Source organism: Rousettus aegyptiacus, unplaced genomic scaffold (assembly GCF_014176215.1).
Source record: "Rousettus aegyptiacus isolate mRouAeg1 unplaced genomic scaffold, mRouAeg1.p scaffold_m13_p_15, whole genome shotgun sequence".
NCBI classification, from domain to species: Eukaryota; Metazoa; Chordata; class Mammalia; order Chiroptera; family Pteropodidae; genus Rousettus; species Rousettus aegyptiacus.
In genome coordinates, this window is record NW_023416290.1 from 6,110,863 (window position 1) to 6,242,236 (window position 131,374).

At 51.0% G+C, this 131,374-nt stretch overlaps 2 protein-coding genes across 5 annotated transcripts in view; one reads left to right on the forward strand and one right to left on the reverse strand.

Moving 5' to 3' along the window:
- GDAP1 (ganglioside induced differentiation associated protein 1) overlaps positions 1–4,270 on the reverse strand; it is a 16,781-nt gene extending 12,511 nt beyond the window's left edge. Inside the window, exons 1-2 of one of the 2 annotated variants that reach the window (XM_016153687.2) lie at positions 4,122–4,270; positions 2,752–2,944 (exon numbers count right to left, since the gene is read on the reverse strand). In XM_016153687.2, the coding sequence (XP_016009173.1) occupies positions 2,752–2,944; positions 4,122–4,238 (310 nt within the window). In that variant the 5' untranslated portion in view covers positions 4,239–4,270. The remainder of the gene's footprint in view (positions 1–2,751; positions 2,945–4,121) is intronic. The other variant, XM_036232784.1, reaches the window with a different exon arrangement.
- A 20,935-nt stretch (positions 4,271–25,205) lies between these two features.
- JPH1 (junctophilin 1) lies at positions 25,206–95,894 on the forward strand. Of its 3 annotated transcripts, none has more exons than XM_016153690.2 (6): positions 25,206–25,644; positions 30,848–31,607; positions 80,980–81,098; positions 86,510–87,156; positions 93,321–93,416; positions 93,880–95,894. In XM_016153690.2, exons 1-5 carry the CDS (start codon positions 25,266–25,268, stop codon positions 93,399–93,401), a joined length of 1,986 nt encoding a protein of 661 aa, XP_016009176.2. In that variant the 5' UTR covers positions 25,206–25,265; the 3' UTR covers positions 93,402–93,416; positions 93,880–95,894. The 3 variants fall into 3 exon arrangements, with proteins under 3 accessions (XP_016009176.2, XP_016009175.2, XP_016009177.2); XM_016153689.2 differs by having other exon boundaries at positions 93,883–95,894; XM_016153691.2 differs by having other exon boundaries at positions 94,033–95,894.
- Positions 95,895–131,374: the final 35,480 nt, after the last annotated feature.

Consider the following 131,374-nt stretch of genomic DNA (forward strand, 5'->3'; position numbering starts at 1 on the left):
TGACATCTACACCAGTCTTTCCTGTAACAGCTTCCAAAAATGAAAATCGAGCATAGCTATCACCCAACTTAGACATTCACATTTTTTTAGGCTAAGACTTCAAAAGAATTCTCTTGGCGATCGTATTTCTTCCCCAGAATTACTAGTTACTTAATGGACTTATTCCATAAGGATGTAAATACTGATTACACATTAATCTGTAGCAGTGCGTCTCAAACTTTATATATGAATCACTTGGGGATTTTGTTAAAATGCAGATTCAAGAGATGTCCAGTAGAGTCAAGGACTGAAGCCTTTCTAACAAGATCACAGTGGTACCAGTGCGGCTCGTCAGTGGAACACACTTTCAGTAGAGAAGATGAGTAGAATTCTCCTTCCCTGTCCTTGACAACTGGGATAACGTCTGTCTGTCTCTTGTCTGGTCCTTTTCCTAATCTCCATGAGTTCCTAATGATAAATACAAAGTATCTTAATGATAATTGTGATAACACGTATTTGTTTTTTATTTAATACTTTCGGATACACTTCATCTGTAGATTAGACTAGACTTCATTTATGTAACTAATTGTTCTCTTGCTGTTTTTATATCTGCCACGGTTTTAGGTCCCTTAATCATAATCTTTTTTTCAGCTCTATCCAGTGGAATGGACTACTCTCCTAGGAAAGAGGGATGAGTGAAATAAGAACCAATTGGACTTGCTTTATCTCTGCAATTGATAAAAAAAAAAAAAAAAACAACTATATCACCTAATCCAAAAGGACAAACAGAGAAGTCAAGTGACCAAGGATACACAACAAGTTAGGGTTGGCTTCAAACTAAAAGCTAGGATTCTTGATTGCTTACTTATTCTTTTGGTACAATCATAATTAAAGTCCTTAGTTTCCATATTTTCATCTTAACATTTAGCCCACGATGCCTCGAATTCAATAAATCGTGATAAAAACAACTTAGTATTTCCCTCATTTGAGCTGGACTCAGAATGTATTTCAGTTTTATTTAGATTTTCAAAGAAAAAAAGAAACACCTAAGGAAAATTTTACAAAAGCCTGAGAATCATGAACAGTACTACATTATGAAGTAACCCACATATTCCATATGACTGAATATTTAGAGGAGAAACGATGTAAGGAGACGGAGGAGGAGGAGGAGGAGGAGGAGGAGAAGAAGGCGCAGTAGTTCCATGGACGCTAACAAAAGACTTAAATATAGTCTTCCATTTACCGTATCTTTTTAAAGTTTTTGATTATTTAAAGTAGAATTCTCACACTGTTATTCACATTAGCATAACCACTTCTCCCAAGAAATACAAATTATCATTTAACACTTGTCCATTTCCAAAAAGCTCAAGGTTGAGAAAAAATGGTCTTAAATCAATTAGCCACCATTCTCAGGGCAGTACTCGGCATATAGAATGGAAAGCAGGTAATGGTGAAGGAGAAAGCAGTTTGTATCAAAGTCTTTGGTTTAGATCAATGGCCATGTCTACCGAAACCTCGAATCAGAACCCTAGGGAATGAAACACTTGGACTAAGGAGAAGTGGCCTACTGTCCATCTGGTCCCCTGGGGTCCCGCCCCTATTCAGGCCCATAGCTCTTTTCCTTAGAAGTAATAACCTGACATGTTTTGGGCCAGTTTCCTTTCTCGGCTTCCAGCAATCTGAGGTTGTGTTCTGGTTTCGATTTGCCCAGTGAGCACTGACAGAAGTGGGGGCAGATGAAGAGGAGCTGGATGTCAGAAATCACGGGCGGGTGCCCAGCTGGACAATGGGGCCTCGCGGTCTGCTCTCAGTCTTGCCAGGGACCAGCTTGTAATCTTGGGCAAATCACTGAAGCTACAAAGGGTTGCCATTAGGAACTGGCAAGACAGTGTGTAGGCGGCCATGACTGTGAGAGATGGTAGGTATACCATGGAGGTCTTGAAAGACTTGATTCCAGCCCTCCTCTGCCGTAAAATAGCTCTGTTACCTTCGATAACCTCTCTTTCTCTTTTTTCACGTGCAACATGGGAATAACTCGTCTACCATGACTGTCTCAGGTGGGTTCTTTGAAGACCAAATAGAACAGAAATAATTACAAAATGCCTGATATAAAACAGGCTATCAACATGTGATTATTTCTTAAACACACTATAAATTTAAGCCCTATAATTCCTTACAAAAGATACGAAATTCAAACTATGCAGGTGTAACAGGGCCAAAAAATAAAAGTATACCACATTCTACTCTCCCTTGCCTAAAAGTTATTCCTCTTTTTGCCCTCTTATTTTTAAAGTATAACCATGGTTGAACAGATAAAACCAATTTTCATAGTGTACCTTTAGAAGCTATGTCATGAATTTGACTTTGAGGCTACTGAATCACCAGCACAAACTACACACCTGCAGGGTTTTTTGCAAGCGAATTTAAAAGGAAAGTTCCAACATTAAAATTTGTAGTTTACATGAAATTCTTTTAAATGGAGTTACATTGGCTTATACAAAATTATATGTCATTCACCTATTTTATATTTGGGTGCTTATGGAAATGGAAAAGGTTTTCATCACTAAACCACCATCATGAAACCAAAAAAAAAGAAAAAGAAATAGGGTGGGAGGTAGGGAGGAAAGAAGGAAGGAAGGAAGGAAGGAAGGAAGGAAGGAAGGAGGGAAGGAAAGAGGGAAGGAAGGAGGGAAGGAAGGAAGGAAGGAAGGAAGGGTAAACAGATTTGTATTAAAAGTAAATCCAAGAAATCACAAATAGCCTTAACATTACCATCCAGGAAAGTCTGTTCAAGATAATCAATGATCTGAGTGGCCTCACAAATAATGTTTTCCCCGTGGATAAGGACAGGCACTTCTCCAGTTGAGTTCAAACGCATAAACCAGGGCTCATTGTGCTCACTCAGGGGCAGACTTACGTCATGTTCCTCGCACTTCAATGCCTTTTCAGCAATTACCAAGCGCACCTGGAAGAGTTCACAGGGGTTACCACAGCGCATGCAGGCTTTCGGTTAAATGACATCCCCAGACACCACTCAGCAGCTTTTCTGTGCTTCCCTGGGTTAGTAACACTTTCAACATTCTTTTTTTAAGCACAGTCCTGCACAGCATAACTACCTTCAGGTCAACGACAGGTTGCATACACAGCAGTAGTCCCACAAGATCATAATGGAGCCGAAACACTCCCGCCACCTCGTGACATCACGGCACACGACACACGCCTGTGTGGTGGTGATGCTGGTGTGAACCAGCCTCCTGCGCTGCCAGTCGTGTGAGCATACAGTTATGTGCAATACACGATGCTTGGTGATAACGAACAGCTGTGCTGCTGCTGTGTGTATGTGCTGCACGGTGCTTTTGATTGGGGTTTTCAGAGCGCACCTGCTTTAAAGCCGTGCCGTGCTCCGCTAGCAGCAGCCTCCCGCAGCCGGTGTGCCCTGTGGCTCCCGATTGCATCATTCTCGCTCATGCTCGATTGAATCTTGTGTTCTTCTGTACGTAACGTGATGCCCAGGCCTGGAGCCTAGGAGCGTGGGCGGGACCATGTCGCCTGGGTGTGTAGGAGGCTGTTCCGTCTAGGTGTGTGTTAAGTGTGTAAGTGCAGTATGTGACGTGCGCAGAACAACGAAATCGCATTTCTGAGATCACATCCCTGTTAAACTGTGTGTGACTCCTAGTCTCGAATTAACGTGTCAGAGATAGTCTAGGGTGTTGTTCTTAGAAATTAGAAAAGATGAAAATGATTCCAGCCGTATTCATTTACAGTCACCCTCTCTGTCTCCACTACTTTCTTTGCACCCTAAACCTAATCCTATGCCCTCCTCCACCGCAGACTAGACCCCGAAATACAGATACGCTAGGCCTTCCGTTGCTTGATGGCGCTTCCTTCTGCCTCACCCTGCAAGGCCCAGGGGACTAGGCCCCCACCTAAAGTGATGCCTTTTTGTCGCATCTCATGAGTGCCAGTGCCCGGGTAACAGCCTATCCATCTCAGACTGATCCCCCGTGCTCCCCGAAGGCGCACGCAGGGCTCAGGGCGTCGTGGGAGGCCTGTCGCTAGGTGGGCGGCCGCGCGGGGCGCCGAGGGAGCTGTCCCGGTGCTGAAACCCCGTCCGCGCCGCCCGCCCCCCGCGAGGCCTTTACCTTTTGCGAGCTGAAGGAGTGTGTCCAGTGGTACAGAATGAGCTTAACCTCGGCGCCCGCCGGGCCCTGCGCCGCCAGCGGCGCGCCGCCCCTCTGCTCGTCCTGCATCCCGGCCATGGCGGGGTGCGCGGGCGCGGGCGGCCTAGGCTGTCGGCGCGGCGCTGCCCCGCAGAGCGGCGGCGGGGGCTCCTGCGGGCGCCTCCTGCCGCTGGGCAGGGCGCGTTCGGGGACGAACGGGCCCCTGGGAAGTGTAGTTTCTCCGGCGACAAGGCCGCGGAGGCGCGGGGCGTGCGCGCGCCACCTCGCCTCCGGAGCGCGGCGGTCACCTGCGAGGCGCGACTGCACGCTTCTCGGGGGAAACCGTGTGAACCGAGGCCCTGATGATCACAGTGAATGATGAATCATTCTGATCGCAAACTTGGTGGTGTTCTGGTTTTAAATCACGATAGGGGTAGAAAAAGAACAGCAGCATCTGTTTTCCTTGATCCAGAATCCCTATGATTTTCCACCCACTAAAAGTCACTCGTAGATCATTTATTTTAAAAAACGGTATTGTCTATTCGCATGCTTATTCGGCGCTTCTGCTAAAGCGCATGTGTCTTCTGCTGCTGTGCGTCTCCGTGCATCATTACGTTATGTTGCGGGATCCTGGTCCATTTATTTCCAGATCCAGGTCCGTTTATTTCTCGAGCATGCCTTTGTTGAGCTTCACCTGTGCCAGGAACAGGACTAGATACAGAAGACAGGGCAGCGAACGGCACAGACACTGGCCTCAGGGGACTCGGGCGTGGAGGGAGCAAGACGAGATTACAGCCCAGTGCCGTAACTGCTCTGGTATCTAGCAGCTTGGGATGTGAATGTGGAGAAAGGCTCCTCACCACAGTTTCTTCCCGGAAGAGTTGGTGGCCTTGACCATGACTGGCACCAGACTGGTGGTGCCACCACCGGCTCATGAGAGCTGATCGTTAAACTTTCCGGAGTTTTGCAAGCTGGATGTTCAAAACGGCCAATATTAACAATTACATAAAAGTGAATTGCATTTAAATAATTTCAAAAGCACAGCTAGCAAATACTTAGAGCTCATCACTTCCTAATCATTTTGCTATGTCTATTATTATCTATATTCTCGAGATTACTTATGTCCGTTATATTCATTTAGTGGCAATGATGTATAAAGTACTCTCCTGCGCATCTCTTCCCAACTTCCTGTATCAGTAGCTCGAAATTGCCCAGGGGGGAGTATTTACAGAAATCGGCCAGTGCTGTCTATCATGTGTGTGTTTGTTTGTTTCCAGAGTTGTGTTCGTTTGTTTCCAAAGAGTTGCTTATTAAGCATTTACCAGCACGCCATTCAATGTATGAATTTTATTTGGTGTTTAGTAAGTTATTTGAATGATGATGATGACCAGGAGAACCCTGAGTAAATCCGTGAATGAGTGAATTCGTATATTAATCTGCTTTTGGTACCTTTTCCTGTCCCAAGCAGCTTTAGTTCTGCCTCCTCCTCCCTTATTGCATTTTCATTCTCTTCACTGCAATTAGGGAGAAAGTGGATTTAACGTACATCTACATCTTCCCAGCAACAAAACCACATGCCGGCATACACTGAATTAACTGATTACCGCATTGGTATTTAACATTAATAATACCCTGTAAACAGAAGTATAACATAGAACTTCTGCATCTAAAGATGATAGACCACTTTTTTACAATCTCATTTGCCCCTCGTGATAGCCTCTAGGGTAGCTGCCATTCCTAATTTATAGTTGAGGAAAATAAGGTTTAGTGACTGAGAAACTGGTCCAAAATCCTAGAGCTAAGAAGTGGAAGAGCTATAACTCAAACATGCTTTTCCGACTACTCGTCAAGTATTATTTTCTACTACTCAATGCTAGCTTTAAACCAAAGGGGGAAATTTGTGGGCTTTCAAGCTTCACACAGCCCAGGGGGAGACTCTGGGGAAAATATAACCACCTTCTTGAAAAACTAGTCCTCATAGGTATAAATACTTCTACTAGAGCACGAACTTTACTACCAAACTACTGATTAGATGTCTTCCTTGTGTATTAGACTTGAGCTTCTTAAGGTCAAGGCCCAACGTTACTCATTTTAGCAACCCCAGGAATCCAGAATAGTGCTTGTTACATAAAAGATGCTCCAAAACTGCTTATTAATTAATAGAGAAAAAGAGTGGAACCCTACTCCCACTACCAGCAGCAGCAGCAGCAAACCACTGCAAGCAGCTCGCAGCAGTAGTAAATTACAGCCTGCGTAGTCTACGCTCTAGAAATTCCACGCGTAAAGGTCATTTCATTTGACAAAATTCTATATTTACAAACCTGGCTGAGGATCATGGCTCTGGAAATTGTCTTTTATATTAATATTTAATGAAATACTTTGTTCATTTAAATATCTCCGAGTGAATGAAGTTAAAATAGATTTGATTGATTTTATTAAATAACAGATCACATAACCTCTCTGAATCTATGACACCTTACCTATAAAATTATGATAAAAATCTACCAAATATGCTGGGAAAATTCCTCGAACAAGACAGTTATAATTTGTGCACTTTTCTTTATGTCTTATGCTTTAATCAAATTTTAATTTATCATATAGAACCATTATGGCTGAATGATGTAAGCCCTATGACTGATCTTATTTACTTTGATAGCTATTAGGAAATATATCTATCTATATATGAATCTATAAAAAAGATTTGATTAAGGTTATGAAATAACAGATTACATAACCTCTATTAGATATATAACCTCTAAATAAATGTTTTATAGATGTAGATATTTTTTAATGTATGTTAACTAACCCAGAGATCTTGAAAACTTTTGACAAATCAGAATGTTCTAGGTTTCTGTTTTTTAAAGTATTTTTATGAATGACCACAAGAGGTCTCTATTTTTTTAAGAATACTCAATCCTCTGCTATTTTTTTTCTCTTGACAAATTAGAAAACAGAAATAGTGATATTCTCTAGAGAATATATTTAACTGATTAAGCTATCTAGTTCAAAACCAAATTTTCCGAAATTAGGGGGGAAAATTGCATGTAGGTAAAGAATATATAATTTCTACTTCCTCCTAGTGATATCAACATTAATACTAAGTACCCAGAGCTGCTTCGCCTGCCCTGTGCTAACCCTTGCCAATTATCTGACCCACATGAACTGCGTAGAATTTGTAATCGACATAAGCATGCATGAGGGAAAGGAGAAGATATTTAGAAATTATTTTTTAGAATTTTTATCTCAAACGTGGACAGTTCCTGCTGTCTGATATTCTCAAGCATCTACAAAACTCTAAACGTTATCGAATAACATAAAACATGGCTCATCTGAGTACATTGATTTGATGAAGGACTGTGAGGGTTCCGGCTAGTTTGCCAGGGTTCTAATCAACTTGACCTCGATATTTGATCGATCACAGTGGTTTTCAAAGGGTGGTTCCTGACAGGCCGACGTGAGCTGGGAACTTGTCAGAAGTGCCTGTTTTACTGAATCGGAAGCTCTGGAGCTGAGCTGCAGCTGAGCAACGGGTGTGTAGAAAGCCCTTCAGCTGTTTAAACCGATGGGAAAATGTCCATCCATTTTCCTGATGCACGGAAGCGTGAGAATCACACGCTTAGTAGATAGCGAATGAACCATCCCAATTCTCAGTCCCTGGTTGGCCCCTCTGGTCAAGTCGTAGAGCAGGATAGTGTATGAAATCCAAAAGCAGGCTCACGGAATCTGGAAGAAAAGGTTAAATAATTTGGAACCACTTCCATAAAACAGCCCGGTAAAACCCCATAGCACCAAATTTACCAGTGGAGTTCACAGGTTCAAGATGCCAGGATTCATCTACTTTTCCCTCAAAAAATGGAGGTTACCCACTGTGGGCTTCTAAGCAAAAGCCTCACTGACCTTAGAATAGCCCAGGCTTGCTTCTGATACTCTAAAATGTTTCCTCTGGTCTTCCCTGCATCCCAGAGCAGATAATCATATTTAATACCAAGTGCAGCTTATTAATTCCGGAGGCTTTAGCTGTGAGGTTGCTGCAGACTTATAATAATTAATTTTCTGGTCTTTTGAATAATGACTGCTACGTTAATGATGCACTGAATTATTTTCTCGTGGAGAATTCACGTGGAGCTGTGTTTCTGGTGGACAGGACTGGCAGTATGTTCCATGCCCTTCCATCCCCTCTGCTGTGAGGAATGGTGTGCAGTTCAGAGTAAATACACAGATACGGACCGATAAGGAATTCCAAAGAGAGGCACTCGCGCTACATGGTTGCTGCTAGGTTTTGAAGTGTCGAGTCCCCGAAAATACTTTGAGGATTTTATACATATATTGTATTTAACACCTGCAAAATCCCTTAAGGCAGGGAGAAATGTCATGCCGTTTTATAGGTGAGGATTTGGAGGCACAGACAGCTCAGGAGATTTCCCAAACTCACAGTCTCAGTATCAAAACTGGGACTTAAGCCCCGCTGCGATCCCATGGTCTTGTTCGCAAATGTTATTTATTCCTAGATTCACTGACAGTTTTACTTGAGGAATTTTTTGCTCAAGGTTGTTCAGAGTTCATAGAAAAACCTGGGAGGAATAGAGTGGAGAAAATATCCCCCTAAAACTAAACCAACATTTACTACAGGTTTGTGCCCACGTTCCCCTAATAGTATCTCATTTTCTGTGACAAGTTTGCAAAGCGCCTTAAAGACAGTTCTCACGTGATTTTCCCCATAACCCCCTTTTAGAGATAAGGAGTCAGCATTGAGATGCGACGTTAACCGCCCTACTAATAACGGGTAGAGAGGGGACCATCATACCAGGCTTCTAGCTCCGAATCTGGGTACATTCTATGGCAGATTTTCAACCACAGATGGAATATACTGTTTTCCATCCTCAGCTGGTTGTATCTGGGACCATAAAACCCATGGATGAGGAGGGCCAGCTGTATTGGAAAAACACCCGCGTATCAGTGGACCCACGCAGTTCAAACCTACGTTGTTCAAGGGTCAACTGCATTGAGAATTATGACTTTTAAAACTGGTACTAATCGATATACACAGAATCATTTCTGAACTTTATGCTGCACCCACTGGAGTGGATCACTAAAAGAATATTTGGTGATTATGTTAATATTTTGCAAATATCACCTATTATATGAAAATAAGAAGAAAAAAACAAGCATTTCGGTCCAGTTTTTCTACTGGTAGTCGAATAATACCACCAAGGTTTCTTTCATTAACATAACAATAATAAAGAGGTCTGTTTGCAACTTTGAAAGCCTCCAGGATATTTAGACACAGTCTTGGGAAAAGCCTATTCTGTACAGGATACTTAACCCTTAAGTCTGAAATTGCAGCTTTTGATTAGTTATGTCTCCTAAAGTTAGATGCTCTCTTCCTAGCTGAAACGTACTTGTGAACAGTTCATGCTTTCGTGGTAACTGCAGAATACCGTCCGTCCTGTCACCGGAAGGTGACTTTTTCTTCCTATTTCCTGGTAAATGGCGCCTTATTTCATCATTCTCTTCCTATATTTCAAGGAGTCTTTCCATGGATTTGAGATCATTTGGTGCTTATCTTTGTAATTCGAATCAGAACGTTTAACTAGATGTGGGAATTTACTTTCCCAGCATCATTCCTTTTGCTGTGTCCCTCTAGTCACCAAACAAGGGCCACATTGTCTCCAGCCGTGTGAGGAAAACGCCATAAAAACTCAGAGTGAGGGAGAGAAAATGCTAACAGTGCAAGGATTGCTCTACGTGAGATTTCGCTTTGTGGATGTATAAATAGGACAAGATAAGGCTCTGGGCAGCCGCAAGTCCTGGGCACCAAATAGTCATCTGTGTCCCTGGCATGGACTTCAGCATTCTGGCACGATTTTTTTCTTAACCACCCAGCGTCACCACGGACATTGAGAGGACAAACAAGAGAGTTAGCGCTATAAAACCTGCTTCCTTCATCTTGTCGGTCTTAATAAGATGCTGAAACAATGAACATAATAGTGACAGTAGAATACAGTGCTGAATTTTACACTGACATACCAAAGCCTAAAGCGACCTTTGCCTTCATTTTTTACATATTCCATTTGTCAAATAAAAGCAATAGTGTGGTTCCTAGAAAAAAAAAAAAGATTCATTTCAATCCTAAGCATGTAACTGAGGCAGATGAGGGCGTGGAATTGAATCTGTGCCTGCTAACGCTACATGACCAAGACAGGTGACATGTGGCCACCATGAACCTGTTTCCGGTGGCTTCCTGTGTGATGCTGGGGACTGGTTGGAGAGACCAGTGATCCACGAGGATCGTAGAGACAAGGACCTTGGCTTGATTAGAAACTCTATTCTTTTAGAGGAGGGACATTTAACAGAAAAAGGAAAACTGGCCAAATTTAGGTGATGCTTTGGTTTCCAAAACACACGGGGAAAAAAATCAGGGACATGTATTAGCTTAAAACCTTTTCAGTCGGGAAGAATACTGCTGTACGCAATTTAGACAAACGTAAAAGCCCAGATCTGCTCGTTCTAAGTGGCAAAAGAATGTGAAGGTGGAAACGCCACAACCACCCAGAGACATGGCCATAAACTTAAACTGAAATGTGTAGGAAAAGGGGCGGGTGAAGACGGAGCACCAGGAATCCCAGAAATGGCTAGAGTCTAACGGCTTGGTCTGCAAAGGAGACTGGAGGACTTTTGAAGGGTGGTGCCCGCGCCTCCGGGACCTCCCGGAACCAAGGTGCTGATTCGGTCCTGAGACGTTGTCAAAAGCCATGGGCCCCCCCTTAGAGAACCGATGACCCCGCGAAGGGCTCTCCTTGTCCCCTTCCTCGCTGCGCATGCGCCTTGATGGCGGTGGCAGCTGCGGCTAACGGCGAGTCCTCAGGCAGGCGTGCAGGGCAGTTCTCGGCTCAGCCCTCAGGAGCCCTGAGCCAGCTGTCCCGAAAGCTGACTCAGGACGGGCTCCCCGGTGGCCGGAAGGCTGCAGAGCCCCCCTGACCCCCGTGGGTCTGGGCCCCCTCTCTTTGTGAGCTAAGTCACAGCTAGAAATCAACGCTTTTCCACGTGTTTCCTTCAAACCCCCGAGCCAGCCGCCGTGGCCAGGGGCCTGTCGGGTGCCACAAATGGGCTCCCGTCTGTCGCTCCGCTGCATGACCATATTTATTGCTGTTGCTATTCTGAGGGCCGGATGACGTTTTTCTCCCCTTGTGGCCCACGCTGCTGCCCGTTCATCTTTCACCACGCCCTCCAAGTCCGCAGGGCTCCAACCAGGGCTACAAATAGAGTCTACCAGGAGGCGAGTTAAGATGAGACGTGCGCAAGCCTTCCCAAATGCGCTTGCTGGGCGGCGTGGGAAGCCGTCGGCTCGGTCGTCCTGTGTTTCAAACGTTTGTGGGTGGCGTCCCACCAGCATCACGCACCGCTGCCGCTCGTGACTTTGCTAAGGAAAGAAGTCGTGCATAAAAGGGGGGGGGGGGACAGCCCGACCGAGAAACACGGCTTGGAAGTTTGGCAAATGCTGAGCTTTCCAGCTGCGGAGAGCGGGGAGCGTGCACGTGTCCCCGGGACACGGGGCGGCTCCTGCCCGGCCTCAGCCCCTCCGCTCACAGAGACACTCCTCCTTCGTGACGTGAGAGGGGCTCAGTGACAAGCCGCGGAAAGTCCTGTTAAGGGTACAATGGCACAGGGCACGGGTGACAGCTCCTGGAGACCCCAGACACATAAATAACCGATCGCCCGTGCGTCGCTCGGTGCACCAGACGGGGGCGAGCCCGACTTTCCCGCTGAGCCCTGCTAGTCGCCGGCCTCCCCCATAGCGCCCGGTCCCTCCTGCTCGCCCTCCGCCCTCACCTGGCTGATCACCTGCGCTTGGCAATACTTACAGCTCTGACTCGGCTGAAATGACTCTTCAGATTTCATGTGCCCTGACGCAGTCCAGTCTGTGCCCTACACAGAAGCGGGGCGGGGCGGGGGGGTTGGGCAGGGCCAGTGTGCACCATCCTGGGGCCCACTGGGCCTTGAATCCCAGCTCGGCCCTGGCCGGCCTGGGACCTCTGTGAGCCTCCACGTCCTCTCCAAAATCAGGGCGACGGTCGTGCCCTCCTCACAGAGTTGTCCTAAGAATTAAACTCACGTAAACACAGGCAAAAAGACTGTGAATGGGTGAAGGGGGACGGCACGGAACTGGGCCTCGCGCCAGCACGTTGCCTCCGGGCCCCTCGGGGCTCACCCTCAGCCCGCCTGGCCACTTCGCCCTCGGGGGGGCGTGGCCCAGGGGGGGAGCTCCAGATGCGGCGTTTCTGGGCCCCCGCTGGGGAAGTGCCTTTTCGGGGAGCAGAGCAATGTTGAAAGTGCACTAGCAGCTGGCAGCGTGGCTAGAGTTCACCTGCCCAGACCATGAGCTGCAAAACTACTCAAATAAGGGCGCTTCGCACAAGGCCCGGCCCTTTGTGCTAAGAGAGCGACGTCACGTGAATGACTTCCTCTGCCCTGATGCGTGCCCGTGCCCTTCCGCCCTCTTTTCAGCTGCATATTTCCACACCCGTTCCCACCGATGGTGGAAAAACTCTTGCTTTTGTCCTTTTCGTGGCAACTCAGCCACGTCCGATGCCACACGAGTTCCTCCGGGCAAACGTGCGGTGCCCCTTCCCCCCGCCTCTGGCGGCGAGAGGAAGGCTGGAGCACGACCTGGGTTTCCGGCGGGCTGGCGCGTCATCTGCCCTCAGAAGAGGGACATCGGGGTCGCCCAGCTGCCTCTGGGCCCCGCCGGCCGCCCCGAGGTGCCTCGTGCAGCTGGGTCTTTGGGACCGGACCTCTGGCCTTTCTGCATATGCTGAAGACTTCATATCTGAGGTCACCTGTGGCCAGTCTTCCAGCATGGTCAGGCAAGGTCAGCAGGCGGCCGCCCGCCCCGCCCCCACCAGTGCTGACTCAATCTTGGCTCTAACCGACCCGCTGAAACCCGGCCGCGGTTCCGTCCTCGCCTCTGTGACATCCACCCAAGCCTCCCCCTCGCCACGCCACAGCGCACGGCCGCGCGCCAGCGCAGAGTCCCCGTCCAGATCGGGCGAGCTCCCGTCTCAGGTTCCGTCCACGCTCCAACCTCCAGCCCCACGGCCAGGGAGATCTAGGAAGCCTGTCCTAGCTCGCATTCCGCAGGGGACAGACTTTGAGATTCGCCCACGGCGAATTTTATCGGCACACGTTCTCCAGAACGACACCTGAAGGGAAGCGGGGGAGCCGGGCCGAGCGGAGGGAGGAGTTAGAAGCGCCACGTGGCTGTGCAGAAGCCGGTCGCACAGCCGGCTCTGGGGCCGGAAGACGGTCCAGAGGGGTCCGGCTGTGTCCCCTCACCGCGCCGGTCCCTCGGCCTGGGACGGCGTCAGTGCCCGCCGCCTCGGGCCCCACCTGTCCACAGGCCCACACGGGTCCCTCTGTCCTAACACAGCTGTCCCGAGTCCACTCTGACTATCCGATGAGGCCGCCGCCGCCCCTCACCCCGCGTGTCCAGGAGGGAAATGTGACGTGGGACACTTCTGCCCTCAGAGTCTCGGTCCATCTGGGAATTCCTGTCCCCCGCTCAGCTTCCCCCAGCGGCTCCGATGGCATACCCTACACCCTCTCTAATCTGGCTCACAGCAAAACTCCTGTGTGCGACTCTGCAACTGATGGCTTTTGAGAACCCCACAAATCCTTTTTCCCTGCAGCAAAGCCCAAATCTTCTTAGCCTTGATCTCCTGTACATCACTTCTTCTACAGTTAAAACTTGCTGTCAAGTTGGAAGTTTCAAGGTTACTTCTTTGTACCTTGCCTGCCCCTTACCTTGAAGTAACGGGCCTCACCGACGGATGGGAAGACCTGAGACGCTTTGGAACAGTAAACGTTAACTTCAGTCGACATTTTATAGACATTAACTCACAATTGCAGACTGCATCATTTTCTGCCTTGTAAGGAAACGCACCTGTCTTTTAGCTGTTCCCTATGGGCTGGGGGCACGGGTCAGCTTATAAGGCCCCGAATATTTTCTTCCCACAATCCAGTGGATCGGTCTGTGAGCCTGGCTCAGGAGGCTGACGGTGCTGTATGCCTTTTTCAGCCACGTGGCCAGAGAGACAGAGACCTCATCTCGTCTGTCCTAAGTCCCATCAGCAGGAACCATGGGCACTTGTGACCATGCCCAAGTTGGCCTCTCCTTACACCCGAGATATACCTAATGTTATAGTTTACATATTTAACTGCACATATACAACGATTGGATATTTAAATTAAGTCAAAATTATTTAAACCACCATGGGAGAGAGGTCTGGATAAGTTTTTGTTTTTCTTCGAAAGCCATGGGTGCCTTTCTCAAGTTAGACACTGTCCTGTGGCAGAAGGGAGGTCGTACCTTGCTTCGGGGCACCTGTGACAATCGGCAGGGAGAGCCTGGCGTGTGGTGCCCTTCTCATACTTCCTTTGCAAAACTGCCCCTCTGTGGAGCAAGTGACTAAACAGTCCAGGCGTCATTTCTTACCGAGCTCTTGGGTAAAATCACGGGCAGGCCCTGTGCCTCCCCGCGCCCCTCACCCCCCCTGCCCCCACCCCCACCCACCCACACACCATCTCTCACCGAGATCCTCAGCCTCGCCAGCGAGCCTGGGCACACCGGCCTGTTTTCATCCCTTCTTCGTCCAAAGCTCTCTTCCGCCTCAGAGCTGCTTCCTCTTCTCCAGCTGATCTCCTACTTACTTCCCAGGCTATCTCCTCCTCGTCCCTCAGGGATTAGCTCAAACATCAGTTTGTTAGAGAAGCATCCATTGTAATGGTGGGTGGGTGGATGGATGGATGGATGGATGGACGGACAGGCCTTTCCTGACCCTGCGATCTATATGAAAGTGTCCCTTAGTATTATTTTTATAGCACTACTTTTTCTTCTATAGCAGAGCAATTTTTAATAACATATTGATTTCTTACCTATCCCCCAACCCAGTGGGCTGCACGTTTCATGAGGCCAGGTGGCTAAGGACTTCACAGCCATCAGAGGCCGTGCACTTAGAAGGCATCCGCTACATCCATAGCGAATGAAAAACAGGGAACCTCGAAGGTTACAGTCACATAACTAAAGTAGCTGTAAGGGGGGGGGGGGAGACTTTTTCTAACATTTTAGTCTTTTATTTACTGGATGACATTAACACGGAACGATCCAAAAGAACGATGAATTTTGAGGGGAAGTACCATGTGGCCTTTGAGATGACAGAGAGTCACAAACTGAAACAGTCCTTGTTTCCTGCCCCCAGAGACACTAATCAAAGACAAAACACACACTGTCATCAGTACAAAAGCGCCTACACAGGCTACGGATTTTTTCGCAAAATTCAGTTACTATTGGACAGGATAGCTCTGAAGATATACGTGATTCAGCAGGCAAGAAACCATTTGCTCAAAATAATGGAAAGGAAATACTTATTTTTTTCATCCGACAGACATTAATATTTTTTAATACGGAGGAGGTGGCCCCAGGATCGTTTGGACACCGTCCCTTCCTGCTCAAGCCCAAGCCCCTCCTAATTAGCTCTCATCCCCTGGGAGTGACAGACAGAAAACAGCTGCTCCGGACACCCGTACCCAGGAGCAGGGGGCCGGCCAGTGTGCCCAGCTGCTGCCGTGCCCAGCCCGTCCACCGTCACATGAAACTTGCCAGCAGGATCAGAACTACAACTCTAAACTAGCGGGCGACCTCGGGAGCCGGGGCTGGGGGACTTTGCCGTCTGCTGGCCCCCAGCTCCTCCCGGCTGAGCCCAGGCCCCGAGCCCTGCTGCTTCTGCAAGATGGGCGAAGGCGACAGGCCTTTGAAGGCCAGCGATCCCGGATGTCGGGCAGGGGATGTCGGGCAGGGCACGGAGACCTCACACATCCGCCCGCTTGCCTAGAGTTACCAGATTTTTGTTACGGTCTGGATTGCAAGGCCACCCCATTAAGGGTTTGCTTTATTTTGTAAGTACTCACCGTCTACTGCACCCTCATCTCCAGGAGGCATGCTCTGCCATGGCAGTTGTGAACTTTGCTTTTATAATGATGAGGAGGATATTATTTATAATTTTCAAAGCTCTTTGAGAGAAAATCCAGGCGACGAAAATGAACTCGTATTAGGATCATGTCTATCAAGCAACTTTGAATTTATTTGATCAGTTTATGGACTCTTGGGGTTACCTTCAATAATATTCCCCTGAAGAACACTCAGAGTAGTTATTAAAAAGAAGGTTCCTGAACCCCGACTCAGATCGAGTGACTCAGAATCCACCAGGGAGCGTGACCTGGACAAGTGTATAGTTAACAAGTGCCCGGTGACTGTCATTAGGGGAGTTTTGGAAATCGCCCTAGAGAAATGGTTCTCTGTCAGAGAAATACCTCAGGATCACTGAGGACGTGCTCAGCACGCACGTCCTGGGGCTTGTCTCAGACACGTTGCTAAGGGTGTGTGGAGCCGGGACGAGCGTCTTTTGAAAACAGGAAGGGGTTCTCACCTGCACTTTGGTGAAGCGTCTGTCCTGAAGGAAGATTCCGTATGGATCTGAGGTGTGGAAACAAGGCTTAACGGAGCCTATGCTGAAATGGTGAAGAAGGAAATGATGGCACCTACTTCCTTCTAGAAGCTGCAGAACTTTTCAGACCGGCAAACACGGCAGGGCAGGCACACCAGTACCTAGAGGGAGGGTGTTACATGTTCACTCTGTCACAGTCAGGCAGACAGTCGATGAATGGTAGTGGAGTGAATAACTCACCAGCCAATTGGTTGGTGAGTCAGAAATCACTCACGCCGTCTGGGTTGCCTCGAGAATCCTTTCCCATCTGAGACACGAGTTCTTTGAGGGTCCTAAAACCCTTCAGGTGCCCTCGCTGCTGTACCCATGTTACCGAATCATATGCCAATAGGCAGTTAGTTCTATTCAACCACATGTAAAGTATTGATGTTCAAAATAATAACATGCTAAGATGCTGGAGATTGACATTTCGATTTCATTAACAGGTATTACAGTGTCGAGGTTTAAATAAAAACAAAATGCTCTTCCGTGAGCATTGCCATCCCGCCCCTTCATTTTTCTTTGTATCTTCGCAGGTTTTTACATACGCACAAAAACAGCACGTTGCAGACACTCTTCCGCACCTCGCTTTTTCCCAGCCGTTAGGTCTTGACGGTTTTTGCGCATCAGTACACAGTACACATCATTCTCATTCTTAAGAACGATGAAATCTGAATTCCAATTCAGTCTGATTAAGATCTGAATCAGCCTTTCATCTCCCTTTGACCAAGTCCTACCTGTAAATGTAAGTGTGTGTGTGTGTGTGTGTGTGAGAGAGAGAGAGAGAGAGGGAGAGAGAGAGAGAGAGAGAGAGAGAGAGAGAGAGAGAGAGAATATGAATGAGAGAAAGAGAGCATGAGAATGTATGTGTGTGTGTTTATTTTTTGGAAATCACTGGCTGTGTCAGGTCAGAGCCTCCAAGCAGCAGAGGCCAGGCCAGGTCTAGACGTAGAGGAGAGTCGCCGGAGGGTTACAAAGAAGTCTGGCTTAGTGAGCATGCTGCGTCCTGAGGATGCCTCTCCCGTCCCCTGCGCCCTCAGGGGCCCATGAGGCCACCGTTCTTCGAGGCGGGCCCCTCGTGGATGACAGAGGGACGGAGAGACGCAGCATGCAGGGAGCCCAGCGGAGCCCATGTCAGGGTCGCTTTGGCTCCTCCTCCTCTGTGAAATGTGTCCCCTGGTGGGATGTTCCCATCATGTGAATCCGTCACTCCATAAGCTCACGGACAGTGGTGACACAGGCTGAGGGTCTGTGGGCAGAAAAGGCAAACCCCACACCCAGAGAGGACGCTGGCTACTCGAAGCTGGAGGGGGCCCAACACATAGTCAGCTCGCCACCAGGTGGGTGCTTGGCGCTCTCGAAGGACGGGCTGTTGCCGGCAGCTGGGGAGAGGGGCCCGTGCATAGCCTCTGTTCGTCCTGTCACCGCGGCCCCTAGGCTCGTGTGTCCTTGTTCCGGGTGGGGGGCGGGGGCGGGGGCGCCGATGGGGAAGGGCGGCGGCACCCCCTGGCCGAGGCCGGCTGTCTGCCTGGCTTCGGTGCCTCGTGCGCAGAGGCCGCGGCGTGCAGCGCAGACCCCTTTGCATGAGGCTCCCATTCCCGCGTGCGCCTGGACAGGCCCGCACCCTGGACCTCGCCACCTCTGGTCTTCCAGCCCGTTCCCCCAGGCCTCTGACCGGAAGGCCAGGCTGCTGCACGTCGCCTGGACATCCGCGTATGCTCCCACCACCAGCCGCCATTCCGTTCACACCGAGCGAAGGACCAGGCCCGCCACGCACAGCTCTGTCCCGTGGAAAGGCGGCCCCGTCTGCCCGCCCCCCGCCACTCCGGCCCGCGGCTGCGGTGCAGCCTGCAGTCACGTTCAGCGTGGTGCGCGGACTGACCCCGTCGGCCTGCAGGCCTTGGGGGTGGGGGGGGCGTCCCTTCCGCCTCCCGCTGGGTGCGTGGAACCCCGTCTTCCCACCGGAGAGGGCTGGGGGAGGGGCGTCGGGCAGCTCGGGGGCGGGGGGGGGGGGCCGGGCGAGCGGCTCTCGTGCCCCCTGGTCCTGGACCGGCCGTGCTCCTCCCACAGCGACTGCCTCTGGCTGGGGCCGTCTCAGCAGGTTCAGTGAGACCCAGCTCGTAATGGGAAATCCTAGATGGATGGTCACTTGGTGTCCCATGGCCAAGCAAGCAGTCCTCTTCTGTCAAGGTCAATTAACTTACCAGGAACTGCTTCTCAAAAGCCGTAGAATTCTCTTTTGCAGAAGATCATGGCCTTGCTTCGGATCCCCGTGGGCCCGCATTGCGATCCTTCCGCTGGGGCTCGCCGGGATTTTCATAGTGTATCTTTTCTCAGCGCTGACGTCACATGCCAACCCCAAAGGACCGGCCCGATCACGTGGCCCAAGAGTCAGGGCTGCCGGCGACACCGCGGGGGCCTCCGGCAGAACCTGCTCCCGCCCCGAAGCCGCTCAGAGCTGCAGCTCCCCCCCCCCCACGCCACCCCGCAGACAGGCCGGGGCGGTTTCCAGGTGCGGTGCGTGTGGCCTCCACCGTCCGAGAGGCCTCCCAGGTGCTCCGGGGCCCCGCCGCGTTGCAGGTGGCCGCGTTGCAGGCCGTTTGCCTCTGACTTCGCAGAGCGGGCTCTGGGTGAGTGTGGCCTCGATGTCCACGCTGCAGCCGGGCCGGACGTACAGCAGCTGGAGGCCGAGGGCCCAGGGCGGCCCCTGCCCCTGAGCAGACCCCCCCCCCACCCAGCGGGTGCCCCAACTTCTCAGCAGGCTGTGAAACGTGTTGGCCACGCGAAAGTTAAACGTGAAGCGCCAGTGAAGACCAAGGTGCTGGAGCCTGCGCGGGAAAGCCGAGGGAGTCACGGCTCACTGGGGGCGACATCGGGGTCCACAGAACCCCGCGAGGGCGCTGGGCCGTGCGGGTGGAGGCGACGGCCGCGCCCCCGCCGCAGCGCTGGGCCCCGTGAAGCATCCCCGTCGGCCTGGCCTCCGCTCGCACTGGCTGTCCTTCCAAACCCCGCCCATGGCTCGGGGACCGTTCCTTCCCCGGCCAGGACTTGCGTCGTTTGCTGCCTGCTGATGACTTCGTCTCTCTCCCCTTCGGCTGCGTGGTGGGCCCGCTCCCTTCTTCACTCAGCTCTGCAGGAAAAGGCGACCGACCTCCTCCACCTCCACAACGTTTAACACCTTAGGACCAACTCTCGCATGTGCCGTCGCGGCCCTTTGCCACCCCCGTGTGCGCGTTTCCGAAGACCGAGCTGCCTCGGCGTTCTCCTAGCTCGAGAGGAAGGCACACCGGTTTCCAGTGCAGCGTGAGGGAGACAAGCTCGTCGTCTCCTCCCCTCAGCTTCCAGGGACCCCCTTTCCCTCTCCTCTGCCTCAGACGTGGGGCCCCCTCACTCCTTCCCTCTGGAGGTGTCTCTGGAAGGATGGCCCCTTCCACTTCAGCCACAAAGCCCAACAGTCTGCCGTGATCCCCCGCTAGACTGGTGAGGACAGACCCCCAGATCCGGTGGCACACGAACGGCAGGCGGTGCCGACTCGCAGGCGACGTGCCCTCTGCGGGAGGCGTGCCGTGTAACAGACACAGCGGACTTCCCGAGGTGCAAGCGGCTCCAGGAATTAGGGCTGTTCTCACCTGGAGGACGCATGAGCACATTTGACAGACGGAAGGAACGAAATTACAGCATATTCAAAAGAGACAGGAACTGGCCCAGAATGTGGAGACCTTTTCCTCTGGGTCGAGAGGGGCGAGGTGACAGAGGAGAATGAGAACAGGTGTTAGCTTGGGAGAGGAAAGAGAGGCAGGCGTTGCCACGTGTTAGCTCTGTGAGGAAGACAAGGCTTCTGCTCGGCAGGGAAGAGCGGGCGCCGTGAGGAGCTTGGGGACAGTCTCAGGCACCTGGCGTCACCTGCGCAGAGATCTGTGGTGCTCTGTGGAGGGCTGAGCCCGAGGTTCGCCAGCACGGTTGGCATTGGCAACTGGTAAATGATGCCGTTTTCTCCAGAAGGGGCTTCGTAGGAGCGGGGGATGAGTGACAGGGGCTTGGGATTGGGGCCTGGGTGGGCAAGCGCCCGAGGAGGCCGCCAGGGCGAGGACGGTGTGGGAGAAAAGACGCACAGCAGAGGGGGCGGGGCCGGGGACACAGGGAGGGCATCGGGGGAGCAGGGACCTCGACACGACACGCGTCGAGGGTTTGCCCGGCGAGTGGGAAGGATGCGAGAGACGTCAAAGAGTGGGACCACGCAGGTCCAGTTTTCGGAGACGGTTTGCTTCGGGGTCACAGGAAGGGCCAGGCTGTGTCTGAGAAAGGCGGCGGGGCCCGGACGAAGCTGCCGGGGCGGTGGCCGGTGACAGCAGCTGCGGGAAGAGTAGATGAACCTTTCGTCCCGGCTGGACACAGGGGAACGACCTTAGGAGGCGGTGACAAGATCGACCCCCGTGGCTTGCGTGAATGGCGCAAGCCCCGGAGGGAGATGCTAATGGAGGATTCACAGGCCTGCCTTGCTTTATTGCGCTTCGTGGATGTTGTGTATCTTACAAATTTAAGGCCTTGAAGGCAAGACCCTCCGCCAGCAAAAAAGATTACATGCCACTTTACTGTGACGTTCACTTGCTTGCAGTGGTCTGGAACCAAACCGGCAGTTTCGCTGGGGCATGCCTGTACTCATCAACTAATTTTTAGTTCTTGACCTGCATTGCCTAAATGCCCAGCACACATCTCCTCTGGGATAGATTTGTGGATGCTCCTCCCAGATGAACCATCTTCCCAACCGCTGTAATTTACTTTTTCCTCCATTTCTTTAAGTCTAGACAGTAGCATTACCATTCATCCGGGCAGCCATTCTGTAATATAAGAAATAAAAGTCATCTTTGCCCCCCCCCCCACCTTGCTGTTTCCCTCCCCCCCACCCCCACCCCCCAGTCTGCGTGCCTCCCCAGTGCCAAGCGCTCACTCTGGCCCCAATACAGAGCAGTAACAAAGAGAAGGGCCTGGAGCCAGGCGGACCTGGGCTTGAATCCTTACTCAACCATTTCCGCCTTGAATGACCTTGGGCACATAAATGTCCTACACCTTATTTTTCTTCTGCTGTGAAATGGTTATAACAGTAGTACTAAGTTGACAGATACGGGGTATGAGATTGCGGTGAATCCATGCATGGAAGAACCTAGTATAGAATCAGGCACACAGGGATTGCCTTCAAAGTGTTGAAAATCATTCATTTTGAAATTCCCTTGTGATTTCATGTTGTCTGCAAAGCTTATGGCCACGTTTCTTAATCTGTGTATATATTGTAGACAAATTTCTTAAATTTTTTTGAACACTTTATCGCAAAGGTGCTGGTAATACTCATTTTGACATAAGCCAAGTAATTTTAATTTTATGCACTTTTTTATTTACACTTCTGGATCACATCCTTTAGACAATAAACACTTGCAGATTAGCTTTTTGTCACTTGCAAATTTTTTCTTAAAAATCCTCAGTAATTCTAATATGTAAATAAAATGAAGTCATTAATAAAATTTTAAACACACCCTCATTTAAAAAAAAAAAAAAAGATTAAATGCTGAGCAAAACATCATTACCAACACGTTGTTACCAGACACTCACACGCAAAATGGCTCACCTTTAGTTACCAAGTTTTCTACAATGGCAACCTCCAATAGCTGGGTTTGAAGGAGGAAAGCAAGCTGCTGGAGTGGCAGTTGGGCCCTGGCCTTTCATGGCCTCCCCCACCCCACCTGCCAAACCGACATTCACATTCTCTTCTTACTAATCCCTTCTTAAAGCTAAATTCAACTCCCCCTTATCCAGGGCAAAGGTTAAGAGTGAGAGGGAAAATAAGGACATTGCTAACCCTGACTGGTCAATGCCACGCTATCCCCCTCCGCGTTCTCGGCACCTCTTCCTCTTCCTGGTTCTCCTTCCCAGCCAACGAATGCATCAGCGCAGCTGGGGACCGTCGCAGGCACCTGGAAGTTACCCGGGGAGCAGGGAAATGGGAGCATGGCTTGCGTTGTTACTTAGCCAAAAAACTGTTCTGTACCAAATATTCAGCACTGATTTTCTCCCAGGCAGAGAGTCGATGGCAGAGAGTTGGGTTAGGATGAAGAGTACTTAAAATTTAATAGCAGATAGCTGGTGATGGATATGCACTTTTAATGAAGTCTCCTTCAGAGGGAGACATTATTATGGATAGCAACAGGAAGGACATTAAGAGATAAACGGCCATATCGTTTATCTTCCCTAAATCTTCATGTCTAACCCGGATGTGTGTGCACCACGATCCTGTGTCCGTCCACCGCAGATGGACCAGACATCTTGTACAGAAGCCAGAAACGTGTGCCATGCTGTCTATTCCAGAAAATCCATCATTCGCACAAGTGCAAATTAAGAAAAGTAAAAATCATTAAATGTTCCCACCACGCTTACAAACAGAAACTTAGTCCTTAAATGTTCCTATGTGGATCCAACGCATGTGGATAGGTCCAAAAAAAAAAATTGTTTAAAAGTAAAGGGACAAAGGACATTCTGTGAAGAAAGCTGGTTTTAAAAGAGAAAAAGAAAAAATAAAACAACATGGGCTTGAGTGACCAGGCAGTCTCTCCTCTGAAACAGGACCCCCAAATTGATCGCTTGCGGCTCAGGATCCTGGTGTGACCCCTATCACTTACATGCAGTTAGGGTTCAGCTGCAAAGTCCGGGGCCCTCGTTTTCCCGGTGGCCTGAATCAATCCCCAGTCCAGGCCGAGATGCTGAGCAAGATGCCTAATTATTTCAGGCCACCAGGGTAGGCACTGTTCCTGGCAGTTCTGCAGGCAGCGCCACGGATGAGGGTTTCTGATTCTCCTCGGCAATTCGGTTCTGTGTGAGCTGAGATCTTTCTTTCAGCATTTCAGCCAGATAAGCAGGAAAGGCCAGCTCTAGTCCTGAGAGGGAGGCGCTCAAGGTCAATTCCAGTTCCTCTTCTGTGCAGTTTAGTCCACTTTTGCCTGCTGCCTTCCCTAACACCTGTCCTCGTATTTTTATCTGATTATCAAATACCTAGCGAGGGAACGTTTGGCAGCCTCTGGCCCTCGCTCAGTCATCCAAAAGCCTCTTCGCCTGAGGGGTACCACGCAGGCTCGGGGAAGCGTGTCCTTGAGCAGCTACCCAAGACCCCGGGGCTGGGAACCACAGAGAAGTGTCTCCTATGGGCATTTTGAGGGCGAGGTAGAGACCAAAGCCTGCTTTCAGCGGAGACGACACTGACCGAGTCAGCTTGCCTGTTACCAAACCTCTAAATCCTGGCTTTGCACTCACAATTTACTCAGTTATTATCTAACACAGAAAGAAAATGGCAACTCTTGTCACTCTCGTGTGGAACATGGTGAAACCAAGGTTTAAAAGTTTAAGAGTGTTGTCCGAAGCGAATTCAGCAAAGCAGTGTTGTCGCTGGAAAGGCGATCAGCTGACACCTGTCCTCGGTTTTGTAGGTCACAGACTCTTCGTAAGTTTCGAGCAGTGTTTTACTTAGCATATTCCTCCTTGAAAGCTTCTGTTGACTTTCTTAAACTGTGCATACCAGTGGAGAGGTACCAGGTGTGCATTCCAGACACTTACACAATAGACACAGATCCCGCCGTCTGCTGGCTGGGTCCGCGGCTCCGGGCGCAGGAATTTCTAAGGACAAATGGGGCATGACGTGAGTGGGCTGCGGCGTACAAGGCGAAGGCCTAAACCCCTCCGAAGGCAGGTGAAGAACGTTCTTTACATTGTTATAAATTGTTAAAAACCAGCCCCTCGAGCCTGTGCTTTTGGGAACTGCCTTGCTGTCCCCCTCCCCCTGCACCTTCGCTAAATCAGTGCAAACACGTGCGCTTTGAATCGGGTAGGTGCCCAAGAACACCCTGCTCGGCGGCATTGGGCTGCCGCGGACTCACATCACAGGCACAGCTGTATCTGGGGTTAGCGATCATGACGACAGCTGAGCACGGCAGATGCAGCGGGGCACGCGGCATGGCGAGAACACACAATCGCAAGCCCCTGGCGGGCGGCGCACACGCAGGAGTTTCCTCTTACGCGCACCTGGCCGCACTTAGAGGCGCGGAAGCCCCCGGGTACACCGCACGCTGTGGCCGCGGAGGCTGCGCCGCCCGCGAGCGGCCCCCGCGCGAGCAGCAGCCGCGCCCTGGTCGCCAGGTGGGGACTGTCGCGCGGCCCTGGGGACACTCGCCCGCCCCGCGGCGCCGCGGCCCCGGCGCTGGGGGCCGGGCCTCGGCGCCCGGGGAGGGGACAGGGGCGGGCGCGGGGCGGCGCCCGGCTCACGTGGGCGAGCGGGCGCAGCTGAAGGTCCGCTCGGGAGCCGGGGCTGTCCTCTCGCGCGCGGCGCTGGCCGGGGCGGCGGCGGCGGAGAAGGAGCCGGGGCCGGAGGCGGCGGCGGCACCGGGAGCGCCGGGGGCGGCGTCGGACTGGAGCCGAGCGGCGGCGCGAGCTGCCCGGGGCGCTGTCGTGCGCTCGCCCGCCGGGCCCCCAGCCCCGCGCCGCGCCCCGCCGCGCCCAGCTCTGCCCGCGCCCGCGCCCCCGCGGCGAGCGCGCCGGGGCTGCCCCCCGAATGACGGGCGGAAGGTTCGACTTCGACGATGGCGGCACGTACTGCGGCGGCTGGGAGGAGGGCAAGGCGCACGGCCACGGCATCTGCACGGGGCCCAAGGGCCAGGGCGAGTACTCGGGCTCCTGGTCGCACGGCTTCGAGGTGGTCGGAGGCTACACCTGGCCCAGCGGCAACACCTACCAGGGCTACTGGGCGCAGGGCAAGCGGCACGGGCTGGGGGTGGAGACGAAGGGCAAGTGGGTGTACCGGGGGGAGTGGTCGCACGGTTTCAAGGGGCGCTACGGGGTCCGGCAGAGCCTGTGCGCGCCCGCGCGCTACGAGGGGACCTGGAGCAACGGGCTGCAGGACGGGTACGGCGTGGAGACCTACGGGGACGGAGGTGAGCGGCGCCGCGGGGGCTCGGCGCGGGCTGCGGGCAGGACGCGCGGCGCACGCGGCCGGGGACCCGCCGAAACACCCGGCGCGGCCTCCCGCCCTCCCCCGGGGGGCGCATCCCACCCGCCCCGGGGAGCGGGCGCCGTGTCCACGGCCCGGGGAGCCAGGCGTGAACGCACCTGGCCGGCGCCAGGGCCACGCGGCCACCGGGAGGGGGCGCCGCCCGCGAGGGTTGGTCCGGAGCGAGGGCGCTGTCACTTGAGCCCGTCACATTACGTTCCTGACCCCTCCCTCGCCCTGCCGGGTTGGAAATCGCCTCTCCGGCGGAGCTAGCGCGAGCGCCCCGGGCGTGTGCGCCTGGCGGTCGGTGCCGACCGCTCCCGGATTGGTTTCACGTGGAGTCGGATTTCTCGGCGGGTCCTCTGATAGCCTAAAGATAGACGCCAGAACCCCGTAACTGAGGATGTGTGAGAGCCGAACTTTACTTGAGGTGCCCTGGAATCATCCTAGGGGCCGCCCGAAGCAGGCGGGGTCCGCAGGGTGTGGATTTGTCTCCCCAGTTTTCATTTAGTTTTTTGATGGAAAGGAGGATAGTCTTTGCTGACCTGGAGATCGTTGAACAAATTAGTAGGAAAACATTTTAGAAATGAAGGGGGAAGTCTGCGAGTTTAAAAAATACAATTGGTAGGCAGAGTCCGGATAGTTAAGTTAGCAGCCACTTTACTCCTGGGAATAACAGTGCTGAATCACTGGTTTGCACTGAGGCGTACGACCTAAACGGAATGCTGGCTGTGAGCAAAACTCACCTTATTTTAATATTTAACAATATTTGCGAAAGAAATCGTGTATATAGTAGAGCAGACTTTTTTTTTTTTCAATTAGGAAAAGCATACATTATTGAAACAGGTGTCAAGAACCTGTGCGAATTTCCTTACGTAGTAAGCCGAGAAGGATGGATGGCTTATGCTTCAGCAAAATTCATTTTCTGATGATAAACAGAATCATAGTTCACTGAAAAGGATTGTAGGAGACGATGTCGCCTTTCGGAATTATGCAGCTCCGAGTTAGAAGATATTAAAGGGATCCAATTAAAAGTTTCTCTAGCCCAGTGCAACCTCAGTTATGCTGTTGCTTATATAAAAAGATATATAATTTGCACACTTCACTTAGAACAGAGGCCATGTTTCAAATGCAAAATGGAATGGTAGGATATGCTAAAAAGGATATCTTTTCAAGTCCTCCAGTATAAATAAAAGGATATGGCTCCCTTGGGTAAAGGGAAGGAAAAAAAACTTTCTCAAATACTTTTACGTAGGCCGATTTATGAGTACCGATTTCCACGGTAGCTTGTTTGATAGCCCTAACAATATATTAGCTTGTGATTGGATTATATTGGAGTCCCCAGCTCTGAATATAAATTCTATGTCCAAAATAGAATGCAATATTTATTTTTTTAATGTGTCCATTATTTTATAACCTTTAAGAAGGCTCCGGATAGTTCTCTTCAATTTGAGAAGGTTAAAAATAAATGAGTCTTCTTTTAAAGTTACTACTCATTAAACAAAATCTCTTGGTTTACAGTATTCATTATACCTAGTAATGTATATATACATATACATATGTGTGTGTGTGTATATATATATATATATCACAATGAAGATAGTCTATATGTTTTGTAGAAGCTCAAATAAGTGTTCAAGATAATCTGCCTCCTGTTAAACTAAAAAAAAAAAAATTAACTTTGAATTTGGTATCATAGGACTATGTTTTTCTTTCTGTAACAAAAAAATCTAACATGTTACCAATTAGGAAGGAAAACCTCTTAAAAGTTACTATCGAATGTTTACTCTGTGCTAGTTGATTTCCTGCTTTCTCTCTTGGTTACTCTGTTTAACTAAGAAGTCCTTAATCAGAAAATGGGAGTCTAAGTGGAAGTACATTGCTATAACTTATTTTGTACAAAGGTTTTGGCCCAAATAGGAAAGTAGATCATTATATCACTTTCCCTATTAATACTTAAGAGTTAACTTTTTCTTTCTTTCTTTCTTTTTTTTTATTGCCTCTACATCGCCATATGTTTAGCACTGTGTCAGACTTAGGGAAAATCTTATTCCATCTATTTTGTGGTGACATTAGAGGAAGGAAGTAAATCAAGTATCACGTGATTAGCGATTTGTGTGTGAAATGGCACTGAAATAGAAACTCCCTGAATATTAATAAATTGGGACCATACTCATGGAATCCAGGTTTCGATGCCCAGCATTTTTTTGTGCAAATTCTGATCTACCATACTTCATTTTTTTCACCTGTCATAAAACTACCAGAAATGTCTAGGACGACACATTGTTGGGTTAACTATATGCATACTTGCACAACCCATCAATAGAATGCAAACATAAGTTTGGCATCGAGCAGTCTAAATTTGACTGGAATTCATTATGAACTGGACGCCTTCCACTACAAGATCATTTAGTTAAAATGGCTGTATCTATGAAATCAGCTCCCAGATGAAAAGTCATAGAACTGAATTTAAAACAAAACCCATAGAAATCACTTTTGCACTTGTGAAATATGCATCTCTATTTAAGGAGTCGAGAGGAACTAATTAAAACTTTGAGCGGCAGGGAGAAGTTGGAACCCACCTGATTCATAAAGAAATAGAGGCCATTTTTTTCCTAGGGTCGTTGACTAAACCTCTTTTAAATTTCAGATGAACGACTAACAGTTTGTCAGTTGGTTTCTAGCAAGTCCATAAAATTCTTCCATACACCGTGTGTGGTTTAACAGAATAGGACGGGTCAGTGCTGTTGGTCGGGCCTTCCTCATGTCACTGTTAAACAGAGACCTAAACGTTCTAATTATTGCTGTTACCTTAAAGCACTTACATTTTCAAGCAGTACTTATTTGGAAATTCCAAATAGTAGTCTGATGTTGGGAGATACCAATTTAAGGAAACTAGCTGTTAATTTCTTCTGTGTTTAAACATTTACTAGGAGAGTATCGGTTACAATTTGAAAGTATGAATATTTATTGATTCAAACAGCACCTTTGGAAATTCTTCTAGCAAAATTAACTTGTCATGATGTAGAAAAGTTGGAAGGATATAATTTTAGCATCGCATATTTATTTAAAACAAAATATTATAAGGTGGCTTGTTTTAGTATGTGTAAGTCAGGTCATGTCATTTTTATCCTAGAATTTAAAGTTTATAGAGGCAAAAGAAAAGTCAGAGTCAAAATTTTCTAATTCAGTTTCTTTCCCTGTTAAGTTGGTGGCATTGGAGATGGCTAATATTCAGTAGGAAGCTTCTTACTCTTAAATGTTCTGTATGGCTGTTTTCCCTTTTGGGTTTATCCTTTTGAGAAAGCTATGGACCGCCCACATCCTCAGAAGTTCTTAGATGTCAAGTTAAGACTGCCACGTCTACCCAGAGTATGACATTCTTGGTACCAGACCCACTTAGTAGCTCATTGTCACCCTGATATTATTGTCTATTTATATGACATAAATAGATCAGAATGAACAGAAAGAGAAGATAGTCTTGAAGTTAGTCAAAACTTTTTATTTTGGAGCCATTATGGTTTTAACTTTTAAAGTGCAGCCCTTGTTAACACAATGATATAAAACCACTAGCATTTTTGCTCAGAATTTTAAAATTAAATGCATGCCACATAAGGAAAATCTTTGGATGGCAATATAAAATAAAAAGTGACTGCAAGGTAGACCTATATAATCGGAAACTTAAAAAGAGATCAAGAAAGACTATTAACGATTTATTTTCTATGATACCATGAGTCATTATGAACAATATGGAAGTAATTTCATCTTAAAGTTTCCACATAGCTTTTTCGAGGTGGGTGCTATAATTTAAATTTTGCCTCTACTGAAAGAAAATGTTCTTGAGTTTGAGTAGAAAATTTAAAGTTCCCTAATTTAAACATTCATTTCTTCCTAAGATTATTTAAAAATCTGCACTAGGTTATTGTTTTTTAAAGGTCTGTACTAATTAATAGAAAAACGGAATCTAAATACTTTAGATTCGAGATCATCCTGTTCCTGAAAAAGCATAACATTTATTGAAAAAGTGACCTGGTATCAAAGTTTCAAGGGATACCGTCCAACACATCTCTGCTCTGAGATGAATTCCATAACGTTAAGGACAGAAGGTTTCCTTTGCCCTTCCTTATCTCAGTTTTTCTAAGGGTAAATAGTGTGTGTGTTCTTTTTAGCCACCATAGCTATTTACCGTAAAGTCATCAAACACCTACAGACCACAGAACACTCCAGCTTGAGTCTAGAAATTTTGCGTTCTTTGAGGTAGTCCCTGCCATGGAGAGCTTCTAGCCCACGGTATGACACAGAGCAGGGGCATGGCTGGGAGAAAGCGGAAGTTTGGCGGGAAATATGGGACAAGTCTTTCTTTAATGTGTGCGTGTATATATATATTCTTTGGGTATAACTGACACACATTCCAGGTGTACATAATGATTCGATAGTCGCATATCTTGCAAAATGATCACCATAGTAAGTCTAGCTAACATCCATCACCCATGTGGGACAAACCTTAACCTTTTCACCTGGAAGTTAGTTCGCAGTTAAAACAAATCGCCCCCCCCCCTTTTTTTCATGATGGTTCACTCTTCTCAGGATATACATTGTATTTGTCAAATCACTCTTAGCTCAAAAAGTTTCACCCAAATCTAAATAACAATCCTAAATATTAATGTTTTCCCTACCCTAAAAAGTGAACATGGTAGAAAGAAAACACACGTTGTTCGATGACTTAAGTATTCAGATTGCTAGTTATTTTTAGTCTTTGAACTTGTCGCAATGTTATACTGACAGACCCAAAAGTCATTTTCAGGATTTTTCAGCTAAATTAGTAAAATGAGATAAAATGCACAAATAGGACTCATAATTCCATCTAATATGGCAGTGCCTTTCTAATGTGTTCGTTTGAAAGGGAAAAAAAAGGGGTGTTTTGCAGTGATCACTCTTGGGGTGTTCCCAAGGAGCGGTTTCATATGAAGCTGGCATGCATTTTTAAATGAGAAGCAAAAATGACCAGACTGTAGGGGGATCCCGAGCAATTCTGTAAAAGGTGCGGGGGGTGGGGGGGGGGGTTGCAGGCGGAGACCGGCGTCCCCCGGAACCGCGGCGGGAGCCGCTGCGCCCGGCCTCACGCCCGCCCCTCTCGTCTCCCGCAGGTACCTACCAGGGCCAGTGGGCCGGCGGCATGCGGCACGGCTACGGCGTGCGCCAGAGCGTGCCCTACGGCATGGCCGCGGTGATCCGCTCGCCGCTGCGCACGTCGCTCGCCTCGCTGCGCAGCGAGCAGAGCAACGGCAGCGTGCTGCAGGACGCGGCGGCCGCCGCCGACAGCCCGGCCGGCTCGCGCGGCGGCTTCGTGCTCAACTTCCAGGCGGACGCCGAGCTCGCGGGCAAGAAGAAGGGCGGCCTGTTCCGCAGGGGCTCCCTGCTCGGGAGCATGAAGATGCGCAAGTCCGAGTCCAAGTCGTCCATCTCCAGCAAGCGCAGCTCCGTGCGCAGCGACGCGGCCATGAGCAGGATCAGCTCGAGCGACGCCAACTCCACGATCAGCTTCGGCGACGTGGACTGCGACTTCGGCCCCGCCGAAGACCACGTGGACGCCACCACCACGGAGACCTACATGGGCGAGTGGAAGAGCGACAAGCGCAGCGGCTTCGGCGTCAGCGAGCGCTCCAACGGCATGAAGTACGAAGGCGAGTGGGCGAACAACAAGCGCCACGGCTACGGGCGCACCGTGTTCCCCGACGGCTCCCGGGAGGAGGGGAAGTACAAGAACAACGTGCTGGTGCGCGGCGTCCGCAAGCAGCTCCTTCCCATACGAAACGCAAAGACTCGGGAGAAGGTGGACAGAGCGATCGCAGGCGCGCAGAGGGCCGCGGCCATGGCGAGAACCAAAGTGGAGATCGCCAACTCGAGGTATGGGCGCGCGCGGGGTCCCTCGCGGGGGGGCGCGGCCGGGCTGCTGGGGGCGCGCGCGCGCGCGCAGGGCCTCCTGCCGCTGCCCAGTCAAAGGTGGCAAACAGTTAAGCCCAGTAGAACGGGAGTCGGAAATGTACCCGCACGGCTCTCAAACTTCCCGTCGTCAAAAAATAAAAACATCGAAGGCACGTCGAGGTCCCCTTCCTGTTATAAATCACTCCCCTAATGCTTAGCATGATGGAGAGGTCGATGCTCTGTGTGCCAGAGAGAAAATGTCCATCCTCATGGAAACATACCTGGTTATAGATGAGCCCCCCTTTATCCTAATATTTAAGTGGGAGGTGTGAACCACTCCCCCTAGAAAATTATCCTGATTCATAAAATTCGGGTTCTGCTTCTGGATGCCCCGTAGGTGAAGTTGGTTTTGAGGAAGCCACCAAGGTCTAGACGTGGCGGAAGTGGAAAGTTGCCTGGCGATCTAGTGTGCATTCTTGAAAAGAACAGAGCTCGGCCACGTGGGAAAGGCAGAGAGACCGAGGCTCGCAGAATCGCCTCATTCTGTGCAGGAAAGATGAGCTCGCTGGTGCATTAAAAGGAAGGGGGTGGGGGCGCCCCACGTGGACAGAAGGGGCGCTCAGTGTGCCAAGGTCGGAAGAAAGTAGAGCAGTAGAGACAGGCTGGAGCGAGGAGGAGAAGGCGGGTGAATGACAGACCCAGGAGTAGGGCGTGTGTGGGCCGGGAAGGACGATGTGCGTGGCGTTTTACCGTCAATAGCTGGGTTCGGGGATCCAGCCAGAGGGATGGAGAAATCTGTTGGGAATGGGGTTTGATTAGGGATGCATGTCATGCGAGACAGAATGAAAAAGGGGTGGTTATAAGTTTAGGCTTACGTAACTGGGTACGGACTGGCCGCGGCTTCGTGTGACTTGAGGCAGACTTTCCCCGTACAACATTAATCCTTCCTCTGCCTCAGTAACATTCTCCCACAGAGGTAGCCCTCCTTTGGACCCACAAAACTTTAGCGTGTCTTCGGGTGTTAATTCTTAGCTTTGAATTAATGAGCCCCTCACCCCTTTTTTTGGTTGAACCATATGAAATTTCTGATATTTGAACTTCCTGGTGTACCAAAAAAAAATGGCAATTTCATATGCTTCGACCTGCATATTTGTGACTTCTATACTTGTACACTTTTTCGTGTATGGCTACTATTTACTTCTAAGTGTCTGAAATACTAATTGGAAAATGGAAAAGCTCTTTCTTTTTTTAAATTATCTGTAGATATATGTTCTATTAAAGTGTCCAACATCTTTTCATTTTTTCCCAAACTAACCCTATTTTAAAGTTCACGTTTCTTGTCAGTCGACACAAACTTTCACAAAGTGTCTTTCCTGCCTTCCTCGCCAAACATCATTTATTTTAGAGCATAGTCTTCGGTAATCACCAAGCGACGCATCTACCTGCTTTTCAGTTTGCTTTGCAGATAGGATGCTTGGCGCACCTAATCTTGCTGGCTTCCTCGGCCCTCAACAACTGGAAGGCTAGTCACATACCTTATGTTAGGCCCCGGCCTCTAATTTTAAATGCGCTCTCCCAGGCTGTTCCATTGTATTTCCACCTCGCAACCTAGTGATATCCTGGAGGCAGTTTAATCCTAGCAGATGGAAAATAAACCTGTGCGGGACACTCAAGCAAATGACTTTCTTATGCTTACTTTAATTACTGACTTTTAGGATCAGTTTAAATGGAAGGATTCTTCGTAACTAAGGGAAACTGCTTGCGATGGTACAAAGACGATCTCTAATTATACTATCGTAAAACTATCACAGTATCATAAAACTCTTGCCGAAGCTCTGGCCACATTCTGTCTGTTGCACATCTTTTGGGGGTGGTATTACCTAGTTTGGGAATACCGTATTCTGCAGTCCCCAATCAAGAACTCTTTAGCTTAAGATGCTATGCTTTTAGTCAGGTTACTCCATAAAGACTTCACTAGGTTATTTTTTAAAATGCTCTGTTCAATACGCTAGCTGAAATAAGCCAGGCACAGAACAAATACGGTGTGATTCCACTTATATGAGGTATCAAAAATGGTCAAACTCAGAGAGAGCGGTTGTGGGGGATGGGAGAGGCGGACCTAGGAAGGTGTAAAGTTTCAGTGAAGCAAAGTGAGTTCTAGAGATCTGTACTCCGACCGACCGACCAGGCCTGTAGCTAACAATATGCCATTGTGTGCTTAAAATTTTGTCAATAGGGTAGGTCTCACGTTAAGTGCTCTTACTGCCAAAGGGGGAAAAAAAAAAAAGTACTCTTTGGACGACACAACAGACAAAAAAACAAAAACACAACCTTTTGTCACGTGACTTCTGCCCCCCCCCCCCCCCGGTTTAGTCTCCTCCCCTCGCTTTCATGACTGCTTCAGACACGGTTTCGCAACCCGTTTCTGTAGAAAGGAGCCGAAGGACTGGCAAGCCCCTTGTACTAGCTCTAGAATGTTATTGCAAAGTACAGAGAAGGAACAGTTCTGTCAAGGTTCTGGAGATTGCCCCATGGGAGGAGGACTCCAGCCGCGTTACCGTCCGGGCCCTGCGAATCCGCTCAGCCCTTCCCGGCCCCTCGGAGTTGTCATGCCTCATGGCTTTGTTTTCAAAACTATGGGAAGTTTAAGGCCGCAAAATGACTCTCTCCCTCTGTCCCTGCCCTGGTAACGGCCGAGTAAGCACTGGAGAGAGGGACCTTGGCAGCCGCCACTCTTGAAATCACTAGTTTGCCGTCAGCAGCAAAGAGAGATGATCAGTTAATAGTCATCGATCATGTCTATTTGCCACCCAGGCAGTGTGACTCCTTCTTCTGTGGCTGGCATTTCTCATGCGGTCGAGCTTTTTGTTTGTGTCCGAACCCCAGGAAGACAGATCTGCATTCGTACCATCACCCGATTTTACCTGGAAGCCAAGCCTCAGGTTAGCGCTGAGGAAAACAGCCACGTCCTGCAGGAACATGTCCTCGGGGCAGTCAGGACACTCAGAACCACCACCGTAGGCCCCACGATCTAGGAAAACATGTTAGATCTGCGGACCTTTTCCTTTGCTCCTTTGAAGAGGGCGTGATGTGCCTTCCCAGTAAACACACAGGAGGCCTATTTCTAAAGGCTTCTTACGGGCTTCTGTTTAATTCTTATAGATGAGGGAGCACGGGCATGACGTAATGGTCAGTGGAAAGCAGAGACTGCGCAGCCGGTAGTCAGTAGCTGGCGATCGTGCGCCAGCAGGTGCGTGAGCCCTGCGGGAGGTAAAGCGTGAGGGATGCGCGTGACTTGCCAGCCACTACGGGTGACCTTTCTTTCGGTTTCTGTTCTGATCCCAGAAGTACCGTGTTTGGAAGCTTTAACAAAACGTTTTGTTCCCCGCTTGCCTTGGTCAAGGTAAATGGACCAAGGCAAATTGGTCACCTGGAACTGAGAAGGTGTCTCGGCCTTGTTTTATGAGAAACGTTCAGGCAGGAGGAGACCACCTGTGCGCACTCCAAGCCCCTCCCGTCCAGAGGCAGAGACAGAGGCCCTGGCCCCCAGGTCACCTCCACGCTCCTGTTGTTCCCGTGACATTTCTCATTTGGTCCTTTTTTTTTACTATATTAACTCTTGTCTCCAGCCATTCCTGAAGTGAGGGGTTCAAATTACTGTTCCTTGAGAAAAACGTTTGAAGGGAGAATTTCGAGACTGTAATTCATTTGGTTGAGACAGCAAGTAAGTGGCCCTCAGCCATCCCTCCATGGAAGTGAATAGGGAATTCAGAAGGGGGTGTAGACAGAAGCGAGCTCCGTGGGGTCTGAGCCTCAGAGGAAGTGACTATGGTGCTGGAGCACGGGAGTGTGAGGACCGGATGGGCGGGGCTCGCCTAAGCAGCGGGAGCCACAGGCCTTTGATGTGGGTGTGCTGCGTTCACTGCAACAGATCAGAGGACGAGAAAGTGGGAGGGGAGGGAGGAGTGGAGGAGGTGCCACTGTCCCCGAGGGGCCAGCCTCACGGAAGCAGGCAGGGCGCTCGGCTGGGCGCTCCCAGGGCCCCCGTCAAGGGCCAGCGATGGGCCAGGCCGGCCGGTCCGCCCATCACCTCCACAGCCGTTAGTGCAGCGCAGGTGGGCAGCACCTCGGCAGGTACCGGCAGGAGGCAGCCCTGTGCTGTCACCTGCCCTGCCAGCTCGTCACCCCGAGAGAGCGGCACCCTGCACCGGGGGCGGAAGCACAGATGGGGAGGGCCTCGAGGTCAAGGATGCTCCTGCCGCGTCCGTCTGCGGAACTAGAGGGCGAATTCCGTGTTTGCCAGTTTAACACTTAAACGTAAAAACGACATGGTTTTTAAGAAATCCTACAGGAGAAATGTATTTCCTGTCCTTTTCTTTGAAAAGGGTATGTTACCATTTCCTACCACTCTCCCCTCTCCTCCGTGCCCAGAACGATTTGGCGGCGACAGCTCCCCCTGAGAAACATCTTCTCTCGTCCCTTCCCTCTGTGCGACGCCCTTGCCTGGCTCCCGGGCCAGCCCCTCGGGCTGCTCCATGCTCAGGGTTAGGCATAAAGCCTCTTCTCTGGCGAAGGGTTCCCAACCCCACAGCCGCCCACCCCACTGCCGTGCCCTCGTTTAAATTTCCCAGTAGCATCAATCTGCTGTTTTATTTCACTGCATTTGTTTAATCTCTCTTTCCCCCAGCTCCAGGCCACTTTCCTGAGGCTTCTGGTAAACATTTGATGAACGAGCGAATTAAAGCCTCGCTACTTAGGGTGTGAACACGGCCCGTCCTTGTAATTCCATTACGCTGGACATTTATCAACCACGGTTGTGAGGAAGGGAATGTAGTGCTCATACTTCATCACCCTGTAATCTAACAGTACCCAAGGAAGTGCAGAAAATGCCAACGTGTGTGTGACGGGTACCCCTTTCTTTAAGTCAGGATCATTGAAGAGTCGTAGGTCAGGCACGGCCAGGAATCAGCTCCAGGTTAAGCCAGACCGTTATCGCCAGCTACAGGTATGAGCTGGTCCAGGGCCACACGCGGTAAATGAGCAGGTCTGGACGCCCAGGGAAGTCCCCTTACACAGCCACACCACGCACTTGACATCGCTACGTGTGACGAGTCGGAACAGAAGAGCCGATTGTCTTTTTAAAAAACTGAACTTTGCTGAATGTTCCGCTGCCGTATTTTTTCTCTCAAAAGTTGTTCTTGCCCTGCCGTTTTGGGGGCCTTCTTTTTTTAGACTTAGATAGTTATGGGTAACAGAACAGTCCCCTCACAAGAATACTTGACTTAATTCTTACTTCACTTATTAGTAATTAAAACCCAGAGTCACTATGAGTCAGTGCACATTGTGGATCCAAATTAAACTCACTACCACCAATTTTAGGAAAAAGGCACGTGGTTGTGAAGGGCCAGGAATTAGAAATTTCTTAAATTCTCTTGGGAAAAATAGGATTCTCTTTCTCTTTTGCAAATCAAAGTTCTAGTTTCTATGCTCCCTTGATGTCTTTCTGAGTTGTCAGTGGTCATATCATATTTTCTTGGAAACAAATTACCTTTTCCATGAATTTTTCGTTTCTTCTTCTGGCACTCTGGTTAATTTTCAGTTATTAACATAAGTGATTTTGGCAGGAAGGTGAAGTCCTCGTGATGCCTCGTAAGTCATTTTAATGGAGAGTCTGTTAACTAGGCAAAGAAATCTTGGGGGGAAATCACCTGAACTGTGGGAATCTTCAGCTAAGGAGAGTATTAGCCATTGTCTTCGGCGCTGTGCCCTGTGCCCGTCCACATCTGCCTTCACTGCCGGTCACCTTCCCGCCCGTCATTGCCAACCCTGTGCAGTCTAAGCTCCGTCAACATGCTCAGGCTGAGGGGCCAGAAAGTGACCCGAGCGAGGACCAATGTTTGCTGCATTTGCTGCTTTCTTTCTGGGGCGGGGGTCGTCTGAAGAGTTGAATGAGACGCTGGTATCTCACGGGGCTGTGTCACCTGCAAGTCACTGCGTATATGCACTTAAATCTGTTTCGGGAAGTGTGTCAGTCCTACAAGTCCCCTTCCCAAAAGCGAGAGCTGACAGCAAACCAGGAAGGCAGACTGGGGTGGAGGCGAAGGGCGGAGGCGGCGAGGCGGGCGTGGGGGGCACAGAGGGCCAGGCCCGAGGGGAGGAGTTCTGGCCCCGCGCCTGGCGTCTGACCTCCGTGCGGGGTGCGGGCCTGAGCGCGTGGGAGGACCCGCCTCCCGCCTCCAGGGCTGGGTCCGGGTGAGGTTAGTGCACTGTCAGCAGGCGAGTCTCTTCCCCAAGACCGAAAGGAAAGCGAGCGGGCGAGCGGCACGCGTGTGTGCGCGGCGCGCAGGGCCGGATCTCCGTGGTGTCCGGGCGGGTCAGCGCCGGTCAGCGTCGTGGCACGTGTGCGCCGCGGTTCTCGTGCTGGGCCTCGGCGCGCCGAGCACGCGCTCCTCCTCCGGTTCCCGCGGGTAGCGCGAGGGGCCCGCCCTGCTCTCTGCGTGCTCCCCGGGCGGTGCGGGGAGACGTGTGGGTGTGGGGGGTGGGGCGTGGGCTGCTGCAGGGCGGGGCGTCCCTCGCGCGTCCCCCATACAGCCAGGCGGGCGCCGAGCATCCCCCCCGCGGCTGCGCATCCCCCGAGCGTCCCCCGCACCTCCAGGCCGAGGGAGCCGTGAAGCCGCCCTCCTCAGTGCGGAATGGGCCTGGCCAGGGAGCTCCTCCAGGACCAGGACAGACACACGACCGGCCTGGCCCGCGGGCTCCAGCTCCGCCCTCCGTGGCCCTCACCTGTTTCGCACATCACGTGGGAACAGCTTGTGGCGGGAGAACCTCGTAAAACGGTCTGAAGCTGCCTCGTTTCTAAAGATCTTTCTTTAAAAAACTCCTCCTCCGGCCCTTCCAGGCCCAGGCCCATTCAGAACCGCAGGGCTGAGGCGGCCTGTGCTCTGAGGATTAGCGGGTGGGTCCCAGCAGCACAGACTTAATGAAAATTAGCTTTAGGCTGTAAGAACGCAGTCTGTGCAGCCTTTCCAACCCTAACTGTTAAACCCAGGGTGGGTAGGCCCGGCTCGCCCCTGCCCCGGCAGGAAGGGCAAGGAGAAGGCGCGTGGGTGGGTGAACGCAGGCCGCGCTCAGCTCTGCGCATCTGCTTGGTGGGAACTGGCCCTGACGACTGCAGGGGAAAGCCACCGCCATCCGGGCTGATGAGAAGCTAGGTTTCGGGGACACGAGTTGGCCTCCTTCTCACTGTAGAGCTCTGAGTTTGCTTGGGCAGGACGAACGTGAGCAGACGACCTCCCTGAGCTCTGACACGTGACGTTTTCCAGATTCTGTGGCTGTGAAGCATTGCAGCAACAATTACTTTTTAGTATCACTGCGACGGTCATGAAGACCTCCCACCCCCGCCCCGCCACTGCTATAATATTTTCTGAAAAGCCGAAGGTGTGACGGTGTTCGTGGTCCGTCCCGTGGGCTCCGTCTGAGTTTTAGCTTTGGCCTGGAGAAACTCCGTTCTCGGTCGAGTGGCCGCGTCCTGAGTGTGTGTGTGTGTGTGTGTGACGTGTCTGGAGCCTCCTTGGAGCAGCGGGCGCCGGGCACCGCGCCCCGCTCACAACTTTCCGTTATGGATTAAGCTGACTCTGCCAATCTCACTTTACTCAAGACACCAAACTGGACGCTTGCAAGACTAGTGCCTTGCGAATCTTTGAGATGCTTTTCTTATTATAGATGAAATATGAACATTGTGTTTAGAACCAGGATCCAGCAAATGCCAGAGGCATTTATGTAAGTCATGCAGCTTCGGTACAACGGCCTCCCGAGAATTAACCAAATAAGCTTTTAATAATGTTGCCCTTCTGTCCTAGTTGGGGTTGCACATGTATTTGTGTAATATGCCGAGTTCAAAATAAGCTCCTTTGTCAGAAATTTAATTAATATGTGCGGAATTAAGACTGCCTCCAAAATAGTACAACTCTTAGAAGTCAAATCTTCTTAGGGTTTCCGTACGCCAAAAGAAACTTATTCCAGCCAAGGAAAACATATTAATTCACTTTCTAGCATTTTTAAAGCCAGCAGTTATGCCAGAGATTAACAAATAATTTCGTTTTTAAAAAACATTTAAAGAAGGTAAAAATTGGGCCGATTTTTACAGTATCGAAGTAGTGGAAACACACCGAGGAATCCCGTGGAAGCCGGAGCCTAGGCGCTGAGCGGGAGGCAGGAGCGCCAGGGGCGGGGATCACCCACCTTCCGCCAGCCCGGGTCCCCCACACCCTCCCGCTCGCCCCGATGCTTCAAGAATCACTCGCGCTGTGGGCCAATAGAGCACCTGGCAGAGATGCAGGTACCCTGGAAGGGCGGGTGGCACCTTTAGCCCATACCTGTCACCGGTCAACGTGCTAGTTGACACTCTGCCTAGGAGTCTCAGAAAAGACACTCAGTTACCAGCCCTTTCTATAAAGTTTGGTTCTTATCTCGGTGGCGTATTAATTTCAATCACTCTTTATCGCAATCGATTATGTACTATGCAAACGTAAAGTTACGGCTGGGACCCAGGCCTCCCCATGCAAGTGGGACAGATAACGCAGTTACCCGTGGAGTGGCCGGCGTCTTGCTGCGAGCTTAGGTGGCCTGCAGAAGGAGCTTCATCACGGCCGGGGCCCGGGGGCGCGAGTCCACGGTAGGGTAGCCTGAGAACCGCAGGGCATGTGGACGTTTTCCAGTAGAACGGAGAAGGGTGCAGGGGACAGGGGCCTGCGAGCATCTGGGGCACTTTAAAATGTTTGGCATGGGTGAAGAAGAGAGGGCCAGGTGGGGGTGTTGAGAGAGGAGGCGGAGAAGCAAGCAGGGGCTCCCTGACTGTGAGGGGGAGTTCGGACTTTATCCCCCAAACAGGGGAGAGCTGTCGATAGTTGTAAACAGAGAAATTAACTGATCAAATTTAGAAAAATCTCTCTGGTTGCAGATGATACATAGGGCTTGGGAAGAGTCAGGGGCAATAATACTGGAGACAGATCACCTATTAAGCGGCTCAGTAGCGATCTGGGTGACAGCCCACGGGCAGACGAGCTGAGCGTCGGCAGCAGGGTCGGACCGCGGCTGTTCGGCTGAGAGCCTCCCGGGCAGACTCAGCAGCACCGGCCTGAACAAGCGCGGCGGGCCCAGAGGAGTCGGCGTGACTCCTGGGCCTCCGGCGTGGCCAGCTGCATGGGCGGTGGCCCTGCGTGTTCGGACAGGGACCAGAGAGGAAGACAAATTTGGCTCGGATTTCTGACTTCTAGAATTTTGAGATGCTGCCCCAAAAGGCAACAGGGAACACGGGCCTGAAACACAGGCGAGCTCAGACCAGGACTCAGGAGCGAAGGCGCTCGTGAAGCCGCTGGGGGAGGCCACGCACCTACCTGAGGCTCCGCGCAGCCTTTTTCAGAAGTGCGGATAAAGCCGTTGTCTAATCTGTTGCCTTAGGGTGATGCAGTGCAGGTATCAGAATGTCTGTTCTTGAGTTTTTGGAATTACATTTTCGAAGACGCAGTCTCGAGGGGCCTCCCGAGTGGGCAGGATCTGTTGCCCTGTTTCTTTCTCAGCAACGTACTAGAACAAGGTATCACTCCCACAGACTATCACGCTAAAGAACGTCGTTTGGCAAACACTTATTTAGCGGAAGCTCTGTCCAGACGTGGCACTAGGCCCTGGGAACACAGAGGTGAGTCAGAAGCAAACCTGCCGTGTAGAGCAGGCGCCCAGGTGGCCCACAGCTCCCCCCCTCCCCCCCCACCCCCCCCACCCCCCGTGGAATGGGCGCGGTCAGCCTGCGGGGCTGTGGCCTGGAGGCACCTGGGCTGGCCGGGTGAGCCCAGTCCAGGCACTTTCTGGGGCTGTTTGCATAAGCAGCTGGCTCTCTGCCTGGGAGGCCCTCACCCCCAGGTCCCCCTTCTTTGCCTAACCCCTGTTAGTCTTTGCGGTCACACTCACGGTCCGTAGCAGACGTGGACTAAATTATGACAGCCTAACAAAACGTCTCTTCAAATAAGTAATTCTGCCCCTGACAATGGGCTGTCATCGACAGTACAAAGTGGATAAGAATTTTGTAAACCTAAAGGTAAGGTGACTACTGCTTTCTTTAAAAAAAAAAATAAATTTTCAGTAATTAACTTTTCATTTAAAAAATCACAATTTAAAGGGACTCCTGTGTAGAGGCTATAAGATGCAGTTTTCGATGGCGGTGTGAGCTCATGAGCAGTGTTTGGATACAGACGTCCAGGTTAGCTGTTTTGCAAAGAGAAGGTAACTTTCTGTCCACGTTTCCAGCTGCGGAGGCAGCGTGGATGCGGCTAAATGTGCCCCCCCCCACCCCCCGGCTGTGTACACACTCAGGGGGGTCAGTGCCCCCCACCTTCGGCTGAGGATGGCTGTTCCATGGCACCTCCCGGCCCCGGCAGATGGAGCTGCCGCGTCCTGGGCGGTTCCCGTACCGTGACCTTTACACCTGTCGTCTCATCTGACCCCTGTGCCTTCCCCGAGGGGGGGCACAGAAAGGTCACAGTTCCTCCGTCGAGCACGGCTCCTTTTTTTAAATTTACCCTCATTTACTACGAGGCAGCATGACATCGGAGCCCCCACTCGACTTTGAGGCGTGGGGCAGGAGTTCCCTGGGTCACCCCACGCTCCCTCCTCCCGCCCGTGCAGGAAGCCGTGTCCGGGAGCAGGGTCCTCGTCACGAGGCCGTCTCGCCGTTCCACTGAACACACACTGTGCCTTCAGCGGCCACCAACCCTGCGCGTGAGGCAAACGTAAACAGATGACGGCGGTGTGATAAGGTCGATTTTAAGGGGGAAAAAAAACTATGAAAATGCAAAGGAGGGGGGACTCTTTCCGGGGACAGAGCCGAGACTGCGCTGTAGGGAGCCAGTGGGGAAGACAGAGCCGGTAACAGAGCACCAGGCCCCACGGGCACTGGGACCTCCAGGTATGACCCAGCCTCCCCCGCAGCCGATGGGGGAGGGGCGCTCAGAAACCCCGCGCCCCCCACCCAGTGCTGAGCCAGCGTTTCTCCAGGAGAGCCAGGTTATTCCTGGGCGCAGTGGAGGCGGGTGAGTGCAGCTGGGTCGTGATAGGACTGAGATCCCGAAGGTTTGAGAGCCAGATTTCCCACTTTGGCCTCGGGTGGGGGCTGTCTGAAAGGGATTTGAAAGGAGCCAGCAGCCTTCGAGGTGGATTTAAGTGGGGCCAAGACAGCCGCCTGGTCTGTGGTGGGAGGATGAAGACCCAGGCAAGGGCAGGGCGACAGGGAAGCCAGGGATACAGTCAGCAGGACCTGAGGGACCGGAAGTGGTGGGCGAGGAACAGAGGCAAACCCGAGATGTTAGTGTCCGATGGTCCAGTGGCCCGGAGTATCGTCAGGGAAAAGGCTCATTCCGTCTGGAACACGGGAGGCATCTCTCAAGCATATGAAACGAGGAATCCTTCTGGGTCTCTAAGCAACACCATGGGGGTCCGGAAGTGGGACGGTGACCAGATCATCACAGCGCCCCGGGAATTCCTCTCCTCTGCTTCCTCGGACTTCACACGACTCTCCCGCCAACGTTTCGCGTAGAAATTACCCAGTAAACGTAGCGAAACGGCCGCCGAGATTTCACTTTTCCCACCTGGGTTCGTCCTCCATCCGAGGGTGGTAGAGAGAAAGGGAAAATGTCCCGCTGTCCCGCCCAAGTGAAAACCGTGTTCGAAGGACTCGAAAGGAACACACTCACGGACCAGTCACTCCGGGTCGTCCCCGGGGCCCTTAGGACGGCGCCAGGCCTGGAGGGAGGAAGGGGGTGCGGGCCTGACGCAGCCTCCAGCACAGTGGGCCCGAGGTGACTCCAGGCGGCAGTTCAATACGGACAGAGCAGTTCGCTCAGTCAGCACCTGGCTTTTTGGTGCTCTACATCATTCCACGCAGGTTTCAAACCGGTTTACGGGGCTGTCTGCACGGTCAGTCTTAGGGAGTCAAAAAGGGACTCGTAAATAGGTCAACGCTCATGGAGCGTCCTAAAGACCTTTCACTTGGCTGTACAGCCCAGTACTGTTTGGGTGGGTGGGTGGGTGGATGCGTGTGTGTGTGTGTGTTTCGGTACAAACTTGATCGTAAAAGCGTTTTCAAAGCTGTTCTTACTGTTCACTAAAGTAGAGCCGCTTTCAGCCTGGTGTTGGGACGTTGACCTTTTGATTGTGGAGTGAGCAGTCATTAACATTCCGCAAACGAAAATGAGGGAAAGAAGAGCATATTTAGGAGTTTTCATTTTCTTCCTTCAGAGTCGTCAGTAATGTGTTAATTTCGTGGTATCAAAGTTTCGTTACTAAACTTTACTGTTGAGAAGTTTAAGTGACAGTTGCCCTGTTGGTAACAGTTCTAGCAGTTAGAGCCTCCACCGTGTTTGGTGCCCAGTATCTCAAGGGAAACAAGGCATAAGCCAACAGGGAAGAAAGTTCGAAAGTTTTAAACAAGCGTCCCCCATTAACAGGGTCTGTATAAACGTGTATCTTTCGTAAATGTGTGTGGGTGACTCTATGCACGTGTGCCTGGATATGAATGCTAGCCCCAAAGAAATGCCAAATAATGGGAAAAGGGAGAAAAATCAGACAGCATCAGCAACGGGGTTCCCGGTGTACACTGGCACATCGGGTGCCGATGGCCCTGGGCTGGAACCAGCTCATAGAGGAATCATTTGAGCCTTGAGCAGCGTTTTGAAGGGAAGCTCAGGCCCGGTGCGCTAAGAGGCAAACGGATGTTTTGCCAGTGGGGGCAGGAAAGCGCGTCTGGTGACTCGGAGCCTGAAGAGCGCGGAGAACATGAAGGCTCCGCGGTGCGGTGCGCGGCACCCGTGGGCTGTGGTCGCCCGTGGGCTGTGGCGCCCGTGGGCTGTGTCGCCTGTGGGCTGCGGCGGCCGTGGGTTGTGGCGGCCGGCGGCGTGCGGGGGTGCATCTGACCCAGGGCCCCGGGGCCTGATTCAGCTTCCGATGTTGTGCGTTGACGTCCCTAGTGGCCGGATGCCCTAGCTGCTGTGTGCAGGGCGGGTCGCCAGCAGCAGAAGTGGGGACAGGACCCTCGAGGACGCGAGTACATCGGTCCAGGAGTTAAGAACTGGACCCCGGGCGTCTGTAAGGGAGACCTCCTCTCATAAGCAGCCGGCCGTGTGTCAGGGAGCCGGCTGAGCGCACACGCCGGCCTTGAGTGGCGCTGGGGGCGTGGGGGAGGGGAACCGTGACTCGGGGACTTCCAAAGGCCAGGAAAACGTCAAAATCAAAGGTGTGCGTTGCCATCTCTAATAAAGGGTTTTTAGGAAAGCGAGTGGAGAGGAATTTATAAGGAACCATCCTAGACAGGGAAGAAGCAGGGAGTTATTTTACGCAAAGACAAGGTGCCGAACCGGGTTGATCGTGCTGTAATGAGCATCTCTGTTCACACAATCCATTAGCTAAAATCAAATTAGCAAGTACTTTCAAAAAAAATTTTTCTCTATTAATAGAACAAGTACGACAGCATCCAGCTGGTCAGCCACGCAGTAGTCAGAGCCGTCATTAAATCTTCACGCACCCTGTCGTCTTCGACTACATCCACATAGAAGAGTGACGTGAACATTTACGACTTTCCTAGCCTCAGAAAAGGCATCTTTCGTTTTGTATTAGTTACTGTGTATGCAGAATGGACCAAGAGAATGAGCACGTGGCTCGCATGAAGATACTCGTTAGTCACTAGCCAAGAAGAACAGGAGCTTGAGCTTGGCGGTGGCTGCTTTCAGGCCCGGACCTTGCCTTCCGGGGCTCCACCTCCAGAAGGCCGTTCTCAGGCATTTCGCCTCCGTGGCATGTGTGGGTCGGAGGACCATGAGTGTGTTGGGCCTTCACAGAGCCCCTGGGCTCCGCTTAGGATCAAAACCGAGGCGGTGCCGAGGGCTCCGTTCGTTGTTTGCTCTGTCACCGTGTGTCTGCGGCCTCCCTTCCCCTGGCCCCTGCTCCTACTGGTGACTCGAAGGCGAAGACAGGACCCGCCTCGCCTTCGAGAGCCGGAGGCCCTTGTCCTGTCCAGCTCTCCTGCAGGTCCTGAGCAGGCGCCAGTCCTGCTCCGCTGAGTCTAACCAGCCACCTGAGCAAGCACCTCCCCTGTAGGAAGCAGGCAGGCATCGGGGTGCTTGGTGAGGTACAGGGGTCTCCGTTGAGCAGTCCAGTTTTTCTGATAAGAAGAGACATGTATATTCTGTTCTCATCCATCGACAGTTTTTCTTTTTCCTCATTAAACAGAAAAATGTGATAAAAAATATTTTTACTGAATGATGAACACTTATTAAATGGATCAAAATGTGAAAAATGTTTGTATCAGACTCTCTTCAGGTATAAATTGCTCTTGCAGAATCATGGGCTTGCATCGAGTCGTGCTATATAATTTTTGTCTGTGCAAGGACTCCGAATTAGCAGAGATGTAAAAACTTAAGTTCTCAATTCGTGGAGATTAAAAAGGGATTTCTTTATAGGGAAAAACATGAAAATTTTAGGCAAATTTATATATTTACAGTCCCTGTTCCAAGTAGGTGTAAAGACGTTTAGGAACTTGAAAGAGGCTGTGCATACCTGCATTTTCTCCCAACATTTCGAGGAATTTTTTTCCTCTGAATTTTTCTGTTCGTTTTTCTCCTCCTCTCGTCGATCTCTGTGATCAGTGTGAAATTCTGCTTAAATTCTAAGTAGTGTTTCAAACTCCGAATAAATGCTGTACTAATAAGCCGTAAAGCCATAAGGAATTACTAAAAGTTTCTCCTAATAATTAGGCATAAATCTAAAGCTAGCTGGAGTCGTTTCGGTAAGAATGCTGAGGGTCATACCCACCGTAGAGTGCTCGCTTATACTACTCCTGGAAAGAAGATGAGACTCACGAAAGGTCATTTTTAGATGTCTGTGCCCTGCTTTATGCTTATTGACAAACACTACATAGCTAATAAAAGCAGTTCTGGTTCTTATAGAGGCCGTGGAACCCAGCACAAGTGTCGCGGCCCTGTAGATGCTCCGAATACTCGGTTTGGACTGATTGGTGTTCTTTCTTAGAGATGTAGAGTCTGCAGTACAAAGCTAGGATCTGATCAGATTTCTGACAGTTCCTCTCTCCGCGCCATTCTTCATATAGTGTATGTTTTTTTTTAGAAATCTCTGTACCGAGATCCCCACGTGAGAGTCATTCAGTGTAATGGAAGTGATCATCCGTTAGTGAAAGTCCTCTATGGTTAGTGACACCGATTTCCTGGCCCTCAGCTAAAACGTGCACGGGGGACCTGAACAATGGCAGGCGAACGAGCTACAGCCAGAGAGGTCCAGCCAGCCTCTGCCCGGGGGCTGTGCCCGCTTCCCGGCCAGGCTCAGGCCACGTCCCAGGAGCACGAACCCCAGCGACCCACTTGCAGCTGACCCCAAGAGAACGTCCCACTCTTCCTCGTGGTACCAGCCCCACCCTGCGTTTGGGGTCGGGGATGCTAGAGCTTACTAGACCGTGCCGAGGTGGTAACTTTTACTCACATGTTGTCTAATTAAACATTGTTCAAGCCTCATGGTTCTCATCCAGAAAAACGATTTGGCACCTAGCAGCTCACGGGATGAATGAGACTAGTAGTGTATGTCTCATTCATTAGATGGAAAATTCCAGCAGAATAAGTAGGCGCTAACTACACCAGTACGGTCAGTCGTTGCATACTTCCGTGCTGAGTACTCAATTACTCAGCACAGCTCTGGCCCTCCGATGCTCGTGTATGCTGATGCAGGAGTCTGGGGAGAAACCCAGCAGGCCTTAGACGTGGCCTAGCAAAGGACAGTAGACGTGAGAGCCCAGACACCCGGAGCCGCCAGGGGACACTTCCAGGGGTGACTCTGGAGCAGATCTGCGGAGGCAAGTAGGTGTCTCCCGGGAGAGAAGCGGGAGGAAGGCCTTTCTAAGCAGAGGGGGCTGTAAGGGCAAAGCCCGGAGCTAGGAGCTGGCTTGTTTCTCCCCTGCTAAACTCCGTGGTCATTTATATTCGCATAGCTCCAGGGCGCAGAGAGGCCGTCCTGGCAGTTAGTGGCCAGTTGGTGGTCGAGAGCTCACAGTAGTCCCCGCTTACCCGCTTTGCGTGGTTTCAGTTACCCGCGGTCAGCCGTGGTCCCGAAGTATTGGATGGAAAATTCCGGAAGTAAATAATTCATGAGGTTTAAATTATTCGCCATTCTGAATAGCACGATGAAACCCTGCGCCGTCCAGCTCCGCCCCGTGGGGTCGTGACTCCTGCCTCTGCCCCGCGTGTCCACACCGTAGCTGCTCCCCACCTGTCAGCCACTCTGCACCTGTCAGCCACTGCCCACCTGTCAGCCACTGCCCACCTGTCAGCCACTGCCCACCTGTCAGCCACTGCCCACCTGTCCGTCACTCCCCACCTGTCAGCCACTGCCCACCTGTCAGCCACTGCCCACCTGTCCGTCACTGCCCACCTGTCAGCCACTCCCCACCTGTCAGCCACTCCCCACCTGTCAGCCACTCCCCACCTGTCAGCCACTCCCCACCTGTCCGTCACCGCCCACCTGTCAGCCACTCCCCACCTGTCAGCCACTCCCCACCTGTCCGTCACTGCCCACCTGTCCGTCACTGCCCACCTGTCCGTCACTCCCCACCTGTCAGCCACTCCCCACCTGTCAGCCACTGCCCACCTGTCAGCCACTCCGCACCTGTCAGCCACTGCCCACCTGTCAGCCACTCCCCACCTGTCCGTCACTGCCCACCTGTCAGCCACTCCCCACCTGTCAGCCACTCCCCACCTGTCCGCCACTCCCCACCTGTGCGTCACTGCCCACCTGTCAGCCACTCCGCACCTGTCAGTCACTGCCCACCTGTCAGCCACTCCGCACCTGTCAGTCACCGCCCACCTGTCAGCCACTCCCCACCTGTCAGCCACTCCGCACCTGTCAGTCACTGCCCACCTGTCAGCCACTCCGCACCTGTCAGTCACCGCCCACCTGTCAGCCACTCCCCACCTGTCAGCCACTGCCCACCTGTCAGCCACCGCCCACCTGTCAGCCACTCCCCACCTGTCAGCCACTCCCCACCTGTCAGCCACTCCCCACCTGTCAGCCACTCCCCACCTGTCAGCCACTCCGCACCTGTCAGCCACTCCCCACTTGTCAGTCAGCCACTCCCCACCTGTCAGCCACTCCGCACCTGTCAGCCACTGCCCACCTGTCAGCCACTGCCCACCTGTCAGCCACTGCCCACCTGTCAGCCACTCCGCACCTGTCAGCCACTGCCCACCTGTCAGCCACTGCCCACCTGTCAGCCACTGCCCACCTGTCCGCCACTCCCCACCTGTCCGTCACTGCCCACCTATCAGCCACTCCCCACCTGTCCGTCACTGCCCACCTGTCAGCCACTGCCCGGGTTATCACAGTGCCGTGTTCAGACCGTGTTCTGCTTCGTGCTGTCCCCAGAGCTCCAGAGCGAGGTGCTGGCGGCCCCGGGGGAGCCGCGGGGCAGCTGGGAGGTGCCGTGGTTAAGGGGAAAGGCCTGCGGGCGGAGGAGGAACACGCAGTGTATTTGGGGTTCGGTGCTGGCCGTGGTTCGAGGCATCCCCGAGGGTCTCGGCACGCGGCGCCCGGGACGAGGGGGACGACTGTACAGGTCAGCCCCAGTGCGGGTCCAGATCCTGCCGCCCCAGGGGTGCGACTCGGGCGAGCGGCCTGACCCGCCCGCCTGGGCACGTCTCAGGCCCCCGCGCCCGCACGGCGGGAGGGGGCAGGGCGGCCGCGAGGCTCCCGCGAGCTCATCCGTTTGGAGTGGGAACTGGATACTGTTTCTCGGTAGGTAGCAGACCTTGTAAGTAGCTCAGCCATTTCCCAGATGCCTGCCCCGTGTAAATCAGGTGGAGCTGGCGCCTTGGGAGAGACCAGAATGGGAAAGGTGCGGCCCCTGTGCCCCGCGGGCTGGACACGTGACCAGCGGGGGTGCAGCTGGCGGTGAAGACGAGCCACGAGGAGGTGCGCGAGGCATCGCCTGGGAGGGGCGTGGGCCAGGGACAAGGGGGCCGTCCTGGGGGCGGCGGGGGCCATGTGGGCGTCTGCCCCTGCCCATGGCTTCCTTCGGCTCCGTCTCGTGTGCGTCAGGGGGTCCATTCAGGCGGCGCTGGCTCCGTTCCGTCCCCTGTGGCCCTCCCGTCTACCTGGCCGGCTCTGATGCCCCACCTCAGAGCTGAAGCCGCAGGTGAACAGGGAGGTTTCCGTTACCAGCTTGAAGGAGGTGCAGAAAGAGCAAGGCTGGGACTTCACCTTCCATGGTGGGAAGTCAGGTCACAGACACCTGCCCAGGCCAGGCTTCAGGGCCGTTCACACAATTAATTCCCCGTCCAGCCGCCTCGTGGCTCCGGCGGCCACACTGATGCCCGCATCCAGGGGCGCGCCCTCCGGTTCTCAGGCTGCGCCCCCATCGCCCCCCAGGACAGACCAGAGGGAGGCCCGTGCTGTGCTTAGGAGGCCGAGCCCCAGAAAGCAGAGAGCGGAGGGTGTCCTGCCCTGTGTTCTCTGGAGTGCCCGTGTGGCCCAGCTACCTGCTCACAGGTGAGAGGTGGCTGTCCGCTGGCCCCCAGCATCTCCCAGCAGCTGGGTCTGAGCTGTGGTGTTTGGGCAGAACCGTCTCACAGATGGTGGCGTGTGCCTGGCTCTGTCCCGAAGTCTGAGCTCTGTGATAAAGTGCCGTCCCTTCTCTTTGGTCAGTCCGATCCTGCGAGGAGAGGCTTGTGCGTCCACTCTAAGTCGCTGTCGGTTGTGGGAAAATCAAGGAAGAAGTAGGCGTGAGCTGGCTGCATCGCAGAGAATTTCAGGGAGGAAGGGAAAGATTCACACCTTTTAATGCGGCAGTAAACCTTTTTGCCCAGAGAGGTTTGGGGAATTCTTTTGGCATCTTTGTGTAAAGCGGTGTCATAGGTAAATGCACAGACAGACCCACAGCAAGTTCAAGTCTTGGCTCTGTCCCTTTTCAGCTGAGCGGCCTCGAGCGGACCACCCCGCATCCTTAGTTTCCTCGTGTGCGAAGTGGGCGTGATAGTTCCCGGCGCCGCCTCACGGGCCGCGGTGAGCACAGGCGCGAGCCGGCGTGTGCTGGAGTGCAGGGCAGGCCGGCACCAGGCAGCAGTGCCGGGGCGCCCACTCACTCATTCTGGAGAAGTCGTCCTCTTGCTGTCTCGCCGGACATGTCCGAGGAGATGCTAACACCTCGGAGGCCCTTTCCAAGGCACTGACTTATGAGTTCATGTTGTCACTGGGTCGAAGTTTATTGGCACGCGTCTCTGGGAAAGACAGCCGTGGAGAGTCTCAGCCCGGTTCTGGAGTGGGGTGATTTTCTCCTAATACAGGAAGGAAAAGCCCCGGCCTGTGCGTGCACGGCCACGCCTCTGTGTGAAGTGCCCGAAGGCAGCTCCAGGGTGTGTGCGAACCCTGGAGAGGCCGGTTTTTGCAGTGCAGGTTTCATTTTGAGACTCGGACCGGCCCGTGTCTGTCTCCGTGATGTGGAAGTTTAAACAGCTTTGAGCCGAACACCTGTGCCTTTGTCCTGGGTCTTGCATGGCAAACAAGATATGATTGGACTTCTCTTTTCAAAACAATTGCTCACTATGTTTCTGCATTCCTACCTCAGCTTATTCAGAAGAAATAGCCAGACTGGGAAGTATGAGAAAATAGCATTTAAGTTAGAGAATTCTCTTTCTACTACTTTTCTATTCGATTGAAGAAAAAAGGGTATGAAATGTCTATCGTAAGATTATTACTGTGTCTTCATGGTCTCCTTCTCCAAGCTTGTCTTTTAGGCTGTAGTGAAATGACTGAAACCAGCTTTTTCCCCGTATACAGTCAGGTAGATTTGCCATTTGCAAAGTGACGTCAGAATAGAGTAAAAAAACAGACAGAAGTCGGTGCTCACAGACCCATTGCACCACGTGTCCTGGGTGACACTTGGCGGAAGCCTGGGCCGCTCTCCCGTGTCACAGCGACTGCTCGTTGACGCCCCGTGAGTAAACCCTGCCAGGAAGCGAGAAGGGAGCACGAGGTCACCCTGGCTCGTTCCCGCGCCGTGGAACGTGACAAGTCACCGCGGTGCAAGGCGAAGAGGACGAGCCCTGATAGTTGCGTTTTTCGGGTCTTCTCAGGTCTGGGTAAAGTTTTAAAAGGCAGAGGGATTTATCCATGCGGGAGCATCGGGCGGGGAGGGGCTTGGAGGTGGATCTTGAACCACGAGAAGGATGTGGACGGGCAGAAACGGGGATGGGAGACGTGTCCACACAGAGCAAAGCGCACAGGAAAAGGGCCCCAAAGCGCCGCACGCAGAGCATCTGGCGACGTTCCCCCAGGTCCCGGAGAGTGACCGGAGGCTCGCGGTTATTGTGCTCCCCCCGCCCCCACCAATTAGAAGCCTTTGGGGCTATCTCCTTTTTAAAAAAATCAAAGCCACGCGTCACAGCTCTCTCAGATCGTCTTGTCCTTGCTAAGCAGGCAGGCGTTGTCGTCGTCCTCCAAGGGGGACCGTACCGCAGCTGGCGGCACGTCTGTGATGGACGCGCGCTCGTGGCCAAGCCCGCTCTTCCGTCACTGAGCCGCCGTGGTCATTTATTTCCTCCTACCCCTGCGAAGACATGCACATCGGGTCTAACTCAGCCATTGCACCGTCTTCTCCAGTACGGTTTGTACGGAACGTGTATTTTAACCCTTATTGAAAGTAGCGTGGCTCCGGGGAGCCGGTGGCTCCGGGCAGGGTATTTCCTGGGACTGGTGCGTTGGCGTCTGTCAGAGTTTATGCAGCCGCCTCCTTGCCGGGGGGCGTCCACCCCCTTCCCGTGCGAGTCCATGTTTGCCGAGCTCTGGGGTCGTAAATATCCTCACTCTCCGCTCACGGGAAATGCGTCCTCTCAAAGTCATTGTTAAGGCCAAGTCAGCTCTTCGCAATTAAAATATTTACTGGCTCTTTTCGGAAACGCAGGAACCAAAGATTGCTCAGATGAACTAAGACTGTTGTTGCAGTTGTAGAAGGCCGTTGGCTCGTGACCTCTTTATAGGGTGTCGACCGAAGAGGACACACACTCCTCTCTCTCGAGAAACCGTCCACGGGCTTAACTTCCTTTCCTCCCGCCTTGCACGGAAAGCCTCTTCCTGGTGCTCACGTGCTCCGTAGCCATCTCGCCTGCCGCCTCCTGCTTTTTCTTGCCTTTCCGCCGCCATCCCCCCACCCACCGCCCATCTCCACCTGTCCCGCGTCTAGACGCCCCTGCACTGTCCTGCATGTCCAGCTCTCCTTGGCCCATTTGTGCCCCGAAGCTGCTTAATGGGCGTCAGCACGACGTGATGCATGTCCGCGAAGTGGGTTTTCGAAGGCAGTGCTCGCCCTTCGGGTCAGGCCGACGAGAAAACAGCGCTTAACAGGGCTGAAATTCCGCCGGAGAGGCCGCGGGGGGCTTAGCGACCCGTGGAGGGGCAGGGCAGGGACCCGTCCCTGCCAGACCCGGCGGGCTGCCTCCCCCAGCCCCTCCATCCTCCTCCCTGCTCCCACGGCTTTGGGTGCAGACCGGCGTCCGTGCTCACGGGGCTACGTACACACGCTTAAGTCCTGCCGGTTCTTACTAATAACCGTCCACCTCCCAGCGCGTAACGGAGAGAGCACACCCAACAAACTGTGACTTCCCTGGACTTGGCTTTTCATCTGTGAAGTGAGAATGGTGACTTAGAGTTCTTGCCAAGATTTTTCTGGCTTAAAAAAAAGAAAAAAAATCTGTGATTGTCAGCTAAAACAAGTACATATTTGTATTGAAAACTGTGTCAACATTTTGTCTTTATTTTGTGTTTATACAGACGGTTTATAAATGAATTTCTTTAGTAGGATTAATTTCCAAGGATCGAAAATAAATGGAGTTTTTATTTTGGGTATTTGGTTTTTTATGGCTTTGAATACAGAGGTTTGTTACCACAACCAAACAGTGGAACTGAAGGAAATATATAGTCAGGGGGGGAATTATACTTCATGGTGTGGAATGAATGTCCCTCTTCGAAGGTCTTTGCTTTCTGTCTTAAGAAAAACTGGACTCACTGTTAAATGGAATGTGTATGACCTTTTCGAAAATCATTTTGAAGTGATTTCAAGGATTCTAAATAAGATAAGGATCGGGTTATTCTAAATTTAGTCACCCACGAGCCCTCGGGACTCGTTATAATCTGTAGATAACTCGTTTCTTTAATATTACGTGGAACAAATGCAATTTTAAGTCGCAGGAATTCTTATCAGCCCACTTCCTGCGCAGGGAAGGGCACAGAACGGAACAGGGGTCTGTAAAGTCAGCATAGCTCTCGGTAGCCAGGACTCTACTTCTCATTGCCTCTACAAGTGGTACTGAGTCTGCCTCGATTTTTTTTTTTTTTTCCATTTCCTTTCCTTTATAAAGCCTTCCTGGGGAATGATTTTTGTTTCATAGGCTTAATTCACTTTAGCTATATTTATCACTTACTCTTTGGGCAGGCCCTGCACACTCAGGAAGAACAAATATACACACAGTATAATTAACCATCACGGTAAGAAAAACTGCCAGCGGAAAGAAAGAAAATTTAAAGCTAGATTATTTTATCTGCATCTTCCCGAAATTCCAGTGTAATCAAAAGGATAGGACGAATAAGGGAGCGTGTGTCTGGCCAATTAGACGAGTCGTATGGAATTACAGGCGTAACGGAGGTACCCACAGGTGGGTTCGGGAGACAAAAGCTTGATTGAAGAAACGAGCAGGTTCTCGAATAACTAACTGCCCATCGTCATCTTGTGTCGATGTGGTGGGAACTTAACTCTTACATCAATTAGCCGTTGATAACACCGGCTTAGTTACACATCGTTTCGCTTAAAGTCGCAGAGCCTATCGAGGGCTCACTGTGTTGTGAAGGAAAGGCCAGCAGCATTGGAAAGAGCTGGACGTGCTTAAAATGAGAATCAGGAGAAATTGTGGAGTTCAAGGTGATGAAGGAAGGCGGGTCAGAGGGACTCGCTGACAGAGGGTGGGAAACGAGGCTGACCGAAGACTTATGAACAGGGTGTGTTTTGAATAGATGAAGCTGTCGTCGTGTACCTATAATTGGTGATTTTTTTTTAATTTAATTTTCCCCATTTTTAACAGTACGTGTTTACGGTTCATAAGTGGCTTATTACAATGTTGTATAGATTGAGTGATAACTCTCCCTCCCACTCCTGACCCCAGCTAATCAGGCAATGTTATTAGTATCTTCATAATTTTTTTCTGATATTTATACATACAAATATATATACTTTGTGTCCTTTGACACAGATGGTTACATACCACAAGTCCATAATTGCTTTCCAAAGCCTTTCTGGTCCAGAGGCGTTTCATAATTCAGTACTTACTGGATTTTTGAAAAGTAATATGGTGCATACGGCATAACATAGGCAGTACCCCCAGGAGGTCTGAGCAGCACCAGATAATCAAACATCATAATTCTCCGGGGAAACTGAATGCTCACACCAAGTGGGATAAATAAAATCACAAATAGCCTCATGTCAGTTATGTTCAGGTGTTACTGTCAAATAAGTTTTGGCACAAAGCTTATAAAAAAATTTTAGTTTTTAAAGCTTTTTAGATATTAGAATTGCAGATAAAGGACTGTGGGCTGGAATGCACTGTTCTGTACCCTGTTGGCTTTTTTTTTTTTTTAATTAGCAATTTGTATTGGAACTAATTTCATATCAGTACATAGAGTTTCCTCATTCTATAAGCCATTAAAACTGGCTCACGTGCCAGCCGCCTTGTAGAAGATCACTGAAATGCATGCAGTGGTTTGTGTACGGACACGTATGTGCATGTGCGTGTGCGTGCAGATGTAAATGCACAAGATGCACAAGGTGCATATGTGTGGCTGCAGCCCAGAGCAGAGCAGAGCAGACCCGGGTCTCCATCAAACTGTCGACAGATGAGGCTGTCTGTATTACTGTAGTACCTGTTTTTAAAAAGTAACGTAGTTATAAATAGTAATAGCACTGGTTTATGAAAAAACAAGCAGTTTAGCCACACCAGCAGAGTCATCGGAAACAACATTACATTACAATTTGTTCAGTGTTGGGAAAGCCGGGTGTGGGGGGAGGGGAGCCTTCAGCACTAACATTTAATTTTCACTACTCCTTACGAGAATTCTTTGGCGAGTAAACACGTTGAGGTTTATTCGGAATGTCATCATTCTTTGTAGAAAAGCCGCCGCCGCTGTGAAAGGCAAGAGGTGGTTCAAGCAGCGGAGAGACTTGTTTTCAAACGGTGACACGCGGTGCCCGGGAGGGGGGGGCGGGGCAGGCACCGGCGTGAGCGGAGCTGTCACCCTGCGCTGGCGCTGGGGCGAGGAGCCTGACTAAATAAGGCAATGCCCGAGCCGGCCTTATCGGCCGGGGACGGAGCGGGCCGGGCCGGCGGCCGCGCCGCGTGCTCCCTGCGAGCCCTTCACTTCCTGGCAGGCGCGGCGCGGGCGTCGCCTGCGTCAGAAGTTACTCCCGACTGCGCCCCGCGCCCGCCGTGGCACCCGCGTCTCATCCTCTCTCAGGCGGAATATGGAACGTTAGGTCTCCAGAGAGGAGGAAGGCGAGAGTCCCGTTTGCCGTTCCAAAAATGTGCTGTGCGTGTAAGCATGCTTATTTTTAGTGATGTGTCAGTGGAGAGTTTGTTTAGGAATCCATTCACCGCCCCTGGCTCGCGACAGCCTCTCCCGCCCGGCCGGCACAGCGCCTGCCTCCGCCCCGCAGCTGGCCGCTCCCTCCCTCCGGGACGGGACGATGGGAGGCTGGGTCCCAGGGAGGAGATCTGCAATCACGGCCGCCCCCTCGGGTGCGCCGGGAGGAGGGGAGGGAAGGGGAGAGGAAGGAGGGCAGGCTGGGCTCTTAATCACACCCGCCCTTAGCTCCCCTCTGCCTCTGCCTCCTGCAGCGTTGAGTGCTGCCCGTCTGTGGGTTCAGGAGAGGAAAGTGGAGCCTTTTTAGAGGACTCGACCCGACGGCTCGATGCTAATGCCCACAAGTGCTATTCTCAGTTTATGTTCCTCTTCAAACCCATGAGCCGGGCTGCCGATGCAGGTTCGTCCAGGCAGGGCTTGGGGGTGCGGGGCAACCGCGCGCACACATTGCAGGGGTTCCCCCAAGCTGATGGTTGTGTGTTACAGACTGTCAAGCAGAACGAAAAGCTGACGGCGAGTGTGTGGGGACAGAGCCCGGAGCTGGGCGCGTAACCCAGGTCCACCCGCCTGCTCTTCTGTCTCCCCTCCCCCACCCCACCCCCCCGACCTCCCCTCCTTCCCTCCCTCCCTGTCTCCTTCCTTTCTCTCCACCCTCCCCGTTCCTCAGGTCCCCATCAGCGCAAGGCCCCCCTGCGAGCACCCAGCGGTGACCTCGGTCCTGCGTACGTGGGAACCTGCAGTGCCTCCTGTGTCTCTGTGCGAATGGCACTGTCACAGCTCAGTTTCTCTCACTTGTAATCACATTTAGTATAGTAACACCATTTTACATTCTGTAGGTCATTTTTAGGGGGTTTTTGTTGGTTTTTCGTTTGGTTGGTTGGTTTTGCCGCTCAGCACGGTTTTAAGGTGTGCCCGTGTAGCCGCAGGTACACCCGGGCCGTGGGTTCTGACGGCCACACAGGCACCCGTTTGCTGGGGTTCACGCAGTGCCAGACACGCAGGTTGGCCGGCGCCCCGCTGTCACGGGCAGCGCTGCAGTAAACGCCGCGCTCAACTAGCTTTTAAAAGCCAAGGTGCCGTCAGCGCATTAGAGCACCCCTAGCAAAATCCCATAGCGCCTGCTTAAATTCGAACATGCACAGTTAACATGCTTCATGCGAAGTGTTGTTCTGCAGGTTGGGGTACTTGTGCATACCCATCACGGCATGAATGTTCCTGGCATTTCTGCCCCAATGGCACGGAAGGAGTTAAAACTTTCCTATCGGGTGTGGAATGCAGTCCGCGCTTAGGCAGAATGAAATAGTCACACATCTTCCCTAATCATGGTTCAGGTCTTTGATAGGCAGCGTGTGGAGGAAGATTCTAGACTAGTAAGGAGGGATCTTGTTCACACTCCTCAATTGTGGTTATGGAGTGTGGAGAACGGATGCTCTGGAGTCAGGCAAAGTCTTGCCTCCTCCTTGGGCAACTTATCGGGAAAGTCGGGGCGATTATGGAACCGTCCTCGTAGGGACACTGGGAGCTCGTGGAGCGTGGGTCTTGCACGACGCACCACACGCAGCCTTCGTGAAGAGTGGACGTTAGGAAAGCCGCCTCAGCTCGGGCTGGGTCAGACGTCTTCGCAGGTGTGTTTCTGAGGTTCCCGCGAGCCCGCGTGGTCATTTCTGTGTAGCCTCATGCACCTTCCAGTGCCTTGCAACGTCGAGACAGCCGCTGTCGGCTCTCCTGGGAAGGGAGCGGTTCGCGGTGGGTGGCACCGGGGGCCACAGGAAAAGGGCAGGTGTAGGAGACGTAAGGCTCATCTCATGACCAACGCTCATCCACGTACGAACGTGAGGGGACAGTTGTGGCGGAGTCGGGTCGAGGTTGCGGTCGCTCCCACCAACCCAGGGGACAGGCGAGGACGCACCTGGAGCGCCTGGCGACGCCGGGTCCGTGGATTTTCAGCAGTCAGAAGAACACAGAGCGTCTGTCACAGACTCTCGGTGAGCCCGGAAGGATCTTATCACACCTCAGTTAGAAACGTGTCCGCAGACACTTGCTTCCAAAGAACGGAGTATTTCAGTGTATTGGACACCCGGACTGGGGCTGTTTGCCCGATAATTGGGCAAACACATCTGTCCACCCAGTATTTTGGGCTCCCCTAACCAGATTGGCTCGTGGCGGGATCAGCAGGGTTTTTGCTCCTTCTGTGCCCGAGTGACCAGTGGTGGCTCCGATCTGGGGAGGACAGTGGCGAGCAGCGTTGATTTAAGAATGCTGTTTAATTCCAGTTGATGATTATTAGTTTTATCTGTAGCTCACAGAATTGATAAGAATCTTTAAGCGACCAACTTCAACAAAAGTTCACTTTATGAGGATCGTGTTCGACTTAAATACAAAACCCGGTATGATAAGCAATCACCACAAGTTGGCAGTTTGCCCCCATGACACTGTAATTCCTTCCGGCCCGTGGGGAGCATAATGCGGAGGAAAGAGAGTGGGCTTCGTTGCTGAGCCAGCCCGGGCTTCAGTCCGATTCCTCTGCGCGCCCTGGACGCCCACTGCCACAGTGTGCTTTCCTGTACGTAATGGAAGAATAACCTTGGGCGGTCGCCGAGCGTCTAGCATAGTAATTTTGTTCATAAAACGTTTAGCAGTGTTCCCAGCCTATAGATGCTCGGTAACGGCAGGGTGGTATTATATAATTATGTGTCTTCAGAGTGTGTGTGCGTACGTCTACACACACATTACCATATACAAATACCGATAACTCTGCTTTTCGCATTTCTCGCGGGAACTTAAGATGGTTATTCAAAGTTCACTCCAGGACATTACTGGTCGGGAACCCTCGGCCGTGGTGACCCCACGGTACAGTCCGTGGCTCCCCGTCTTTCGTCCCCGCCCCTCCTTGCTTTCCCCACACCCTGGGTCTTCCTTCCCTCCCTCCTCCTCCCCACACCGTTCCTCACCAATAAGAGGCGTCAATGCGTCGGTAGTACAGTGACTTAGAAACACGCATTTGGAAAACACGTGTCTGCTTTGCTGAGGGGTCGACCAGTTCTTGGCCGTCAGCATTAAAGCCATCCCTGTATGTGACGTGCCCCCAGGGGGGGTGGCCGGCCCCCCAGGTTTTGCTGCCTCATGGCTGGTGACGTGATACCTTTTGCCCGACTCACAGGACTTTTGTCGCCTCGCATGCTGCATGGCTCTGTGACGACCATGCCCCCCGTGGTGCTGGCACTGGGGAGCCGGGGGTCCTGTGACTCCGACATTTCCAGTGCTCATGACGTGGGTGTGAGTGTGATGTCGCCTCACCTGCTCTGGCCTGAGGTTCCTGATCGACGTGAGTGAGTTGGAACTCGGTGATCTCTGAGGTCTTTCTCAACTCCCAGGTTTGGTGAAATGCGTAGATACAGTAACAATTGCAGGTTTACTAGCAGATTATAGGATGTTTAAAGACCGTGGTTAACGTCAGAGATCCACTCACAGCCAGAAGGTATGGTTGCCTCTCCTACTTGAATCCGCTACCTGTAACTTTATTTACTAACCAAAATAATAATCTTTAGTAGGAAGACTATTGTCACTTTTTTAAAAAAAATAATAGATCTAATTTTTATATGTAATAATCAACTTTCTCTAGAAATAAAAGTGTAGCTGCCACAGTTATCGAATATTCACGTGGGAGGGAGCGTTGGAACTCTTTACCTCCCAGGAATCTCAGCACTGTCCGCCCAGACCTTGGCGCTCTCGGGTCTCGGGGGGGGGGGGGGGGGCTGCCGGCAGGAGGCCGGGAGAGCGAGGGCGTGGAGACAGGCACGCGCCAGCCAGAACACGCGCACTGCCCCCCGATCTTGCGTGGGGTGCGGGGAAGCATGTTCACTTGTGCTATAAGAATGAATTAGAATTCCCATCCTGACCCCTTCGTCTACCCTGCAGCTCTGTCTCCAGGCGCTTAGCCGCTCGGTGAATTAACGCGCTTGCTTCCCGGCGGTTGTCTGCACTTACCCCCTTGAGTTTCTGTCACGCTCAGTCTGTTTAGAGCTGTGTCCGCAACATACCGCGCTGCATTTTAACATTTATCAAGAAGGACGTGTGGCAGGAAGGGCCCAGCCTGAGACCCGCGTCCCGTCTGACAGACTGTGTCCTTTCATTCTCTTTCCTGGCTGCATTTCACAAAGGCACATGCACCGTGTACCTGTTCCTTCCTGTTCTGTAGAAGAGGAGGAAGCAGGAACTTATGCTGTTCATGTTTTCTCGTACCTGCTTAGACTTTTGAAAAGTACGTTTTAAAAAACAGCGACACTGGCCAGCCGTGGCTGGTTTAGTGCCAGGGTGAGTTAGGACAGGCAGGAAGGAGACTTTTACCGTTAGTTTTCATGTTATTGAACCATTTGAATGCATGACTTATCCAAAAACAATATGTTTCTCAGTTATCAAATTAACCAGATGGGTAAATAGTATCTATGACGACGTTGCGCGTTCTGTGTCCGGCTTCACGTGCGTTACCCGCATCATCCGTAACCCTCACGCTGACCCACAAGGCAGGTTCCACCACCGTTCTCGACTTACAGGCCAAGGAACGAAGGCGCGACGCAGCCAGGTAGCTTCCCCGGGAGAGAGCCGATCCGCATCTAGGCGGATTCGAGAACTCGTGCTCAGGGCCACTATGGGAAGGGATTGGACCAACGGCAAGAAACTCACGTTTGAGTGCGTTCCGCCATGATGGAAGAGGTGTTTTCAGTGTGGCACTTTCGGAGCCGGCGCATCCTCAGCAACGCGTCTGCACGTATAGGGCAGGCCCGGGGGCCCGCGGCACGTCCGCCACGCGGATCCGATCCGACGATCGCGGCTGCACTGTGCCTGCGACAGGGTGCCGGAGCTTGAGGTGTCGGTTTTCTGTGCCAAACGGTACAAATGCTGAGGCGCCTAAGGACACCCCGAGGGCGGGAGTGGGGGAGGGAACAGTCGGAGCCTCCAGACGGCGGGGACGGCGGGACCAGGACGGTTGACGGGGGCCTCAGGGGGGCCCAGCAGGCACAAGGCTTCACAGGCCACCGCCGCAGGTGCGCAGGGCCCGCTCTAGAAGGTTTGGTGAGTGTCACCGCTGAAACCTAATGAAAGAGCAGCACCCAGACATCTCACAGAGGTCTGAGGGAGATGTCATTTTAGGGTAATGTCATTGGAAAAGCTGGTGCAGCTAATCTTCACTTACTACTTGATAGCATCAGTTATACTTTCACGTGAACTAAAAATGTTTGTCCCTAAAAGCTTATTACACACAAGAATAAACGTATCTAAAAAGTAATAGTTGAAGAAAAATGTTAAAAGCGACATCTAGAAAAACAAGTTCATCTTTTGGTAATTCACATGAGGAAATCCAAGTGTTTACGGCCAGGACGAAAAGAAAGACCACCGTAGGGAGAGTCGACCGCGTGCCTAGGATGCGGGGAGGCGCGTGCACACCCCGTGCCCTCGGATCGCGTCCGCGCCCCCTCTCAGCGGCCCGTAGCCCAGGCGGATGGCAGGAGGTAGCACACGGGACGTTCTCAGGACGTGCCGCGCGGTAAACCCGGCGTGTAAAAGCTCTGTCGGCAGCGGTCGGCGGCAGCACTTCCACGTTCACGCCGTAACTGTCTCCCAGGTGTCTGTTCTTCCGGCGGGGAGGCAGCAGGCGCCGGAGTGACATCGTTTCACTGCGATGCAGGTGAGCTGGGGCAGGAGCCCTTGTTGGTGTCGATCGGGCCGCGGCGAGAACCGGTCTCCTCACACGTCCCTTCGCTTAGTCGCGGAGCCGATCAGTGACGATGTTCATTAAGGGAGGGCATAGACCGTTAAGTCATTGAATTGATGGCAAGAGTCTGCACCTCTCCTCTGTGGCTTATCCTGTCAGTGCCCAGAAGCGAGGGCTGTTCTCCAGGCCACGGGGCAGAGACGCAGGTCACCTCCCCGCTCGCCCCTCCCAGCCTGGGTTTGGCCCGTCCGCCTCCGTGAAGCCTGGGCCGCGGGCCGCGGGCGGTGTCCCAGCCATTCACCCGCCTCTGTCCCCCAACACGGAGTCTGGCCTGCGCCCCTTGGTTTTCAGCTTCTCTCGCCTGTGGCTGTGTTTGTCTGTTTACTAAACGGTCCCCTCCCAGGCTCCTTTGCCCCGTCGTTCCTAGACATCACGGCACGTCAGCCCTTGGTTCATTGCAGTCGTGGAGTACGGGATATCTGTGTGTGTGTGTGCGCGCGCTCTAGTGGGCAGTAATCCCAGAGAAGCACACAGTATAATAAAAGCAGAAATAATGATTTGGGAGGTATGGGAAATGTGGCTTTAAGAGCATTCGTGATCATTTAAATTATTTTTAAAGGCCAGGGTCAGTCTCTTTCCTGCCTTGATTCTTTGTCACCTGAGAAGACGACTGTCCCCTCTCCGCCCTGTGGTTCTCAGAGCAGGGCATGCAGAATCCAGCCCCGTGTGCAGGAGGGTCCCGGGGGGTGGCGGAGCTGGTACGTGAAGGGGCTCAAGGCGCCTTGGGGGCCACCACGCTCCCCCGGCCGGTCGCGCTGGCCTCGGCTCTGCTCCCACTGGCGGCATCTCCGTGGCAGGGTCCTGACCCACACTCGTCAATGCATGATCTCTCCCGAATGGTGGAGCAGGTCGTGCTGGAAGAGCCTCTCGCCCTTTCCACTGGCCTGCTGCCTTTACAAACGCGCCTGGGCGACCTCACAGGAAAAGGACTGACCGGCCAGGAAGGCCTCGGGTCATTTTCTTACCCACGGGGATATCGGGGCGTTTGGGAAAGAAGGTGACATTTTATTTCTGAAAATTGGGAATTTGCTCTCTGAAAGCTTAGCGCTCTGAGGGTGATTTAATGCCTTTCAAGTAGCGTGATGATACTCAGTACCCCTTGTGCGGCTTCCAGCCGATGAAAACAGGCATCTCTGTTTCCCTCCTTTCTCTTCATCTCTGTCTGGTTACTATGTAAACAGATTTGAAAGCCTAGAGCCCACTGCATGTAACTGAATCGGCTGCTCAGGGGCCGTCCTCTGTTAGGGACGTTTACAAGTGGTTTCATGTGAATGGCTGGTCCATTGGGTGAATAGTTTTTCTAGCATAACATTTCTAGGGTGGTTTTCTTGTTCAGTCTGGAACACAAGAGCCCAGTCTTACGACCTGCTTGGCTGGAATAGTTTATTCAGTTTAAAAAAAAAAAAAAAAAAAGTCAGTTTGAGGTAAATTCTAATATTCTAATAGCCCAAGCAAAGTAAATGCGTAAAAAGGCCTATTTAGGCAGAAATCCTGATTTCTGTACTTCAGCTCCTCTGGACCAGCGAGGTGAATCGGGTCGTATAACCAGTCTGGACTTTAGTCCCCCTGCCAGCAAATGAGCTTGTCAGTACCAGCATCTGCACGTCGAAGTCTTGAGGCGAAAGGCCTGAATTTGTAAAGTATTTCCTTGAAGGTTGGCTGTCCTCTGACTCTTCACGATCGATTCAGGCTTTGAGCTGTGAATGTTTGTAAGACCTCTAGAACAGGCCGCCAAAAAGGGTTCTGTACATTGTGTTTATGTTTTAATGATTAGGGGGCATTTCGGACTTATTTTTCTTCTCAGAAAGAACAGCTTAAGTCCCATATGAGAATTGACACCTTCTGTCCAGCGTGGAAGTGTGTAAGCTGCCGGCCCTGGAGTAGAAGGGAGGGCCAGGTAAGAACCAAGACTGTCCTTGTCTCAGAGCTCAGGAGCCTGAGAAAGCTTGCTTTTCACGTGCACAGTTTCTCGTAAGGCTCTCTCAACAGGCGCATTTCATGATATTTTACAAAATTCATATCTGGACGTTGGTCTTTGAAAGATTGCTCTGCAGATAGATATTCCAGTAGCACACAGCCAGGAGCTTGAGGCCTCTTTCCTCTACCTTCCTTTGCGGTTCCTGTTTCTCCATTTACTCTCTAGTTTTCGGCGACTGCTCCCAGGCCCCTGCCGTGGCTCCCCCCTCCCAGAAAATCACCCCGGCCCACCTGGTGGGGGCGAACACCTGGGCGCAGAGAGTGGGCGCTAAGCCATCGTGTGTGGTGCAGACCCTCTCATGCAGCTTGACTCAAATCCAGAGCGCAATGGGATTATGTCAAAAAGGGAAAAGGCGCCGTGAGCACTTGCCGTGTTTCTGCACCGAGGAGGCCGCTTTAAATATAGCTACTACCACAACTTGTCCAGAATTAAAATAGCCCCGAACAAGTGACAAATGGCAGGGAGCAGGGCTCTTTGCCAAGCGATGACTAAGGGACTGAAAAGACGGGCAGCCGAGATGGGTCGCAGGGCGGAAGGCCGCGGCAGGTTGCCCGCCGGGGCTCCTGCTGCAGGCCTGGCGTTCGGGGGGCGCAGACGCACGCAGCGTGACAGGGAAGACTGCTTCAGAAACAGCTGGAAGTGAGCTAGTATTTTAAAATTAAAATCTGGTTGTGGAATTCCAGTTTAATGATTTGTCATCGAAAGTCAAGCTCACTGGCATTGCAGCCAGGCGCAGGAGACCCCCTTCTGACCCACAAACTGGATACATCGTGACCCTGTCCTAAAGCCTTGTTTGACAAAGGAGCCTGGTGCCCGGCATCATGAAATAAGATTTAAAATATGAGCAGCCTGACTTAGTTGCTAGGGCAGGGGTAGCAGTCAGTACTGGAGTCTTAGCTAATATTGCATATTTAATTATTCCTGACATTTTTTGTTTGGTTGTTTTTTTTTTTTTTTTTTAGTTTTTCTTTATTCCAACTCTCATGTCCCCTGAGATTCAATGAAACCACCCAAATTATTAGAGGATAATAAATCCAGTTATTTGTCCCAAATAAGAACAAACAAACCCTTCAGACACACGTAATAGTGGTTGACATTTGTTAGTGCAAATACATATTTTAATCAGATATAACACATATATTAAGATGTATATATTATATTTACATATATTTATATGTTCTTCCCCCAGAATTCCCTATTCTATTAAACCTACCAAGCACACATTTCATGCTGCTCTAGAAATTTTAACGACATGAGAGTCATCTTCTCATGGCATTCAGACTGATAGTTACAATTGATAGGTACTTTTAAGATGACAAAGCAGATTTTGAAAAAAAATAATCCTAGGTCTTTTCATTATATTTAGAATGAAAAGGATTTGCTTCAAAAATGAGTTTCAGACCTCCAGAACCAAGGGAGATCAGTCGTTTTCTGGGATTAAGCTGGCACTACGGAAAAGGGACGTTAGCGAGTAAATCGCAGGAAGGCATCTGTCACGTTCACATACGCCACTTGTGGTGACCTCTGAGTGTCTCAGAGCCCAGGGCGTGACAGGCCTCTCTCTCAGACCAGCCCCAGAACCTTCCTCATTGCCCCGGACCATGCAAGATCACTCTGCGAGGTGCCGTGGGTCTCAGAGAGACATCGTAGAGGACTCTCGTGTTTACAGTCAACTGTTGCCGCCAGTTGTCCTCTGCTGGGAGAGCGTGAGGGGAACCGGAGCTTTGATTTGCTTTCCCCGGCAGGACGGCAGAGGGCTCAGGACAGGGCGGTGATAACGTGCAGTGTAGACATAACAAGTGGCGAAAGGAAGATGAGCCTGAAACTTAGAATTAGGTGGAATCATGTGCGTCCCGAGTAGCAAGTAAGTTAAAAGCATTTCTAGACATTTGCGAATCGCGAAGCGTGCTGAGGTTTTATCTGAGGTAGAGAATGTTGGGGGATGGCCGGCGGGAGACACAGGCCGGCGGTGACGGCTGGAGGGAGCCGCGTCCACATGCGGTCGGGGCCTGCGGGAGCATCCGCAGGAAGACAGGGGGCAGCAAGGGCTCCTGGTGGGGTGGACGCCAGCAACAAGCCGCTCACCAGCCCCAGGCTGCACACGGCCCCCTCCCCCTCGCCGTGTGGGGGAGGGGTCTTCGCACCTCTCCGCTCACGCTGTGGAACGAACGCCATTGACCAGGGCGTTCCAGTTCCTGCCTGGAAGGAGGACAGCGTCTGCCAGACAGAGGGGCCCCACGTACCCCTCAGGGATGGAGGCCTTTTCAGGGTGGCCTTGCTCCCCCTCCCCAGTCTATTTAAGAAATGAGACTAAGAGGTCGTTTCGTTTCATGCGGAAGTGAGCTTATAAAGATGCTGTCACTGCCCCCACCCTCCCGGCCCCACCCCCATCAGTTCGTTCTCTGTACCTGTGGGTCCGTTTCCGTTTTGTGCAATTGCTTTGTTTTTTAGATTCTACATATAAGTAAAATTATGCGATATTTGTCTTTCCCTGGTTTATTTCAGTTAACATAATATTCTCTAGTTCCCATCTATGTTGTTGCAAATGGCAAGGTTTTATTATTTTTTATTGCTGAGTAGTATTCCATTGTGGGTGGGTGAATAGATAAGATGTGGGGTGTGTGTGTGTGTGTGTGTGTGTGTGTGTGTGTGTGTGTGTATCTGCACACGATATCTTCTTTATCCATTCTCTTATTGATGTTTCCATATGTTAGCTATTATAAACAATGTTGCATGAACATAAGATTACATGTATCTTTTCAAATTTATGTTCTTGTTTTCTTCAAATAAATACCCAGAGCAGAATTGCTGGGTCGTATGGCAGTTCGATTTTTAATTTTTCGAGGCGTCTCCGTACTGTTCTCCATAGCGGCTGCACCAATTCACAATCCCACCAACAGTGCACGAGGGTTCCCTTTTCTTCACATCTTCGCCAGCAATTGTTGTTTTGTTGATTTATTGATGATGGCCATTCTGATAGGTGTGCAGTTGTATCTCATTGCGATTTTAAATTGCATTTCCCTAATCAATGTTATTGAGCATCTTTTCATACATATATGTTGGCCACCTCTCTCTCCTCTTTGGAGAAATGTCTATTCGGGTCCTCCGCCTATTTTTTAATCAGATCATTGTTTTTGTGTCTTTGTCGAGTTGTCTAAGTTCCCTATATATTTGGGATAGTAGCCCCTTATCAGATGTACCTTGGCGAATATCTTCTCCCATTCAGTACGTTGTCTTTTTTGTTTTGTTGATAGTTTCCTCCACTGTGAAAAAAACTTTTTAGTTTAATGTAGCCTCATTTGTTTGTTTGTTTGTTTTTCCTTTTCTGAGAAGACACATCCAAAACCCATGTGTTTTCTTCCGGAAGCTTGCGTTTTCAGGTCTTACGTATAAATCTTTAGTCCGTGTTGAGCTTATTTCTTTACATAGTGTAAGAAAGTACAATTTCATTTTTTGCGTGTGTCCGTCCAGTGTTCCCAACACCACTTACTAAAGAGACGGTCTTTACTCCATTGAATGTCCTTGCCTCCATCATCATGGTTTAATTGACCATATAAGTGAGGATTTGTTTCTGGGTTCTATTCTATTCCGTTCATCTATATTTCTGGTCTTATGCCAATACTATATTCTTTTGATTAAAGCAACTCCATAGTATAGTTTGAAATCAGGGAGCGTGATACATTCCACTTTGTTTTTTCTCGAGGTTTCTTTGGCTATTTGGGGTCTTTTGTGGTGCCATATAAATTTTAGGATTATTTTAGTCCTGAAAGGAATGCCATTGGTATTTTCACAGGCGTTGCATTGAATCTCGTATTGCTTTAGGTAGCAGGGACATTTTAATATTGACACGTCCAGGGCATGAGCACAGCACATCCTTCCATTCGTATCCTCGTTAGCTGCTTTCTTCAGTGTCTTACAGCTTTTAGAGTGTAGGTCACTTGCCTCTTTTGTTACATTTATGCCTGGGTATTTTATGCTTTTTGATGTAAATATAAATAGGATTGTTTTCTTAATTTCTCCTTCTGACCGATCATTATTGGCATATAGAAATGCAACAGATTTTTTTTTTCTATTGATTTTTGTATCCTGCAGCTTTACTGAATTCATTTGTTCTAATAGTTTCTTATTGGAGTCTGGGGTTTTCTGTATACAGTATCATGTGTCATTTCGGTGAATAGCGGAAGTTTTACTTCTTCCTCTCCAATTTGAAGCACTTTTATTTCTCGTCTGACTGCTGTGGCCAACAATCTCAATACTGTGCTGAATAGAAGTGGTGATACTGAGCATCCTCGTTCCTTATCCCGGAGGAAGAGTTCTGGGCTTTCCACTATGATCTTAGCTGTGGGCTTGTCACATAATAGGCTTTATTACGTTGAAGTGTGTTTCTTCTCAACCCACTTTGTTGAGAGTTTTTAATCATAAAAGGATGTTGACTTTCGCCAGATGCTTTTCCCGCATCTACTGAGATGAACATATGATTTTTATCCTTCGTTCCATTGATGTGGTGTATCCTGTTGATTTACAGGTGTCGAACCATCTTTGCATGCCTGGGATAAATCCCACTTGATTGTGGTGTGTAATCCTTTTAATGTGTTGATGAATCCAATTTGCCAATATTTTGTTGAGGACGTTTGCACCTATGTTCATCAAAGATATTAGCCTGTACTTTTTTTTTTTCTTTTTGAAGTGTCTTTGTCTGGTTTTGGTATCAGGGTAATGCTCGCTTTGCAGAAAGAGTTCAAACGTGTTCCATCCCCTCAGTTTTTTGAAATAGTTTAAAAAGAAATCTGGGCTTGTTCTGGACATCATGACTGACTCTCCTAGGCGTCTCCTTTCCTTAATGCCCCTCATGTTTTCAGGGTAACTGGTCGACCCAGATGAACTACATGCAGCCGTGAAAGGGCTTTATGTGCCCCCTTTCATTCATGCCAGACAGAGAGAAAGATGTAAAGGATCATATTCCGTCACGTCCACTGAGTCATTACTTGGGTCCAAGATTGTATACAAATACATTTCACAGGTTTCTGCCAGAATCCTACAGAGGCGCTCGTGGCTCCAGGGTTCTCTGCCTTAAATGCAAGGCGGTCTTTCACATTCCTACCTCGAGTAGCGCAGAGCAGCCACAAGGCAAGGGCACATCCTTGTGTTGCCAAGTCTGTCGTCATTTTGGTAGATGCTACGATTGTATCAAAAAGGAAGGAAGCACTATGTCCAGTGCTCCTGCGGCCGGCCGGAACCGAGCACAGTCAGGAACTCTGCCTTGGAAAGCATGGCTCTTATTCTGAGGGTCACGTGGTGGCTCTGGGGCAGCTGTGAGAAGCTAGCAAAGCAGCAGGTAAGGCCCCGGGCCGGGACGCTGACCCTGGACAGCCCCCAGCTGGGGAGGGCAGGTGGCACCCCCGCCACTCCCAAGGTCAGCCTGACTTTGCCCCCGAGAAGTTCCAAGATAGCGGTCAATGGGTTTTGAATTCTTGGGCCTCGAGAGAAATCCTTACGTTCAAGCCAGCCACACCCTAAATTTCCCCCATGTCCGGGGGTGGGCGGCATTCCCGCTCTGCCTGGAATTCTTCCAGGAGTCTTTGGACTCCGTGTGGCTCTCAGACCGGCAAGTGGCAATTCCATCCGGCCATCGCATCTGTCACGAAGGAATGGGGTCGCGGGAGGCGGACCCCGCATTCCCCAGCGGCTTCAGCAGGTGTCTGTCCTTCCTACTGACAGGCACGCATCCCAAGCCCCAGAGTCAATTAATCCCATCGTGAAGGAAACAAAGGTTAAAAGTTCATCGGAATGTGTCCAGGCAGACAGCACACTCCCGGTCAAGAAAATTCTGAGTATCGGGAGCACCGTAACGTATTGTTGAAGCAGATCACTGACAGTCTGTCAGGACCAGAGGGAAATAGGCTGATTATTTGAGCCAGAATTTAACATCCCTGTACCTTCTTTTCTTGAATCCTTTGCATTTCTGCCATCATCTCTAATAACAGAGAAGTATACGTTTTTATCTCGATGTGCCCGTATTCATCTTCAAAATTGCCTTCGCCTCCGCAAATTGTACCAAGTGTGCTTTTTATTTGAGCACACTAAACAGAAAACAAGTCACCCTGGCTTATATATTTGTTTCTGCCTCCATTTTTCTCAGTGTTGTAGGAGAAGCTATTATTTTATCTGTTGAGTATGGGGAAGAAATTTTGCTCTTCACAGTTTAGCACAGCAAATGCTAAAAACAGGTAAAAACCACAACAGTTTTTTTTTTTTTTTTAGATTCTCATGAGGGAAAAGAAGAAAACTTTTTAAGAATTCAGGAAGAATGGGATGATCTTCTGATATTTCCCTTTAAATTTGGAGGCGTTAATTACTAATTTGGTGATTTGGGGAAGGCAACTCTGAGTTGGATGAATCTGCAGTATTTTTAACACCACCTAAAAATGTTCCTGCTAAAAAATAACCTTGACAAAAACCAAATCTTTCCCATAGTTTTCAGTAAGTTGTTTTCTAAGCTGTGTTATTTCATTTGAAAGTCAGCCAAAACTGGTTTAAAAAAAAATATGTATATAGGGAAAGAAAGCTCAAATTTGCATTTTTCCATGGGAATTATAAATCTATTAAAATTAAAGAATAGAGAAAGAGGGCAACAGACTCAAAGAGAAAGCATGAATGTAAGAAGGTAGAATTGTGGATGAATGATTTTTTATAGTAGAATAAAAATTATAACTAGAAGGTGAAATAATTAAATGACAGAATGTTTGCTAAAGCAAAACCTCGAACACAGTAGTACAGAAATCTCTCTTCACAGCCTCGTCTCAGCTCTGTCCCAAAGGTCAGGAGACCTAGCTGCTGCCCGTTCGTCCTACTGAATTGCTCTGTAATTTTGAATGTGTCCCTTAGGCTCCCTAAGTCTCAAGTCCCTGCACAAGGGAGAGTGGTCGACCACAGGGGAGGGACCGTGTGGGCTCTTGGAGGCCTTTCCAGTTCTCATTGTGTCTTTTAATCTGTCTGATAAAGCGGAGCCTTCAAGAGCCACTTTCTCAGACCAGAAGATCCACATAAATCAGGCCAGATCCTTGGTAGCTCGTTGGACCGTTGGCCTCAGTGCCCGTTGCAGTGAAAGGCTAACGATGTAGAGGGAAAACAGGACTTCTCGGTCGAACTGTTGAGTGATTCCTTGTCGCAGACCAGGTGCGAAGTAAATGGAGGTTATGAGAGAATTACGGTTCCTACGGTTTCTACAAGGAAACGCCAAGTGAGCAGCACTAGTTCGCCAGGAGCATAACTCAGCCCCTTGCCGGTGTGGCACCCCTCACACAGCGGCTTTCTCATAAACTCGGCTTCCAAACCTGTACGCTGGCCGTGGGAGTTTGAGACGCAGGACGGTTTTGCGTGCCAGTCCCAAGCAAGTTCTGGGTCAGACCGTTCGACATCAGGTGCCCGATAAGGACTAAATCCTTTCATTGTTCACTGTTTAGGCAAATCTAGACAGAGCACAGGGAAATGGTGAACTGGTAGATGCAAGATTTTTTAGAGAGCCATGTTTTATTTTGTTTTGTTTTTGATGATGCTGATATTAGTTTTAGTCTCTTAATTTTTTATAACTTATGCAATTTATTTTTTATTGAGGTATAATTGACATGCAGTACATTAATTTCGAGTGTGCAATGTAACGATTTGATATTTGCGTATGTTGCAAAATGATCACCACAGTAGTTTACATCCGTCATCATACATAGTGATGGAATTTAGAAAGCCGTCGTATGTAATATAAGATAGAAAATGGATGTTTATTTCCCAAAAAGAATGTGTTCCAACTGAGTTGAAGAAGGTAGTCTAAAGGAGTGAATATTTGCTGAATTTTCTAAAAACGTATAAGGATTTATCAAATGGAAGAGTTTGAGTACCACAGAGCACGCATTCAGTGGGCACTCAGAGCAGTACCTGGAGGTTAGGCCCGCCTTAGCCGAACACTGCTGGCCGCCACGATCATTAGAATAGTCTTCAGTTGTTCTAATTCCGAGTCATACTTTAATCTGTACGCATAGCGGGCCTCTGGCGAGGGACCGGAAGCATCGTGACACCGGTGCGCACAGGAAAGGAGCTTTGACGCGATCGCGCGCGTCGATTCCCAGGAAGCCGTCGCCGGTTCCGGAGGCAGCGAGGTGTCTGTCAGGCAGGTCCAGGTGTGTGCTACAGCGCGAAAAAGAGAGTGGAGTCATGATCATGTCTGCTTTTGTTTTCTGGAACACGTATCCATTTTTCAGTAATTGGACCCACCTTTTCTTACCCAAAGCCTTCCAGCTGATCATTTGAACTAAAGATATACCCTTTTTAAGAAGTAAGCCAGATTTAGTCAGAAGAAAGCCATTTCCATAGAACTTGCCGTAAGAAAGACCAAGGTCTTATTCCAGTCAAGGAAATAACACCCGACGCTCTCACACAGTCTGCGTTTACATGGCTTTACAGCGATCCGATTGCCTTCCCATTTTTCGTTTGCTCCTCACTTCGTCCTTTCGGATTCCTCTGGTCCAGAGCCCAGCGTTGGCTGCGCCCTTCCTCCCTGCCCCGAGCTCTGTGCTGGGTGCATCCCCATCCTGCTCACAGGGGTCTCTACCCTGTGTCAAGACCATATTCTACCTTTTCCGCTTTTCCCAGGAAAGAGAGCCCTGCTAGAGAAAGAGCTAGACTCACATAGGCCTGAGGCCAGGTCCTCCTGGTCCCATTCAGCAATTCCGATGTCCCTTCCTTCCGTTCCAGGGACTTTTGTACGGAGCTAGTTCCCCATCCTCACCTCTTTCAGCCCCCAGATTTCTTCCTAACAGCCCTAAACTTCAGCAGAAGACTAATACTAGCCATCTACTGATAAAATACCCTAAGTTGGTGCTGAGTACTGCACGTAAGTCGGTTCTGCTCGAGAACAGCGCTGCAAGGCGATATCACCCCCATTTTACAGGGAAGGACACCGAGGCTAACGTGACCTGACCAGGATGTAACGAACCGGGGACTGAACCCAGGCCGGTGCGGCCCCCAACCCCACAGCTCTCTCCGTCTCCCTCACGCTTAGGAGCCTTCAAATTGCCTTAAAACATTGGATCAACCCATCACTATTAATATGTTTTCCCTTTTGCTTCATCTAAGACTCCGACAATTGTCACCTTTTCAAACCTCCTTCCTTTTCTTCCGTTCTCTGAGCATCTTTCTTCCCGTCTCGTGACGGGAACAGATCTCATTTTCCTAAGATACAAGTGAAAGCTCTTTGCCCCGGGCCCAGCTAATTTTTCTGGTTACTGTCCGAATTCCCTCCTCCCTTTCCGGGTCAGAGAAGCCTCCGGATGTCGCCCACGCCTGCTTCCTGTACGTCCTCGGCCCCTTTCCTCACCAGCCCCCTTCAGTCTGGCTTCTGCAGTGGCTTCAGGTCAGAACTGCCATCTCCAAGGTTCTCAGCAAATCCGGCCGCCTCTTCGCAGCCCTCACCTTCCCCGGCACGTGGCGGGGTCGACAGGCCATCCCGTCCCCAGATTCCAACCACACTTGTCACGGTGGCTGCACATAACGCAGCCGGTCCGTGCTCCGCCACGAGGAAGGGACGCTGATCTGGCCACTCGACTCCGAGGGGGAGCGCGGGTTTATCCGGGGACTTCGGATGGCTCTGCGCACCGCCGCCTCTCGGTTAGCTTAGTTCCCTCACTGAGCTTCACGGACGCTGTGGTCTCTGTCCTCAGGCCTTTGCTTTTCTGACTCGCTTGTTCGATGGGCCCATCCACCTTGCGTGAACTCATCTTCTGTGACCTTGATGCCCACCTTCCTGCTTCCGAGCTTGACCTTTGCGTGGCCTTGCAGCCCTGAATGCCCCTGTGAGTGCCTGTGTCCTGTAAGACCCTCCTTGTCTAAAACTGAACTCATCATCACCATGGGATGGTGTCCCCTGGCCAGCTGCACAGTGTCTAAGTGTAGTAAAGACGTTCGTCTGGATACCAAGCTGAAATCTTGGGGTTATCGTTGGTCTCTCTCCTCCTCGCCCATTTCTCCGCGTCACCAGTACGTGCTGAGGACAGCCCCTGTGCCGGGCTCGACGTTGAGAGCTGGCCGCACAGACGCAAAGGCGGCCCTTGCGTTTCAAAGTTCTGACGGTTCTTCCCGCGAAACGGCCTTTGCTTGTCCCTCATCTCACGCTGGTCCCCTCCTTCCTGCACCTCGTGCCTGGCTGGGGTCAGTGCGGCGCCTCCCCTGAGAGCCCGGCCTCCGTCTCCGCCCTCGCCGCTCCTGGGCGCGTGGGATGCTCCAGGAATGTTTCTCCATCACACGACTGTTCTCTTTACCTTAAGAAATGTACGTGACCTGAATTTCGTCACCCGGACCGTCTTTAGAGGTGCAGTTCAGAAGTGTGACGTGCGTTCACATTGTCGTGCAACCCATCTCCAGAACGTTCTCATCTCGCAGAACAAACGGACCCATGAACCACCGACCCCTCGTCCTGCCTCCCGCCAGGGTCTCGACTGTCCTGGGGACCTCGCGTGAGTGCAGGCACGCCGTCTCCGTCCTTTGTGACTGGCTCGTCTCGCCAGCGTAACGTCCTCGAGGTTCCTCCACGTCGTACATAGCACGTGTCAGAGCGACCTTCCTCTTTAAGGTAGAATACATTCCCCACGCGCACAGTCCCGGGCCGTGTCACGTCCGGGGCGGGCCCTGAGCAACGCGTCGCTGGGAGGTCTCGTCGCGGTGTGGACATCGCAGCGTGCACGCCCGCACACCCAGATGGCGCGGCCTGCGCCTGCCGTTGCACGCGCCCTGGCTCTGTTCCCAGCAGCGGCACCGCGCGCGCGAGTTGCGCGGGGGCCTCGCGATGGCTGCGACGTCACCAGGCAGGAGGCGTTTTTCGGCTCTGTTGTACCCTTACGGGACCGCCGTTGTGTGTGCAGTCCGTCGTTGACCAAAATGTCGTCGCGCGGCCCGTGACTGAACATACCGCGTGTGCACGCGCGCTCATTCATCGAGGGACACCTGGGTCGTCCGCACCTTTTGACTGGTGTGAACGATGCTTCTGTGGACATGGGTATACGGATATCTCCTCGAGACTCAGCTTTCGGTTCTCCTGGGTATAAACCCCAGAATAGAGCTGGTGGAGCATTTGGTGATTCCGTTTTTAATTTTGGGGGGCGGGGGGGGCTGCCATTCCGTTTTCTGCAGCAGCCTCAGCACCCCGCATTCGCGCCAGCTCCGCACGGTGCCTCCAATTCCTCCGCGTCCTCGCCAGCACATGTCGTTTTACAGGGTCGGGGGGGGGGGTCGTCGTCGTTGTACAGTAACCATCCCAACAGGTGCGAGGTGGTTTCTCTTCGCGATTCTGATTTGCGTTTCCCTTACAATCCGTGATGTTGAGCATTTTTCGTGCGTCCGTTGCCCACTTTGTATCATCTTTGCAGAAAAGTCTGTTCGAGTCCTTTGCCCGCTTTTGATTGTCGCCTTTGTTATCGAGTTGTAGAATGTGTATATATCCCGGGTACTAACTCGTTATCAGATATGTGGTCAGCAGATATTTTCTCCCAGTCATTGGGCTGCAGGGGATTCTTCTTTCAAAGCGAAGTTTTAATCTTATTTAGTGGTAGTGTTTTTGAGCTTGAGAACTTTAGAACTTTTAAACACTCATTAAAAAGGACTTTTCTCTAAAAATTGTTTCAAGAATTAAACATCCCTTAAGTTTTTTGTTTTGTTTTGTTTTTTTTTACATCTGGTTCTTCTCAGTGCATAAATTACTCAGGAAAGTAGATTTTCGAGAAATTAATAAGTCAGAATAAAGTAGAAGAGAGCCAATTATTTGGCATATTTTAACAGGATTAGGAACGTGTTTTTGACCCGGCCTATCAGAGAATATAGCCCTTAAGCTCGTTACGTTTGATCGAATGTTGGGAATAAAGCCTGTAAAGTACCTGAGAACAAGCACTTATTTTTCCAAGCTTGAAAATGTTCTGGCTCTAGGAAGAAATCCTACACAGGAAGTTGACTGGTAGGTTCAGCTGCCCCCAAGGGATTCCGTGTGTCCCTGAGCGTTAACAGACTGCGCGGGGCGAGAGTTCAGAGCACACTGTAGCAGGAGCTTAGTGAGCTGGCGATTTGGGGTCACTACCTTGCCAGCTTCCAAGAAGGATTCGCAAGGGCCTTACGGTGAGTCGCACGTGGAATGGCCTTCCCGACACTGGGGCACGTTAACGCCATATAGCTCGGGGGAGGTAACCACTCACGTCCATCAAGAGTAGATTTGCCCCCCGCTTCCCAGCAGCTCTAGGGGAAAGAGAAGTCGCAATTACGTAGCTCTCGTCGTATGATGCAGGGGGCACATCAGTTTACCACCAGAGACCAAACTTTTCCAGTAGCCAAACTTTAAGATGCATGTCACCTAGATCTCTATAAACACGACAGTGACACACCATGGACAGCATTTTACCCAAAAGTGTGTGAGCATTGCCCACGTAAATCTCCGTTCCTCCTGTCTGCCCTTGTTGAAGAGCCGAGGGCGTGATATGAATTATGATTCTATGAGGACATTCCTATGTTAGTTAAAGTAACGTGATGCAACTCTCACTCTCACGAGCGAGAATCACCGTCCTTTTTGGGTCGAAATCTTTTTCGGCCACGTCAGCGGATAGATGTATAAAAGATGGAAAGTCAGCAGTTGGGACGGACGTGGAAGGGCCTCGGGTCCCTCCGCCCGAGGAGCACGTGCCGAGCCTGGCCGGGTCGCTCTTCTCAGAGAAGCGAATCCGCACTGGAGAACCAGCCTCTTCCAGGGGCCACGGCTTAGGAATCTGGCCTCCGCGTTTTCGCTGAGCTCTGTGACGCCGCCTCATCGAGAGCGTTTCTTGCTTCTCGGGCTGCAAAGCGCAATCACAAGATGATCGGTCCTCTCTCATAACTGAATAACGTCACAGTCCAAGAGGGAGGATAACAGGTCATATATATATTTTTTTATTTTCTTACCATGATGCCAAAACCCAGAAAGAATTTTGGTGATCGGCAGGTGTTTTCAAGAGGAATTCGGAAGAGGTGGCAGCTGGGATGGGAGCAGGGGGGTCACGTGAGCTTTGCGGTGACCCTGGCGACGGGTGACAGCGACGTGACCAGGGCCGGCTGGGGGCGCGTTCTGAAGGTAGCGCCGACAGGGTTTGCTGACCGCGGATGTGAGAGAGAGAAGGGGGCGTCAGGACGACTCGGAGGGTTTTGGCCTGAGCAGCTGTGAGCGCGGCATTGCCTCCCACGGAGATTTTGGGTCTGAGGTCCAGTCGCTCTCATTTTTAAATGTTGCTAATGATTTTCTCTAAATATTTGGACATCAAAGCAAATCACATGTGTATCCCCTGAACCAAACATTATTATAGCCTCTGCCAGCAAAGCGTGTTTTGAGCCATTTGTTGTTGGGAAAAGAATATAGAAAAATTAGAAATAGGAAAATTTGTAAATAGTGTGTACAGTTTTATCGTTAGCAGAATTGTACATTCTAGATTTAAAACTATCAGCTCTATCAGTGATTAGATGCATAAAAGATTGAGAGAAGTTGGGGTGGACATGTCAGGGACCCACGTGTTACCTTAGCTGGGTGTGTTCAGTGTACTGTTTCTATGTGCTTTTTTTTTTTTTTTTGGTAAAAATATTATGTTTAAGAGATACTGGGGAAGCGAGACTGTTCTGAGTAACATGACTTGAGAGTTCGCGAAACACTTTTTCAATCATTAAGAGAAAACAACCTCAGATACTCATCAAGTTAGGATTGAGAAAAAAAAGCTGCAATTAAGCTCGTAAGTGCAGGGGATGCCTACCATGCAGAAGTCCCCCGGGGACTCGGGCTGTGTACAAGTGGCCTTTGCAGGGCTCGCATCCAGGCGGGAGCCGCTGAGCTGCCGTGCGAGCTGAGCCGGTCACCCCGGTGTGTATGTCTCGTCACTCATACGTAGGAATCTGCACAAGGTCAAACTCTGGTTTATTTATAAAAACACGACCCTACAAGAGAGTCAGCGGCCGATGCCTGAGCGAAGCCGCCGTTCAGTTAGTTACTTCTTACCGCGTCTGACGGGAGAGAGTTTGGGGACTGGCAACGCCGGCCCTCGTCCGCGTGGCCGGAGGTTCTGAGGCACGCGGCTCCTTTCGGATGCGTGCGCTTTCCACGCGACCGGCTAACGCAGAGCGCAGCCGCCGTGAGGGGCTCCCGACCGCCCGGCCTGAACCCCCGACCGCAGCCCATGCTCAAGGGCACTTGCAGCCAGCCGGCCGCTTAAGGGGCAGTGTGTCACTCTAACTGAGCCTGGGGTTTGAACACGTGAACTCACTACCACGAGCCAGGCTCAAGCCTGGATTTTCCCCGGGGCATGATCCTGGGCGTTGTGGTGGCCGGGCCAGACGAAGCTAGCAGTGACAGCAGCTCAGCACGGGCTCCCGTCCGCTCCTCCTCCCCGTGATCAGATCCAGGGCTGCTGAGATCTCCGGTCTCAGGCGCGAATGTGGTTTGGACTCATCTCGTTAGCGGTGCGGGAGCATCGGCACAGGGGACGGGCACCAGACAGAAAGGTCCCCACTCCCTGTCTGGCCTGACAGCAAAGAGCAAGTAAAGCAGTAAAGGGTTAAGGCTTGGCCGGCGCCGTGCTTCCAAGACGCATTTGCCGGAAGGTTCAGCTCTGTTTGTCCGTCGTCTAGTTTTAGCCCATTATAAAAAGTGGTGAAAATAACACTGCCGTTTTACTTGACTAACGTGGTGGTGGTTGCGATTGTATCAGAATAAGTCGTTTGTACTTGAAGCTTGTAAGTTTATCCTTGAAGGGCCGGATCTCACTGCGAGGCAGCCTGACTGCACTCTGATGGTTTCATTAATTACGATGTGCAGACGTAATTAGGCTCCAGCTAAGAACAGCAGATAACGCGAAAAATGATTCTGGGAAAAAGGAGCCGAGGTTCCGGGAAAGCGAAGGAACGCGGCAGAGGGCACCACGGTCCCCAGGCGCCTCCGGGGGCCGGGTCCCCCCTGCTCTGTGGCCCGCGGGGCCCCGAGGCCGGGCCAGGGACACGTTCCTACCCGCAGCATTTTGTCTCCATGTCCCAACACCCTTCGGACAGAGATCATCAAAAACACCCTCCAGGGTTCAGAAACAACCATTCTGACGCTCAAACGCTCATCCACTTCTTTTTAGAAGACTTAGTTTTTTTAGAGCGGTTTTTAAGTTTCTAGAAAAATTGAGCCGAGAGTGCCGAGAAGTCCCATACACCTCCTCCGCCGGCATCCACACCCGGCCTCCCCCATTACTAACATCCTGCACGGTGGGCACATTCGGTGCCATCGATGACTCGGCACCGATACGTTGGTGTCAACCAAAGTCCGCGGTTTACATGGGGGTCACTCCGCACAGGTCCCTGGGCTTCGGCAAATGCATCTTGTCATGTACCCCCCCTTACAGTATCACGCAGAATGGTGTCGCCGCCCCGAATGTCCCGGGATCCGCCTGGCCATCCCTCACCCTCACCCACTTTCCCTGACCCCTTGGCACCCGCCGATCTTTTTATTTCCGCTACAGTTTTGTCTCTCTGCTCATTTTAAAGCACCTGCTCAGCTATTTCTAACGGAGCCCCCTTCATTCCTTTACTTAACACGTGAGCCCTCAACAAATGCTGTCCACCGGGCACTGGGCATAAGGCAAAGGGCCGAAGCTTTAAAATCCCAGGCTTCCTGAAGCTCCAGGCTCGCCTGGGTCCTAAGTAGGTGTGAAATGGCCCGTGTGGACGAGGGCGGATAGGCGGAGAGAGTAATCGGACAGTGGGGCCCCCACCGGTGAGCCCACGGTCTCGGGCCAGGCCTCGGCTCCCACTTCTTCCCGCGGTCTAGCCCCGGGGACGGGCTGCCGGCCGCCTCAGCTGCCACCAGCTAGGGCAGCGCCGTTACCCACCTCCTCTCCTGAAAGAGGTCCGAGCACCTCTCTTAGGCCTGATGCCTGTTTCCTAGCAGTTATCTGTAGCCCTGCCCGGTGCTAACGGGGGAGAAGGGGAAGCGTACAAAGTGACAAGAAGTAGGAGCCGTTGGTCACCGTCTGACCGCTAACTGCACGGGGCCTTCTTCGGAAGTGGCGGCTCAGAGTTCTCGGTCGCAGCCTCCAAGCCCTCCCCTCGGGCGGGCAGATGTCCGTTCCCTGTCGTTGCCATAAGAAGTCCCGTTTCCACCCCCACTGCGCCTCCCTCGCCCGCTAGAAGCGTAGGAGGTCTCTGCGGACCGCCCCTGGGCCCGGGAGAGGCCAGGTCACTCCGCGAGAGCCACGTGCCCCTCCCCAAGGCCTCCTGTCCGTTTTACACAAGAAGCGTGCTTAGGGAGCAGCTAAGGGGGCTCCTTGGACCCTGCCGAGTGCACTGCCACAGCGGGCCCGAGGTCCTGCAGCCCCGCACGCGCGCACGCACACACACACGCACACACAAACACACACACGCACGCACGCAATGGCATCACACTGGCCTCCTGGACCAGCCACGAGGGTCTTGCGTCAGTTAGCACTACAGATCGGTTCTGCTCCCGCCCGGAGAGCGCGTCCTTCTCGACCAGCGTCCTCCTTAGACACCTCGCTTCTCTCCGGGCTGGGAAGAGGAAGGCGGGCCGCGGCCGAGGCGGGATGTGGCGCAGTGAGCTTTGAAAACCGGGGTTTCTCGGGCCGCACAGGCTCATCCCTCGTGTCCCCCGAATAAGGATCGAGGCCACTTACTGGCGGCTTCGTGCACGGCGCCTCCAGTGGAACGTGACGGCAGTGGGGCTCGTGATGGAGGGGAGAGCAGGGAGGCGCCGGCCGGGGTCACAGGGAGCGCTGCGCGTGGGTGCCGGGTGCTGGGTGCCGGGTGCCACCCCGCTGACTGGCCCTCTGCGCCCCCCGCAGGACCGCCCACGCCAGGGCCAAGGCCGACGCCGCGGACCAGGCCGCGCTGGCCGCCCGCCAGGAGAGTGACATCGCGAGAGCGGTGGCCCGGGAGCTGTCGCCCGACTTCTACCAGCCAGGTAAGGTCGTCGGGGCCCGCGGCGGAGCAGGTGAGCGCGCTGCGGCCGGTTCGCCTTCGGGGTCTTTGGCGTCTGACCGAAAGCTGGAAATACTGGAAAACGGCGTCGTCTCTGGGGACTCGGCCTAGCCGCAGTCCCTCCCGTCCTGCCCCCCACCCAGCTGCGAGCCAAGCTGACCAGCGCGTCAGAGCGTGGCGACCGCGGCAGACGGAGGTGCCTCTGACAATAACAAGTCAGAGAGGAGCCGAGAGAACTGACCTTCCTGAAGTTCAGAGGAATGCGGTCCCGGGGCAGAGAGGCGTGGCCCTCAGAGCCAAGTCGTCTGCACAGGGGGAGGTGACAGTGACTCCTCAGAAAGCAAAAGTCAGTGCTGAGTACCTGCCTCTCACGTGTCATAAAGCAGCAATCCACAAACACGTGCTGCGGGTTTCAATATTTAAGTCTCTGGCTAGTGGTTTCCCAGCAGACAGTCTCCATCCCTCTCTATGATATACTGGTGTTAAGGAGACGGTCACAGCCATTTTTATGCGTTTTTCCATGGTTTTATAAACAGCATCTTGTGATTGAGAGATCAATAGATTTCTAGGTGGAGAGGCCAAAAACGTTCCGAATTTGTCAGTATCAGAATTTACATTGTCTTGGTAAAGAGTGTTTCCACGTTGGTTTCTGTCGAGCCGGATAGCCAGCACCCTGCCCAACGCGTGTTCAGTACGCGTTTGGTTCCAACGAAGGTGACGGACGTTGGAACCACGGGACGTTGCTGTGGCGCAGTGGCCCAGGTAAGTCGGCGTGAGCAGAACGGCGGGGTCCGTGTGAACGCCGGGACGCCGGCCTTCGCGGAGCTTGGCGGGGGAGAAGGGAGCACGCGGAGGACCGGCTCCGGAGACGGGCGGGCGCGAGGCCCCGTCGGCCGGGCGAGGCCGTCGTCGCAGTGACTTCCGTAATGGCACGAGGGAGGCAGCCGGTGACAATGGGTGTTTTCTTTGGCGCGCATTTGCTTTAGCCCTCTGGGTGAGATCGTCGTCATTTGTGTGTGCGATTCGTCAGGACAGGGAAACCTCCCAGGTTTAATGGTGACCGCTGGGAAGGAAGTAGTTTCTGGTGCGACACGAACTCCTTTCCTGGTACCCCAGCGCCTCGGTGAACCCCTGCGGTAGGGTGTGAGCGGGGGACCGGGCTCCGCCACCAGGCGGACTGCCGTCCCTTGCTGCAGCGTGGCCATTGTCGGGAGACCACCGTCTCACTGGGCTTGAGCCCAGTTTGAAAGCAAACAGACTTACCATTGTTGTCTGCGTTTGGTAATTTCTAGATTGTTGTTAATTGTGTTGGGGAACGGGGACTCTACAGATTTCTATTAGGTGTTACCGAGGGGTAAACGATAGAGGTCATCTCAGTTTCCCGAGACTACTAAATGGTTTTAAAAGCCTTTTATGGTGTAAAAGCATCTGAGGGAACAAGTATTGTGGGAAAGTGTAATTCCACCCTTTCTTAGTGAAAACGGCTTCAGAGAAGAGTCGTGGGTGAGCAATGGATACGTCCCAGCAGCAGGTGAGAACGGTCTGTGTGAGGCAAGAGCTAAGGGGGCTGGGGGGCCGCTGACCCACGGCCACCCTCCTGAAGAACGGTCTAGAAGGTGTTGTCTATTACTGATCTTTTCAAGGGACCAGAGCTCCCATAGTCCCCCCTCTGCACTTACGGGGTGATCAGACCAGAGTTTCATTTGTCACCGCAGTTTTATTTTTCAATTAGTTGACATTCAGATAACGTTTCCAGGTGCACAGCATAGTGGTGAGATGTTTATACAGTTTACAGAGTGATCCCCATTCAGTCTGGCGCCACATGTGTGGTCGATACACTGTTATTGACTATGTTCCCTATGCTGTACTTTGCTATGCTGTACTTTGCATCCCCAGGACTGTTTTGCAACTTCCAAGTTGCCTTCACCTTTCTCATCCAACTCCCCCATCCCACCTGGCAGTCAGCGGTTTGTCCTCTGTATATGAGTCTGTTTGCTTTGTTCATTTTGTTCCTTAGTTTCCACACATCAGTGAGGTCATAGGCTGCTTATCTGACTTTCTTCACTTAGCATAACACCTTCCACGCCCATCCATGTTGCCACAGGTGGTAAGACCTCATTTCTTCGTTACGGCCTCAGGTGTTTCTAAAAGGGCTTTCAGGTACTTTTCCCAAGTCAGGCCACTCATTTAACTGACATCTCAGATTGTGTTCTCATTGTCGGGGGTGCATGTGGTGTGCAGAGAAGTTAACTTTGCAGGGAAAAGATGTCTGTGGTAGCTTACATTGTAATCACTTTCGTGGTAAGTTACCTGTTTTCAAGAGTTGGTAAATCTTACGCTTTCAGGTCAAAACTAAGAAAAAAATAACCTTGTAGGGTGGCTTTGAGTAAAGGATTAAATAAAACATTGTGGATATGTGTATAGACAACTGCGTACACACACAGGAACTGCCGTGTGACACAGGAAGTCATCCACCGAGAACTCGGTAGCCCGCAAAGTTTAATTTTAAAATAAGCCCGGTTTATAAAGTGATCGTGATAGCCTGAGTTTCAGGGCTGCAAGATTTCCTTGTACCCTCATTGAGCATGTTTAAAGAAAGAGGTGGTCACCCACAGAAGTATAGAAAAAAGTCACAGAGGCAACAGTGGGCAGCGCCCACCCAGACACCGAGCAGAGGAGAGAGGGGCCGTGGCATTAGGCCAGCGCGTCACGTCGTCAGGGACATCGCGGGCAGCGGTGCGTGTGGCTTTGTGGGAAAGACTGTCCCTGAGGAAATGGCTGCGTCGGGTGAGTTGAGCCTCGGGGCACGTCAGAGATGGGGTCCGTCTCATGCTCCTCGCCCAGATGCCGTGGTAACGTTTTCTTTCTGGTGGAGCTTCCGGTGGACGTGTACCAGCAAGGAGAGCAGGCAGTGGTGACATTGGCGGTTGTGAAGTAGAATCGGCCTCCTGGTGTTACAGGTCAGGCCCCTGTGAGCCGCGGGGGCACTGCGCGTCTGCCCCAAGGACTGGCGCTCCGGGGCTGCTGGAGTCGAGCTGGTGAGATGAGGCTTGGGTTAATCACTGAGCAAGTGGGGGGGGGGTCAGGGTGGGACCATGAGTGATGGTCGTTTGTTCTGCTGCTTCGATTTCCTTTTTATCAAAACACTGCGTTTTTAATATTCAGCGATATTGACTAAAGTATAAGATTTTTATCAATTGGAGGAATGACAGGGTAAACCCAGGGAGGCGGGGCAGGAAGGTGGTGGCCTGCCCTCTCCCCTCCCCAAGGGGGAAATAGATCTAGGGGGGCAGGCAGGTAGAAGGGAACCGGGAGGTGGGGGCGTACCTGCTCTGAGGGTCCAGGGTCAGGTGTAAACCGCCTTCTCCCCACCTGGTCTTTCTCATCTGCATTCGAGAGGAGACAGGGAACTTATCGTAATGACACGAGTTCCATCCCGAGCACCCCTCCCCTGTGGTCTAATGTAAACCTCCTCACCTCCCGGAGGCGGCTCCTGCAAATACCAGCCCGTGAGTGTGCGGCACACACATTGGTTTAGTCCGTAACGGCATCTGTGCGGCCACACACCGAAGTGATTATTGAAGGTCAAAGGTGAAGTGTCGCACGGCGCCGGCCTGGGAACTGCTGTCACGTTTCTGGGATGAATTAGAAGTTTCTAGAAATCATTTTCATTCCATAACTGTCTGCCTGTTAAAACGTAATGTTTTGGGTTAAAACAAGGGAAGCATCCTCAGCTAGATGACTTCTCCACTCACCTTCCAAAAGCCAAAATTCCGAATTTTTTCACAGAAAAATAGGAAATAATTAATTCACGAGTTTGCTGGTTCTCACCACTGGTTCCGTTCCACACCTGTGTGTGGCATGCCAGCCCCGTGAAGGGACGGGGACGGGTGCCCCCTGCGCTCGCAGACAAGGCCACTACGACTGTGTGCCCAGAACCGACGCACTGTCACCTGGGGGCCCGGAAGGTCCCACAGGGCGGAGGGGTAGAGCCTCCCCTACCACTTACGCCATCTTCTCAGACTCTATCGCTCTGGGCCTCCGTTACTGCTGGGCGGCCTCCGTGGAAACCGCCTAGTGCCCGGTTAGTGACTCCGGATGCTGCTGCAAAGCAGCTCCCCTGGTCCACCTGTGTTGCCGGGGGCTCTCCATGGTGCTGCTTCTACCCCTGGCCAGCTTCCTAAGATTCGAGTGAGGCTCCGAGTTTCGGAAAATGCTTCCTATGATAAATAGCAGCCTCCTGGCGAGAAGTGATTGCTCGCACCGTCACGAAGAGAGCGATGGAAAGTGTAAGTGGGCAGTTTGTAGTTTTAAGGATAACTGCTTTGCAGCCCCACGGGGGCGGAGGAAGGTGTGCAGGCGCCGTGCCGTGGCGTCCACAAGAGCCCAGGTCCCGGCGGGGGCGGTTCTCCCGTGTGTACGTGAGAGGTGACATTGTCAGCGCTGCCCATGTGCAGAGCGCGCCAACTGCACGGGGCGACCTTGACCTTACCTGTTGACAGGAAACGGGGCTGATGGGGGAGGCGGCCACGGGCTGCCTGCGCCCCGGGCCGAGAGGTGGCGTGCCTGGAAGGAGGCACTGTGTCTTCCCCCACAAAATAACAACGCACCACGGCCCCCTTTTTGAAGTGACAGGTTTCCCATTTATAAACACAACGTGGTCATTATAAACAATCCTAAAGTACTCAAAGTCCCAAGACCAGAGAGCCACAGGCAGCCGTCCCGTCTGGCCTCCGATGCCTGCTGGCCAGTCACTTCTAAAGCAGGGTCTCGACCACAGTCCCGGCCCTAACCAGGAGGTTTCGGTAAAAACACGGCACCTGCAGCTTCTCCTCTGACAGTGTGAGTAATTTACCAAACGTTAACCTAGCATCTCGGGTCTATGTAAATGCTTTCGTAGAGTAACTGTCAGACACACCAGTCAGTGTTAGTGATGTAAGCTGCGTTTCCGTTAACTGGCTGCATTTGGGCAGCAGCCGGGGCAGTGCAGTCCTCAGGGAAGTCACAACTGCTTAACTTTGATGGCCACCAAAACAGTATAAAGAATGGTATATGTTCACATGAAAACTCAACATCCTTCTTCCCTGAGGGGTGGAATGTGCTTTTGCTTACTGAAAGCCTCGTAAATGTATTTAAAAGAGGAAAGCTGACTGTAAAGTCCCCCCCTAATGTTGTCGATGGGTTCTGTGACTTTAACTTAAATGATGTCTAACAGACCAATTTTACCACCAGCTGCTTGATGTACACACGAGTGAAGTCCCTGGGGCATCTCGCCAACGCTGTCACGCAGCGATGCTGGGTACAGCGCCCTTCGAGCACCCGCTGTGTGCGCACCATGAGGAACGAGCCCGTGTGCCTCTATCACCTCCCTTTCCGTTTGTCATTTTTCCCCAGGCCCAGATTATATCAAGCAGAGATTTCAGGAAGGTATAGACGCTAAAGAAAATCCAGAAGAAAAGGTGCCGGAGAAGCCACCTACCCCAAAGGAATCGCCTCATTTTTATCGCAAAGGCACGACACCCCCAAGGTCTCCCGAGGCAAGTCCCAAACAAAGCCACTCTCCCCCACCCTCCCCAAAGCCCACGCGGAAGCAGAACCCCGGCCCAGGGGCCAGACTCAACCGAGACAAGCGGAGCGTGGCTGACGAGCAGGTGACAGCCGCCGTCAACAAACCCTTGATGGCGAGGGCTCCCTCGAAGGAGGCGGGCGCCACCGCGCCCCCATCCAAGTACTCTGGCCGCCACCACGTCCCCAACCCCAGCAACGGGGAGCTGCATTCTCAGTACCACGGCTACTACGTGAAACTGAACGCCCCCAAGCACCCTCCAGAAGACGGGGAAGAAGACGGGGGGTCCGGACACCCTTCCTCAGCACTGGCGCACAAGCCGTCACCCAACAGATGGAGCCCCCCTAAATCTGTGACAAAACCAGTTGCCAAAGAAAGCAAAGCTGAGCCAAAAGCTAAGAAGTCTGAACTCGCTATACCAAAGAACCAAGCAAGCAACGATTCGTGCCCGACGCCAGAAAAGGAAGCCAATTCAGTAAGTCATGCGGAACGGGCTGTCCCCTCCCCTTCCCTTCCCCCCCTGGTTCTTGCAGGTGGCAGTGGGGGGTGACTTGCACCTTGACGATGGCTGGGCAAGCAGAAGTCCCGACTTACACAGGCCATTTAGAGCGAATCTAAGCGCATTTGTAGCGGGAGACAGGAAAGAGCTCTTTGAGCAGAAATTGCTCCATGGTCACTGAGCCGCACCCTCACCCACCTTAGACAGATGCAGGGGCGTTGAGACAGGACCCGCGTGTCACGGCGTCCTGTGTGAGCAGGTCCCTGCCAGCACTTGCGGTGAGCTTCCCCGCAGCCTGGTCCCGGCTGCCGTAACAGAGGCTGCTGGAGGCTTCAGCTCTGCAGACAGAGCTGGGGGCGCAAAACCACGGCACCAGGAGGCTGGGTGAGCACCCGCTTCCTGTTCAGAGGCTGCCCATCGCACCGTGGGGGCACCACCCTGGTGACCTGAGTCCTCCCACAGGTTCATCTCCAGAGCCGTAGCCAACTCCAATGGCCACAAAGGAGCCCCGGCCTCTCTGAGCGCGGAGAACGGGGCTCACTGACGTTGGCCAAGTTCCCAGCCTCACCTCGTCTCCCCGAAACTGTCCAGCTAGTGTGAATTATCCTCATCAATGTTTAGTTTAGGTTTTACTTAAAACATTCTAGCTGCAAAGCCTGGATAATTTCTTTCCCATATGAGAACTGAAAATTTTCAACTGTTTAAGAAAATGGTCTTCGATTCTCGCAGCCTGTCAGTGTTCCTGAAATTTCAGTTTTCTTATTCAACCTGAAAGCATTCGATTATTATCTGTATCCTCCTCATTCCAGTGAGATTTGATGGTGATTTATGGAATTCGGTAGAATTTGTAGAATCTGAATCTAAGTCACACGCCTTTGCAACAGAGGCGTTGCCTGTTAATCGTAGCTTAGGGAAGAAGCCACAGCCAACCTAACATTCACTGGTAATTTCAGAAAAATACCTGCATGAAGGTGTGGACTGATATCTTGGCCAACAAGAGTATAACACAACCATTAGTTTCTTTGTTCAACTTAGAGTTAAGCAATTGAAATTCATCATTTAATTAACTTATGTTTGAAATTCCCTAGGTTGTTTTTCTAATATCTGTAAATACTGGTTCCCACCCTTTCTCAAATTCTTTTTAATTATCTAAATATCAATCTGATTAACTGGATTAACTTCCTGAGCATCAAACTCCATTCAGTAAGCATTCTTTTTTTTTTTCTAATTTTAACATTGATATTTCGGTAGCTTGATATTATACCTCTAACATAGTAATATTATCACTGTTGGATTCATTAAATGTAATAAATCATTGGCTCCTCATTTGGCTTTCAGCATTTATAGTCACAGGTTAATAAAGCCTCCCAGGTATATTAGCATTCCCCGAGGTACAGGTGGACATTCAAACAGTGCAATGCCCTATAGTTTATGCCATGGGGTTCAGGTGAATTCCAGAACTGCCCAAAGAGAAGCCTGTGCCTCAGCCCCCTGCATGGTGGGCGAGTTCCCTAGCTCTTGTCTGCGAGAGCCTTTCTATAAACTTCACAGTCTCCTCGTTTAGAAAAAGCATCTGTTCTACTTATGTGCAGAATCATGCAATTCCTGGAGTTAGCCAAGTATCCTCCAGCTCCGCAGGTGGGTCTCTGGGGTTCCCTTCTACAGCCCAAGGCGGGAGGAGGCCGAGCAGCTCTCACCTGTGGGAGATGAGACCTGGAAGTCAAGACCGACTTGGCACCTTCTCGGGAAGGGTCTAACAGTTCACCTTCTCTTCCCAACAAGAGCAGGAAGCTGCCTTCCACGCCCTGATAACTGCCTCCTTCACATAGAAGCGATAACATCATGAAAGTTGTCACTGAATGGCCTTTAAAACAAAGGTGTCCTGAGGTTAGAGGTTTGTAAGCAGCCTGAAAACTCACAGAAACATTCACACTAAAGCAGATATTTGAGGGCAAACTAGACTGCATCAGGGTCCAGTCTGAGTCAGACTGGCTCACCCCGCTGGACCTGGAGTTTCAGTGAACGAGCTTATTGAGGCAGTGAAGGCTAGTGGTCAGGGGGGTGAACTGTGGCACCGACTGCCCAAGCTCACATCCCAGCTGTGTGGCCACCTGCTGTGTGATCTGGGACAGGTTTCCTAACTGCTGTGACCTGGTTTCTTCTGTACCTGTATCAGAGTTGTTAGGATTAAATGAGGCAATGCTTATAAAGTTCTTAGCCTGGTGCCTAGCCCGTAGTAAATACTCAAAAAACATCAGCAGTTACTAAGTTTGTTTCAACCCTGTACCAGTCGAAGCCTAGTCTATAGATACAGTGCATCCTCCCATAATGTCATCAATAGGCTCTTGAAAACTGGCTTCAGGGGAGACAAAGTAGACCACAGGCTGATCGACAGAAACGGGCGTTAAGTTCCTCCTGCGTATTTCTGTTCACGAAAACATCACCAAACTTTTAAATAAGGACCCGAAACACTTCTATTAGCGAACACCGAAACAAATGCGAGCTGCACACGTATTTGAGAACGGCGATTAAACACAAGCGAGGTCACTCTTTTCTGCCCCGCTTAGTTCAGTCCACGGTCATGGCGTCCAGAGCCAGCCCCGCAGCTTGGGGTGCCAGGCAGGACCCAGCTGGACAGCCGCCTTGCATCGCAGGGCCACCCGCAGCCACACTCAGACAGGGACGGTGGAGCCACGCCAGCGCACCTCACGTGCAAATCTCTGGGATGTGGGAGGGAACCAGTTTAGCCAGAAAACACCCACAGACACGGGAGGGTTGGGAAAACACAGACAGCTTATCCATTTTACAACAAAACCACATTGAACAAAACGGCATTCGAGGCGCTGCTGTGTCCCAATGGACTCTGACCCGTGCTCAGCTTCACCCTGGTGGCCGATCCCCTGGAAAGGCAGAAAATCTTCCGGGGCACAGGCTGACGCCCTTGAACGTGCGTGGGCAGAGAAGGGGCAATGGCAGGGATTAGTCTGCAGCCCCCTGCGAACCCGGGCGACCCCTGTGGGCGGGGGCTGCATGGGGACTCAGGTCCCAGGAAAGCACGCGACACCGTGAGTCTGGGAGGATTTCGCAGCACGCTGACTCGGGGAGCAGCCAGTGGTGGCGTCTTTAGGGCCTCATCGGATGTACTGGGGCGGGGTCTTCTCTTTAGGACCCTGCAAACTGCCTGCACTGTTTTCTCAGCCATTACGCTAATCAGCTTCCAAGTTTATTTTGAGGTTTACTTGCTGTTTCTTTCAAATCGTAAACCTTAAGGCGTTCCTGTCAGATCCTGTTTGAACCGCACACATAGCACAATCAAAACAGTAAATACATATCATCAAATTTTGCTATTAATACCGAATTAAGCTACTTCTTTTTTTTTTTTGGAGGAGAAGTTTCAGTCTAACAAACTACACTAACTCTCATAGTTAGCAGAAACTTCTTTACAATTTTCACTTGGCGGGTCGCCCCTTCAGACAAAGGTCGATTTCCTGAGTCGCAACTGTTTTCCATGCCGCGGCTTCCCGCCCTCGATCTCCCCCCGGCCTGACTTCGTCGCACCCTGCTGCACCTGTCCCCATCGGTCTTGAAAAGCAAGACTGATTTTTTTTTTTTTCATTTTGCTATTTTAAGCTACAACTGGCCACCAGTCATATTTATGAAACTGAGAGCTTTTTGCCCTGTCCCCAGCCAAGGCATCTGAAGAACACAGAGGTCACATCTGGGTCTCCGCCTGTTCAACAGCGTCCCAGAATTTATTTCTCACCTGGTTGCTGCTTGAACCTTTTATTGCTGCTTTGCCATCATCTTTGAAGACAGCTTGATAAATGGAGCTGAACTGGCAGGGTGAACGGGTGTGCATTCTGGCATATGCGCACGATAAACATATGAAACATGTGTTCAGTAGGAAAAAAAACATACTCAAACTCAACATGCTAACCAATTCGAAAAGGGCAGATAAACTCACGGAACCTCCTAAGGATTTATGAAATGGGGGTTAAAGGCGCAGGCGCACCTCAGGCTTTGAGGCCGGCTTCCCTGAAGGCCCTTTCTGTGTGACGCTCCCATGGCCGGGTCGCTGTGAGACGCAGCTCCACGCGGTCCTGCCCTGATTCTGTCTACGTTTACTCTTCCCCTTTCACGTCGCTGTCCTTGGGAGTTGTTAATTAAATCCACCTCCAGAAATTCTTAACACCTACATGAACAAAATCTAATCGAAGTTTATAGTAGTCCAGATTTCCTGAATCCCCACGCCGAGTTACGATGCTGAAAGGTCACCCCCAGCATTGTCTGCATTAACCATAACCGAGACGTCACTTGGCTCTCAACTCATTTAGAACAACTATTTTGAAAGAACCACTAGTGGTTACCAAAATTTGATCTTTTTATAATACAGTGGAATCATAGGATGGAGATGAAAATGCCACTTAAGAGAAGTTGATGGAAATTATTTCGAAACTAAGGCCTGTGGCTTTAATAGGGATGGAGAGGGAGAGAAAAGCACATGGAGCTTGGAAGTGGGCAGCCCGAAGGCTAATTCCAGTTCGCACTTGTTCAGACTGGCCGCATAACCTTGGGCAGCATAAAATGGAAGTAATGACCACTTGCAAAAATTATCTGCACAGGAATCTTAGCCTGCTGCCGGGCACACAGAGACCTGCATTAAGTAGTGTTTTTTGTTTGTTTGTTTAATTCCGTTGACTTGGGGTTTAGGAGCTAGGCTTTCCTTCTTTCTAACAGTCCCGATGTCAAGGGCACCCAGTTTTATTTCCTCCTTTCCCCCACCTTGGTTTTGCTGGTCACCCTGCTCTTCATTTCATGCAGTGGACTGGCCTGCTCAAACGCCACATCCAGGGCACCTGGAGAAGTGCCGGAAGGTGGCGGGTTTCCATTAAACACTGGTTGCCCAAACAAGCCAGGCAGCCCCCCACGTGCGGGCGAACAGGCGAGGGCCCCTGCCACCAGGAACTCCATCTCGGGGGTACGGCGGCAGTTAGTAAGAAATGACAAGAAAGCGCGTCAGGATGGAGAAACAAATGCCGCACGCGCTCCAACCTCTGCCAGGGAGGTTGTGGCCTCCCCGAAGGACACATGACCCGAGCCGCAGACCCCGGGAGACGAGCACGGGACCAGTGGCCCTTCCAGTCTCCCTGACGCAGCCCCGACCCCTGAAAATAACAGCAGCACGTAGGGCATTTGAGAACTGGCAACATGGTTTCGATGTAGGCGCACCGGACATTCAAACAGAGTACAACTGTTTCCTCGTCTTTAAGAACAAAACTACCTCCCCATAACGTCTCGAGGCCAGCACTTGATCACTTGTAACGCTAAGAACTAGACGCTATTTTAATAATGCCAAGATGGTGGCTTTGTCATAAAGAGAGCCGAGCTTGGACAGATCTGAAAAGATGGGCCACATAAGGCTGCTTTGTTTTTTTAAACGAGTTTGGGTACCTCGGGCTATGGTATTTATTACAGTAATATTTATCAAAATAGGATACTGTGATTAAATATAACTGGATTTCTGAAATGTGGTTATGAGCCGAGAAACAAACAAAAAAATCAGACCTATAAAATAATTCGTGAAAGTGTTCAACTTCCCACTTGCAGTTTTTACTTCGAGGAGTGGTTAGTGTCCAAAAAGACGACCAGGAAAAAAGCAAAGGTCAGAGAACCTCGTTTTGAGTTTTTCCTAAATTTTTTCTGGGAGGCCTCCCTCTCCTGCAGATTTTACTCCCACACTCTGCCTTTATGAGGAAATAATTCTTCCTCGTCTGGATCACGTCTTACCGAAAACCGCATATCTGATTCCCATCGGTTCCTCACCCCGGGACCGGGAACCATGTCTCACCTCCATGTTTTGAACGGTGAACGAAGCCAGTTGTTTTTTAAGTTGTTTTTTTTTTTTTTTTTTAGATTTAACCAAGACTGGATTCATTTTTAAGTGAAAGTTCAGGGGCGGCTCCACCTAAAAACGGCACTGCTATTTTGGGTCCGACTGCGGCCATTATCTGTGCCGCGTTTACCCACGACTGCGTCGGGCTCTGTTTCTCGTTTGGGCTGGTAATCGGCTTTGCGCGCTAATCTACACACTGATGTTGACACGGAAACGTTATGCTGCTTCTGTTCTGTTTCATCTCCAGGGCCCTAATTCGGTCATGATTGTCCTTGTCATGCTGTTGAATATCGGGCTGGCCATCCTTTTCGTTCACTTTCTAACCTGATCGGAATTAGGAAAGGTAAGAAGAGCCTCAATTTCTAAATCACGATCACGGCATATAACATTCTCTTCCCGTATTCAAATTCCTCCCCCCCCGCCCCAACTACCTGTGGTCCTTCACGTTAATTTTGGCTGCGCCCGAATGTGATTCGACATAGATACTAAATGACGTAACCGTTCTGACCCTTCAGTGAAGGCGTGCCAGCCAGCGGCGGAGCTAGCCCACGGTTCTCCGCAGCGGTGGCATCAGCCCTTAAAATGGCACGGCCCAGTCAGACTCAGACACGGGGCAGGAGGCTTGGAATTGGGAAGGGATCGCCAGAGAGAGGAAACTCGGAAAAGTCAGCCAGAGGACCTGCTCGCCTCCCCCCCCCCCCCGCCCCGGGCGCGCGTGGTGGCTTTGGGGTCCTCTGGGAGCTGAAGCGAGCGGCGGTGTCGGAGAGCAGACCTTAATAACCGTTCTTTTTTAAAATCTGCTGAAGCAGCCCCATCCCGAGAAGTTCTTGGCATTGGCTGCGCCATCTGTCCTAGCGGAGTGTGACTAAACTGGAAATGTATGGAGCTGCATTTTTTTTTTTTTTTTTGATGGAAGTCAACAGCTGCCTTACTATTTTACCATCTGACGTTTTCGGTAGGGAGCTGGGGAAGCTCCGACGGCCGAGGAGCGCGGTCGGGGGAGTGTGCTGCCGCGGCTTCCAGCACCCACTCCGGCCGCGGCAGGAGACGCGGGCAGCAGCATCGCTCACCAGTCCTACGCCGCGACCTGCTGCTTGCACGCGCCCCCCAGAACGTCCCGGGAGGGACGCTGGCTTGTGCACAGCGACCTTCACACTCGCCGTTCACTGAAACACGACGCAGAGTCGGTCACCTACGACGCGCGGTCCCGGCCGGGCGAAACGCCACGTGTCGCGTTCTCAAGGAGAAGAAACGACGGCGTTCGAGAGAAAGACGTGTCGATTCTGATAACATCTTTCTTCACGTCATTCAGTCTTCCCGCACCCCTGATAGAACGCTACTCGTCTTCCACAGTTAGCAGTTTGAAGGCATTCATTCTCCCTTCCTAAGAAATTCGATTTTACACATTTTTAATATTACCGAGATGAAGTATTTGTGCACTTGGGAGGTGCTGAGTTTTCGAAGCTGAAAGGCACCGGGATTCCAAGGGGCGGAGTCGAACGCCGCTCGGAGCGCGGTGATCGGTGTCCGGAGGATTCGGTTTCGTTGCTGACGTACTTTACAACCAAATAAAATCTTGTCAGCGGCTGCGTTAATTCCCATGAAAGTTAAGCAAGATGCTATTAATAAATGCTCTTCTCTTTCTCTTTCCTTCCAACTCAAAATGTTTGTTGAATGTCTCCAGGTAGGGCTTGACGAAATCACTGCTTCTCGGTTTTATGCCTTTTCATGTTTTCCCAAGTCCTTTTGTACTTTTATTTCACACTCTAAAGGCTTAGACATTTTCGTTCAAATATTTGTCTTTTGCAGTCCTTTGTCATTCTGACACGACCTGATTTTTTTTTTTTTTGGCTGTTTTATAATTTATCCTTTATTATTCAGAAGCATGCTTACTTCAAGAAACTATATGGTCTTTATAAAAAGTGATTATTTAAAAAGAAATCAGGGGAGGAAAGGTTTCTGTTAAATCTCTATGAAAGGAGAGGGAGCTATTCCTAAATGTTTTCACGATCTGCACGGTTTAATCAGATCCTTTTTGCCTTATTCGCTACCTTTTCAATGCAGAAGAGACAATTCACACGTTAGCACAGGTGTGGACTAAATGCTTGTCACCTGCAGGGTAGTGACCCAGTGGTGTTTTTTGCAGAAGTGCAATATGTTCAGAATCCTGGGTGTGACCAATACGTAACAAAGACGACAGCAGAGAGAGAGCAAATGAAAATCACAACTTGTATATTTATTTATTTTTTACATTTTGCTTTGACTTTTAAATTTAGGAAGTACGTTTTTACCCAAGAAACGTTTAAGTTCCTTTGTCAGTCTCTCATTTCTCCTTCCTGACCCCATAGCTCTTTATGCTGGGAAAGCTGATTTTTTTAAAAAAAAAAACAACAACGAAATATTTAATCTTATTAAGTGTTTATTTAAAATGTGTAATGCTTTGAAATAATGGGTAACATAACTAAAGGATATGTTTATACAGTGAGCATGTTGGTTCCATTTATAAATATATGTATGATTTATAAGCTTTTTTAAAACAAAGCTCAAATTGTTGGTATTTTTCTAAAATGTGCACAGCTGTATTTTACATGAAAGGCTCTTTCTAATGGGTTGTTATACTGTACTCTACATTTTGGACAGCACATGAGGTCTGCCAACGTACTTAATAAAACATGACTTTGTTTAAAGTTTCTTGCTGTGAAAAAGAACTCCGTACCTGTGAGTTCCTTTATTTATAATCCTTGAAACCAAAATGTATAATGTACAGTTTTCACAACTGTATCTGCTCTAATAAAAAAAAAGTTGGTTATTTAAAAAGGTGCAGGTGTGTTTCCTCTATGAGTGAATTACTGCCTTAAGTTAGCGTGGAATTTTTGGTGATGGTGTCGAAGGAAAGATCTGAAGATTATCAGTGGAAAGGGGCGGGGCTCAGAGCAGCTCCACAGCGGAAGGGAGTGACTTCATCCTGGGCCTTTCAAATAATTTTGCAGAATGAGATGCATTGATCTTGTTCTCGCCTTCATTAATTGGATTAGTGCCTTATTCGGTGTTTTAATCTGCCCCTGTTTTTAAGGAAAACTCAAAGTTGGGGTGACTCTCCCCCCTGCATGGCTACTTTCGATTAAGGATTTTTGACCACTATCCCCCAAATAAGTCAGTACGTTGCCACGGCCCCTGCTGCTACGCGCACTGCTGGGAGCTTGGGCCCCATGGAGGCGAGTGAGCCTGCGCTGGGCTCCCTCCGAAGCTGTCCTTGGTGCTGGCCTAGGCACGCGACCTCGGAGGCATCGGCAGGGACCTTCTCCAAAGCAGCTGCCGGGAGCTGCCAGCGTGCTTTTAAAACCCCAGGTCTGTCACTCCTATTGAGGGCTAATGCAGTGGAGACCCCCATATAAATAATGCACAAAGCTACGACCTCTAGGTATTAACCCATTTATCAACTTAAATGATTATCCTCCTAGCAAACCCTAAAGGAACCCAATACAGGACAGACGGTTTGGGGAGCAGGCAGGGAAAGCGCCGGGCGCTGGAAAGACGACTGAGTCCAGAATCGTGTCCGAACCGCACGCTTTAATGGTGGGAGCCAAAGCTGGGGCGAAGACCGTGCTTGTGGAATCTGGAGCTACTCTGCGCTCCCTTGTGACGCGGAACTTCGAGTCGCGATGAGCAGCCCTCCCGAAGGCTGCGTGGCCTCGTCCTTCCGACTTCACGCGCGTGCAGACGTGGCACCTTCTGCCGGTACAGGGCAGCGGTCATCGGGCGGTGTTTCATTACCCCAGGTTCGTGGCCTGTGCCCGACGTTTCATTCGTACCCAAGAGGTACTGAAAAGTGCTTGAGTCTCCTACAGCAGTCCCACAGGGGTCTAATTAATGGAGCGGAGAAAATCACGGAACACATAAACTATAACGGATACTGACGAATGCCGTGAATGTGGGCGACGTTCTGGCCGTAGCCGTGACTGATTGTGGGTCTTCTCTCATCTGTAGCCCCGGTTTTTCTCTGTAAAATGGGGGTAACCGTAGCACTGACCTCACGGGGCCGTTTTGAGGATGAAATTAGCTTGTTTATGTTAGTGCTTAGTCCAGCACCCGGCACGTAGTAACTGTTTTGTACATGTTAGCTTTTACTACTTGATGGCACTAGGAAGACTTTTTAAATGCCTGTGAGTATCTCAAACATTTAAAAAATATAGTCAGATCCCATTAACAGCCTCTTTATAAAGGTTAATTAGGCCACGGGTCATATGATCTTTTTCCTTCAGTGACGATCAGTCTTTCTCACTAAAAATCAAAGGCCGCACTTACAGGGTTCCGTCTCTACTCTAAAATATGCTTTCCAGTACAACAGAACAGCGGTCCCCAAACTTTTTGGCACCAGGGACCGGCGCCCCATGAGAACCCAATGCCTGACGATCTGAGGCGGAGCTGAGGCGGTGATGCTGGCGCTGGGGAGCGGCTGCAAATACAGATGAAGCTTCGATTGCTTGCAGCTCACTTGCTGTGCGGGCCAGTCCACGGCCCAGGGGTTAGGGACCCCTGCATAGATTATGAAACATTGGCTTTACAAGGAACTTCCATGGCAAGCCCTCTTGAAATTCATACAAAATTCCTCTGAAGGATTTCCTGCAGTTAAACAGCCTGCCCAAGGTCATGTAGCCGAAAGTTATAAAAATTTGTATGAGTCCCAGACCTGACGTTCTTGTGCTTTTCCGTTTCACATGTTGGCTAACATCATTTCATTGTCACACTCATCGGCCATGAAAAGGTAGAAAGCATGAAACTCAACAGTATGGGATGAATAAGCCCATTTCATAAGCTCCTTAATGCCACTTGGTTGATGTAACTATAGTAGAGTCTATTAAAAGTTCTGAATAACGTATTTGCTATCCTACTGTTAGGTGACTCAATAAAGTATCTGTGATACTTATTTTCAAACCTTATGAAATACTAAACATTAACAAAAGTCCAGCACTTCAAAGATATCTTGGTATTTTGGAGTAAGAGGCACATTATCAATGAATTGTATGTGTTTTGAACTTGATCTCTGTGATTAACCCAGAAATTATACATAGTACCTAGAAGGCTTAAAAGGTTTAAACAAATATTGTAGTGTACTTTTGACAATTTAGCTCAGTGTTTGATAACATTCCCTTGGTATTCTGTGGAATCGCGAGTCTGATATAGATCAACTATTAATAGAATTAATGCAAAAGTGAGGGCCTAAGGTATATTCACCTAGTGATTGATAAAGTTGTTCATTACTGAGGTAATGAATACAGTATATCAACTTCCAGTCAAATGGCAGAGTAGGTAAACACTGTGATTTGCCACCTCCCACAACCACATCAAAATTACGGCTACATAATAGAACAACCATCACTAAGACCTGAAGACTAAACAATTCTTATAAGTAAGGATACGAAGCAGCAGCCACAGCAAGACTAGAAGGAGGGATGGAGACACAGCATGGGCAGGTCCCACACCTGTGGTGTGGCAGTTAAGAATCGGGAGGGATAACTAGCACGCAAGTGACCCCCTGAGGAGCGAGGTGTCCCAGCCCCACACCAGCTCCCCTGCCTGAGGCTCCAGTGCTGAGAAGAGGAGTCCCTATAATTCCTGACGATGAAAACCAGGGAAATGATTTTCAAAGTGCTTAGCAAACATTCAAACTACTACAGAAAATTGTAGGGAAGTCTCCCAAACTCATTTTACAAGGCCAGCATTATCATGATACCAAAACCAGATAAGACACTGCAAAAAAAAAAAAAAAAAAAAAAAAAATTATAGGCCAATATCCCTGATGAGCATAAACGCAAAAATCTTCAACAAAATATCAGAAAAGCAAATTCAGCAATACATTAAAAAGAGCACACACCATGATCAAGTGAGATTCCTGGGATGCAAAGTTGGTTCAATATCCCCAAATCTATCAACGTGACACACCACATAAAATGAAGAGTATGAATTATATGATCATATAAATAGATGTAGAAAAAGCATTTGACAAAATTCAATATCCATTTATGATAAAAACTCAGCAAAATGGAGATAGAGGAAACATTCCTCAACATGATAAAGGCCATATATGAAACACCCAGAACTAACATCATATTATTCAATGGTGAAAAGCTGAAAGTTCTTTAAGATCAGGGACAAGGATGTCCATTTTCATTACTTTCATTCGACATAGCATTAGAAGTCCTAGCTGTAGCAATCAGACAAGAATAAAGGTGTCCAAATTGGAAAAGATGAAGTTAAACTGTCACTACTGGCAGATGACACGATGCTATTTAGAGAAAATCCTAAAAATATCCACCAAAAAGCTATTGGAACTAGTAAATGATTTGGTTAAGTAACAGGATACAAAATTAACATTCAGAAATTGGTTGCGTTTTTATACACCAATAATGAACTATCAAAAAGAGAAATTAAGAAAACGATCTCATTTACAACTGTATTAAAAAGAATAAAATACCTAAGAATAAATTTAACCAAGGAAGTAAAATAACTGTTCTCAGGAAACTATAGGACACTGAAGAAGGAAATTGAAGAAGATACTAATAAATGGAAAGGTATACTGTGCTCATGGATAGGAAGAATTAACATCGTTTAAATGTCCATACTACCCAAAGCAATCTTCAGGTACAGCGCAACACCTATCAAAATACCAGTGGCATTTTCACAGATCTAAAACAAAAAAATCCTAAAATTTATATGGAACCAGAGAAGACCTCGAAAAGCCAAAGCAATCTTGAGAAAGAACAAAGTTGGAGGTATAACACTACCTAATATCAAAGGCTGTGGAAATTAAAACAGCATGGTACTGGCATCAAAACAGACACATAGGTCGACGGAACCAAATAGAGAACACGGAAATAAACACACACCTACATAGCCAATGAATCCATGACAGAGGAGGCAGGAGCATACAATGCAGCAAAAACAGTTCTTCAATAAATGGTCCCGGGAAAACTGGGTAGACGCATGCAAAAAAAAAAATGAAACTGCATCACTTTGTTACACCATATACATGAATAAACTCGAAGTGGATTAAAAACGTAAAGGTAAGACCCAAAACCATAAGACTCAGAAGAAAATATAGGCAATAAATAAACTCTTTGATATTGCTCTTAGTAATGCTTTTTTGGATATGTCTCCTCGGGCGAGGGAAACAAAAAAATAAATAAATGGAAGAACATCAAACTAAAGTGTTTGCACAGTGAAGGAAACCATCAGCGAAACAAAAAGACCACCTACTGAATAGCAGATATTCACCAAGGATATATCCAATGATGGATTGATATCCAAAATACATGAAGAATTCACACAATTTAACACCGAAAAAAAAAAAAAAAGAGAGAGCGAGAGAAAAGGAAAGAAAAGGAAGAAAAAGAAAAATAAGCAGCCTGTTTAAAAAAATATGCAGAGCACCTGAATAGACATTCTCCTAAGAGGACATACAGATGGCCAACAGACATATGAAAAGGGGCCCAGCATCACTAATCATCAAGCAAATGCGAATTAAAACCACGATGAGCTGTCACCTCGCCCTGGTCAGAATGGCTGTCATCAATGAATCGACCAACAACAAGTGTTGGCAAGGACGTGGGGGAAAGGGAACCCTCGTGCACTGCTGGTGAGAACGTAAACCGGCGTAGCCACTATGGAAAACAATGTAAAGGTTCCTCAAAAAACGTGAAAATCCGAAACACTAATTCGAAAAGACATATGCAACCTCTCTGTTCACTGCAGCATTACGGAAGCGACCTGGGCGTCCGTTAACAGGTGAACGGATAAAGTGGTATGTACACACGGTGGACTACTACTCAGCCGCAAAGAGAATGAAATCTTGCCATTGACAACATGGGTGGACCCGGAGGGTGTTACGCTAGGCAAAATTAGACAAAGACAAATACTACGTGAGTTCACTCATTCGTGGGTTCTACAAACAAAGTAAGTGAACAAACAAAACAGACAAACTCAGGGAGAACAAACTGATGGTCGCCAGGCTGGAGGAAAGAAGGGAAGAGGTTGAGGAGGAGAAATTTTCCGCTGTAAAAACAGTCACAGGGACGGATGTAGAGGACAGACAGTAATGTCGTGATAGCTATGTATGGTATCGATGCACGCTAGACTGATCGGATCACTTCCTAAGTTACACACAGACACATGCCCAATCACTATGTTGTACACCTGAAACTGTGTGTCAACTATCATTGAAACATAAAACATTTAAGAAAAGAACACTGTATATCAGCCTTTGAATAGAATTTTGGAGAGAAGATTTGGAGGCGGGATAAATTCAATAAAGATGATGATCATGGTGAAATACAAGTCTTTTCTTGTCCCTGTACTTGCCCCAAGCAAACTCATTCCTGAACTATCAAGAGGAGCATTAAACACTGAATGGAATTCAAGGTGGTATTTGCTGAAGGGAAAGCAGTGGAGGTGTTGGGTTTCAGGACTGTCTATGTCACATTCCTGCCATTTGTGGCACATATTTGGAAGAAAATAATCTAAAAGGTAAATATCACATTCCCTGTTCAGGGAAAGCAGATGCAAAGGTGAGAAGCAGCCACTGCCATCTAATTTTCTCATGTTCTGGGCTTGTTTTGACAACAGCTCCCAACCAGCCGAGCAGGAACCCAGAGGACAGGTCGCTGCTGCTTACGTTGATAAAGGCCCAGAAGGTGCTCAAACATAGCTTTGTTGCAGCGCCCACGAGCAGTGGGATCCTTTGTCTCAGAACTAGAGGTGGCAGAATTTTGAAAGCAGTGTTACGTCTGATAACTGGGCATCTGATAAAAAGCAGCAGTTAGAAATACCCAAACCCACGCGCTAGTCACAAGGGTGAACGAGCGTCGAGTCTCTCGTAATTCATCGGTCCTCTGAAACCAAGCAAGAATTGGGGGAGGAATCTCAACGCAAAGAATGAAATACATCTGCTCAAAATAAGGTTTGTGGTCTACACCCAGTCGTGACACAAGATATGAGGAAGTCAGCATAATTTGTCATTTCTCAGTGTCCACTTCATTTTCCTGCCTTTCCTTACTTTACAATTTGATTTTCTTCCATTAGGATTTTTGTGCATAGAAGTACCTTTCCATGTTTTTGTAATCACATCCTTTTTTTTACCACAAAAATAAAAAATCTCAAAGAGCTAATGGACTGTAAAAATCTAAAGATCCTGACGGACTGTATTGTGAGGTTTCCATTGGTTCAAGCTATTAACAATTTACGTGTATCTGTGTCAACATTCTGAAGACCGCCTGGGTAAATGAGAAAAGAAGCTCTCGAAACTAACGCGACCCTCCCCCGCGCTCTCAGGAATTTTAACACCGCCTGGTGCTCAGGACGCCACCTAAAGCCTCGGTGCCCTGAAAGGCCCGAGCTCTGCGTGGCACCCAGTCGGAACTCCCTGCCAGGCTCCGCAGACCGGCCGCAGGCCACCACCGCAGCCTGGCGAGCTTCGCCGCGGATGTCCGCTCAGCTAGAGGACCAGGAGGCGGCCTGAATGCAGGCGTGCCCCTTTCTCTGAGGCCCTATTGGTGGCACCGGCCACATGCTCCCTGTTGGGTCGTCCCCGTACGCATTCGATGTGCCGGCACCGAACATCGCACGTCTGCTTTGGTACACGCTCGGGGTCGTTTTGTGAGGTAGGAACAGTCACATCTGCCTCACAGTGTTTTCGTGAGAATCAAAGCCGGTAACCTCAGTCCACTGCCTGGCAATGGTGATCTCTCACGTAACAGTCAGTGCTATTACCCCTTAATAGCCTCACCTTAGTAGCAACTTTTATGTATTCCTTCATCAAACATTCATTACACATAATTGATGTCTCCTAAAATTCATTGAAATGAAATTCTACCCGCCTTTGGTCTTAATTAACCCCTAGGTCCTGCCCTAAGGAATGTATTCTGCATATACAATCCAGTACTTTATACAATTAAATGGGTTCCTTCTCAAAAGCAAAAGGCAGGCAATTAAAATTAAAAGCTTCTAATGGCCATCAGAAGGCACACTGGCAAGTATTGATACATCCTCATGAAAGGCTTACGCATATTTAATAATTCAGGACACTTATTATATACACTAGGTACAGCTATTTACTAATGTCTGTTAGTCACAAAACCTGCATGATGAAAAGATTCAAGCGAGGTGTATGGGACGAGCCTGACAAAGGCTCGCCACGATGGCCGTACTCTGGCTTGTAGGAGAGAACTTCCTGCTGCGGGCTGAGCGTAGAGGCTCTCACCGATATGCAGAAATATGTTCACAGGCCTAGCCATCATGTTTGATCACCATCGTTATGGACATAGGCCAGTGGCTCTGGCTGTACGTAAAATTAAAATATATTTAATCACAAATAATAGCAAAACGTCACAATGTTAGCTCTCCCAGAGCAAAACATCAATATTTACAAAGAACAGAAAGGAAGTTAACTGTTCCCGTCCCATGTAGGTGCAGAAAGCTTACCTCAAATCCCACGTGAAGCTAACCTCGGGCACATCTTCTGCGACGGGTCACAGGAAACAGTTCCGCATGAAACATTCTTCATTCGCCCTTTTAAGGAAACCTCAACTTCCCGGGATAGTAACTCGCTTGTATGTCATTAAAACACACTCACCAAATCTCATCTAGGGAGGAGACTATTTCGGAGGTTCACGGACAAAGGCACGAGGCCCCCGCGGGCTGCGTGTCTGGCTCCGCGGGTCCGGGCGTCCGCATTTCTGACGTGGTGCCGAGTGCGGCAGCCGCTGCTGGCCGGGGGACCGCACTTTGGGGACCACGGCTCTGCGCAGTCAAGAACGTGCAAGGATCGAGCACCGACCACGTTCGAGGCCTTCTGCTTGGATGCTCGTTTGGCGTGGTACAGAGGAGAACGCAGCGTGAGAAGCGCGTGGCCGAACATCTGCCCAGCAATCGTGTCACTGGATCCTTCTCACGGCTCAGTGAACTAGGAAGCATTTTCCCCATTTTGCATGTGAGAAAACCGAGGCCCAGAGAGGCGGAGATAATTGTCTAACGAAACACAGCTGACAGGCAGCAGAGCCAGACTCCCACCCAGGGACTCTGGCTCCACGTCCTGGGTGGCTACTTCTCAGGACAGCAGCTCTGTCCTCGGGCCACCGAGAGCTTAGCACACGAGGCACAGCCGTTCGGCCTGAGAACCATCAGGCGGGATAACACGGAGGTCACGTCCTCGAGGTTAACGGGACAGAGTGCTCCTGACTGAGGCCGAAGGCAGTGCCTTGCCTGATACGCAAATGAGAGCCACTGCCAAAGGCGTCCAGCGGTTTATCTGTCCACGCGTCTCTCCGACCAGACACGAAACTGGACCTCGTTCTTTCGGATCTGCACACGCGAGCGCGTCTCGCTACCCCGTTTTCTCAGACGGCGCCTACACCTGCAGGCCTACGCGAGCTCCCTCTGTCCATCCAAGAGGACCAGCTCCCCTAGTTTTGACAGGAAAGAAAACGACTGAGCAGTGACCGGTGACGCGAGCGTCTGCACACAGAGTCCCTCGCGTTCCCCGCTGACCTTCCCCAGTGGCCGCCGGGCTGGGAGAGGAAGCCTGGTTGTCTGAGATCGGCGGGGAGCGAGGGGGCTTCTCGGCAAACATCCTGATCCTTATTTTTGTCGGGAGCTGTGAGTAGGATTTAGGAAACCAACCCTTCAAAGACCATCAGACAATTCCCCATCGGCCTCAGACAACTGACTCTCAACCTCGAGATTTTCCACAAATGGGAAGCATAGACAATACTAAGAAGAAAAAAAAAAAAATACAGGGCCAATCAACACGAAAAGATGCTCAGCTGGACTGGCGGCCAGGGAAATGTGAATTAAAATGAGATTTTCAAAATCCCGTGTCTGCCACACTGATTGCACCCTTAGCTGAAATGGGAAAGAGGCTTGGAGTCCGCACCAGATCTCAAATCCTCCTCGTCTTTACTTTCCGGCTCTGGGGACTCGGTCTGAGAATGTCCCCCCTCAGTGACTCCAGACGACCTTGCCCAATTCTCAGCACTTCACTGTGTAAATCACGTCTCTCAAGCCTGTCTCCACTACCGACTGTGTGCTCCTTGCCAGTGGGGACGGCGGCCCATCTCTCCACCCCAGTGGTGCCTGGACACACATATGTCCAATAAGCCTGATGAGTTAATTAATAAACTGAAATAGCCTTGCCCTGGGACGGCCCACACACGAGCGCGAGACAGCCATCTATCTCCCGTGGACACGACCCCCCCCCCCATTCTCGTCTTACAGTGTTCATGTTACTCTGCTAAGTGGTAGGGGTCTGGGGGAATACTTTGTAGAAGAGGAAGACGTGTTAAGCATATGTAGAAATCCTGTTGAGATATGACTCGTTTCTATTACGCGAAAATGATGGCCGAGTGCCTTTGTAAAACTGGTTTGCCAAGCAATCTGACAATATGTCCGAGAAGACCAGCAGCGGATCATCGATCTCGGTTAAGAAAATGATTTCTAATTAACAGGCCTGACACTTTAAACTAGACGAATAAGTTCCAGAGAGCCGCTGTACAGAATCGCCTCATAGGCAATGATACTGCACAGGGCACTTAAAAATCTGCTAAGAGGGTAAATCTCATGGTAAGTGTTCGCGCCGCAAATGTTAAAAAGTTGTTAACATTATTCCTCAGCCCCTTGGAATTCTTTTCGGGCATTCAAGGTGAGTGGCCGGCAGAATGGAAGCTAGGAGCTCCCCCGGAGGTCGGGCCCGATTCCTTATTCGCCTTCGCGCGGCAGCTGTGCAGGCCTAGGAGGTGGCACCCAGGAGACAGTCGGCCGCAAGTGCCGAATGACGCGGGGAAACGCGGGGCTCAGGAGCGACGCCCCGGTTGCAGGCTGCCGCCAGCGAGGGCAGAGGAGGTAGGGGGAGGCCCGCACGGGCGGGCTGACGACACCGACTTCAGGGTGAGGCAGCGTGGCCGGAGGCGTCCGTGGCATGGCCCAGTGGCCCGGACGCCGTCGGGTCCAGAGCGCGAGCGGCACCCCGCGATCGAGACGCGCTGAGGGCAGGGTGCAGGAAACGGCCCTGGGACGTGGCTATGTGCTCTGCTCTTTACAAGTCCTCCCGTCCCTTTACCACGGCGGGTCCCTCAGAAGGACGTTTGGCAGCTGTTTGTTTGCTTGCTTGCTTGCTGTGGGAGAACGGCCGTAATGCAAACTTGCGTTCTGACCACAGTCGGTGGCATTAGGCACCTGCGCATTGTTTGCAACCGTCACCACCGTCCGTCTTTTCAAAAACATCACTCTCTTGTAATGGATTTCACGAATTTGGGCTTTTTTTTTTACTATTGCAGAGGTGTTTGAAGTTACGGGACTAAGTGGCTTTATCGCCGAGTCTGAGGTCACTGAATAGCACATCAAATATACACTTTTTCTAATTCATTTTAGGACAGAGGACCTGATGATTACGCTACTGTAAATCACTGTGGATGCTTCGGCTACCTTCAGCTTAATCATCAAGGGTCCAGGAAGCTTCTCTTTACGAGCAGGAGCCCGGGCCTTGCCTCTGGGCCGAGGGCAGAAGACGGGCAGCTGCTGCTCACGACCCTGGGGCCGCGTCCTGCCCCAGCTGGAATGGGCTTCCTTGTCCTCCTCCCTACTGCGTCCGTTTCCTGTGACGGCCCGCCTACGGCTGGCCTCGTAGACTCCCTTAAGGTGCAACAATAAGGTGTAATCTTAAACCCACCCGTATGTCTTTATTATCTAGCTGGGGAGGGCCACTATTCATTTGCTGAAATTTTTAAAAAGAAAAGAATGAGAATTAAAGCTTCTGAAGAAGGGAAAGGGAATGAAAGCTTTTGCCCTGGGAAGCCAAAAAGGCGAAAACCTGTCTTCTTCTAAAATGGTATTTTAATTCTCTTATCCCCTAGAAAAAAAAGGCTACCTACTCGGCCACGCAAATTTCCATCGATCTATTGTTAAACGATAAGTCACTGGATAAACTAGAATTCTCAGTTGCCAAAATCTTAGGCCGAAATCTCAGCTGCTTAAAAAATCTCCCCAAACCATTACCAGACTTTTGCTTTCTCGCCATCTTTCAGTCTTTGGAGGTGACCGTGCGGCATAATTCAGGCCAATGAAACACTGCTGAGTCTTCCAGGAAAACCTGTTGCTTTCCCGATAGAAGCAATAGATACCCGAGACCTCGAAGGCGCCACGTGCGGCTCCCTCTGTTTTCCTGCCGTGAGCGTTGATGTGATGCCTTGAGTTGTGGCAGCCACTTTGCAACCACGAAACGACGCGCATAAGAAAACCCAACGAGAACGGGGAAGCAGAAAGCTGGGAGAGCTAGGATCCTGAACAATGTCATTGACCTTTCCTTGTTAAACAAACAGTAAATGTCATTATGGCTTAATCCTCCCTTTTCAAAGAAAAAAAAATCAGCTATGAAAAATAATAAAAGAAAGGGCTGTGCCCTTGCTGGAATAAAGAGTTATGTCATAAATAAATTAGATAGATAGATAGATAATTTCAACATCACCCAAGTATGATAAAAATTATCAACAGTGCTCACGCTTGTCTCTTGCAGCTGGTCTGAAAAATAAAGGATTGTTTTGTAGATCAGTTCATTTCTGTGCTTGGGAGAGTTGGACTTCTAAAACATCGAAGACCTGAGGAGACACCAGCACGATCCCTCGTCACCTCCGCGGGCCTCCCCCGAGCAGCGAGGCCAGAACCGGTCACTCTCCTCTGCGGGCCGGTCTCCCAGTCCAGCCTCGGACGTGGCACTGACCAGACGCTACCCAGTCACTGCCACTTCCCGAGTGCTGACCTCCTGTACATCCTTCATGATCACCTCTCCCTTCACTCGTTCGTTACAGTAAATAACTCCATGAAGCAGTCATTGTCATCCCAGACTTCACAAACGGAAAACGACAGACCAGACTCCGCGGGGTGACACACCCCATGGCGCTCTCGGCCCTCAGATGTCTTAAAGCGTAAACGAGGCCCTCCATGATCCGACTGCAAACCTCTCCGCGATGGCCTCCCCCAGGACGTCCCTCCAGCCACTTCCCCGGTCCATACCCCGCCCATCCCCGCCCTCCCAGCGGAGACCCCCCACCCCGCCCCATCTCCCAGGGCCCGGCCGCGGCACCCCCTCCGTGCAGCCTCTGCATCTGCCCTTCCGAGTTAACAGCTCCTTCTACGTGCAGAACACTCTGCTCCTACTTCCTGTGAGCTCTTACGTCCTCCTTTGTATCACGTCTAGTTATTTATGACCCTTTTTCCTTCAGTAGGTCATAAACTCCGTAAGAGACCATCTCGGTCACCATTGTACCCAGATAAAGTTTGTTCGATTGTTTTCAACAGCAAGTGCTCGAAACGCAGCTGTTGAATTGCTTCAAAAACCACAGTTCTTGAGTTCCAGGATAACCTTCGAAAGCTCTTATTTCCTTAAGAATTTGCGTAGCTTTTTGGTTAAAGCTTTTTCCTACCTTGTCCGTGGGAAGAGCTTTGCTTCGAGGAGTCCTCTGGGCCAGATGTCCCGCTTGGCTTCTGCATCCCGTGGCTGTGAGTCTGTCTTTGCCTGGTCGTGGCCTTGCGTCCCATGCTCTCATCCCAGCCCTGCAAGCAGATAAGTCAACCTGTCAGGGCCTCTGGAGCGTGAGCCAAGCAGTCAAGGCTTGGTGGCGGGCCCTCTGCCAGCAGCCAGCATCAGTGCCACAAGCCTGAGGCTCAGCAGGGGCCTCCCCGCCGGCGGCCAGGACCACCCGGCGAAAGTCACACAGGCAGAAGTTCTCCAGCTTCAGCTCCCTGGACAAGTGTTTGCCATGGGCCCCAGGAGAGTCAAGCCAGCCCCTCAGACCTCCCCCAGATGCCAAGGAGAAGGGACCCTGAGATCCCAGTAAGGTGGTGCCCTGGTGGCCCGCTCCGAGCCTCACGAGCTCACCTGAGAATGAGCTGGACAAGGGAGGGTCAAGGACGCAGCCCAGATGCCACCTTCCCTGAACCACTGAGTGCCCTGGTGGAGCGAACTCCCCTCCAGGACGGAGGCTGTGCCAGGGGCCCCAGGAAACACACAAGTTCCACCCCCTGTCCTCGAATAGCTTGCACCCTAGCAAAGGACACAGGCGCATGGCCCCCCAGGTGTGCGGGCCCTGAGCACGGGGGGTACCTGCCCTTTCATCCGCTATTGAAAAGGTGGGTGACAACAAAGCAAAAGCAGAACGCAAAGCCAGCTCGCTCACGGCCCGAGACCCACACACCACACTCCCAGACGACATACGCGATGGGACTGTCTCGAGCCACCACCGGCTCTTACTGGTCAAATTGAGGTGTCTCTAACTCCCCAAGGACAGATGCTGCATGCTGGGGGCCCCAGCCGCACTCAGCAGAGGCAGGTTCCCGGGGCGGCCGCAGACGGGAGGAAGCGTTGCCCTTTCTAGCAGCTCATCCTCCTCCTGAGGCGCCTGCGAGCTACGTGCAGGCTCTGAACGAAAGGCCCGGCAGGAGCGCACGCGGCTTGGCACCCGCGAGGATCTGTGGAGATCCTCAGGGAGAGACAAGCTGCAAGGGGGAGGCAGCCGGGAAGAGCGCGCAGGACAGGCCCGGGTTCCCCCCACCCCACAGGCCTGCAGGAGGCTGGTGCAACTCCAACTTGCAGAGTCTTGAAAAGGAAGGGAAAAGCAGGAGGAGGGTGGAGGGAGGGAAAGGCATGTGAGCCTGATCCACGGACGGACGGACGGACGGACAGACGTGCTGATAATGTAAGAAACTCGGTAGCCTCAGAGCTCAAACGGGAGAAACCGAATTGGACTGTGAAGGAAGAACAAACCCTTAGGCAAACTTCTCTTTTTTTCTCTACCCAAAATTTTCGTCGTGGTTTTCAAGAAATTGTGCAAGTTTTATAGGAGGTTTCTGTAGGGGTAAATACAAATATTAAAAAAAAAAAAATAGAATTTTCTCAGGTGCAAGATAGGAAAAAGACCTTTCCTGCCTTCTCAGAGTATTTCCTTGAGAAAACTCGTCATTATACATCTCTTCGCTGTCCTTTTGAGATGTACATAAACCTTTTTAAAAAGCAAGACTCTTACTAGTTTTATGGCACAGGGTTGTCTTTTTTTATTATATCATATCAGGCGAACGGCATAATTTGACATCTGCATCCACTACGAAGTGATCCACCACAAGCCCAGTTACCACCCATCACCAAAGTATATGAAGAACTCATACAACTCAACGAAATGAACCACCTCATTTAAAAATGGGCAGAGGATCTGAAACAACCTCCTTTGAAGCCTTTTGAAAGCTCTGAACCTGCCCCAAGTTTACCTAAAACCACATGTAGGTCCCTAACGTAATTCATCGTTTCAGTGAACCGTACCCCCTGCTCCCCCTTTCCCCCAAAGCTGTACATCTAGGCAGGTCCCCCTTCTCACTGGCCAGATCCAAGCCACGCCAGCGCCTGGCAAAGCAACAGCATTCTGAAATCGTCTGCGGACCCACCTTCCGCTCCACTTCCGCAGCCCCCGACTCCGCGGAGCCGCCCGTCCCTTCTCGCCTGTGCCTGCGTCAGAGCAGAGGCCCCCCGGGAACAAGGGCTTCTCCCCGCTGATTTTGTACTCCGATCCCCAGGATGACCCTTCCCTGGGTCACCACCTCGGGTTCACGTCTGCAGGTGTGCCTCGCTTTCTCTTGCGTTCTGTGACTTTCACCCTACCTGCAAGGTCGTCCCTCTCCCACGTTTGTCCACTGACGAACTTTACCTCACTCCTCAGGGCTCAAGTCAGTCATTGTTTCTCCAAGAAACGTCCCCCGTGGCCGCCTCAGGATGAATTAAGCTCCCCACCTATTGCCACAGGAACTGGTGGCCGTCTTGTCTTCTTTCCATCCACGCTGTTAGCTCCTATGCCTGACTCCCCTTGGCATTCCGTGCCTGAGCCTGGCACAAAGCCGTGCTCAGTAAATACTTGTTGAATGTGTAAACAAATGAACAAATCTCCACGGTAGGAAAATGAGCTTAAACTAAGAGAGGATGGATGTGGCTCAAATGTGATGAAAAAACTTCTCGTTTTATAAAAATGTTTTAAATGTTTTACCCTGACCTCATATCACATTTAAAAGTTAACTCAGAATGAATCAAAGACCTAAGTGTAAGAGCTAAGACTATGACATCTTTAGAAGAAAACGTGGGAATAAACTTTGATGAACTTGGCTTAGGCGGTAGTTTCTTAAATACAACACCAAAAGCACAAACAACAAAAGAAAAGCTAAATAACTTAGACTTCCACCAAAATTAAAAACTTTTATGCTTCAAGGACACCATTGTTAAAATAAAAAAAAAACACACATGGAATGGGAGAGAATCTTTGCAAATCATACATCTTATAGTAACTTCTATCTAGAATAAAGAAGTCTTACAACTCAATGAAAAAAAGACAACTCAGTTTGAAAATGGGCAACAGATTTGAAAACACACTTCTCCAAAGAAAATGCGCCAGCAACCAATAAGCACATGAAAAGATACCTAACGCCGTCAGTCTCTAGGAAAATGCACACTTCACACCTATTCCTACAGGGCTCTAATTAAAAACAGTAATAATAATAACGTGTTGACAAGGACGTGGAGATTTGGAACCCTCATCGTTGCTGATGGAAACATAAAATGGTGTAGCCACTGTGGAAAAGTTCGGAAGTTGCTCAGAAAGTTAAACATAGAACTCCCCGTGACCCAGCAATTCTACTCCTAGGTATCGACCCATAAGAATTGACAGCAGGAACTCGGACATCTGGACACCAGTCATTCATAGCACCATTATCCATAATAGCTAGAAGGCAGAAAGGATCTAAGTGTCCACCATTCACAGATGAACAAAACATGGTGTACACATACGGTGGAATTCCATTCGGCCAGGGAAAGGAATGGGATTTTGATAAATGCTACAAATGGGTGAACCTTAAAATCGTTATGCTTAGTGAAATAAGCTAGACACAGAAGGACAAACATTGTGTGACCCCATTTTTAAGGGGTACCTAGAATAGGCAATTCAGAGAGACAGAAAGTAGAATAGGGGTTACCATGGGTTGGGGGGGAGGGGTAGGAAGGGAGAGTTATTTTTTCATGGGTATAGCATTTATATTGGGGATGATAAAAAAAAAAAGTGTTGGGTACAGATAGTAGTGATGGGTATACGACACTACGGATGTATTTAATGCCACCGAATTGTACACTTACAAATTATTAGAATGATAAATGTTATATTTTACCCCCAAAATAAAAAAGAGTGAAGTATTGATACATACTACATCGTGGATGGATTTTTGAAAACACCATGCCAAGTAAAAGCAGCCAGTCATAAAGGACCACAGAGTGTGTGTTTCTATTTATATGAAATGGCCAGAATAGACAAATAGGAAAATCCACAGAATGGAAGGTCGGTGAGCGGTGGAGGGGGAGGAACAAGGAGCAACTGTTAATGAGTCCAGTGTGGTTTTTCGTGATGAAAATATTCTGAAACTAGGTAACAGTGATGGTTGCAGAACTCTGTGAATATACTAAAAACCACTGAACTGTATGCTTTAAAAGGGTAAATTTTATGGTGTGTAAATTATATATCAATCACAGTTATTTTTAAATGTTTAAAATTTTTTTAAGCCACTCAAATGGATTGCCAATTGAGAACTAAAATCTTTCCTTCTGAACCCTAAACAGTAATAAAATAAAATAAAAAAAATAGCCATTGATCCAAACGGGCCGAGGGAATTAACAAGTTCTATGATCACTTAGAAAGTTAATGAGACAATTCAGGAAATTCAGATTGGCAGGATACCATTTTTACCTGTCACGTTGGAGGAAGTCATAAAGTTTAGTAAGACACAGCGTCATCTGTATAGTCCTCACGGGGCTCACCTGGAAAGCAGTAAGCCCTCTCGTGTTGTTGGGTAGCAGGTGAATTAATGCCAACACTTAGAAAAGTCATGTGACGATACATAGCAAAATGTAAAACCCTTCTGACCCAGCCACTCCTCGTTTGTAAATTTACCCTGGAGTCATGTACCCAAATAGTGAGTAAACACATTCGTATAAGGATATCGGCTGCAGTGCTTGTTTATAATGGCCAAAATATTGGAAATATTTTAAATATCTACCCACAGAGGACAAAAGCAAATGTGAAGTATATCTGCAGTACTTTGGAGCAATGTCCAAGACACATCAAATTTCTAGAAGCAAAGTGCAGAATTTGTATAAAAGGAAGCAGCTCGTTCCTACCTACTCTTCATTCTTCCTTTCGTTCTTACTAACTGGACCCTGACTTTTTTCTGGGCTGCGAAGTACCTGTTGCAAAGGCCTCATTTCCCAGCCTCGCTTGCCGCTACGGCCAGCGAGACACAGTGGCACTTGCTGGGCAGGGCCTCTGAGCAAACCGTTTCTGTGAGGCCGACTCAGCTAGGAGGGCGCGCACGTTTGTCCGTCTTTGTTTCGGCCTGGTACGTGGGCGTGATGGCAGTTTTGAGAACAGAAAGCGACTCCGAGGACAGAAGCCGTGGTAAAGGTGATGCAGGACGCTGCCATTCATCCGCCCTCCTCTGACTTATACACGACAGAGGGCAAGAAATCTCTGTCTCGTTCAGCCACCTGTTTGGGGTGTCTGTGACAAGCAGCAACATCTCCCCGTGAGACGATTCGATAACCGGAGATGAACGTGCGGTATACACGGAATACTGTGACGATCTACTGGACGTCGGCGAGGCAAGGCACACCTGTTAGTTAACCGGATGCTCTCTCGCCTTGCGTGAATGTTTGCCACGTCTCTGCGGACACGCCTAGGGGCTGCCCCCGTCTCTGCGGCTTCGGCCCTGCTGGCCCCGCCCCCTGCCGCCGGTGCTGCCCTGTTCCCACCGCTCCTGGTGGGGTCTGACTCCTCCAGCAGCTGCTAAGCAGTCAGGCGATGCAACCTGGGGGTCAGAGGCAGTGACACCTCACGGGGTGACCTCCGCTGCGTGGGAAGCTGGGAGAGGGGCGAGGGCCAACAAGTAAACGGCTCCCACACTCGTCTGCCGGTGGACTGCCCCGGGGAACAGTTTCTGCGCCTCACATCGGAGCTGCCCCGTGGAGCCACCCGCGAAGGGGCAGCCACCTTCTGAGTCCACGGGAAGCAGCATAGCACCCTGCCACCGCCTCCCGACCTCCCTGCCTATCCCCTCGGGCTGGCCGCCTGGGCACCCGCCCCACGTCCTCTCTGTCCCTTAGAGTCCTTCCGGTGTGTACCCCCAAACTGACCAGCAGCACTTAAGCTTTTCTCCAAGCTCTAGTCCCTGGGCTAAGGCATGTGCGGGTATTTCTTTTTCCATTAAAGAGAGAGAGGAGGGAAAAAAAACTAGTTAACCTTTTAGAAAAACCAACAAGCAAAACAAATGAGGACGTTGGACCCCAGCCAGTGGATCTGGAGCCTTCCTATTCCATAAATACTTTCATTTCTGCAGTTAACCAAAAAATACATGTGAGCCCTTCGTCCTAATATCTTTATTTTTCCTAGGGTGTCTTAGCAGACCTTTTACACAGAGTGGCAAGCAGTAAAGGCAGGTTCATAACCACAATACGAAAGGATCTGGATTTTCACCGAACGATCGAAACCCAAAGGGACAGATCCCCAAACCAAGGACCCAGGAGAACACCTGCCCGTGCTGTCCTCATCTGACTTTGTCTGGACCTTAGAGACGTCACAACCCCGTCGCCCTGGAATCCGATCTCGCAGACCGCAGGGTCAACGTGACAGACTCCAAGGCCGCGCGCTGGTTTCCACGTCGACACAGACTCGAAAGCGCACCGGCGGCCTGGTCTTCGGAGCCAGACGATCTCAGCCGGAACCTGCCGACCGCACGAGTCAGGCGCCCGTCTGCTCTGAGGCAGCTGCAAAGTCATCGGCCTCTGCCTCTGCAGCAGGGAGCCAGTTCTGAGGCCAGAGGATGACCCGCCAAACGCACGCGGTGCTCGCAGCCCCGGGCGGGCGAGGGGCCCCCTCCCTCTCGCTCCAAGATGCCGACCTAGCTGTCCGGCCGTCTGAGGCGCCCCTTCTCTCTCAGTCAGCCAAGGTCAGGTGGGACACGTTACGTCCGGAAACAGAAATTCGTTTGCACAAGCTCTCATGTCGTGCCCACGTGAGCGAATGCCACCTGCCCCGTGTCCTCCCTGTCTCTGAGAGCCCCTCCGTGCCGAGCGAGGCGATGGTGGCACACTGTGCGCATCCTCACAGCTGTGCCAGGGAACGCCGACCTGGGGCTCAAACCTGGGGGTGGGGCACGCAGGGAAACTCTCTCTTGCGGCCAAGACGTCTTCCCTTCTAGAAATATCAGTACTCGGCATAACTTTCAAAATCTAATGCTGACTGTACCTATGTAAACCACTTACTAGTTATTGTTACTAGGTCCTATTTTTCAACACCGTAGAACTTAGTAACTGCTGAACATGTCGCTGTGTGTCGGATTCGCTTAGGACACTCAGGCCCGCTCCCACGGGCTCCGCGCTCCTGCCTGAGCCTCTCCTACCCCCTCGATGCTGCGGGCCCACGGGGACCACGGTGGAATGAGGCAGAGAGACAGGGGCATTAAACACAGCATGGCAGTAGGGGCTTCGTAGCCAGTCCAGGGGGCTGTTGCTCATTTCTGTCTCCTGGCTCCCCACCAAGCCACCTTGTAGTCCCTGAAGACGGGGGCACCAGAGTAAGGTCAGAATGAGGAAGGGCGCCACGACGGGGCGAGAACCCCGGAATGGCGTGGGCTTGGCGGTGGCGCCTGCAAGTCACACTGGACTTGGGGTCGTCGGTGGAATGGGTCTAGTCCTGGCTCTGACTCTAACCTGCTCAGTGACACGGGGCAAGTGACTCAGCCTCCCTGGTTTCAGTTTTCTCATCTGTAAGTCAAAGAAGACAGCGGCTCCACAGAGAGTTAAATGAAACAGTGAAATCTAATGAGGTTCCACAAAGGAGCCAGCATACGGCAGAACCCGTGGGATTCGACAGCCGAAGACTTCTGTTCCGACGCCTTTGCTTCAGAAGTGAGGAAACTGAGGCTCAGGAAGCTGAGGCTCAGGAAGAGACCCCAGGGTGACCCAGCTGAGCAGCACTGGCCTTATGCTCTGTCCCACGTACTGTGTTGTCCCGTGGACCACGATGTCCCATGGACCGCGCCACCCTGACGGGTGGAAGGAGAGGCTTGGAGAACCTCGAGGAGAATGCGTGTTTCTGAAGCAGATCGAGAGCTGCGAATCCCGGGCTGGACGTGTGCACAGGGTGTCCACGTCCACGGCCAGGCGGGGGCGGTAGGAAGACAGCCTGTCGGGGCACCTGCAGGTATAGCCGAGTCGCAAGAGGCCACCTTTCATGCTAGAGGGTTTGGATTCGACCCTGAAGACGACAGCTAACCGTTTAATGATTTTGCTCTTACACGGAAGTTACGTGACCCCTTTCGGAAAGTTCCCACTGGAGGGCCGCGTAGCAGAGAGTGGGTACTGGCCGGGGAGACCAGCTCACCACGACGGCAGCCGGAGGAGGTGGGATGTGGTTAGGGTTTTGAGTTCAGGGAGCTCCAGGCAGGGTGAACACGTGCACGGGACATTCAGAACGTCTTGGCCTTGAGGACACGGGACACGGGAGAGAGACAATAAAAACCGACACGGCGTCCCGTGCTCGGCTGGGAAGACGCCTAAGGCGGGGGGAGAGAGGCCGGAGGAGCAGGGACGCTGACCAGCGAGCGAAACGGGCAGAGCCGAGGCGCCGGCCGGGCACCTGGGGGGAGCGGTGGCGGGGAACAGGCGTCCGGAGCCCAGAGGAGGACTGGGGGAGGCCTGGGCACCCGTCGCTGTACAGGTGGCCACTGGGGTGGGCGAGGGAACCCGGGTGTCACCCGGGCGAGAGAACCGGGCCCGGGACAGCCTTGGAGACCTGCGGCGGTTCCGGAGGCGGGAAGAGGATAAAGAAGCGTGCTGGGCGCACGGGGGAGTGACTAGGGACGAGGACGGGGACGGGAGGCGCCGAGTGCCCTGGTTACCTACCCGGCCCTGCCCCAGGAGCTCGCGTGAGCCCTCTGCCCTCGCCCTCCGGGAAAGGCCCCAGGAGTGAGCAGCAATCTGCATCCTGATTTAACTCCAGTGGAAACTGTGGCCCAGCGAAGTGAAACAACTCGCCCAGGAGCGCACGGCTATTCAGTGGTGAACCGGGGGGCTAGAGCCAAACCCGGCTGGCTGCAAAGGCCGCGACACTCTCTCCATAGCGAAAATGGCTTCGGAAAGTCAAACAGGGCTGAACAGGGCCGGTGAATGGAGGGAGTCATCGTCCAGCCAAAGGGGAGGCTTCGTTGCGGCGAGTCGCCGAGCAAAGACGAGGCGAACACATAAAAACAGACAGTAAAGGTACAGTTTTTTAAAAAAAAAAAAAAGAAAGAAAGAAAAAGAAAGAAAAGAAAAGAAAACTGCCCTGACCTATTCAATAAACATTCCAAAAGTTTCTGGCTGTCCCCATGGTGTGCCACGCGCCGTTCTAGGCACTGGGGACCCCAAGTCGCCGCCCTCAAGGACCTCGCATTTGGGTGATGGGAGAGAGACGCTCAGATGATCCTCTCGAAGATACAACACATGTCGGACATGGGAAGAGCTAGGAAAAGCAAGCAGCCAGCGCGGGTGGAGAGAGGCGGGGTGGGGGAAGGCAGTGATTTAGGTGGGGGACAGGGGGGTCTCAGGTAAGACATTTGAGCTGATGCTTGAAGGAAACATTCAAAGCAGCAAGGCCTGCAAACAGCCCGGGGCACAAGGAACAGCGCCTGTCCCCTTCCAGGGTCAGCAAAGAAGCCCGCGAGGCGGCCGTGAAGCAAGCAGTGGGGGGAACGAGCCGAGGGTGACCTGCCCGGGCCGCAGCGCTCACGAAGGCTCCGCCAAGCCACCATGCGGATGTGAGGGACACATCAGACCGTGCTCCCGGGCTGCTAGCGAGGGTCGACAGGCCTCTTTCAACGACGTCTTGAACTGAGCATCTGATATTTTTTCGCCCCCATGATGGGATCAGTGTCCTTATAAGAAGAGGAAGAGACCTAGAGCTCGCTCGCTCGCTCTCTCCCTGCCATGCAAGGACACAGAAGAAGATGGCCATCTGCAAGCCACGAAGAGATGTCTCGCCAGGAAGCTCATCTGCTTGCCCCTCGATCTGCCACTTCCAGAACCGTGGAAATGAACGTCTATCACTTAATGTCGATGGTTTTCTGTTAAAGTAGCCCAAAAGGACTAAGGAATCGGCATTTGTTTTCTTATCTTTCTGCTCTGCTAGACCATGAAGCTCTTGAGACAGGAAATATAACTTTTTTCTGCCTGGCATCTTTGCTTGTCTAGAACAACCCACAGGGCCCGGGAAAGGTGGAGTCGGTGAGCTGACTGGGTGACCGTGTGGCCGCACACAGGCACGGACAGCCCCACAGGGAGCGCCTTCCTCTGACCGTGTGGTTCTCGCAGCAGGAATTTCGGGAATGGGGCCGATGAGAATCCCGGCCCCTCTGCATCCCGGAAGGGCAGCTGCTTCTCCGGCTCTGCCTGGCTGAGCCCTAAAAATACTGGTTCTTTTTATTCCTCTGCTCGCTCCCTCTTAATTAAGCCTTGAATTGAGCCCCTGGTTTGTGCCTCGCCCAAATCTGTGGGCTCGAGAAGCCTCCCTGTAAGGGTTCTGAGCCATCAACGACTTCTCTATGCCAGGCTTCATTCTTGCTGCACCTAATTTGCAGTTTTGGAAGAAAAAAAAAATATATCGCTAAATGCGCAGACCTTCAAGGCTGCGATGATGCAATTTCTGTGTCTAAACTCTTCGAATCACCTAGGCCGCAAGTAGCTGCAAAATTCGATTACGTACGAAGCCTCGTTTCCTCCGGTCACTTTCATTTAGATGGGCTCCGCTCGGTTACAAGTTCTGTTTTCCCTCGTCTTCTACAGTTTTTCCTCCCCGAGAGAAACAGTCCCTCGCTTTTTTAACGCTGCCTCGTACAGTCATGCCGGAAAGCGAGGTGAGTCATCAAGTTTCCACGGCGGCCATAAGGAACCCGAGCCGGGCAACTAGACACTTGTGTGCAGAGGACTCGTAACACCCATGTCACCCAGACAGAGCTCACTTATTTTCCACAGCATTTTAAAACTGGGGCCTGGCACCACGACTCGCCCTATTTATAGTTACACATGCAACATAATATTTAGTCCAGGCTCCAATGGAAGTGCTTCTTATAAATGTCAGTGGATTATTTACTATGGTAAACTAATTAGTTACATAAATGCTTCCCTCTTCGGTGTGTGTGAGGAGGAGACTGCTAATGCTTCTTGGATTAACCCAGAATGATTGTCGTTTGAAGTTCTTTCACACTGAAGATCGTTTTCACGAGACCGCCCGACTCTGCGTGCAGGGCACGTCTGTTGCTTAAATAAATGCGAAGCTTTTGCGTCTTAACTCACGGGGTGAAATACAACGGGAAAGGAAGGCCATACGTCCTGAACTGAGGGAGAATCAGTACAATTTGAACATGGGGGAAAAGTCAACATTCCAAGACCCCGTGATGATGCTCTTCACAGGCAGTTGATTAGAGCCAATATGCAAAATGGTTATCGATGAAAGAAGCATGTGTGCCGATGATCCCAAAGGAATTATGGCAGTGGTCAAAGGCAGTTTTCTTCCCGGACGGCTCAGGAATTCAGATCAACGGCGAGCGTCGTAAGACCAGTCAAGAGTCAATAGCCAGTGAGATCTGTGTGTGGAGAACTGTCGCGGGCAGGCGTGTTTCAACCTGGGGGGTGGGAGGACATATTTTTCCCAGCCCTGATCACGAAGATATCATCGATTTGAACAAATGCTAATGGAGCTAAAAATAGTGAGACAGACAACTCTTCTTCAAAAAATAAAGAGCAACGTGTGGGTTTTTAATACTTTTCACCCCATGCCTTGATTTTCCATAACGAGATTTTAAGTGTGTGTGTGGGGTGGGGGGGGGGGGCTTTCCTGACCAAGGAAGTCATACAGAATTAAATCCTACCCGTGAATAGTACTCTATGACAGATCTGAAACACTCGTAACCAACGTGCGTCCACGTGAAAATCGCGGCAACGAGGACGGTTTCCTCCGAGCCAGGAACGCCGCTAAGCGCATCACAGGCTTCGGCGTTTGATCCTCGCGTCGGCCCCGGGAGGTAAATACTGATCTTCTCCCCACTTAGCGGGGATTCGGGCACAGGAATGCGGAAGGGCTCACGCGCCCGCGGCGGAGCCAGGCGACGGCGAAGGGACGTTCCCGGACGGCACGTCGGGGCCCCGTGGAGGAAGCCGTGGCCCGAGGGGTCCGCGAAGCCATGACCGTTTCGTAGTGATGAGATACCGTTTGCCTTTGTAGTCTCGTGCTCTCGCAGGTGTGCGACGGCGTTTTCCGGGTGCTACGGGACAGGCGGCGTGGCAGCAGGTGAGACGCAGCCGCAGATACGCGGGTCCGGCGGGCTGCCAGACCCGAGACGCACGCGGAAGGGCCGCGGAGCCGCTCCACTCGCCGGAGCGCTTTCGTCTTGAAAAAGACGGATGTTTTCCTAAAATTTACGTTAAGATGTAACGGATGTATGATGCTCATTTTACATGAATAACTAAATAAATGTGTTCAAATTGTCTTAGATTCCATTGGTAATGTAGTAAATATCGATAAATGTGACCCATGTGAGCAAAAGCTCTTTGGGGTTCTCAATCATTTTTAAGAGTGTGAGAGGGTCTTGAGATCCAAAGGCCTGTGAACGGCTGAAGGACGTTCTTTCGTGTCCTACAAAATGAGCATCGACATGTCGCAGGCATCGATGGCCAAGAGGCTGGGGTAACACAGCAGGATCTAAGTGCTGTCAAAGTCTCGGTGGGGGAAATAAAGCATCCGTCCAGGATCCGAAACCGTTCGACCCCTGCACGTTGTGATGTCTGGCTTTGGAGCCAAGATTTAACGGTTTGATCCAAAGGCGTCTCGGCTTTTAAGAGAACCCCTGCCTGCGGTCCCCTGTGCCTCAATGGCTGTCACGCGGCCACAGGCTCGACTTGTTCACGTTATGCAGGTCTCGGATGGCCTGGCCTTCCGGCAGAAATCGGCGGCCCTCCCCCGCCTCCCCCACCCTCTGCCCCTTGCCGGGCCTTGCTTCTCTTTCTAACAGTTACCGCATCTCACAGACGTATTTTTTTTTCCGCGCGCTCCACCAGCGCGTGAACCATAAGCTGTATGAAGGCGACGGGAATGTTTATCTTTTTGTTTTCGCCATCGCGTCCCCAGAACTCACGCCAGTGACGGAAGTATAGCGGGTACTTGACAAATAAGGATCTAATCAAAGAAATGTTTTATGTAAAAAAAAAAAAAAAATAGTGCAATGGAAGAGCAAGGACGAAAATAAAACAGGTACTCTACGCATACATTATCTGAACGAATCGCCGGTCCCGAGCAAACGCGGCGCGCACAGCTGCAGAGACAGCGTGGCACGTTCCCCACATTACTTCCTCTTCCGGGCCCCCACTTTCTGCTTCCCCGGCAGCTGCAGCCCGAGGTCCGGGCCGTGCTTCTCAAACTCAAACGTCTGTGCAAATCGCCCGGCAGTCTTGCAAAAATGATACGGATCCAGCAGGTCTGGAGCCTATGACGGAACATTTCTCCAACGAGGTGATGCTTCTAGTCTACGGACCACACTTTGGAGATAGTGCCACACCTTGGCCATAAAACACGTGCCATGCAGAAACAGTAACACCCCCGTGGCGACGAGCGCACCTAATGCCCGAATCCTGGTTCCTCTGGTAAAGGAACCAGGGCTCCTTGGAGAAGTGGCTGATTCTGGGAATGGTGTAGAACATACGAGCCTGGAGGACCTTGTACCAGAACGGAAGGACGTGCTTACTTATGTCAGAGGGACGTGGGACAGAGGGACATGGGAGCTCCTGACGGTCCCGACGGCCAAAGCTAGAACAACGCGACCACGAAATAAATGAAGTATCGGATTATAACCCAAAGTGTAAAATACAGATTCGAGAGTTCATACGTACATAAACCGATTATGAAATAAACAAACAGAAGAGCCACGCCTCCTTCCATATGAATTCCAAATAATAATTTATGTGGACCTTCCCCCCTGGGGGAGGAGCATGACTCCCCACTCCTTGGGTGTGGGCTGCACACAGCGACTCTTTCCAAAAACGATAGGTAGCACGGAAAGGGTCAAAAAGAGCAACGGAGACCCCCGACGAATGCTGCAAAGCCCCGATTTTGCTCCTTTATCCACTAATCAAGCTAAAAATTGGAGTGGTTCTCAGCTGCTGGAGCCAATGCACAGATTCCAGAATCTCCAGGAAGCCCAGGCTTATCGACAAATTCGGCCTGATTTAAAATTAGATTTCTTTCTCCTCGGTTGGGAAGCATCCCATCGAAATTCATTTTCGCATATATTCTCCAGGGTTTTGATACCAGAAGTCCACAAAGTTTTATAATGCTTTGTTTTGGAAGCATTTCTTCCTGCTTAGCTGTGTCAGCCTCCTGGGTCATGCCGAGATCTGATGCTGGTTGCAGACGAGACATGGGTGGGTGAGGTCGAGGGGTAAGGGAGTGGTGAATGGCTAAGACCTGAGGAAAATTTGCTTTGCATCGGGACAAAGCTGGAGAGTCTTCTAGCAAGAGAATGTTGCCTTTCCCGTGACCAGGGCCCTGGGCTGCTCCGAGTGGCCAGCAAGGCTCCCCGGGGGTCTGGGAGTCCAGCTTCCTCTGAGTCTCAGATCCTCCCACACTACCTTATTCTGATTCTCCTGTAACAGTGTTTTTCAATTTGGTTGGTTGTAAGCAAAATTCTTAAAAATAGAATGAAAACACAACACTTGGCTTACAATGAGAGCAAATGTTATTTTTTAAGAACTTTGTTTTAGTTGTATCAAGGTGGGTGGCTGTGTGCTGGATCATATGAAATCTACTTCTTAAACAGGTTGTGGTAAAAAAAAAAAAAATTGGTAGAGCTTTCGCTTTAACTAATGCTGTAATTCAGCAACTTAAACACTGACTTTGGGTGGGGGCTGCCTCACCCGCTCGGCGTCAGCGGTAGGAGGCTTTTTTCAGTGAGGTCACGCACAGTCAAGGGGCGCCATGTTCGCCTCCAGCTGAGAGTTCACCTGTTTGGGCTCAGCACCCTCTTACCTGTGGCTTTCTGGTGCTGGGAGCAGAAGCCACTCCACCGCGACTGCCAAGTTCGCAGACCTTCACACTGTCGGCCTTCGGTGAGTGCTTCATTACAGGTGACGATGCACGATAATTTAATTAGTATTTGCCACCGCCTACCAAGGGTTGTCGGGATCCACGCGTAATCCTAATGGAATTTTCGCTGTCCTACTCACCTTTCGGAGGGCCTGTGGCCTGCTCCACAGTCATGATCCATCCTGGATCAGGTGATTTCAAGGGGGAAATAACACCCCGAATAACCCAAGGAGAAAATAAGCTTCCTGACTCGGTGTCAAGGCTGCCACACCTTACGAACATTCCTCAATGGTCGCTGTATCTTCCTCTCTTCCCCATTCAGATTTGAAATCCCAGGCAGGAGCCTTAGGTGGGCCGAGCATGAGCTCAGGCCCGCTGGGGACGTGAGAATTCCCGCAGTTGGCGCGAGGTGACAGGAAAGCCCTGCCACACAGTGGCACAGCCCCCAGAATAAAAAAGGTCTGGATGTTGAGTGACCAAAAAAAAAAAAAAATAGTGAAATGCCTGATAAACCTTGTGCCCCGTGCTTTCGCGATGTATGGCTGTTGTCCCTCTGTATCATAAGCCGTGAGCTACCCTAGCAAGTGTCTGGCTTTTCCTTGCACGACCCATGCCACACAGCACATCGCCAGGATGACAGCAGGTGATCAAGAAGAGTGTCGGGTGTGGTTTGTTTTGAGCTGACTAAGGGGACTCGTATAGCTCTCGAGAACCACAGGCCAGAGGGTCAAACTGAAGAACAAAAACACCAGCTCGAGAGTAGTTCAATCTCCCTGGACCCGACACCAGGAATCCACGAGGGACAATAAGCCAGGTAGCTACGACGCATCCACCCCCCGCCGAGCCACACGGAGGAACAGGGTCCAGAAGGAGCTGCCCCGAAATCGCACCCACCGAGCACATCTATGGTTAAGTCGGGATCAAAATCAACTTCAAATTCAACTTTTATTTTTTCATCTTTCCTCTTATTTTTTAAGTAAAAATTCCCTCTGAATTATTCCATTTTCCCAACTGCACCTGAAGAGATCTAGGCTGGTGTGGCGACCAGGGTGCGGCTCCCTGAGACACAGGGCAAAGCTGGGGTGCTCCCTAGAGGTCCCAAGGAGAGCCCACAGTGCAGGGATGGCCCAGGACATGAAACCGGGGGTGGGGGGGGATTCCTTCTCCCTTGGGATCACGCCCCTAGGGTCCCGACGGCGCGGAGGGAAACAGACAAAAAGCGCGCAGCACCGTGGAACTGCGGGGCTGGACCAGCCACACCGGGTGCTCGGCTCCTCGAAATCAGATGCCTGCGCGCTCCTCGTGCGGTTGAACATTATGGTCCCTTTTAAATGTGTCAGAATCAGGCTCACTGCTGAGGAGAACCTGTCTTCTGTCTCAGCGCCTCTCAGTGCTCCGCGTTGCGATGAGGGGAATGATAGCAGCATAATTATTTCAGAGAGGGTGATTCTGGAGGCCGAGCAGACGGACCAGCCGGAGACACTGCAAACCCTAAGCGGCTTCGGCTTCCGCTTCCTGGCTTGTTGATTAAGAGACGTGGAATGGTCGCTTTTTATAGATTTTATCCCTCCTTCGTAAGTACTGGTCACTTTAAATTGAAAGGACCTTTCTCGTTTCGGTAATGAACTGGGCGCTTCGGACGTTCTCGCGACAGAGCTAGTACCTGTCGGCAGGTGGCCTTCGCATCCGCCCCCTGCATGTCTCGCCCGGAAGCGTGTAAATGTTCCAGCTTTAAGTTGCAAGGTGCGGGAACGAGAGCCTGTTCATCCGGTCGCCGAAATACTCTCAGTATTTTATGACTCGGACTTTCATCCAAATAAGACAATTCTGAATCTCTCCAGCGACCCGCTATTTCTAATCCTTTAGGTTTTACACTTAATCTTTGCCAAAAGGCCGAGAAGCGATAATCCTTCAGGTTTTGTTAAAACAATTTTATTGAGTCCAAGAAAAGAAGCCCTAAGTCAGCTGGATGGGCCAGAGAGATCAGAGTATGAGTTAACGGCAGAGATGTTCTGACTTGCGGTGTGATTTCTATTTGTTGAGTTAATTTGAGAAGCTTAAAAACTTCTGGGAACTGGGTCCTGTCTTGAAGAGGAACGACTTAGATCACGTGTGTGTGTGTGTGTGTGTGTGTGTGTGTGTGTGTGTGTGTGTGTGTGTGAGAATTTCCACCACTATTCCGTAGCTAGGTGCCCCTCATGGCTGTGCCACGCGCTCAGTATTGGTTTATTTTATCGACATTCTCCATGTCTATTTCAACCTGAAACATGCCTCTCTCCTGACTACAAACCCCCAAAGGGCAGAGCCTATGATTCGAACTTCTTTTTGTTTTGCTAGACTATCTAGTCCAGTACCTCGCACCAAGTCTCCGTAAATGCCTGATCACTGACTGAGCCAGAACCAGACGGCATGGGGGCCACAACCAGGCAATGGGACAGGCGAGCAGAGCCCCCAGCGGCTTGCGGCACACTGGTCACAAATCGGCAGTCGCACCCGAGAGGGCGGCCCCAGCTGCCCACGCTAAGGGACTGACTTGGCCCTTGCTGTTTGGGGCTCGTCCCCCTTGTGCGATTCGCCCCCTCCCCCACCTCTTCAGTCTAACGGGGTAGCGAAGTCTCCTGAAACACACGAACGCAACGGCCACACATACGACAGGCGTCACTCTCAGAAAGCGCACGCTGAATCCCAAGGGCCACCCACTGAGGGCCCAGACGCGTCCCCGCGTCTCAATGGTGGTCCCTTCGGAATCGCGGCTGGGACCGGAAAACCCCGAGGGAGTCCGACCCTTGCAAGGATGCCTGTGATGTTGCGATTCATAATAAGAAATATATATACACATATATATTTGGCCTTCGTCCATTTCGGGCATAAAAATTCCTAAAACCCTTGGAATTTGGTTTTTGATGAATGAGGCGACTTTTGGAAAGTCTCTAAGGAGGGCGGCTGGTCGACGGTAGAGACAATCCTGTGATTAGAGGGCTGGAACTTTCGGTCCCAGACAGGGACATCAGGGGAGGGGCAATGGGCTGGAGACTGTTCAGTGGGCAATGGCCAGTGACTTAATCAACGCTGCCCGCGTGCTGAAGCCTCCATAACCACCCGAAAGGACAGGGTCCGGATAGCCTCCGGGCTGGCGAGCAGGCGGAGATCAGGGGCGAGGGCACGCGGAGGGGGCGTGGACGCCCTTCCTCTGTGCCGTGCCCTCCGCATCTCTTCCGCCTGGCTCTTCCTCAGTGATCTCCTTTGGTCATAAACCGGTGACCGAGGAAGTAAAACGTTTGAGTCCTGCGAGCCGCCCTAGCAAATTAACGGAGCCCAAGGAGGGGGTGGTGGAGCCTCCGATCTGCAGCCAGTGGGTCGGAAGCGCAGGTGACAACCTGTCTGGGTTGTCATTGTCTGAGTGGGGGGCATGCTCTTTGGGGACTGAGCCTTCAACCTGTGCGACCTGATGTTAGATGCGGCCAGAGTTGGGCTGAATCGTCGGACACCCAGCAGGTGCTGGGGAGCTGCCCAGTGTGGAGCGCCCCGCCCCCACTCCAAACACCCATTGGAATCGGGTACAAAAGCGTTGATGTCCTAAAACGCTAAAGGCTAGTCTCAAACTTGGCCTGACTTTTGAAAGAACTGCAGAACAAATTAATGTTCACGATCAGCCCCAGCTTTAATTCCAGTACGGAGTGGACCGGGGAGCCTAGTTTGGCATGCTCTTCCAGCTAAACCCAGCAGGATTAACCAGTTTAAAATATTTACTCAGGAGCCACGCTCCTGATGGGAATGAGATGGGTCCAAGGACGACGGACACAGGCGTAAGACTCGCTCAGGACGTTGTCTGGTGGAGAAGACAAAAACACACGCCTTATTCCTTATTAGGCAACACAAAAGGTGACGATCACCCCGTAAGTAGGGCACGAGGAAAGTGCCACAGAATTTCAGAGGAGGTGGCATCTTCTTCTATCTGGCCACAGTCAGGACAGTTCCAAGCCAGCGAAGCCCAGAAGCAGATGGCTCTCGGCCAGAGCTAAGCGCATGTGGAGGGACAGAGTGAGGGACGGGGCCGAAAAGGGGTTCTGCGGGACTTTAACTCATACAGGAACCTCGGGGGACCTCACATTTTCTATTGTAGACGCTGGGTTTCCTCCAGTGGACAGAGGAAGCCACTCTAGGCTGATGTGCAGGAGTGCCACGAACCGTTCCTGAGGGCAGAGCTTAACCCGGCGGCGCAGACAGAAAGGACTGAGGAGAGGAGGAAGGGGGTCAGGACCAGAGCAGGGCGCCGCTTGGGAGGCGGGAGAGTGGGGAGCGGAAGGCCTGGCCCAGCCGTCCGGAAAGGCCCCGCGTGGAGCCTGCGACAGAATTCCACCCAAGTGGCCTTTCTGAGCGAAGATCGACTCCAAACCTGCTTGCCGCATCCACCTCTGTCGTGAGAACTCCTCCTGCTATAGACAGTTTTACCAGGCACCCTGCTGCACATTTCCACTCTTGATTAGTAAATGTGGTACCACTGAGGGGCTTCCGGAGTAACACTGAGCTTCAAGCCCAACATCGCAAAGGTGACGGAACAAACGGTCACTCGGCGCCACCTTCGTGAATTCTAACCCCACAGTGACCACGGCTTCCTGCTCTTATGCCCTTTGGGCACCATACCTTGTTGATTTCCCAAATCTCACCCATGCTTGAAAAATATCCGTTTACTAGACTAGCTTCACATGTCCAAGTTTGCTGGTACCATCTGCCTCCGGCCGGAGCCATGATTGAGTAAAAAGTCACCTGTTATTTAAGCAAGCCACACCTCTGATGACTGCGCCATTGAATACAAAATGCTCTCCCACGGCCGGGTTCAAGAGAACTTAACCATGGCCGTGTCGCTAAGCCCAAACTTCACAGTGGCCCCTCTCCTAACACAAGGCTGTTCTTGTGGAAAATTGGGGAGATTATTTCTGCCGAGCAACACTCAGCATCTCGGGACCAACGGCAAAGTGATTTTCAGTGAATTGGCCTTTCAGCATATCGGTCTTGGGGGGAAATGACGTTGGCTTTTGGTAAAGCGACCTGCTTCCGCACGCGACGCCCCCCATGCTGCGGCGGTCTCAAACTTCCTGTCTTTCCCACGGCGCCGTGTAATCCTTTGGGAGCGAGAATCGTGTGCTGCTGTCTCTGAGTCTTCCCCAGTTCTCAGGGCCCGATACGGTGTTTTGCACAAAGAGCTGCTCAGCACGTGTTTGACGAATGAAAGCGAGTGAACAAACGCTTCAGGGAAAGACCGACACAAATCCGGACAGGGCGCCTTTCCATCCCAGTGTGAAACGGTCGTCGAGGCCGGGAAGGAAAGAGCTAGAAGAAAGGTTTCAGAAGAGGAAGGAAAGAAAAGAAGGAAAGGGAAAACTAAGGCCGAGAAAAAGGCAAATATCCTCTTATATACCTACATAATCACCGACTTACATAAGCAGGTACACAGCTAAAAGGATTTGTCACCAGACACCTCGACTGCCTCTACTAAAGCTTTTTTGAAAAATTGATGATGCCCAACACACATCTTCCTTAAAGGTATTTTCAAATTCTGATTCTGAAACTCCACGCAGATTATTTTAACTCTCCCCAGAAAAATCTCTCTTGAAATTTAAAACTGAAACCAGAAGTCTGACCAGGATCCAAACATGAACAGGGTAGATCTGTCTCTGATTTCTAAAATTGGACCACAGAAATTACTCTCCCGGAGGTATTTTTAGCAGTGTGAGGGAAGGCGCTCCCTGCGCCGCTTCTTGGCAGGCTCGGAGTCTGCCGCTCCTGAGCCTGTCCCCCGAATCCTCCTGTCACTCTCGTCTTCTGCACCACTGAACATCCACACTCCCACCTCGGAGCCTCCGGAGTGGTCCACACGGCTTCCCGGAGGAGTTTGAGACACCTTGACGGCTATGCGGAGAAAAAGAACCTGTTTATCCCTCGGTTACAAAGTTCTAGGAACAGCCAATTTCGAGAGATGCTCATTCGTGTTTGTTTAGAGTAGGCATTGTCTATATTTAATCAGTCCCTTGCAGAAGCAGATATAATCCTCCTCTTTCCACAGAGGAGGGAAAGGGCAGCTTAGAGAGGCGGAATAACCTGTCCACCGGCCCTCAGCTCATTAATAGTAGAAGCCATACTCAGTTCACCACCACCCCGTATGGCCCTGTGTCTCTGCTTACTGATCCTCACAGCTAAAAGACGGACCAAATCGGTATTACCATTATTCCCATTCCACAGGAGGGAACACTGAGGTCCAGAGAAGAAAAGTAAATTCTCTAAGTTCGCACATCTGGGGAGAAACAGCGCCCAGGACCGAGCCTGCGACTCCCGGGGCGGGGACAGCACGCTGCCCGCTGGCCCTGGCTTTTTAGGAGGCACGCTCGGGTGACGGGTCCCGCGGCACTGTGGGTCACAGGGGTAAACGAGCCAGGACGCCCTGCCAAGGGCGGCAGAGGCGTGCAACATGAAGCTGACGTTTATGCCTGGGTGACCCCCCAGATAGATACCTTGCGGCTCACCTGGAAACATAAAAGCAGTGGGGAAGGGGGAAAAGCTGCCAATACGTGGCCTGGGGCTTCTAGAACCCTCTTCCCTGCAAAGCGTGACTCAAGGAAGCTGGGCGACCCCATGTCCCATTGCCCTGGGACCGTCACGATCTAGGTGGTCGTCCTGGTATAACTAGGCACGGTGCCCTCTGCACTCTCAAAAGCATCCCGTCTTGCACAATAAACCGTATATATAGTCACCCGACCTACAGGGCTTGTCTAAAGCAAAATGCCTCTGCGCCTTCCTTAACACTCCGAACCATCACGGCGACGCCGATTTTGGTCACACACAGGCGCATCACGGCGCACGGACGCCGGGAACCGCGAGGGTGGCGGGCGGCCTGGAGCGGCAGTCCCTCAGCGCTCTCGGGCCGGCGAGCAGAACAGCGCTCTGTGCTGCGTCCAGGTGCACTGGAGTCCGGGCTCCCTAGAGATCGTCCCAAAGGAAGCGTCATTGCTAAGAGACGGCAAGAAAATGCCTCACCGCTGGGGCTCGTCGTTGCCGTAATCACGAGACCATAATCTGGAGTCAAAGAGGCAACTTCGCTTTTTAAACACCACGCACACGCGAGATGTAACCCAAGACGATAAGTGTTTAAACCCTCAAAAAATAAATTACTGTCTTTCCCCTGCCCCCGGCACCACAACTGCTTAGAGGAGGGGCTCAGACGTGGCAGCTCATCCCTGGGCAATTCAAACCCAGCTCACGAGCGTATAGTTTCCTGAGTGGGCTCTCTGTCTTCTAGTTGCTTTTAAAAGGACCAACAGTCAAAGCTCGAAGTTGCTCCGAGGCCCTGGTCCTCTCCCGTAACAGCACGTCATGCTCTCTGCTGCACCAGCGGCTCAGGTGCAGGTGCTTGTGAGAGCCCGGCTGCCCCCCAGTTCTTTACGGCTCCAGGACTGTGTTTTCCAGACACCCATGGGACCCCACCCTCCAACTTCTCACTTACGGGCCTCAGAGGGCCTCTCAATGTCATCAAGATTAAACCAGATCTTTAGGGAGGTGACGTAAGAGCTTGCGCTTCAGAGCCCCAGACAGGGGTGCAAATCCAGCTCTGACCTCCATGAGCCACATGACTTCGCTCAGGTGACTCCCTCATCTGCAAGATGGAGTCACGATGGTGCATAGCCTGCAGGGTTCATGCAGGAATTCAACGACATAACTCGGGTAGACACAAATCACAATGCGTGGCACAGAGTGCGTGCCCCAAAACATTCACCACCTATTCGTAGGAATGAAACACAGCCTTAAACTTCAGTTTACTTCAAGTCCCCACGGTGAGAGAGAGGGTGGTTTCTGAGGGCAGAATGTGGAATCCGAAAACCTAACTTCCAACTGGTTTACACGGTTTGGGGTCATTTCGTTCTTTGGTCCTTGCCCCCTCCCCCATAAAATGGTGATAAGTACATCCTAGGGTCATCGAGAGGATCCAGTAAGGTAGCATAAGGAAAATTGTTGTGTGAACCTAACAAGTATATTCTTCTTCAACGTGCCATCCGCACAAACCAGTATAACATGCAAC

What these genes read in the sequence shown, in the direction of transcription:
- JPH1 (XM_016153690.2), top strand. Translation starts at nt 25,266, where the DNA reads ATGACGGGCGGAAGGTTCGACTTCGACGATGGCGGCACGTACTGCGGC. An exon ending in GGAGACCTACGGGGACGGAG is followed by an intron (nt 25,645 to 30,847) that starts GTGAGCGGCGCC and finishes CGTCTCCCGCAG; the next exon opens with GTACCTACCAGGGCCAGTGG. An exon ending in GCCCGACTTCTACCAGCCAG is followed by an intron (nt 81,099 to 86,509) that starts GTAAGGTCGTCG and finishes ATTTTTCCCCAG; the next exon opens with GCCCAGATTATATCAAGCAG.